The 144179-nt window shown below is 37.3% G+C and overlaps 2 protein-coding genes across 5 annotated transcripts in view; one reads left to right on the forward strand and one right to left on the reverse strand.

The window, feature by feature from the left end:
* Positions 1–48925: 48925 nt before the first annotated feature.
* Positions 48926–117704, forward strand: DYNC1I2 (dynein cytoplasmic 1 intermediate chain 2). Of its 3 annotated transcripts, XM_069080079.1 has the most exons (17): positions 48926–49324; positions 59484–59599; positions 61629–61745; positions 72807–72924; positions 81167–81257; positions 89581–89696; positions 100547–100636; positions 100879–101041; positions 101159–101258; positions 101765–101890; positions 102841–102987; positions 103356–103469; positions 103734–103867; positions 104948–105092; positions 112786–112926; positions 115228–115353; positions 117048–117704. In XM_069080079.1, the coding sequence occupies exons 3-17, from the start codon at positions 61638–61640 to the stop codon at positions 117159–117161; spliced, it is 1833 nt and encodes a 610-aa protein (XP_068936180.1). In that variant the 5' UTR covers positions 48926–49324; positions 59484–59599; positions 61629–61637; the 3' UTR covers positions 117162–117704. The 3 variants fall into 3 exon arrangements, with proteins under 3 accessions (XP_068936180.1, XP_068936181.1, XP_068936179.1); XM_069080078.1 differs by lacking the exon at positions 59484–59599 and having other exon boundaries at positions 48929–49324; XM_069080080.1 differs by lacking the exons at positions 59484–59599; positions 61629–61745.
* Positions 117705–133084: 15380 nt separating this feature from the next.
* SLC25A12 (solute carrier family 25 member 12) overlaps positions 133085–144179 on the reverse strand; it is a 130767-nt gene continuing 119672 nt past the window's right edge. For both annotated transcript variants that reach the window (XM_069079966.1, XM_069079965.1), the window contains 5 exons: positions 142454–142594; positions 139395–139533; positions 136138–136296; positions 135949–136039; positions 133085–133791 (listed from right to left, as the gene is read on the reverse strand). In XM_069079966.1, coding sequence (XP_068936067.1) covers positions 133593–133791; positions 135949–136039; positions 136138–136296; positions 139395–139533; positions 142454–142594 — 729 coding nt within the window. In that variant the 3' untranslated portion in view covers positions 133085–133592. The remainder of the gene's footprint in view (positions 133792–135948; positions 136040–136137; positions 136297–139394; positions 139534–142453; positions 142595–144179) is intronic.

Consider the following 144179-nt stretch of genomic DNA (forward strand, 5'->3'; position numbering starts at 1 on the left):
GAGGTCTTTCATCATACTGGTCAATAATACATAAAGCAATAGGCTTTATAACACTTTTAACTCATACAAGAGAAAAAAGCCTAAAATGGATTCATAAAGGTAGAACCAACAAGAAAAGGAGATGCCTCCAGCAGCCTTCAGCAACAATCTTATGGTGAGGTTGTCTTCAAACCTGGAACAACCAAATTTGCCAGTTTTCTGTCATCTTTTCTTATTGATGCCTGAGACAACTAGTTTCCCAGTTCCTCCCAAAGAGGGCAATTCGGTGATGCAGGCTAAGATGATAAACTTCCTAGGAAAGTGGGCAGGTTCTTGCTCCAGCATATCTGATTGGTTTCTTATCTCTGATGTTCCAGGCAGGGAAGAATGCTAAGGAGTGACCAAAAACACCCTGACTGTATAGGCACAGGACATGAAAGTTTCCAATGTAAACTATGGGCATTTTTAGAGTAGGACAGGAGGAAGACAGGCCCCAAAGCAGAGGTAGCCTGCCACAAGTATTTAGAGAGGCCTCCAAAACAGAGAGGGTCTTTTTTTTTTTCTTGACTATCACAAAAAGAACATCCACATTATTTTCTGTTCCAAGAGCGTAAAATCATCAACCAATCTGGGCTACCTAAAAAGTAACCCAACTAGCTGGTGATTGCCAGTCAAGTCCTTTTTCTCCTGACCTCATTTTCAGTGAGCATAAAGCCAGCTCCTCCCCACTAGTTGTAGCATCATCCACCTTACATGAGAAGGTCAGCTGGACTTGCTTCCTACCACTCTTAGGAATATAGTGATCAATAATTAGCCCAATTAAGTAGATTCAGCAATATCAGACCTTAAACTATATTATAAGGCAAGAACATTAAAGTATAAAAAGGATAATTTTGACTATTTTAAACTAAAATTTTCTTGTATAAATAAAACCTATGTAGCCAAGAACAGAAGGAAGGCAGAAAATTAGGGGAGAAAACTTTCATAGACAATCTCTCAGACTGGATGCTGGAATATTGCTGTGGTGAAGAAAATTATGAGCTAGTTGATTTAGAAAAACACAGAAAGGCTTGGACTTATGAAGGAAGAAGCTATCCACTTTCAGAGAAACAGATGAGAGAAGGAAATAAGCATTGTACCATCTTACATATGTGTGTATGAGTGTATATGTGTCTATATGTGTATGCTTATAGATTTCCATATATATCCACACTTAATTATATCATTCTTGGGCAAGGGGTATAAAGTAAAAAGTGTACAAGTGGAGAAAAAAAGAAAACCAACAAGGAAGCAAAGAAAAACTGGGCAGCTTTGAAAACAATTAGTGTTTATTATATAAGTTTTCTTGAAATGAAAATTTATTGTTTTATGTTGAATTCTCTCTTATGGTCTGCTGTGTACATGGCAGCATTTTTTTCTTTTCTCATTTTGTATTTAAGTTTAAAATAAAAAAAAAATTTTAAATTAGTCTGATTGTAATAAGGTCCTTACGACAAAGGACCTTCTCTCATTTTCTTCACAGCACAATACTGGACATATAGTGTGTGCTTGATAACAATGGCAATAAAATAATATTGTGATGATAATAATGAGCTTTTAAAAATGAGATTCAAGAATGATGGTTCTCAAAATAGACATACTACATGTATTTTACTTATGTTTATAGCATATATGACAAAAATAAAGCTATTACTTCATAGAATGATTCTTTCCAAAATTTTCACTATGTATATTTTTTTGTAAATAGTACTTAATTTTTTTTCCAATTACACATAAAGATGGCTTTCAACATTCATTTTTTATGCGATTGAGTTCCCAATTTTTCTCCCTCCTTCCTTTCCCTTCTCTCTCCCCAAGATGGCAAGCAATCTGATATAGGTTATACATACTATATACATTTTTGAAAGCAAACATTATATATGTATAGTGGCAGTGAATTATATTGGTCTGAAAATACTGCGGGACTTGTTTTTAATCAAAATTAAAATTCTTCTACTGTAGATCAGTTCAATTCCTTTCTGCTCCTGGGCATATAGATCCCAGAGAATTTGCCTGACTGGTTTGCTGTCCAACCTTGTGGGCTATTAATGCAGGCTAATTTTCCCAGTGATTATGTCCACCTTTTGATTAGATCAATTATACTGCAACAAAAGAATGAAGTGTCCTACAAAATTATGCTATTGTTTAATTTATGTGAATTTAAATCAGAATACCTAAAGCCTTCTTTGATTCGCAAAATCACTTGTGAAAGCACCACCTGAACAATAGGTCAGCCCACAAGCTTTTGATGTTAATGCAGCTTGAAAAACAACTAGTTTATTAATTTTCTTGCACAAAATCATTTTTTTAAAACACACCTATATATACAGACATGCTTATAGTGGAGTGGTTTACTGCTTGCTGACATAGGATGTTTAATTCACAAGCTAAGTACTATAAGGATTTGGTTATTATTTTATGACTGCATAAAATACATTTTAGCTACATGTGCTAGATCCTGCCATCTCAACCCTAGCAAACAAGAGTGTAATTTAGTACTTTGCCTGATGATGAACTCTGTTCAGAAGCTCAGAAAATGCTTATGATGGTTAGGCAAGGGGTAGAGGATTTCAGCCTGAAATTTAAGCCTTCATTCACAGCATGGACAACCCTCCAGTCGTGTAAAACGGAGGAAAGTGCACAGAAGATGGGCCCATTGAGGGGAAATTGGTATCGCATGCATGGGTTTCATGAAATAAATGGAATTGGAATATTTAAGCTGCATTTAAATTTTTTTAAAAGCCTGAATTAATTCCCCAGGAGCCACAGACCATGGGGTAGCCTTATTTACCCTGGCAGTGATTTTTACAGGTAAATCTGCAGATCAGAACATGGAAGTGGTATAATGACCACAAATCCATCTAGATGAAACAATGAGCTAATTATATATAATGATTCAGTGGCTATATTTTCAACACTTTCCGGGATCAATTTCATCTCAAGGTGTACTGCATACCCACCCCATCCTCTGATCTAAAGCAGTGACCTTTTTGATTCAAATGCAAAATGCTATTGCAGATGAAATTCACTGGGACAAAATGTTCAATAGAAAGATTACATTTCCAGTGGGGCAGAAAGATATTTGCCAGCATCTCATTAAGGCTTTGATACAAAAAGTCCTGGATTTCAATCAGCATCAAGATAGAATGGCAATAATCCAGCAGTCAGAGTGTAGCTGAGGCTTTGTTTCCTTTAGCAGTTCGCATTTTCCCCCAACTAAAATAAAATCTTGAAATATTTCCAAGAGAATAGATATGGAAAGAAATAACCCTGTAGTCATTTTAATGTCAGGCACACAGTACATTTAGCGAAGCTTCTGCTGCCTGATAACTTTGCATCGCCAAGAGGAGAAGGAAGGTGACATCATTTACATTTAGCCCAACACAAATGAAAAGGGCTGAATTTTCTGCTGCCGTAAATGTAGCATCAATTCTTCCACCTTAGCAGCCCCACCTCCTATCATTAACATAGCCCATCCACTTTACTGCCCGCATTTTATCCTTTTCCCCTAGAAGTAATTTGCTGACTTAATGGAAACAGATGAAATCTGCTTTAAGGGATTTTATGAGTTTAAGCAAAAGGCCCCTCTGAACATTTCCCTCCAGAAAGAGGTTATACTTTGGCCATGAGACTTTTGTAATAGTTCAGTAATCAAAAAGATTTCCCTCCGACTAAGTATTACTCACTAATTTACCTGGTTTCTTTAGTCACAAAAGGCTCTAAACTCTGCCTCCTGGATTCCATTTTAAAGAAAGTGCTGGAAAGGTTTCCATTTATCAAGAAATCCCAGAGTCCACATTCTAAGCTTTTAACCCCATTTCCATCCATGTAAAGGTAATATATCCTTACGAAGTGATTTCTACCTAAGATGTGAGAGGGTTTCCATGGAGTTTGGTAGGGGTGGGAGGGGAGAAAGGATTGGGGGATTGGTAATGTTAAGGGGAGCAAACTGCTGAACTCAGAAACCTTGTTTTCCTTGTATAATAAGAAGCAGAAGAATTTGGAAATTTTATAACAAAGTCTCCTGTCCAACTTTTGGTCAAATTTTTCAAGGCCAAGAAAGCTTGTTAGACCCAACTAGCCGACTTGCTATACTCCACAACCTATATTTCATTTCTCTTTTCTTTGCCTTTGCAAGGATCATTTCCCATACCTAGAATACACCACTCTTCACCAACAGGCTTAGAATCCATCAAGGTTCAGTTCTACAAGAGGTTTTTGTGCTATCTTTCGGCTATTAGTTCTCAAGCCTCTCCTGAAAGTGCTCAGTATATATTTTGCATTTACTTATCTGTGTACAGGTGATATCTCCCTAGCCCCTAATGGGTGGGGGTCTCCTTGAGGTCAAAAGCTGTTTCTTTTCTTGTCCTCTTAGTCCTAGGAGCTCCAGCATCTGATACAATGCTTTGCATAGAAAATACTTAATAAATGCGAATTGATTTGAAAAAATCAAAATCCAACCTTTATTTTATCACAAAATTCAAATTGTATTCTTGTCAGGGGGCATAGCCAGGCCATGTCTAAAAAGGAAAAGGTAACGTAAAATGGGGGTAAAGAAACAACTTTGCATGTTTATAAGTTATAAAGTTATGTTATAAAGTCAAGGTCTTTGGAGTTATTTATACAAAGGACAAAGGGAAGGAAGGCAGCTAGGTGACAGATGGTGCAGGGGATAGAGCCCTGACCCTGGAGTCTGGAGGACCTGTATTCAAATTCAGGTTTGGACACTTGCTAGCCATTTGACCCTGTGCAAGTCACTTAACTCTGATTGCAAGGGGGGGGGGAGGGGAGTTCACAGATGTGGTAGTAGTATCTTATATACCAAGACATACTTACAGAATCTTTTGCTATCTACAGGGAAGAGTCTAAGGAACCAAAATTTGTATGCAGAGGCTGTATTCAGTGGTCTACAAATTTGATAACTTAATTTCTCATAAATGTAAAAGTGGAATGGATCTCCAAGACCATCTAAGCCAACTACTTCACTTCATAGACAAAGAAACTGAGGCCTAGGGAGGTTAAGTGACTTTCCCAGGATCACACAACTAATGTATTTCAGAAGTGAGACTTAAACCAGAATCTTCCTGGCTCTGACTCCAGTACTCTATCCATTTTCCTTTTGTGCATGACCTTGGTCTGTTGATAAGAATGTGGATTTGGGATTAAAGTCTAGTGGGAAAGGGCAGCCTATAAGTGGTACTGAGAATGTGGGCAAGTAGAGTAAAGAATATTGATCTGGGCAAGCCTAAGGTAAGGAGACTTGTGGGCTCTTCAAAGAAACCACAAGTTCTGGATATAACAGGGAGGAAGAGCAGGGCCATGCCAGGAAATGCTTTTACGCCTACTTTTCTACTACCACAATCTTTCCTGTGTAGCCTAACTCATCTCCAAGGGGATCAGACCCCACCTCCAAGTTTTTGCCCTGTATTAGTCTAAGGCTGACTGTTTATTCCCTGGTTTGCTTTAGAAAACTATGAAAAACAGGGGCTTTCCTCCTTTGGTTTTCACGTTCAATCACAGGTCAGTTTTACAATATGTGAATAATCATGTTGTTTCCAACTCTACCTTCATTTCCAAGGATAAAATATAATATTTTATTCACACATATGTATGTATGTACATTGATTCTCCAATTACTAAGATCTTGGTATCTGATTCATCTTAACAGCCCAGGATTCTGCTCAGCAATTCTCTAAATAACTTTTGTTCCCACATCTTTTCTGATGAGATTGTTGTAATATAAGACCTCTTTCCTCTAATATCTTTAAGTACTTGGTACTTCTCTTAGGTACTTGTCACATTATAACCTTCATTATAGTTCTTTATGGATATATATCATCTTTCCTATCAGAATATAAATTTCTGGAGATCAGGCTCTATTTTATCTATCACTGCATTTCCCATAGCACCTACTACAGAACTTTATACATAGCAGGTACCTAATAAACATTTACTGAGTAAGTAAATGAATGGATGAATACATAATCTAAATCTAAAGTAACTATGCCTTCACAATGGACAGATATGACCATAAGTCATAGTAATCCTGAGTTTGGAAAAGTTGATAGTGTGGGGGGGGGTGGAAAAAAGATTAACTTAATTAAATTTAATTGAAAACACCTTTTCCCCTACATATTTCTCTTTAAAAATTATGAACTCTAGAAAAGACAGAAGGAAATGGAACAAAATATTTATCACATTTATGGAGTATAGATGAAATTCTTTCAATTCTGGGATCCAGATGTGGGATCAATAAATTTAAATACCCCAAAATTTAAATTCTCAAAGGATTCAATCTGAGGGGCTGCCAGGTGGCTCAGCGAGTAAAAGCACTGGCTCCAGTGTTGGGATGACCTGGAATCAAATCTGGGCTCAGATACTTAGCACCATACCCAGAAATAACTGGCCGTGTAATCTTGAGCAAGTTACTTAACCCAGATTGCTTTAAAAATAAAAAAAAAGGATTCAATCTGAATGTTCCCTCCAATGACACTAATATTCCCTGTCCATGTTTTCCATAAATTTCCATTCTTCTATAAGCTGTAATCTGGACTCCCTCCATGCTGCCCCAGGTCTTCATCCTGAAGCCTCACTCAAGCCCTTGGAATGCTCAAATTGGAAGTACCTCCCATTGGCAGGTAGGTGGCAGTGGATAGAGTGTGGTGTCTGGAGTCCTTAAACCCGAGTTCAAATGTAACCTCAGAAGCTAATTAGCTATGTGTCCTGGGCAAATCACTTAACTTCTGTCTGCCTCAGTTTCCTCAACTGTAAAATTGAGATATAATAACACCTACCACTCAAGGAAGCTGTGAGGATAAATCAAGATAATATTTGTAAAAAGTCGTTAGCATAGCATTAGGTACTGAATATATGCTTGTTTTCCTTTCCTTCCTTCCTTCCCTCAACCCCTCTAACCTCTCCCTCCTAATGGATGACTCCTCCAAGAACCTCTATTTAAGTTGGATACCCGGGCCAGCCATGTCTCCTTTCTAATCAAGCTGCATTCCGGACTTCCTCTACCATGCCCCAACTTTTTTTTCTTGATTTCTTTTTTAGCATTTTATTTTTCCCCAATTACATGTAAAAATTTTTAACATCCATTTTTAGATTTTAAGTTCCAAATTCTCTCTGTCCCTGCTCTCCCCACCCTGAAAGCAATTTGATGTAGGTTATACATGTGTAATTATGCCAAACATCTTCATATTAGTCATGTTGTAAAAGAAAACATAGAGCAAAACAAACAAGAAAAATAAAGTAAAAACAGTATGCTTCAATCTGTATTTGAACTCCATCAGTTCTTTCTCTGGGGATGGATAGCATTTTTTATCATAAGTCCTTCAGAGTTGTCTTGGATCACTGTGTTGCTGAGAATAACTAAGTTATTCACAGTTAATTATTTTACAATATTGCTGTTGTTGATGTTTCATGGTGTATTGTGGTGGCACCATCTCAAAGAATTCAGAGTCAGACCACCTCTAAGCCAAGTATAGGCATTCACTGAGAATTGACACCCCTCAGAAGTAGGCTAGATTCCAAAAGGAACCAGCAACTTCAGAAAAAGCAAGATGTATTTTTATAGGGTAAAGATGCAATTCCATAACAGAAATTATGAATATTAAAAAGGCAGGAGGGATTTTTAAAGGGATTAGGTAATAGGGGAGGGGTCCCTTCTATAGTTCAGTGGTCAAACATCTTGGTCATGCTGCTTTCTGATAGGCTAGGTTTTGTGTCCCTGTCTTGGGCTAAATGGATGATGTGACTGTGATTAAGTACAAGGACAAATATGTGAATTGGATCTAGGGGCAGCAACTACATAGGGGCAGGGGCTATCCTGAATCTGGGGGCCTGTGGTATGGTTAAATCTAGATTGTGCCATTAAATCAGGACATGTCTGTTGGTCAGTGGGGCCCATAAGGAAGTTGGAATATTGGGACCTCGGGCAGCTTTATTAGGATTCCATCAGTGTTAGTATGTAATGTTTTCCTGTTTCTACTCATTTCATTTTGCATCAGCTCATTTAATCTAGGTTTTTCTGAGAGCATTTTCTTATAGCATAATAGTATTCCATCACAATCATATATCACAACTTGTCTAGTCATCACCCAATTGATGGACATCCCCTTAACTTCAAATTCTTTGCCCCCAGAAGAGAGGTACTATAAATATTTTTTTACATATAGGTCATTTTCCTTTTTTTATATGGCTTTTTTGGGCTAGAAACCTAGAAGTGGTATTGCTGGGGTCAAAGGGTATGCACAGTTTCATAGCCTTTTTCATGCCCCACCTTTTAATCCTGAAGACTTGTTCCAGACCTGGAATTCTCTCCCCTCCCTTGTATTGAATGGCTCCTTCTTGAGCCTCCATTTAAGGAAGATGCCTAGAACAGCCTTCCTCATTCCTCTCCAAGCTGCACTGGGACTTTTTCTACCATGTGCTTAGCACAGTCCTTGGCCCATAGTAAATGCTTAATAAATGTTAGTTGATCACTGAGTTAACTGAGTTTGCTACTAAAGATCCACTCAATGTGCTAAGGGTTTTCCTCAGTTTCACTTGGCTTCCCTACAACACCCAGTGTAATACTCAGGCTGTCCATGTGTTATCCCTCCTCAACAAGTAAACCACCTTATCTTCTTTTTCTTTTTTTTTTTTTAAGCAATTGGGGTTAAGTAACTTGCACAAGGTTACACGGCCAGTTATTTCAGGGTGTGGTGCTAAGTATCAGAGCCCGGATTCAATCCCCAGGTCATCCCAACTCTGGGGCTGGTGCTCTTACTCGCTGTGCCACCTGGCCTCCCCCTTATCTTTTTTTTCAATCAACCAGTAAAGAATTATTAAGCACCTACCACCATGCCATACGCTGTGCTAGGCATTTTCCTGTGACATTGTTTACTCTGATTCTTCTTCAATCATTACTTGTTTTTATGTGTGTATATATACACATATGTATTGCAGTGTATTCACATCCACCATACACCTCCCACTTGGCTGCTACATGATGCTCATTTTTACTTTCCTCAGAAATTATCAGGTTCACAACCATATAACAATGCTGGCAGAATATTGGTATTGAAAAGATAGGCCTTTGTTTCTGGGAGAAGTTTTATGGCATTAAAGGAGTTTTCTAATTTCCTGAAGGCAATCAGACCATTCTATTCCTTTTTAATTCTGGAGATAACTCATTATTATTGTTTGTCCCAATAAAACTACTAACAAACAAGCCATGTAGGTTGTCTTTCAACAGCAGGGTAAAATGTGGGCAGTAGCTGGTCTTTATTCACTTAGCTTTTTCCATATGGATCATTAGGACAAACTATTTTGAGTGGTTACAAATCTATTCTGGGAGAACATGCAAATGTTCCAGGACTATAATAAAATTATGTGTATGTATGTATGGTTGTAAATATACGTATATAACTATATGCATATATATAAATGATGTATTTCAAAGAAAAATAACATTGGGGAAATATAACAAATATAAGTAAAATCTTGACATTTAAACATAAAAGGAACCATTAAAAATTTACAATAGTAATCCCTAGTCTACAATAGATAAATGACCAATACATAAAGGAATCATTTTCATTTTTTGCTAAAAGAATTTTTTTTTTGTCTTTTGGAGGGCAATTGGGGTTAAGTAACTTGCCCAAGGTTACACAGCTAGTTCTTTTTTGTGTGTGGGTGTTAAGTGTCTGAGGCTGAAACCAAATTCGAGTCCTCCTGACTCCAGGACTGGTGCTTTACTCACTGCACCACCTAAACGCCCCAAAAAGAATCATTTTCAAAAGGAAAAACACAATTTTAATAACCATTTGGAAAAATGCTCAGCCTTACTGATAATCAAAGATGTGCAAATAAAAACAACTTTGAGATACTATCTTATGTGTTAGTGTAATGGGAATGTAAATTTTTAAGATCTTCCCTGCCCCTAGGCTAACATGCACCTGGAGCCTGGGGTGGGAGGCTTGTTTTTTGGTAGACTTTTTGATTGGCCAGTGCGTCAATAAGGTTGTTACATTCTCTGAGCCAGGAGAAGGCTATATAGGTAAGCCCTGATGTGTAGTTTTGTTTTGGGGCTCACTTTGAGAAGTGTTCTGTGATTTGATCTGGATTCTGGGAAGCCGTTGTTGAGAGCCCCGCCTCGGCTTTGAAAAACCCAGATGTTGAAACCCAGATGTTGATTTGATATGGATGTAATGGTTGGACAATTTGGAAACTGTCTACTTGATCTGTTTCTCTGTCTTGATAATTCTGTCTGTATATTCTGAAGTTGGGGGTGCTGACCTTTTTCCCCTGAACTAGGTAAACAATACATGTTTGACTGATTAAAGTAAGCTTGTTAACCCATTTTGAGTTGCTTTCCTTTATCAAAGCAGATCCAAGAACCTGTGGTGGCAGCGACCCTGGGGACACTGGGGTGCTTGCTGCTACAGTTAGTTTGATGAACATCTAGCTATATCAATAGCTATTTGATGAATATCAACCTAGAAAAAAACAATAATACTCAGTGATGGTGAGGTTGTGGCAAAACAGATATACTTACTCATTACTGATAGAATTGTAACCTCTCAGGTTTGTTTTTTTTCTGGAAAGCAATATGATAATTTTCAGCAGAAGTAATAAAAATAATGATACCTCTTGGCTCAATAGTTCTTTTGTTAGGAATATACCTTAGCAATGTAAAAAAAAAAAGAGATATTTGTTCAAAGATTTTCACAGAAATGCTATGTGTAATTGCAAAAAGCTAGAAACAACATAAAGTTGTTTATAGAGATATGGCTAAATAGAGAAATGTCTAAATAAAATATAATACCTTAATGCACTAGAAAAGCAATTATGCAAAAAGAAATTTTTTTAACTGAAAAGACATTTTCAAAATAATGCAAAGTGAAAAAAGTAGAATAAGACAAATAGAGTCTACAGTAAGTATAATCATATGAAGAAAAGTAAAAGAAAAAGAATGCATAGAAAATCCTGAAGTGGAGAGAGATATGTAAAAAGTGGTCTCAATAATTTTTGCACTGGAATAAATTAATTTAATCATAAATAGTTATTAAATACATAAAATTTTTATGCTTAATACTGTTTGTAATGAAAGTCAATTTCAAAAGATTGGATGAATGTGACAATGTTTGGAAAATTTGGAAATCTATATTTGATTGCAACTCTGGTTTCCAAAACAGATTTTGGATTTCTGGAATACAGAGCACTTAGAAACATACTTTTATGATTGTCTAACACCCTTCTATAGTTTCCCTTTAATATCCTCAATCTTTGCATTTTAGTTATGATATCAATAACATAATAATTAATACATCATTACTCATAAGAAGGGTTTAATGTTTGAATTCTTGTGGTCTAATTTTGCATATTAAAATATTTAAAAATGAAAACTTCAAAACTATAAAGTTCACTGATTTCCTTCGAATAATAATGGATCTCATTTTGGAAGCTCTGCAAAGTTCTGGGGCTTAATGTAATCTGTACAATACCATTAAAAACACTAGCACTTTGAGTTCTTAACCTGTGATCCATGGACAGATTTCAGGGAGTTTATAAATTAGGATAGGGAAAAAAATACACCTTTATTTTCATTAACCTCTAAGTGAAATTAGCATGTTCTTCAATTATTTTAAAACATTGTTCTGAGAAAGGGTCTATAGGCTTCCTCAAATTATCAAATACATCCATGACACACACACAAAAGGTTAAGGGGAACACATCTTCCATTTGGCACTTGAGTTGAATATTCTATATGACAGTGGCAGTCACTTTTGGGGAGCATACTTTTCCATGTTTTATACCTCCTCATTTGGTATTAAGATAGTACTATCTAAGTTATAGATACCTTTGCATCTACAGGGAGGGCAGCAACCTTGGAAGTAGGAGGAGAGTTGGAAAATGAGTACTGATTACATTCAACCCTTTTCAATGTCCTACTGGGGGTAAAATGTCCTTGCACTAAGACTGGCATCATGGAAGCAGAAAGGAAGTAAAAGTAGCTGACTGCTGGTTGTGACAGGATGGGGATTATATCACAAAGAGGATGAAAGCCCAATGAGCTAAGAGGGTAGACTCCTCCCCCATTGGGAAAGAGGTACATAGCAGCTTATGACAAGCAGGTGGCAGCAGAACAGCTCAACAGAGACAAGAGTATCACGGGATTGCTGATAATCAGAGAACTCTACATCAGTGGAAAAAGCAGCTGGTAAATCTTCCATGTTACCAGAGGACTTCAGTAGTGCTAAAATAAAGCAGGCATCAAGGTCTAATGCAGAAAAGGTTTCTAGAAACAATATTCCTCTAGGAGTATACATTGTCCTGGCTCTATGTATTCCTCAGTCATATATGCTCCATGGTTCTGAATATTCCCTACATGTGTGCCTTTTTCAAGCATACCTAGCTATGCATGTTGCTGGTATACACAACCCCTATGTCCCTCTCTCCCTAGTGATGTGGAGTATGGGGAAGTCTACCCCAGGGTGTACTGCAGAAATCTTTCTTGTCACTTCTTTTGCTTTGCTGTAATGTAAATGTCTTTTGCTTTGAACTAAAAGGTTCAAAGGTGGGTATGGGGCAGTACATATCTTTTAAAGAATCTTGCATAATTTTAAAATACACATGGGGGACACCTTGTTGGAAGAGAGCCTTTAAGGCAGTGTTTTGCTCTACAGAACCAAGTGCTTTTTTTTATAGTCAACAAATAATGAGCACAAGTGGGATATTGTACTCTCTGCACCTTTCAGTCAATTGTGCAGCTATAAAGATTTAGTCTACAATAAAATTTCATTTGTAAAAGCCTGCTGTTCTCTTCTCACACTTTTACCAAAGAGTCCTAGGTATGTGTGTAGATTATTCTCATAAAGATTTTGTAGGAAAAGGAAAGTAGGCATATGGGTTTAGCAGTTATCGATATTTTCTTAATCACCTTTTACAAGTAGTAATAATGTCTGTGGTTTTTTTTTTTCAAGCAAGTATCCTCCTCTTTTTCAGATAGCTTGAAAATGGATTTCTTGAATACTCTCAAAATTGTGCCACTTCCTGCTACTGTCTGCTACAATTGCTCTCCTTGGTTTTGTCCTCTTTAGTACCATATCTAAATCCTCATAGAGTACATGGAGCACTGTAATGTTAGAGTATAAATGTGGTGACTCCACTGTCATTGATAGAAGAAATAGATATACAGATCTTTTCCATTTTTTATCTGTTTGCAGTCCTTCTTCCAGTTTCATCCTTTAATATCGTCTTTTTTTTTTTTTTTTTTGCTTTTTGGAGGGCAATTGGGGTTAAGTAACTTGCCCAAGGTCACACAGCTAGTTTTTTTTTTTTGTGTGTGTTAAGTGTCTGAGGCTGGATCCGAACTCTGGTCCTCCTGACTCTAGGGCCAGTGCTCTACTCACTGCGCCACCTAGCCGCCCCTAATATCTTGTCTTAATTGGTTCTCTTAACAAGCTTTCTATAATCTTGCTTTGCTCCTCTACCTTTTCTCACAGTGGAATGAAGTAATACTCCTCAAAATCTCCCAACATCATCCTCTATTAAATTCTCTGAAAAAAAATTTATATTCCTTTTGACTGCTATGTCTCTCCATTTGACAAGGAGATTATGTTTTCTGGCTGAGGTGTTTTCTGGAACAAGTGGATAAATAACATGTATCATATGAACAGCTGGGTAAATAGTACACAGAGGTGGTTCATCAGTTCTTATATCTTGAATAGAAACTGAGATTGGACAATGAACTGGGTCCCAAATTGAATGAGAGAGAGTGCAGGCCAGATTATATTTAGGAACTTGTGCAGTGCTTCTGCACTTCTCCCTGAACCCTCTCCCTGAACCAAAGACCACTCTTCATAATATCAATATTCTTCTAATGACTCTTCATGACTTCATTTGGGGTTTTCTTGACAAGGATACTGGAGTGGTTTGCCATTTCCTTCTCCAGCACATTTGACAGATAAGAAAAATGAGGCAAAACAAAGTTAAATGACTTGCCCAGGGTTACATAGCTAGTATGTGTCTGAGGCTAGATTTTTCTGAACTTGGGAGATGAATCTTCCTTTTTTGGGGCCCAGCACTTTATCCTCTGTGCTGCCTAGCCACTCTAACACCAAACATAAGAGTTTTAATTTTATATTAGAGGAAAGAGGAAGCCATTGGGGAATGACATGGTCAAACTTGTGTTTGAGGAATATCAATTTGGCATTTGTTTGAAGGACAGATTGGAGAGGGGAAAGAATATGTACAGGATGATCAATTATTAGACTGTTGTAATAGTCTAGGCTGGCGCCTAGGTGGCAGTGTATAGAGTGCCAGATTGGAGTCAAGAAGACTCATTTTCCTGAATTCAAATCTGGCCTTGGACACTTACTAGCTAGGCAAGTCACTTAATCCTGTTTGCCTCAGTTTCCTTATCTGTCAAATGAGCTGGAGAAGAAAATGGCAAACCATTCCAGTATCCTTGCCAAGAAAACCCTAAATGAAAAATCAAACACAACTGAAACAACTGAACAACACTTTAAATTTAATTTTGAGTGTACATTATTTCCTCACAATAGAATGTTAGCTGTTTCAAATTTGTCTTTGTCCCCAGCACCTATCATAGTTCCTGGCCCATAGTAGGTACTTTAAAACACTATTTGAATGAATAAATGAATGATGCAGGGATTTCACTAAGTGATGTTATGAGTTTATGGGAACTGTAAGCCAAGTCTTTGGGAAGAGAAACAAACTTTATCAGAAAAAGTTTTCCATATACTTCTACCATAGGTTTAGATAGAAGTTCTTTCTTGTTACTACCTTAAATATACTCTATATTTAAAGCCCTTTTTAATGCAGAGTATTTGAAAGAGCCATAACAGCCCTTTAAGAGACAAGACAGATTATGATATTCCCTGGGAAGGTGCTAGGTAGGGATATAATGCACATAGCTGTATTATTGAGAGGGCCTCAAGATTGTGACTTGGTCCATCATATCAGAAGACAGGACTTTATGCAGGTGTTATAATAGATTGTTTAGGACAAGGTCCTTTCATTAACTGGGGACCAAAGGTAGGAAGGTACCAAAGACAAATTTTAGCTATTACTGGACTTAGCCTCAGTATCCCACTCCAAATCAGTCATTGTCAACTTTTTCTGCTCATCTCATCATCTTCCCCCTCCAAGTTTCTTAGTTAGTCAGGTTTTGAAGTCACTCCACTACTCCCTACACTTTTATTTCCCTCCCTTACTCTTTTCTTTAGGAATTATCATAGATGTAGAATTCACCTAATATTTGTATTAGGTGAAACAATGTTATAAGGGGCAGGTAGACCTTCTAGTTTGTTTCTCCTGAACTATTAGCCAAATAACAGCATAATGCAGCTTTACAATGTTAAGAAGATAATGCCATCTCAAAACAAAACTCACTGAGGCTATACTATGCAAGTATATTCTGAAGTCTCATCATTAAAACTTATCTTTTTGCAGACCACCTAACTGATTATTTCTGACTTTTCTCCTTAATCCATCTTCTGTAAAATTATATATATATATATATGTATACATATACATATATATATATATATAATTTAGTGTACCACAGTGAAATAAACTTTAGAAAATAGTCATAAATAATAACAAATGACAGCTTTGAGTTGGGTCACTAACGGCATGATAAGTGAGACAAAAGCATGCTGGTACCTTGGCAATCTAGAACAAAGTCTATTTGTCCCATGATACTTATGGCTTCCAGTCATAGTAAACATCTCAGTCCTTTCCTTTGAGAAAATTTAGCTCTCTATATACAGTGCTAATGGTAGCAGGTGAGGCTTCATTATCAATTCTCTAGATGGTATTCTAGAAAGTAGAACTACCTTTAGTTCTGGGAAAAGCAGAAAGATCATAATTGGTTACCAGGACCTGAGAAAATGAAGACCTTCTCCAGATAAATTCTATTTCAGATCAATTTAATTCAACTAACATTTATTAAAGCTTACCTTATCATTCTCATGGTCTAGTGGGAGAATGGCCCAATAACTTCCTTAGTACCCTAGTCAGGCTGTATCATTTGGTTCATACTTAATGATCAGGAAGCCAAACATTAGTTTCTTTTTCTTTTTTTCCATACATTAGTTTAATCTCTTTTCATGGTCTAAGTTGTCTCTGGAACCTGCAAAAAACAAAACAAAGCAAAACAAAACAATCTCACTATGTCAGTTTTATTCAAGGAGGCATGGCAAGGTAAGGTTGTTGTTGTTTAAATAATGAAAGAGATCCCAAAGAATGAAAGTCCATATTATCATTTTTAAGTGGAGAACCTGAGATGATGCCCTTCTAAAGGTCATAAAGTAGGATAGGCTCCTAATTCCTAGTTCCCTATATTTATTCCATATACTAACATTTGTTTACAAAGTATCAACTTGAAATAATATGTAGTACATTGCTTACAATTCATTCAACAAACATCTATTAAGTGTTTGCCATGTACAATTCATTATGTTAGACTCTAAGAGAGAAACAAATATAGATAATATGTAAATACTAACCCAAGGCATTTATAATGCATTAGGGAATGATAAAATGTATGCAATTAACTATGATATGAATTGGAATGGGATTAGTGCAGGAGAGAAGCACAATGTGCTGTAAGATCAGATAAGGGAGCAAGAAGTTCCAATCAGAGGAAACAGGGGGTGCTTCATGCAAAACGTGTCTTTTTTTACTAGATTTTAAATATGTACAGACTTGAATCTATAAAAGCATATACACACACATACACATATATTTTCTTTATGTCTCCTAATACTGCATTAAATTCCTCAAGATTTACTGAATTTACTTGACATATAAGAAAACAATTGTCATGCACAATGAAAGTATTCTTATTTCTGTTCCATAAACTCATAAATCAATGAAAGTATTTTTTAACATTCCCCTAGAGTGAAGGATATGAGGAAAATACTTTATTATTTATTAATGTTGTTTGAATCTATCCTTGTGTGGCTAGATATTGTTTAACTCATGATGTATAGAGGTCATACTGACCTCAGAGCATCACCAGGGGAGCCAGAGATTACCTCAAGGAATGGTTGGAACCCCAGTCAAAGCTTGTGTTTTGGGTTAAGCCAATTGCTTATGTTTTGACTTGGCCCAAATTTTATTGAATGTTTAGACTTACTTGCTGAAATACATGTCAAGCAACTTATGCACCATATCTATAAACCACCCTTTTTTGAAATTGTCTTTGTGTAGGCTATTCAACTTGTTTCCTTGTTTGAATTTGATATAAAGTGAGAGCTACAGTGTTTGGGAGGTCAAGGGGAAGCTGGTCACACCTGTTTCTGGCTCTCCCCCTGCCAAATTGACTTAACAAAATTCTTTCTAAAAAGACTTTTAGGTTTGTTTTCCACTGACAAAAACAAGGATGTCATTGAGAAAAGAAGGCCACAACCCAAAGGAGCATATGTACAAGGTTATATTTAAAGACAGAAGTTTCAGCAATACCCCCTTAAATGAAGTAGTAATAATCATAATAACAGACATTTATGTAATTCATTAAGGTGTTTTATATACATTATCTCATTTGAGATTTACTACAGCCTTGTGAAATTGGTTGGTGGTGTTGTTCAGTCATTTTTCAGCTACATCTGATTCATTGTGACCCCATTTGGATTTTCTTGGCAAAGATCCTAGAGTGGTTTGCCATTTCCTTCTCCACATCATTTTAAAGATAAAAAAAATGGAGGCAAACAGGTTTAAATGACTGGCTTCAATAGAAAGTGTCTGAGGGCAGATCCGAACTCAGAAAGACGGATCTTCCTGACTCTAAGTCTGGTACTCTATCCACTATACCACCTAGCTGCTGCCTTATACAAGTTATTAAGCTTTCTTGGAACTCAGTTTCTTCATTTGCAAAATGAGGATTTTAGTCTCTGAAGTCCCTTCTTCTCTGGAAGCTATTTGTCATCAGAAATTGTTTCATTCATTGCATTTGTAAGCCCAGAGTCTACCCAAGTGCCTGACATATATTAGGAATATAATAAATACTTATTGATTAATTACTCCTATGAAGAGGAAATTAGAGAAATTAAGTGACTTGCCCAAGGTCACATAACTAGGTCCTGTCCTCACAGTTGCCCTGTCCATATACCCAAAAGTACTTTGCATTTTTTCTATATATTTATCCATGTACATGTTCTCCCCACACCAGTAGAATGCAAGTTTCTTGAGGGCAGGAACTATTTTATTTTGGGGGTTTTATATCTCCACCTGCTAGCACAGTGCCTTGAACATGCTATGTGCTCAATAAATATTTAATGAATTAATTGAAATGACTAACTAGTGTCAGAGGTGGGATTTGGAGTGAGGTCTTTCTGATCCCAAATTCAGTACTTTTATCCCTAGGCCAGGAGATAAAACTTTTTTATGGATCAACTTTCTCAACAACCAAGTTGTTGTCATATTCACCTAGAGATTTTGAATGGCTAGGAACTAAGAGCATTCCCTTCAACCAAATTCCCTAGACCCATGCTTTTTTTAAAAACTACATAATGAATCCTCTTCTTATTCTGTATAAAACTATTAAGAACATTCTAGATTTCTCAGTTGTAATGAAAAAAATAATAAAGCCAAACTTAGTCAACCCCCAGAGCTTCCCAAATCCCTCACTTACTGAGGAGCCCAAGAGACCAGACCTAGTCTGATGAGTCAATGTTTCTAGAATTTACCTTCCTTTCCCTCAAGCCCCATGCTTACTCACACCACCCTAACCATCAGCTTTGCTGCACCTTCCTCTCTGACTCCTTTTTTCTGTGTTTACATGGATTTCAGTGCAGCCACTCTCTTCATGTCTGACAGTGGCGAGAAAAAAGACCCCATTGTGCAGATCTGGTCCAGTCTTCAGTCAGATGTCACATGACAGGGGACAAGGGAAGGCAAGAATTCATCTCTTTCTTCCAGGGTTGCCACCAGGGCAAGTGGCAGCATAGAGTTCTGCACAAGATGGCTTCGTCTACATACAAATCTCGATTAATAGCTTTTCCTGCGAACACACAGCTCACTCTGTCTCTCTGTCTCTCTCTCTCTTAACCCTCCTCCCCATCCCCACTCCCACCCCGTATTCCTTTCTCTGAGGCAGGACCACAAGAGCCCAACATGTAGCAATCTGCTAGCTTAAGTGAGGGCTCATGCCGCCCTGATAGTTTAGCAACTATTAGGACAGCTACTAAATTCATTGTCACAACTTCTTCCCACAGAGAGAAGAGAAGATGTTGGCTTCTGCACACAGACAAATAACTACTGGAGAAGATTCTTAAAGGATAATCAGCTCCTTGTAGTCATTCCTTGGGGCGTACCAATAGCTTAAATACAGTGCTATCTTCATGTACTGTGGTTTGGAGAAAGGATTACATACCTACAGAGACTGTTCTAGCCACATCTAGATATGCTTATTATGGACAAAAGCAAAAGTGCTGCAGGATACATATTTGTAACATGAAAATAGGGGATATAGATGAGCATTCGGGGCCTTCTTTTCATAGTGGACATATGTGGATTCTTTTTAGTTGGATTTATCCAAAGTTGGTTGTGAATAGCCTTTATTCCTTTTATGAAGTGTTAATCTTGGAAAATAGAGAGGAATCCATTTAAAAGCTTGCTTTTTTTGTTACAGGTTTTATGCCTGAGAGGAAGTCAAATACAAAATTGATTTCCATCTCCAAGATCAAACTCCAGATGATGAGAGGGAATAAAATGGCCTTTCAATAAACAGACTAACTTAGGTGGGCTATAATGATTATTCTTTCCTTGCTGTTTAACTACAGACCTGAGACAGAAAGAAAGCAACAATAGCTAAAAAGCAAGTATGCAGTATTACAAACTTGTTTGCAAATTGATTTATGTATTTCAAACTGAAGACTTGCCCAGCCATACAGATACAATATTAATATGCAACAAACTATTCACTCCTGGTGTGTAAACTTCTCCTGGCACAGTTGGGTGATTTAGGGAATCATATTTACTTTTTTTTTTTTTTTTGGCAATAAAGGGTGTGTTAAACCTCTATAATGCACTTACCTTCTCAAAATGGTCCAAAACCTGAAATACTTGAGGATCACTGCTTTAGAAGAAACTTCTATGTCAGTCTTTTAAAAAATAATATTTTATTTTTCCCCAATTACATGTTAAAACAATTTTAACATTTTTAAAAAAAGTTTTGAGTTTCAAATTCTATCCCTCCCACCTTCCTTCCCCTCCCCCATCCTGGAGACAGTAAACAATCTGATACAGGTTATGTGTGCAATTATGTAAAACATTTCTGTATTTTGATTACCCCTTCCCCCAAATGGATAATGCTTTTTAGAGGTTATTGACTGCACTTTCCTTAAAGCATTTGTCCTGACACCACCACTAGCAACCATAGCTTCTTCTCCTGCCCTCATGCCCAAGTTGGCACTTCATTCTCTCCTTGCCCCACCTCTGTAAGTACTTCATAGGTGTCCTTCTTTCTTCGTTCAGCCCACACCTCCACTTGTCAAAGTGCTCTTCTCAATCCTGCCTGCACTAGCTTCATCTACAGGTGCCCTCCTTCCTCTGTCTTGTTCTACCCCTGGATTCATCTTGTTACTTCTCTTCCCCACCCTGTATCCAGCTTCATCCACCAAAGTTCATGTTCCCTTGTGGATTTCTGAATTTAAGATCCAGGCCCATGGATCAAGGAAGAAGCAAGGACCCACGAAACTGCTCATTACTGATCCAGTTGTGAGGGCCCACCCAGGAATGGCAAGTTATCTGTTGGCCTGGTTCTCTTACTTGGGCCCCACTATATTCTCTGAGGGGCTGACTACTTAGACATACTGAAAAATAATATTGCCCAAGTTTCTCTAAAAAAGGCCTTATACAGGAAACTAATTTGAATTTGTACGAATAAAAGCCATTCTCCAGTTGATAAAAGGTCCAAAGAGATGAACAGGCAGTTTTCAGTGGAAGAAATCTAAGCTATAAATAACAATATGAAAAAATGCTCCATTGATATAGGACTCTCTCCTCATTAGTGAAGATTAATGCCCCCTTCCTGCTTGAGGGCAGATCTGAGTCGGTGAGACCAGGAAAAGAGGAGACCTCAGCTATCTTTAGTCTCTTTGAGTTCTGCAGCTGCTTTGGGTGCTTCTGGCTTCCAGCTTCAAGAGAAAAGATGAATGATGCCAACTCCATTTAAGGTTGCGGAGAAGGGAGAATAAGATCCTGGGAAGAAGTCAGCATGAGAGGAGCTAGCAGTCTCCATAGCGTTCCTATCCCTGGCTTGCTACCCTAGAGACTTTGGGGAATTTTCCGTTGAGATCTGGGATTTTCTCTCTTGGTTGAGCTGAATTACCACCCTCCCAAAAGGAAAGCTCCTTACTCTGTATTGTCTAGTATATATATTTTTATGTATACTTTCTCTAATTTATGTTTTGCTATTAACTTGGATAAATGGGTTTCTTTGCTATTTGCCATGTGTATGTTCATTGCAGAAGTGGTATTTGTTGGGAAGGAAGTCAAGCCTTGGATATAGAGCTTGGAGTCTTCATTTCTCCATTAATGAATAGTAATCAGAAGTTTAGCTTGAACCTGAAAATCACATCTCTAACAATTTTTACAGAGACAGATTGATAGAATTGTTAGAATATTGATAGAATTGATATAACCCAACATTTACCCTCTCTTTAAGGAGAACGGTGTGACCGGCCTTCTGAAACCAACCTACTGCTTCTTCTTCCAGAAGAAATTAAAGTCTCCCTGGGAAAAGGGTAAAGGGAGAAGACACTAGAGAAGTGTTTTATTGCCTCCCCATGAGCCATACATGATTCCCCATACTAGATGTGGGAGATAACCCTCCTACATTAATTTGAGAAATGCAAATTAAAGCTACTCAGAGAGTCCAACCTCACAAATTTGACAAGGGTTTATAAAAGAAAATGACAAATGCCGGAAGAGCTATGGTAAAAACAGGTACATTAATTTGCCGTTGGTGGAGTTGTGAACTTGTTCAGCCATTCTAGAAAGCAATTTGGAACTATGTCCAAAAAACTATGCACACATAACCTTTGACCCTGCAATACCACTACTAGGCCTATACCCCAAAGAGATTAAAGAAAGAAGAAAGGACTCATATATACAAAAATGTTGATAGTACTTCATTTTTTGGTGGCTAAGTCCTAGAAACTAAAGAGTATTCATCAATTAAGCTGAACAAATGATGGTATATGAATGTGATGAAACACTATTGTGTTGTAAGAAGGGATGCCTTCAGAAATACCTGGGAAGACTTATATGAACTGATGCGGAGTGAAATGAGCATAACTAGGAGAACAGCTTATATAATAGCAAAAACACTGTGAAGACAAATAACTCTGAAAGACTTCAGAACTCTGACAAACACATTAACTGACCATGATTCCAGAGGATTAATGATGAAGTAAGCAGCTCATGAAAAAGGTGATGGACTCAGGACATAAACTGAAATGTATATTTCTTGAACATGGAAAATACTTAAATTTTTTTTTATTTGACTATGAAACAAGGATTTTATTTTTCTTTCTTTTCCAATGGGTGGGGGGCTTTGGAGGGAGGGAAAGAAAGAAAATTTTTTTAAGTGAAAAAAATTAATTAAAAATATGATTCTGGAAATCAACAAGCTGAATACTCTCACTTCCTTTGTGGACTGAATTTTCTTCTTAAATAGTACCATGCAAGAACTAGCTTTTACCTCGATTGATTCATGGTGCAAGGATAATAGCTCTGTGATTGCTATTGATCATAAAGCTAATGAATGTGTAAAAAATTGCAGTTGAAATCAGGTTACTATAAAGGTAGCCTTCAGAAATGCAGGGAGGCTTTGATGACACTGCATTCTTCATGATGAACAACACTGAGTTGAAAAGATTCAAAGGGGTTAACAATCTTACTTTAATTAAACAGTTCAGGCAGATAAGTAGAAAGAAGTTAGTGTCCAAGAAAGAATCTAACAGATAGGGCTCCAACTGTCTAAACAAAGTAATAGATACATAATCACCAGACCAGGGAGCACCAATATCTGGGTTCAAAAAGCCAGGGTGTCCCATTACAATGGCTACCCAGAGTCTTGTCTGGCCAAATCACAAAGAAACATTCTTCCCATGAGTAGCCCCAAAGCAAAATACCAATCTCCCAAAATATTATATATAGCTTTCAACTAATAGGCTCAGAGTCAGAAGGCATCACAAAGTGACTCAATGCCTAAATAGCTCAGTACCAAAAGGTATGAAAACATTCCTGCAAGCAAGCTTCCCCTGGAAGCAAGCTCCTCCCCCAAGGCAATATAAGTCTCCATGAATGGGCTCTATGTGACTCAGGATGTGTCACAGCTATGAACTGGGCCAGAGCTCAAAGTAGCAAGACATTCATGATTGAAATAACTATGTATCTTTAGACCTGGGAACACAGCCCCTATTCCAAGGAAAATAGGGAGCACAAGGTCACAAAGGTCCATTAATGGACAGAGAAGATCTTATATTCCATTAACCCTACATATAACTTTGAATATGTCCTGTTAAGAGACATTCTGGTACAGTAGATATGTTACTTGGACTCCAGATTCCTAAAACACAGTGAGGCTATCTGTTTAATTTTCTTTCTAAGGGGGTTGACTATAAATTGAGGTGAGATGAATTTTCACAAGTAAAACCAGAAACCAATCCCAAGATCTTATAGTTACAACCCCCATTCTGTCACCATTCTGGTGTAGGTCCACCTAACCTCTTGCCTGGGTTAATACAATAATCTGCCCATGGGTCTACCTGCCTCAAGTTCCATCTAACTCTGATCCATCCTCCATTCAGCTACTAAAATGATTTTCCTAGATCAAAGGTTGGACCCTGTGACTCTCCTACTCAATAAATTCCAGTGGCTCTATATTACCTCCAACATCAAATACAAAATACTCTACTTGGTATTCAAAGTCTGTCATAACCTAGAATTCTCCTACCTTTCCAGTCTCCTTACATCTTACTCCAGACCACACACTCTTTGATCCACTGACACTGACCTCCTGGCTGTTCCACAAACAAGACACTCCATCTCTCTCTGTCCCAGGGGTTTTTTCTGGCTGTCCCACATGCCTGGAACCTCCTTTCTCAACTTTGCCTACTGACTACCCAAGGTTACACTCAGTTCCAGCTAAAATTCTACCTTTAATAAGAAACCTTCCCAATTCTCTTAATTCTAGTGCCTTACTATTTCCTTACTTTCCTATCTATCCTGTACCTAGCTTGCTTTGCATACATTTGTTTACATGTTGTCTCCTCCATTAGATTGTAAGCTCTTCAAGGGCAGGGACCATCTTTTGCCATTTTTTTCTTATCCCCAGTGCTTAGCACAGTGCCTGATACATAGTAGATATTAATAAATGGTATTGATTGATGCTTAACAAAGCATCTTGTGTAAGTATGCATTTAAATTTTTTTGTGATGATGACACCATTGTAACTCCCCCAACCTGCCTCCCATTTTCTGTTATATATTTAAATATATTTTTAAAAACCTTTTGAAACTCAGCTAAAAGGCTTGGGAATGGAGCAAAGGGAGAGGGTTGGACTGTGTGCAAGACAAATTTTTTCCTTTCCAATATTCCCTAAGTTTTAAGGGGATTTCCAGACTTCATCTGAATGCAAACTATCCAGAGTACCTCTGACCCTAACCTCAGGAAGATGCTTTTAGATAAAAGGCCTGGAGGACAAGATAAGACAAGCTAAGCAAGTGAGATACAAAGAAGTAAGCAAAGAGAACCAGAGACTTTAACCTTGGCAGAAGAGTGGACAATAGAAATGACTGAAACTATAATGGCAACCCAGATGAAGTCATTATGCTGAACTTTGCCATTGTGGGTTGAGCTAAGAAGTATCTGGCTCAGTTTATCCTACTGATAGTGGTGAATCTCAGGCAACCATGGACAGACATTTCAGAGCCTGCCAGGGACCATCCCAAATGCCAGAAGAGTTGTTGGTGAGACTACCTTGGAGAATTCCCCCTATACTTTCCTATACTGAGATACATTCGCCTATTATCTGCTCTATTTCCTCCCACTTTATTTACGCATTCCCTAACATCCATGCTACTCCTGTTTTCCCTTGCCCCTCTTGCAGTGGCAAACTATGACCACTTTTAAAACATCTATTTCTGCAAACAGTATTGCTTTAAACATTTTTCTCGGTCTCTGTGTGGCAACCTTATTAAAATCTGGGTGGCCATTCTAAGCTATGCAAATTCTGTTTGCTTGCATGCTAAGGAAAAGGCTGAGAATGAAGGATGCACAAACCCAGAAGGGAAACAAATTTAAAATACAAAAGTTTCATAAACCCAATTTGGATTTGCCAATGCAAACTGGTTGGAGGATGGGGCATAGGGCAGTCAAAACATATTTATTCTTAATAGTATTTTTCCCAATTACATGTAAAAATAATTTTTAGCATTCATTTTTACAAAATTTTTAGTTCCAAGTTTTTCTTCCTCTTTTTTCCCCTAAATCAGTAAGCAATTTGATATATATGTGCAGTCATGTACAATATATTTCCATATTAGTCACAGTTATGAAAAAAGAAACAGACCAAAAGAAAGAAAACCCATGAAAAAATAAGAGTGAAAATAGCATGTTTCTATATGCATTCAGAGCCCATCAATTCTTTCTCTGGATGTAGACAGTATTTTCCATCATGAGTCCTTTATAATTATCTTGGATCATTGTATTGCTGAGAAGTAAATCATTCATAGTTCATCATCACACAATATTGCTGTTACTGTGTAAATGTTTTGTTGGCTCTGCTCATTTCACTTTGTATCAGTTTATACAAGTCTTCCCAAGTTTTTCTGAAATCTGCCTGCTCAGAATTTTTTATTGCACAATAGACATTCATATACCAGTTTGTTCAGTTCAAAGCATATATTTAACTGAAATTATAGTGTATTAGAGGGAGAAAGAGAATAATCTTTGGGACCAGATTCCTCCTGAGATACAATCTGATAAGAAACCCCAAGGCTATAAACGAACAAAGGAAGAATAATCTTATTTTCATTTTCCCTCAGAGATGAGTGGACTTGGAAAGCCACATCTCCAGAAAAGGAGGAGGGAGGGACTTTTCCTCCAATCCAACACAATGGACAGTTCAGCCTGACTGGTTTAGGAAAGCTACTTGCTACATATATTAAAATGCTGTTGGTTTTTTTGGGGGGGGGGCGGAGTTTGGAGGTGAGTAGGCAAGGCAATTGGGGTTAAGTGACTTGCCCAAGGTCACACAGCTATCAAGTATTAAGTGTCTGAGGTGGGATTTGAACTCAGGTCCTCCTGACTCCAGGGCTGGTGCTCTATGCACTGCGCCACCTAGCTGCCCCTAATTTTTTTTGTTTGTTTTTATATAAGTGATAAAATGATTGGAGAATGGATCAACAAATTATTTTTGTTCAGTTGTTTTCAGTCATGCCCAACTCTTCTGGAGTGGTTTTCCATTTCCTTTTCCAGTGGATTAAGGGAAACAGAAGTTAAGTGACTTGCTCAGGGTCACATAGCTACTAAGTATCTGAGGTCAGATTTTCATTTAGATCTTCCTGACAGCAGACCCAGAACTTTATCCACTCAGCCACCTAGATGCCTCCTGGACAAACAAAGGTTAAATGACTCTCCCAAGGTCACACAGCTAATATATATCTGAGGCCAGATTTAAACTTAGGTCTTCCTGACTTTAGGTCCAGCTCTCTATCCACTGAGCCATCCAGCTGCCTCATTACTAATTCTACCTCCATAATATTGCCCAACTCCATCTCCTTCTTGTCACTTCCATTCCAATTACCCTATTTCACATTTCCATCAACTTTCTCCTGGACTATTTAAAAACATCCTTGTTTCTGATTTCTCCTTTCTCCAACTGAGTCTCCAACATAGATGACATCCCCCCCCCCGCCCCCCATGGACCTGGATTCCATCAGAGTAGAGGACTCTCAGAAAACTTCTAATGCAAATTGAGCCGGTCTACTACACCACTCAATTTCTCAGTTTTTGTGTATTCTCCAATCTATTCTCTACATAGCTTCCAAATTGGTATTTCTAAAACACTAGTGTAAACTTGTCACTCTCCTGTGCAAAACCCTATCATATTGCCTGTAGAACAAAATACAAACTACTCAGGGAAGATCAGAATCACCTTGATCTTCCCTGAATAGTTTGTATTTGGTGAACAAAAGTCACCTAAGAACTGATGTTGAGTGAACTGAGCAGAACCAAGAAAATATTGTATACAGTAACAGCCACAATGGGTAATGACTAACTTTGATAGATTTATCTCTTCTCAGCAATGCAAGGATCCAAGACAAACTCCAAAAGACTCATAATGGAAAATGCTGTCCACATCCAGAAAAAGAACAATGGAATCTGAATGCAGACTGAAGCATATTATTCTCTCTCTCTCTCTCTCTCTCTCTCTAGTTTCTTCTTGTGGTTTTTCCCATTGGTTATAATTCTTCTTTACAATATGACTAATATGAAAATCGTTCTATACTAATGTATGTGTAGAGCCTAAATCAAATTACATGCTGTCTTGAGATGGGGAGAACATTTGGAACTCAAAATCTTATGAAAGTAAATGTTGAAAACTAAAAATAAGGGGTGGCCAGGTAGCACAGCAAGTAAGAACACCAGCTCCAGTGTCAGGATGACCTGGGGATCGAATCCGGGCTCAGACACTTAGCACCCACACAGAAACACCTGGCTGTGTAACCTTGAGCAAGTTACTTCACCCCAATTGCATAGGGGCAGCCAGGTGGCTCAGCAAGTAAGAGCACGGACTCCAGTGTCGGGATGACCTGGGGATCAAATCCGGGCTCAGATACTTAGCACTACACCCAGAAATAACTAGCCGTGTAACCTTGAGCAAGTTACTTAACCCCTATTGCTTTATTTAAAAAAAAAAAATTAAAATAAAATAAAAAAGCTTTAAAAAATTAGCAGCTAGGAGAGGAAGAGATCAAGATAAACTTCCTTTGGAGGTGGCACTGAAACTGAGATCTGAAGGAAGCTTGGGCTTCTCCAAGGTAGAGGTGAAAAGAATATCCTAGAATGGATGTGCAAAGGTATAGAGATGGAATGTCATGTACAGAGAACAGCAAGTGGGTCAGTTGGACTGAACCATAGAGTGTACAAAGGAAAGTAATGTCACATAATCTGGAAAAGTAGGTTGGAGTCATATTGCAAAGGGCTTTAGAAGCCAAGGAGTTTGCATTTTAATTACAGAAGCAACAAGGAGCCACTGAACCTCCTTTTTTTTCTTCTTTTTCTTTTTTTTCTCTCTTTTTTATTTTTTAGTTTACATCATTCATTTTGGTAAGATTTTGAGTTACAAATTTTCTCCCAATTTTTCCACTACCCACCACCCCAAAACAGCAATCTCACTGAGTATCCCCTCTCCCAATCTGCTCTTTCCCATATCTTCCTCCATTCCCCCTCCGACTTTCCAGTAGGGCACGATGGATCTCTATGCCCCAGTGCCTGTATATCTTATTTCCCAGTTACATGTAAAATAATAATAATAATAATAATACATATATATTTTTAAACATTTGATTTTAAAATTTTGAATTCCAGATTCTTTCCCTTCCTCCCTCATCACCCACCCTTACTGGGAAGATAAGCAGTTCAATATAGGTTGTAGCTACACAAAACATTTCCATAGTGGATATACTGTGAAAGACTGACTATATTTCCATCCATCCTATGCCACCCCCCACTTGTTCTATTCTCGACTTTGATCCTGTACCTTTTCAAAAGTGGGTGCTTCCAACTTCCCTCCCCCCAGACTGCCTTCTCTTCCATCATCCCCCTTCTCATCTTCTTCCCCTCTACTCTCCTGTAGGGTGAGATACTCTATTTAGAGTGTATGTCATTCCCTCCCTAAGCCAAATTCAATGAGAATAAGGTTGACTCCTTACTTTTTGCTTTCCTGTTCTTCCCCTTCATTGTAACAGTTTTCCCTTGCCTCTTCTATATGAGATAATTTACCCTATTCTATCTCTACATCTCCTCTCATTATATTCCTCTCTCACCTCTTAATATCACCTTTTAAGTATCATCACTGCCTATTAAATTGGTTCTGTGCCCTCTGTCTATGTATACCTATATGTCTATATATACACACACTCACATATGTATTCATATGCCCATATACCCTCCTATATAGATATATATGTATATATACATACATATATATACATTTCTATTTCCTTCAATAAATTATTCTCATACTGAGAAAAGTTTCATAAGTTACAATTATATTTTTCCAGGTAGGATTGTAAATAGTTCAATTTTGATAAGTTCCTTATGATTTTTTTTCCTGTTTACCTTCTCATGCTTCTCTTGCCTCTTGTATCTGAGTGTCAAATTTTCTATTCAACTCTGTTTTTTTCATCAAGAATTCTTGAAAGTTGGGGCGGCTAGGTGGTACAGTGAGTAGAGCACTGACCCCAAAGTCAGGAAGACCTGAGTTCAAATCTGGCCTCAGACACTTAGCACACACACAAAAAAACTAGCCATGTGACCTTGAGCAAGTCACTTAACCCCAACTGCCCTCCAAAAAAAAGAAAAAGAAAAGAAACCTTGAAAGTCCTCTATTTTATTGAATGACCACATTTTCCCCTGAAACATGATACTCAGTTTTGCTGGGTAGGAGATTTTTGGTTTTAATCCCAGCTCCTTTGACCTCCAGAATGTCATATTCCAAGCCTTTTGATCCCTCAGTGTAGAAGCTGCCAGGTCCTGTGTTATCATGATTGTGTTTCCACAATATTAAAATTGTTTCTTCCTAGCTGCTTGTAATATTTTCTTCTTGATCTGGGAACTCCAGAACCTGGCTATAATATTCCTAGGAGTTTTCTTTTGGGGATCTTTTTCAGGAGGTGATCAGTGGATTCTTTCAACCTCTATTTTGCCCTCTGGTTCCAAAACATCAGGGCTATTTTCCTTGACAATTTCTTGAAGGGTGATTTCTATTCTTTTTTTGATCGTGACTTTCAGGAAGTCCAATAATTTTTAAATTATCTCTCCTGGATCTATTTTCCAGGTCAGTGGTTTTCCCAATGAGATATTTCAAATTGCCTTCTATTTTTTTCATTTGTTTGGATCTGTTTAATAGTATCTTGATTTCTCATAAAGTCACTATCTTCCATTTGCTCCAATCTAATTCTGAAGGAATGATTCTCTTTAATGAGCTTTCAAGATTCTTTTTCCATCTGGCAAATTAGACTTTTTAAGGCATTCTTCTCCTCATTGCCTTTTTGAGCCTCTTTTGCCATTTGAATTAGTCTATTTTTAAGGTTTCATTTTCTTCGGTTAGGTTGTTGACTCTCATTTCATAATTTTCTTGCATTGTTCTCATTTCTCTTCCTAATTTTTCCTCCATTTCTCTTATTTGGTTTTCAAAATCCTTTATAAGTTCCTCTATGGCCTGTAACCAGCTCACATTTTTCTTGGAAGCTTTTGGTACAGGAGTTCTGACTTTGTTGTCTCCTTCCTATTCCATGCTTTGATCCTTTTTTGTCCCCAAAATAGAAGTCTAATGTTGGATTGCTCTGCTTGCTTTGCTTCCCTTGCTTGCTTATTTTTCCACTCAATTATTTGCCTTTTGAGCTTTTTGCCACAATAGAACTCTGCTACCAGAAAGGGGAGCGTTGTCCCAAATTGCTGGGGTTTTCACAGCTGCTGGAACTAATTAGTTCGATGTCCTCTCTGAAGCCTCCACAATGCTCTGGCAAACTGGTCACATACCCCAGGACCTCCACCCTAGACAGCAATCCAGATCCAAGCAGATTAAAGCAAGAGCTATTACCCCTCAGACTAGTTGCTTGGTCCCCCTACGATCTGAAGGCCAGGAGCTCTGAAGCAGCCATGTGGCAGCTTCAGAGCCACTGCGCCTCAGTTGCTTCTCCCTCCAGGGAGTAAAGGCCAGACCACACTTCCTAATTCCTCATTCCCAAAGTCCACACTGCACTGACCTCTCACTTTGTCCTTAGCATCTGTGGGTTGATAATTCTGGAAACCGCCACAGCTTCTGGTGATCTGAAGTCCCTCCAGCCACGAGTGGTTGTGGCTGCCCTGAGGCTAAAACCTTGGGCTCATGTGGGGCTAGACTTGGCTCCCAGAGTGCTGCACTGGTCCCTTCCTGCTGGCCTGCTGGAATGTCTTCAGTGGGAAGTTAGTTTCTCTCTGTCATTTTGTGGGTTCTGTAGCTCCAGAGTTTGTCCCAAATTTTTTTATTTGTCCAAATTTGGGACAAGTTAGAGTCATTTTTTACATTAATTGGAAGAGGTGGGAGCAGGAGCCATGTGGAAGTCCTGTTTCTGCTCCTCCATCTTGACTCTGTCCTGGCCCCATTCACTGAACCTCTTTAGCAAGAGAATGATCAGCCTTAAGTTTCAGCATCTCTGTGGAAGATAGCTCAGAGAGGATATAGGGAGACAAACTGAGAGGTTGTTGAAATAGTCTAGGCAAGATGTGATTAAAGCCTGCCTGAATTAGGGTGGTAGCCAGTCCTGCAATTAGAAAGGAGGGGAACAGATGCAAGATACTGTGGAGGCAAAATTGGGAGGATTTGGACACTGATAGGAGATGAGGGAAGAGTCAAGACTGACACCGTGTTCTGGAACTGATGACTAGAAGGATTAATCAACAGAAATAGGGAAGTCATTGTGATGGAATACTATTGTGTTATAAAAAATGACAATCTGGATGGTTTCAGAAAAACCTGGAAAGACTTACATGAACTAATGCAAAGTGAAGTGAGCAGAACCAGTAAAACATTGTACATGGTAATAGTAATATTCTATGATGATCAACTGTGAATGACTTGATTATTCTCAGCAATATAGTGATCCAAGACCAAATCCAAAGGACTTACAATGAAAAATGCCATCTACCTCCAGAAAAAGAACAAGTGGAACCTGAATGTAGGTCAAAGCATATATATTTTTTACTTTATTTTTCTTGGATTTTTTGGGGGGGCCCTATGTTTTATTTTGCAACATGGCTAATGTGGAAATATGTTTTACATGACTGCACATGTATAATCTATATCAAATTGCTTGCCTTCTCTAGGAGGGAGAAAGGAAAGAAGAGAATTTGGAGCTCAAAATTTTTAAAAATGAATGTTAAAAAAATTATTCATGGAACTGAAAATTTTTTTAAATTAAAAAAAATGTCACCTATGATGCTGTGGATGATTGCTAGTCTCAATCAAAGAACTCCAAACTATCAGAATATGAGTTACAGGGAGAAGATATCCCAAACTCAGCATGTGGAGATTCTAAAACCTTTGAAATTTAGGTATCCTAATATCTCTGGCTGGCAGAGTTTGGGATCTAAGATTATGGATCTAAGTCCCTTTTGGCACAAGCCCTCTAGCTTCAAGGAATCTCTGATACCTTACGTAAGGGATCCAAGAAACTTACCAATCATTTCTTTTTTTTTTTTTATTTTAATTAAGCAATCAGGGTTAAGTAACTTGCTCAAGGTTACACGACCAGTTATTTCTGGGTGTGGTGCTGAGTGTCTGAGCCCGGGATTCGATCTCCAGGCCGTCCCAACACTGGAGCCGGTGCTCTTACTCGCTGAGCCACCTGACAGCCCCTAAGCAATTGGGGTTAAGTAACTTGCTCAAGGTTACACAGCCAGGTGTTTCTGGGTGGGTGCTAAGTGTCTGAGCCTGGGATTCGATCTCCAGATCGTTCTGACACTGGAGTCGGTGCTCTTACTCGCTGTGCTACCTGGCCACCCCCCAATCATTTCTTAATAGCTAAGTCTAATGACTTTTCCAAATGACTTTCAGCTTTTTTCACTGCCAACACTCCTGAATACACTAAATATACTCACCTGATTTGTATTCTTTGATTCTGCCCCCTCCTATACTCCCACCATTTTCACTGCTCCTTCTTAGTCTCCTTCGTTGAATCATCCACTTTCTTTTGCCCCCTAATCATAGGTGTTCCCCAAGACTGCATGTTCTGTCTTCTTCTCTCAATATATTCTCTCCTTAGTGATCAAATGTACATGTCCTGGATTCAGTCATCATCTCTACACAAATGATTCTCAAATTGATAGAGGCAGCTATAATCTGTCTCCTGAACTTTGTTCCTTTATCAGGGAATTCAGCTAGAAATTCCAACCTGGGTGTCCCAATAGCATCTCAAACCCAACATATCCAAAAGAGAACTCATTAGCTGCTCTCTTAAAGCTTCCCTTCCTCCAAACTTGCCAGTTTCTAATGAGGACAGCACCGTTTTCCCAGCCTCCCAGGTCTATAGCCTTAGTTCTCTTTTATTCTTTTCTTTCTTTCTTTCTATCACCGTATCTAATCTGTCACCAAGTCTCATCCATCCTGTATTTCATATTTCATCCATCCCTCTCTCTTCACTAACACAGTCACAACCCTGGCTCTGACACTCATCACCTCTATCCCTAAATTGCCATCATCTTCATTGATCCTAATCAGCCTCCTGAGCATCTCTTCCATTTCCAATTAATCTGCTATCCTGCTGCCAAAATAGTCTTCCTGAACAGAACCATAAAGAACAACCACAAAAACAAATGTAAAATGAATGTCACAAAACTATAAAGAACAGGTTATGTCTTTATAGAAAAGACATAAGAAGTACTATGATCCCATTCCTCTGCAGAGATGGGAGGCCAATTAGTGTTGTACGTTGCATATATTTTCAGATTTGTTCAAGATATTAATTAGTTTGTGCTAACTTTTCCTCTTCTTTTTCTTTTGTCTTTAAAAATACTATGTATTACGTGGTATAGCTCTTTGGTGGTAGAAATGATGGTGTTTTTTAAAAGAACAAAATATATCAATAAAAACTTATTTTAAAATGAAAAAAATATCATGAAACCACTTAACCCTATGTTCTATACCAAGTAGACTTTAGATTGCAATTCTACTTTCATCATTTCAGCCTCTCCTCACCTCTATTTCCCCCCTCTACCATAAATTCATAGCTTCAGAAAATTTGTTAAATCTCTCATTGGCATCAATGCTGGGAGAAAAAAAAGGAGGTAATCACTCACAAATTCAACATTTCATCTCTCACTGTAATACCTTTACATAAATGATTTTCCAAACGTACTTAATCACCAAATGGTGCTGCTAGCCACTAAACTGATCTCATTCATCAAAAAGACTGGGCCCTAGGGATTCTCACATCACCTTAGTAGTTATATACTCAATTCTACTCTAGAGGGGATGTTTGGTAAGTGCCAAACTTTCCGTAGTTCTTAATGAACCATGGTTCTCTCTTCTTTCTCCTTCTCTGCCTCTATAGTTATTGGGGCCATCTCCAGTCATCCTCATCTATTCTTGCCACTGGACCTAGACTGCTCTGGAGGAGAAAGTGAGGCTGGTGACCTTGTACATCCTCCTTCACTTAAATCCAACTCACTTACAAGTCATGGCATCACCTTCTTGATGTCATGGTCCTCTTCCCAGAACAAAAGACAAACAACAACAACTCTATCTTTATAGAGTGATAGAGTGGATGAAGCAAAGACATCACATCTGAAATATACATCCTATTTTTCTTTTCCTCTCAGCCTCCAAGAGTCAAAAGTACTAGAGGACATGTACTTCTGAGGACTCAGATCTGTGGTAGACTCAGTAGAGGCACCTGTGAGCCATCACATTCACTCAGCAGTATGAGTCAGGATTTGGTCCCACTCAGCATTTGTGGTGGCTGAAGATGGCAAGGACCAGTGTTCATCCCTTCCCCAGGAGTGGACCAGGCTAGGAAATGACTGAGATCTCAATTCTGATGCACTGTTAGATAGCAGTTAACACAATACAGGCTAAACTGTTGCATTTTCCTTCTTTCATTTCTTTTGTATTGTTTTTTGTCCCCTTCGTCCTCTTTTCAGGTAATACTTTGCTTTGATTATACTACTTTTATGCTTTCCTATTCCTGTGGGCTCCTCTCTCCACCACCCCTTTTTGTTGCAGATTACCTGCACTATCTCATGTTCTTTGAATCTACTTATATTGTTCATTTCTCTTCTCAGAGGCAGTTAGGTGGAGACATGGGTAGAATGCTGAACCAAGAATCAGGAAGACAGTTCAAATACAGTCTCAACCACTCATAAGCTACATGATCCCGGGCAAATTATTAACCTCTGTCTACCTCAGCTTTTTCAACTGTAAAATGGAGTAATAATAGCACCAAACTCCCAGGCTTTTTGTGAAGACAACATAAGGTAATACATGTAAAGCACATGGTACACAGTGCCTGGTACATCATTGTTGTTCAGTCATTCAGTCACATCCAACTTTTCACGACCCTTGTGTGGTTTTCTTGGCAAAAGATACTAGGGTGTTTGTCATTTCTTTCTCCAGTGGATTAAGGCAAACAGAGGTTAAATGACTTGCCCAGGGTCACACAGCTAGTGATTATTTAAAGTTAGATTTGAACTCAGGTCTTCCTGACCCCAGGCCCAGCACTCTAGCCACTGAGCCATCTAGCAGCCTCACCTTGTGTGTGTGTGTGTGTGTGTAACAGACTGTGACTGTAAACATTTGCCATATGTGAGCTCTCCATAAAAGTCCTTTTGGCAATCCTACATTTTGCATTCGAACAATGTGGCCTGTACATTGGAGTTGTGCTCTCTGAAGCAGAGTTTGAATGCCTGGCAGTTTAGTTGGAGTCAGGACCTCAGTGTCTGGTACCTTATCCTGCCAGGTGCTCTCAGTGCTTTCCTAAGACAGTTCAAATGGAAGAGATTCAGTTTCCTAGCGTGGTTCTGGTAGACTCTCCAGGTTTCACAGGCATATGACAATGAGGTTATCACAACAGCTCTGTAGACCTTCAGTTTAGTAGTCAGTCTAATACCTCTTCTCTCCCATACTTTCCTTCAGAGCCTCCCAAACACTGAGCTAGCTCTGGCAATGCATGTGTCGACCTCATTATCAGTGTGTACATCCCTGTAAAGTACACTGCCAAGGCATGTGAACTTATCCACAGCATTCAGAACTTGTCCATTTGCTATAACTGATGGCTCCATGTATGGATAGTGTGGTGGTGACTGATGGAGCACCTGTGTTAATTATAAATTATTTTCAGTTGTTTAAGCACTTTCAACAAGTATAATGACTAGGAGAGAGACTCTTCCTCCCAGAATCCAGACTAAAAAATGTCAGGACCAGAACAAAACTCGTTTTCTGACTCCTGGTCCAGTGCTCCATCCACAACACAGAATTTTTCAAACTAAATTCTTCTCATAAAATGGTACCAGGAAGCTCAATTTCTTGGATAGGCTGAGCACTATAGTAAAAAGAGTACTTGTAGTCAGGAAACTTGTGCTCAAACTCCAAACAGGGCTAGTCATGTCACCTTTTTGAACCTTAGTTACCTTATCTGTAAAATGGGGATACTGCTTGCACTGTCTACAAGGTTGCTATGATAAAGAGCTTTGTAAATGAATAGAAACTATGGTTGTAATTTCTTCTTTGATGCTAAACAATATTCTTTTAGTTCTTTCTCTTGGCCCTAGTACCAAGGATCTCCCAGGGAGGTCTATAGGAAACTATATTAATAGACACAAGGAAAGGAAACTGTATAGTGTTCTTCAGACCACATATAGGGGTTAAGTGACTATGTCAATACCAACTGTCAATAACTCTTCACCATCAATAAGAATTGTAGCCAGAGACCTGAGTATTGAAATTCATCCAGAGAATTCAGAATACATGAAAACTAGGACTGATTACAGTGATGTTGTTTTTTAAAGAAGAAATTAAATTCCCAGAAAAATGAATAATTAAAACCCATTAGATGAGCTAACACACAATTGGAACATAATGGGACCTATTGAACTTGTTAAAAGAAAAGTCTATAAAAAGAAAAGCTAAAAGAAAAATGTTTGAGGTATGATGAAATCATAGATTTAGTGTATGGAAGAGAGTTTAAAGAACATTTGGTCCAAATTTCTCCTTTTATAGAAGAAGAAACAGGTCAACAGAGGTCAAGTGTTTTATTTAGGATCACACCAAAAGTTAGTAGGCCAGCCACGATTTGAACCCAAACCTTCGAGTTCCAAGTCCAATACTTTTTCTACTTTCCACAGAAATTTCATTTCCAAACTACAAAAAGTTATAGTAGATTTTCTGAATCTTCTCAGGCAGGGGTCTGGATTCTGGCAGGAAGAGTCTCTCTCCTAGTTATTATATTTGTTGAAAGTGCTTAAACAAATGAAAATAATTTATGACTAACAGATTTGTGATTTAAAGGTAAATACTTGGCAAAAAGTGGTGCTTTAATATAGATTAATGGTCTTTATCATATTGTCATGCTCTGAAAAATAACTATTATAGGCTGCACTGGGGATTTATACAAAACAGATGGGGAAGGAAGGTGGGAAGTGAGACTTCTATTTGTACCAAGATAGTACCATAGGTCAACCTTCTGATTTTACAGATTAGGAAACTGAAGCCCAGAGAGGTTATAGGACTTCCCCAAGATCACACAGCTACCCAGAACTAGAGAGCCTCATCAGAGTTTAATAACTGTGTTTGACTTACTGTACATGAATTCAAATGTATATATGCATGCATATGTGTGTATATATGCATACACATGTGTATACACACATATGTGTGTATATGTGTGTGAGTGTATGTATATATGTGTATACACACATATGCAGAACTGTACCACTAGGCCTGGGCAGCAGGGTTCCATGGCCAAGGTCTAAAACTGCTCAGTAGACTGGGGCTTCCTGCTAAGTTTCTGCCATTGCACCTTGACCCAGTTTCCTAGGTCCTTTGGCAGGAGGAGGGTAGCAACATTTCCTTCTTTCCCTCTTATCCCAAGTGGCATTCCACCCTCTGAGTCATTTCAAGAGGGTTTGACACAACACTGTGGTGAAGGCTGTTACAGTAACAGATAAAAGGGGAAACTTTCACCAAATGCAACAGTTCTTAAAGTTTATCCTGCTCATCAGTGATACATTCAACCTACTTGTCCTAGCTCCCTCCTCCCTTTTCCTAAGCTCCTGATGCCTGGTTGTAGTTTTCATAGGAGCTTTGGATTAGTTCCCTCACTAGTTTTGGCTGATCCAGCTGCTGCATTTTAGCCTAATAAATTTGTTTCTTCAGCATCTCAAATTTATGGGAACAAGAGCCTAGTCATTAGGTAAGACAAGAAAGAAACGGTATTTTCCTCTAACACCTTTGGGAGAGGGAGGAGGGAATGGACATGCTCCCTTGATACAAACATACAATTCTAGACACTAGACTCTAGTGTCTGTACAAGGCATGTACCTTAACTCCTACAATTCCTAGGATCATCATTTTCTAGCTAGAAGAAACCTTGGAAGCTATCAAGTATACTCTTCTCAATTTACAGATGAGGAAATTGAAGCCCAGAGAGTGACTTACCCTAGATCCCACAGGGCAGTATATGACAGAGGCCAAATTTGAATTCAGGTCCTGTGTTTCCCCAAACCTTATTCTTCTAATTGGATTCCTCAAGCAGCTTGCTAGCCTATGGACCTGGAAAGGCTTATCCTATCTACGCTTTGACTTCAGAAGACAAAGATTCTCCCCTATTTGTGTGCAAAGCATTCTCTCCAGGGTACTAAAACCTTGATCATCCCACTAACCCATTACAGTGATCTTTACTTTATCTTCTGGCTGGTTTGCCTGGTTTGAGTAACACTATTTAGATGTTTTCTGGCTGAGTTGGCCCTCGAGGGCAGCTGCCTTTCCTTCTATACCATTAGCCTCTCTGAACCCACTTGCCTGTAGTGTGGACCACTGTCTCATGCTATACTTGCTTACTAGTTCTCAACTCATATCCTATTGTGTCCTCACCTCCCCATAGCAGTGTCCAAATTGAACTTACCACTGATGTAGAGCGATTATAAATTAGATACTTCTGCTTATTCTCATTCTCAGGTAAAGATTCAAACATTTCCCCACATCAGGATGACAAGTCAATTGACCTAACTTTGGTTCTTCCCAACAGGCTACAAGTTTTTTGCCTAATTCACCTATAAAATGCAGTATAATAATGTGCCCACTTCCTTTCCTTTACTACTTGGGCATTAGGTAGCAGAGTGTAACCTTGAAATCAGGAAGATCTGAATTCAAATGCAGGCTCAGACACTTAATAGCTGTGTGACTGATCAACTTACTTAATATTTATTTGCTTCAGTTTCCTCATCTGAGGAAAATGGGGATAACAATAATACTTAATTCCCCCCAGTTGTTGTGAGGATCAAAGGAAATATTTATAAAGCATTTAGCACAGTGGGCAGCTAGGTAGCACAGTGGATTGAGTGCTGGGCCTAGAGTCAGGAAGACCAGAGTTCAAATTTGGCCTCAGATGCTAGCTGTGTGACTCAGGGCAAGTCACTTAACCCTGTTTGCCTCAGTTTCCTCATCTGTAAAATGAGGCAGGGAAAGAAATGGCAAAGTACTTTAGTATCTCTGCCAAGAAAACCTCCAATGGGGTCATGAAGAATGACTGAAAATTACTCAATAATACCAAAATTAGTACAGTGCCTGGCATATAGTAAGTGCTTACTACATGTATCTCCTCCCTCTTCTCTTTTCAAAACAAATTGGACTGGCCTGTTTCATCCCTCACCTCTCACCAACACACATATGGTCACACATCCTTCATTTTTAAAAATGACCCCTTGCAAATAACCAAGATTGATGGCTTCAAATGTTGTTCAGTGAATGATTGGAAAGACCCTTGGATATCCAACTTTCCACACTATGTACAGCAGTACTGGTTATTTTTCTATGTATCTATCAATTCATTTCTATACTAATTTTGAAATCTCAACTGTGATATTTGCCCAAGAGAAACATTATAGTTTTGATGCCTCCAAACTGAAAATGGATCATTCAGGGTCCTATTTAGACTTTGTGCCATTTTGTCCTATATTTTACTCACTCACTAATCTGTACTTCTCATCAGAAAGCTAAAATGGAGAAACACAAAAAGGATAACTTTTAAAATGGCACACTATCTTGCCATGGTCTTACTCTCCAAGTATAGCTCAACAGGTGAATAAAATCAATAGGGGAAGATCTGGGGAAGAAACAGAATTTTTCCATAACACCTTTGGGAGAAGGAGGGGGGAATGGACATGCTCCCTTGATGCACACATATAATTCCCATTATAGTTAATGGGAACTCCATGTATGTATCCAGAAGAGAACATACCCCACTAGCTATATCTGAAAATGATTCTTTTTGTGTTGATCTCCTAGCTGTGTTTTCATTCTACCTTTTAAAACTATTACACCTAACAGAGTTTTGAGTGCATTATAGGTAACTTTAAGAAACCATCATTATCTCCTCTCTTCTTAACCACATAATAGGGGGAAAAAAGTGATAGCACAGTATATACACCATGCTGAGTAGAAGGAACTTGCCTTGAATTTTTGAACTCGTCAGCCTATTTTCTGTAATGCTCAGTGGTGAATCACTCTTAAGTGCTCCATCATTCACTAGTATATGTGTTTCATGCCAAAGGTTACAAGATTACAAAAGTATGCTGAGCTCAGAAGGGGCTCATAATTCACCATCACCTTATTTTGACACTAAGAGAGAAAATACGTGCATCAAGACAAGTAGAGGAAATAATGAAAAAAAAAACCTATATTAAGTTAACAGTACAGTAAACACTCCAAAGGGAAAAAATACAGACCAGAACAATAATAAGGATAAGAGAAAAATAATCCTGCTAGATTATGAGAGGAGATTTGCTGGTCAGCTCACATATACTCCATCGAGTGCACAGTGTTCTTTGAGGAGTTTCCCTGACTAAGGATGCGAAATGGGAAAGTTAAAATAGTTCTCAAAGTTGGCAGAAACTGCACCTACAGGCAGAGGCATGCTGGAGCCAGCTCCAACCGGCCCTTGAGAGCCAATTGTTAAATTTTCTGGGTGAGCAGCTACACTTTGGAAATTAGCAAATGCTACAAATCAGGGCTTGATTTATTGTTTTATTGAGTGTCTAGACTTAAGAAAGTAATGGAGAAAAATGTTAATAATGGAGATTAAACTTAAAAGTGTGTCAGGCATACATTCTTTTTCTCAGAAAGTTGGATGTTAAACATTTATCAGCCCACTACTGCATACATGCCAGTGTTTCCATAAAGAGAAAGCACTAGATATATTTCATTTTCTAAAGATGTAATAAAAGTTGGATTTTAAAAAATAAAACAGGTATGATTTACTTATTTGATACTTTACTGGAGCTATGATCTCTTTAAGCAGATTGAAATCTCTCTGAATACTTTTTCATCCTATGGGATTCTTGCTCATATCCTTCCATAAATCTTTCACTAAGGGTCTACCCAGTGAGCTAGAGGTCTTCTTTTGGTTCTTTTACTGTTTTGTGACCCTCCAACATATTTTTTCTTCACTTTTGTTATGTAAGCAGTCTGCCTCTTTTCCTGATCATATTGGAGATATAAAGTGTAAGAAATGAGCACACCCCTTTTCCCAGGTATAGAATATTGTGATTTTCATATGCCCAGATATGAGAAGTAAGGTCTCAGATATACCTAACACTTAAAAAAAAATCTAATCCAGGAATTATTTATGTGAAGTCCAGGTCTAAGCTGACAAGAGGTTGGGAGAACCTGGAGCCTTTCATTTTAATATATAGCAAGATACCATATTTTACCATATAATCATCACAGATTTACACTCATTTTTGCCCCCCAAATGGGGGTGGGACCATTATATGAAGCTTTAAAATTGTGCCAGTATTTCTTAAAAATCATTTATTACTGTCTGATACAAGATTAGAATGTGCTGAATACTCGTGAATATACATTAAAATGGAATACTGATAGCACATGTGTGCTGAGAATTCTAGGTTCACAAAGCACAAGAGATAAACATGTATCCATATATCAATGGTGAATACATTGCTTTTCTGTTTACCTTTTAAGCAACATGAGGACAAAAGTATACCACGTGAAGATTATGTGATGAAAGGTTATAAACCAATTTTTGGACTAAAAAAACAGGATGTGATGATTCTGTAGTAAAATACAGCATGTAATGTGGTACAGTGGAAAAAGCCCTGAATTTTGGATCAGAAGGCTTGAGTTCAAATCCCAGTTCTTCTACTTATTATAACTCAGTAAATATATTAAGCAGGTCATTTCCCTTTTTCTGGGCCACAGTTTTAGGGTGTGTGTGTGTGTGTGTGTGTGTGTGTGTGTGTGTATGTGTGTGTGTGTGTGTGTGTGTGTGTGTGTGTGTGTGTGTGTGTGTTTCTTTTTGGAGGGCAGGGCAATTGGGGTTAATTGACTTGCCCAAGTTAAGTGTTAAGTGTCTGAAGTCAGATTTGAACTCAGGTCCTCCTGATTCCAGGTCTGGTGCTCTGCACCACCTAGCCACCCCTGGGCCTCAGTTTTTTTCATCTGTAAAATAGAGGGTTAGACAAGAGATCTCCAAGATTCTATCCATCTCTAAAGCTTGTGGATTTATAAATGGAAGCAGGAGAGGAATGCTGAGAATATAATTACCAGATGGCTTCATGATTCAATACCACTGTCACGGGGTTTTTTCCATTTTAGAGCCAAACCTCTTGGCTCAGAATAGGAATTTATATTTCCCCCCCATAATCTTGTACATTGAATCAACAAGATATGAATTGCAGGTAAATAAAATGAAATGAATTGTTCTAACAACTTTAACCACATGCATTTCCACAGTCCTCTGTTGCCCTTTTCTGGGATTAAAGTATCACAGAAGGAAGGGGTAAGGAACCATTTTAAAAATCCATACTTAAGATTCTTCTTTACCATGCCTTGGAAAATTTAGAAGGAATGATGATCCTAGAGACTGGAATACTAACAACCAGGAGTATGTATTTGTATGGCCTTTCCCCAATGTAGTTGTATGCAGAGGTATTAGTAATAATGTCTAAGGAGCATTTCCTTTTTAAAATTCTCTCCCTTTTTTGACATTCCATAATACTTAAACTTTGTCCCACAAAATTTTAGCACTTATTTATTATAATTGACCCAGTAATTGTATTTAGAGAAGGGGTATCTAAGTTTATTTCAGTAAGAAATCTTATAATCAGAAATTAACATGAGGGCATTGCATTTAATCAAGTAATTAATTAGTCATTTTCAATTACAATTACCAATTGATCTAAGTCTGCTAGCTGGATTCCTGGTGGCAGTTACACCACAGTAGCAATGAGCAGGCAGGTGGATTAGATGCTATGGCCTACTATTTCATATGCCCTAGCTAATTAGCTAAGTATTTTTGCTGAAAATGTTGGAGAAGCTATACTCTGGGGTCAGATGAACTGGCAAGGACCGTGTTTTTGCCTTTCTTTCTATACCCAGTGCCTAGAACATAAAATGTGTTTAATAAATGTTTGTTGACTAACTCTACTGTCCAGTAGGCCTCACAATGGACACCCAGGATATAGAGTCATATCATATTCCCCAATAGAATGTAAGCTCCTTGAGGGCAGGAACTGATTTGTTTTATGTTTGTATTCCCAGTACCTAGCACAGTGCCTTGAACATAATTGGTGCTTCATAAAGGTTCAATTGAATACCATATAGCTAATAAACTCACATTCATATAGTACTTAAAAGTTTATTATCTCCATTTTACAGAGGAAGAAACTAAGGTTCTGAAACATTAAATGACTCACCCCTGGTCACACAACTAGTCTGTGTTCAAGGCTGGATTCAAACCCAGGTCTCTTGATTCCAAGTTCTTTCTATCATGTCACACTATCTCCTTCAATTATAACATTTAATACCTTAAGTTTTGCAAAGCACTTTATGTACATTAATTCATTTTATCCACACAACAATTCTGTAAGGCAAGTGGTCATTGGTATTCTTTTCCTCATTTTTTAATAGATGAGGAAATTTTGGCTTTCATAGGTTTAAGTGACTTTGTCACATAGCTAGTAAGTGTCCAAAGTTGGAGTCAAACTGAAGTCTCTCCTGACTCTTGAAGACTGTGCATTTAGCACAGTGCCTGGAACACAGTAGATGCTTATTAAATATTTATTGATTGATTTAGTCCAAAGTGAGGTAGACAGATGTTTCTTGTGTAATGGCAAGGTCACTAGATTCAGGGTCAGAGTTCTGGGATTTGAGTCCCACTCTCCCATTGACTACTTGGGTGACTTTGGGTGATTCACATAATCTCTTTATGCCTCAGCTTTCTCATTTATAAAAGGAGGAGCTTGAACTAAGTGATGTTTATGGTTCTTTCCACCTCTGTGTCTGTGATCCCAGTCACTCAGGCTAGACCACAAGGGAGATCATTTCAAAGATGTTCTTATTAGGTCTGTATCCCAAAGATATTTAAAAGGAGGGGGGAGGAACTATTTGTATAAAAATATTTATAGTAGCTCTTTTTGTGGTAGCAAAGAATTGGAAATTGAAAAGCTGTCCAGCAATTAGGGAACAGCTGAACAAGTTGTGGCACATAATTGTAATGGAATATTACTGCGCTATAAGAAATGATGAATAGGGGCAGCTAGGTGGCACAGTGAATTGAGCACTGGTCCTGGAGTCAGGAGGATCTGAGTACAAATCTGGCTTCAGACACTTAACACTAGTTGTGTGAACTTGGGCAAGTCACAACCCCAACTGCCCTGTCTTCCCCTCTCCAAAAAGAAAAAAAAAAGAAATGATGAATAGAATGATTTCAGAAAAACCTGGAAAGACATACATGAATTGATGAAAAGTGAAGTGAGCAGAACTAGGAGAACATTATACACAGCATGATTGTACTATGAACCACTGTAAATGACTTATTCTCAGCAATACAATGATCCAAGACAATTTCAAAGACTAGGATGAAAAATGTATCTACCTCCAGAGAAAGAACTGATGGAATCTGAATGTAGATCAAAGTATACTATTTTTCACTTTCTGTATTTTTTTAATCCTAATATGGTAATGTGTTTTGCATGATTGAACACGTGTAACCTATATCAATTTGGGGAGGCGAGGGAGGAAGAGAGGAAATATGGAAATCGAAATTTTTTTCAAAAATTTTTTAAATGAATGTTAATTGTCTGCACATGTAACTGGGGGAAAATAAAATACTATTAAAAATGTATTAATTGATAAATGGTCAAAGGATATGAACAGGCAGTTTTCAGAGGAAAAAATTAAAGATATCTATAAGCACATGAAGAAATGCTTTAAATCACTATTGATTAGAGAAATGCAAATCAAAACACTTCTGAGGTACCACATCTCACCAGTCAGATTGGCTAAGATGACAAAACAAGAAAATGACAAATGCTGGAGAAGATGTGGACAAATTGGAACACTAATGCATTGCTGGTGGAGTTGTGAACTGATCTAACCATTCTGGAAAGCAATCTGGAATTATGCCCAAAGGGCTATAAATAATTTCATACCCTTTGACCCAGCAATACCACTTCTGGGGTTGTATCCCAAAGAGATCATAGAAGTGGGAAAAAGACCCATATGTACAAAAAATATTTATAATAGCTCTTTTTTGTGGTAGCAAAGAATTGGTAATTAAGGGGGTGCCCATCGATTGGGGAATGGCTGAACAAGTTGTGGTATATGCATGTTATGGAATGCTATTTTGCAATAAGAAATGAGGAGCAGATGGACTTCATATTTACCTGGAGAGGCTTATACAAACTGATGCTGAGTGAGAAGAGTAGAGCCAAGAGGAATTTGTACACAATTACAGACACAACGTTTGTGTGACGACCAACATTGATAAACTGGACTCTTCTCAGCAATCCAGAGACATAAGTCAAACCCAAAAGACTCATGATGGAGAGAGATGTTTACATTCAGAGAAAGAACTTTGATTGAACCCAGATTGAAGCAAACTACCTGCCCTTTTTTGTTTTCTTGTTTGGTTTTGTTTCCTCTTTCCCATTCTTCATTCCATCTGTTATAATCCTTTTTTATAACCTGACTAATGCCTAATGTTAAAGTATTTGCAGATCCTATACTTGATTGTATGCCGCCATGGTGGGGGGTGGGGTGGGGAGGGAGAGAATATCTGAAACTCAAGGAATTGTGGTAATGAATCTTGTAAACTAAAAGTAAACAAATTAATAAAGACCAAAAAAAAAAAAAAGATGTACGCATTAGCAACTTAGACTAATCACTCATTAGCTCCCACTTAATCACTAGCTCACATTACATATACTACCTCACTTTATTTTTGCAACTCCAAGAGGTAGAACAAGCTGGTAGTAGTTGGCAAATATTATTACCATCCTCATTTTATAGGTGTGGGAACCGAAGCTTAGAAATGTTAAGTGACTTGGCCAAGGTCCCAGAGATAGTGACACATCACTACCTATCTGATGGATCCTTCTCTGCAGGATCCTCAACCAGATCATGCCCTCTTACCACAGGTGTCCCTCAGGGTTTGTCCTGGGCCCTCTTCTCTTTTCCCTCTAGGCTACTTCACTTGGTGATCTCATCAGCTCCCATGGACTTAATGACCATCACTTTGCTGATGATTCTCAAATCTACCTTTCCTGCCCCAGTCTCTCTGCTGACCTCCCATCTCCCATCTCCAACTGCCTTTCAGACTTCTCAAATTAGATGTCCAGTAGACAGTTAATAGGGCAGCCAGATGGTGAAGTGGATAGAGTGCTGGGCCTGGAGTTAAGAAGACTCAACTTTCTGAGTTCAAATCTGACCTCAGACACTTACTAGTTTTGTGACCCTGGGCAAGTCATTTAACCCAGTCTGCCTCAGTTTCCTCATCTGTAAAATGAGCTGGAGAAGGCAATGGAAATCACTTCCACTATCCTTCCCAAGAAAACCCCAAATGGGGTCATGAAGAGTCGGACATGACTGAAAAACAACTCAACAACAAAGAGGCATCTTAAACTCAACATGTCCGAAACAGAATTTGTTATTTTTTCACTTAAAATCTCCCCACTCCCATCTTCCCCAATACTGTAGAAGGCAAAACCATGTTTCCAGTCCCTCAGGCTCACAACCTAGAAGCCACCCTGGATTACTCATTATCTCTCACCCTCCATATCTAATATGTTGCCAAGGCCTGTCAATTTCACTTTTGCAACATCTTTCAAATATGCCCCCTTCTCTCCTCTGACCCTGCCACCCCTCTATTATAAATTATATTATAAATTTATTATTACAATAGCTTGCTGGTGGATCTGTCTGCCTCAGTCTCTCCCCACTCCAATCAATCTTCTATTCAGCCACTAAAGTGATTTTCCTAAAGTATAGATCCAACCATGTCATCCCTACTCAATAAACTTCTAAGGCTCCTTATTGCCTCCAGCATCAAATATAAAACCCTCTGCCTGGAATTCAAAGCCCTCCACAACCTCACTTCCACTCTTCTAGTCTTCTTCTACCTTACCCCCTACCATTTATTCTTTGACCCAGTAACACCAGACTTCTGATTGTTCCACAAGCAAGAGATTCCATCTCTCAGCTCTGGGCATTTTCTCTGGTTTTTCCTCATGCCTGGAATGCTCTCCCTCCTCATCAATGCTTAGTGACTTCCCTGGCTTTCTTTAAATCCCAACTAAAATCCTGTCTTTTGCAATAACCTTTTCTACTCTCTCTTAATTCTAGTGCCTTCACTCTGCTAATTATTTCCTATTTAGCTTGTATAGTTTGCTTGGTCTATATTTGTTTGCATGTTGTTTTCTCCATTAGATTATGAGCTCCTTGCAGGCAGAGACAGCCTTTTGTCTTCGTGTTTTGTTTTTGTATCTCCAGGCCTTAGCACAGTGCCTGAACATGGTATTGTTAAATTGTCTCAAAATGTGCTAGTCCAGTTATCCTGTCAAAAAAAAGAATGATGAGATTTGTCTGGCATCAGCCTCCCTTTAAAAAAGTTCTTATACTTTTAGATAACATTCTGACAAAGTATATTTGTAATATGCCTTAAATTTGCATATTTGTTGAATATCAACCTTATTAAGGAGAGGTATTGAACTTGTGATTTCACTAGTACGTGGAATTCTCAGGTGACCAACCTCTCTGTACTATTACAGGTTGGTACCTTCTCTGCAATTTATAGTCTTAGACAATGGCTTTGAGCACTGAAAGTTTAAACATCTTGCACAGGATAAGATGGGCTACATATGGGGAAAGCAGGACTTGACCCTAGGTCTTCCTGGCCTAGGATGTCCCTCCATCTGATATGTCTCAACCTTACATAAAGTTATTGCTGTTGCTTATTTCAGGAACTTTTGCTTTACGTAGAGCAATGAGTTGGTAACAATTTTTCAAATCTATTTAGCAAGTAGCAACTAATCCGATCTATGGATAGACTTCGGGGAGTCCATGACTTTGGAAGAGGGAAAAATTGCCTCTTTATTTTCAATCATCTCTAACAAAAACTTAGCAAAAAAATTATTCTGAGAAGGGGCCCAGAGACCCCATGCCAAAGGGCATATAAGACAAAAAACGTTGAGATCCCCAGTCTAAAACTATTGCCAAGAACAATGACGTTAAGTAACTTGCCAAGGGACACACAGGCAGTATGGGTTGGGGGCAGCACTTGAACTCAGGTCTTTCCAGCTTGGAAGACCAGCTACAATGCTTCTCTTATTTATAGCAAACTCCGGGGGAAAAAAAAAAGACAGGGGCACATCCGAAAAGAGGTGCTGAAAGCTGTGATTAATTTCTCTTTAAGAGCACAACGAAAGCAAAGGGTAAGGAGGGATGACTCCGCAGACTCGCTGTTTACATACTACAAATCCCAGCATACGAGAGGACCGGGGGGGGGGGGGGAGGGTGTAAGAGAGAAGACCACACTTCCCAGAAACCCTCGCGCATCGCATTTGGCTTCCGCGTCATCCTGGGAATTGTAGTTTTCTAGATAATGACTTGCTTCTTGCGCCGGGGTTGCCTTCACAGCTTGTGTAAATTTGGGGAGATTCCTTTGACTTTCGGAAGGATGTAAACTTGGTGGGGCCCGAGTGCGGCGAGTTCCTCCTTTCCCTCCTCGCATCAGTAAGGTGGTTTACTTGAGGCTACTTCCAGGAGATCCAAAAGGCTCCGCCCTTCCATCCCAGGAGCAACCGCGTCTCAGCGAAGCTGCTTGTCCCTTGGCGCTGGCCGTAGCCGACGCCCATCCCTCTTTGTGTGATCGGGAAAGCTGAAGAACCGGCAAGAGCCGCTGGGGCGGGCAGCTTCAGGGGAGCGGCGGAGGCAGAAGATCCAGTTCCGGGCGAGTTGTGGTCAGTCAGGCGGGTTCTCTCCATCCCGCCCCCGCGTCAGGTGGGTCGGCCTTTCCCTCCCGCAGCCCCCTCACGCCCGAGCCCCTGGGCTAGGCCGGAAGAGAGCCGCCCGCTTGCCTGCACAGGGTCGCCGCTGTCTGTCGGGCCTGCCCTACTTGGGCCCCGGGCGGCCCTGAGGAGGAGGGCACCGCCCTGGGGAGACGCCCATGCTGGGCCAGGCCCGGGACCTCCCTGCGGGAACGGGGTGCTCGGACCGCCGGGCTCCCGTAGCTGCATCCCGGGGACACTCGCGCCCCTCTTTCCCCTTCTGACCCCGCCTCCTGCTCCGTAAAAACGCCGCAGCGAGCACCTCCAGCCCTGACTTGGCCCAACAGGGCTTCGGAAGCTCCTTGAGCCCGGCAAACTCCTGAGATTTTCCCCGGGGTCCGTCACGGAGACAGACCCCTTTCCCCGGGCGCCCACGGGGCGATCGCGGAGTCGGATTTGCCCGTGCCCCTGAGATTTTAGTTGCACGTCTGTAGCTAAAATAAAACCAGCTTCTAAACAAACTTGCATGTAGATGGAGAGCTCCCTGAGGACAAGATCCGCAATTTAGGCGACTGGATGTTTTCTCTGCATTTAGTGCAATGTCTCGTATATAATTTGACATTTTGTTGGATGAATATAGGAAGTGTAGGAGATACCCATTAGTTATTAATAGCGGACTCTGTATTCATCTTGAGGTTCATAACCATGGGCCGTGAACTTGGTTTGCTTTTAGAAATATAACTTTTTAAAATATTTGATTCCCTTTGTATTTTACTTGATACATTTAAAAATATTCTGAAAACGCTTCCATGTTGTCAGACTTCTATAGGGACTCGAGAACTCCTGGACCATATCTATGTAGTACAGAGCTAGAGTAAGGATGAAAACAGGATACATATTTTTCACATGGTTTCTGTTTTCAGGTGTGTACAAGTGTTTCATTTAAAAAAAAATTTTTTTTAAGCGTATACTGGGGAAATACTTTGTCATTTGGGGGAATGGATGGTTGTCATTTTGAAGTTCGGAACTTTCTTTACCCATGAAGGGGAAGTATTGCCTCCTGAGATTTCTTTTGCGCTTTAATCATGAGTTAATTTTTTTTCTTTCCTAACTTGCCATTTTGATAGTTTAACAATAATGACAGGTTTTTTGTGTTTTTCTTTAGAATTTTCCCAAATACTTTGAAACACTTTTAAAGCCACAGTTTTCAAAAGCATTAGTAGTTTTAAAGAGAAGCACAAAGAAATTGGCTGTTATTTAATAAATTAGTGGTTTGAAGTAGAATACAGTTTACTGTCTGTTAACATAAAATTATCTCAGCAAAGACCCCTAAATTTTCACTAGTCAGCACTTTCTGAAACCAATAATGATAAACTATCCCTATTTAATTATTTCTTGAGGCAATGCTTGGACAATACATCCACGTCTTAATATAATCCTTTAAGTATTTATAAAATCTTCTTGGTGCAATGCATTTTGCTATGTCTGGATCAAAAGACAAAGCATTTTGCTAGGTCAAAGAAATGGAAACACTCCTCTCCCTCCACCCCTCAGGTAATTTACATTCTACTGAGTACCTGCTGATATTTAAAAAAAAAAAATGGAGATACCTAATTGAATTTGAAGCAGAGGACACCAGCAGTTAAGAGGATGAGGAAAGGCTTCTAGCAGAAGATGGCACACAAACTGAGCTTGGAGGAAGTTGGAGGTTCTGAGAGGTAGAAGGGAGAAGAAGAATTGCATTTCAGTCGTGGAAGACAGCCTGGCTATGGAGTGAGGAAATGGAATGTCATGTACAGGGACCTAGCAAATAGGCCCATTTAGTTGGAATGGTAAGCGTGTTAAGGGGAGTAATGTATGGTAAACTTGGAAATACCTGGAGCCAGAGAGTGAAGGACTTTAAATGCAAAGCTAAGGAGTTTTGCATTTCTAGAGGCAATAGGGAGCCACTGAAATTTCTTGAGCAGGGGAGCAACACATTCAGACTTGTGCTTTCAGTAAATTATTTTGACAGCTGTGTGGAAGATAGATTGGAAAGGGAAAATACTGAAAGGCCTCAATTAGGAGCCTCTTGCCATAGTCCAGGTGAAAGATAATAAGGTTCTAAAGAAGGGTAGTAGTCATGTGAATGAAAAGGAAAGGGATTGATGTGAGAGGTACTGTGGAAGTAGAATTGAAATGACTTAGCTCTTCATTGCATATGAGGGGTGAGGGACAGAGATGGAAATAAGGGTGATTAGGAAGATGGTGCCTTCAACAAAAATTGGGAAGTTTAAAGAAAGAATAAATTTAGAAGAGATTAAGTTCAGTTTTACATATGTTACATTTGAGATGCTTTCTTGCTCATCTCAGGTGATATTTAATAAAGCAACTTATTTTCATTTGCCCTTCTTATAAAAGTTGCTTGCTAGCAATTTTTGCATCTTGAGGTATTTTTTGTTGCTGTTCAGTTCAACAAATGAATGAGTCAGTAAATATTTATTAAACCCTTACTGTGTTCCAGGTACTGTGCTTAAGCCCTGGGGATACCAATAAAGCCAAAAGATGGTACCCTCTCTCTCAAGGAGTTTACAATCTAATGGGGAAACAACATACAAACACCTATATACAAAGAAGATATATACAAGATAAATTGGAGATAATAAACAGAGGAAAGGCATTTGCATTAAGGGGAAATCAGGAAAGGCCTCTTGTAGAAGGTGGGATTTTAGGCTAGATTTAAAGGAAGGATGAGGGGGAGAATTTCAGGCATTAGGAAGTGAAAATGCAGTGATGTCTTGTATAAGAAACAAAAAGGAGGCCAGTGTCACTAGATCGCAGAGTAAATGGGTGAATAAGGTATAAGAAGTCTGGAAATGTGTGTGTTGGGGGCAGGGAAGAAGTGGAGGGGGTGGAGGATGACAGATTATGATGGACTCTGAACACCAAAAAGGATTTTATATTTTATTCAATGGAGTTCATTGAATGGGAGGGCAGTAGTGGGACATTGTAAGGCCTCCATTTTAGAAAGATAAACAAATGAGTGGAGGATGGCTTGGAGTGGGGAGAGACTTAAGACAGGGAGACTAGAAGACTGTTGCAGTAGTGCAGGCATGAGGTGACAAGGACTTCTGTCAGGGTATTTCAGTGTCAGAAGAGAGAAGGAAGCCTCTAGAAGAGCTCTTGCAAAGGTAAAGTCTATGGGACTTGGCAACAGATTGTACATGGAGGGTAATAGAGAGTGAGCAATTGAGGAGGATGCCTAGGTTGTAAGCCTTTATGATTGGAAGTATAGTAGAGATAGCATCTGGGAAGTGAGGAAGAGGGGAAGATTTGTGGGAATGTGTGTGGAGATAATGAATTCAGTTTTTGATGAGTTAAGAATGTCTTCGGGACATCCAGTTTGAGATGTCCAGTAAGCAGTTGGAGATGCGAGACTGGAAGTCTGGAGAAAGGTTAGGGCTGGAGAATGGTAAGGATCATTGGCACAGAGATGATGATGACCATGGGAGATGATGAGATGATCAAGTGAAATAGTTTAGAGGAAGAAAAGAAGAGGACCCAGGACAGAGCTCTGGGTTACAGCAAAGGGTGACCTGGATGGAGATCCAGCAAAGGAGACTGAGAAGAGGTCAGATAGGTAGAAGGACAATCAGGACAAAAGAGTGTCCTGGAAGCTGAGAGAGAAGAGAGTGTCACGGAGAAGAGAGTGATTATTTATTTATTTTAGATTTATTTAGTTAGTTTTTAGTTTTCAACATTCACTTCCACAGGCTTTTGAGTTTAAAATTTTCTCCTTCTCCCTCCTCTTTCCTCCCAAAAGATAGCATGCAATCTAATGTAGACTCTACATACACATTCATATTAAATATTTTCACATTAGTCATGTTGTAAAGAAGAATTAGATCCAATAGGAGGAACCTCAAGAAAGAAGAAACAAAACAATAACAAAAAAGAGCAAATAATATGCTTTGATCTACATTCCTACTCCATGGTTCTTTCTCTGGATGTGGACAGCATTTTCCATCATGAGCCTTTTGGAGTTGTCTTAGATCCTTGCATTGTTTAGAAGAGCCAAGTCTATGAAAGTTAGTCACCACCCAATGTGACTGTTACTGTGCACAATGTTCTTCTAGTTCTGCTCACTTCACTCAGCATCAGTTCATATAAGTCTTTCCAGGTTTTTCTGAAGTCCACCTGCTCATCATTTCTTATAGCACAGTAGTATTCCATTACATTCATATACCACAACCTGTTTAGCCATTCCCCAATTGATGGGCATCCCCTCAATTTCCAGTTCTTGGCCACCACAAAAAGAGCTGCTATAAAAATTTTTGTACATGAGGGTCCTTTTCTCATTTTTTGTCTCTTTGGGATATAGACCTTGAAGTAGTATTGCTGGGTAAAAGGGTATGCACAGTTTTATAGACCTTTGGGCATAGTTCCAAATTGCTCTCCTGAATGGAGTGTCAGTTAATTTGAACAAATATTTATGAAGCACCTTCTGTGTGTAAGGTCCCGTTTCAGTTATTGGGTGAGGAGGGGGAAAAGTAGAAGAGACAGGAAAAATTACACAGTTCCTATTCCCAAGAAACTTACTCTTTAATGGGGAAGGTATGATGAAGGGTTGAATGTGGTGTGGCAAAAAGTTTATGGAGAAATAGACCATTTTAAAATGGGGTCATGGTGTAGTAGAAAAATGGTGGAACTGGAGTTGAGAGACCTCAGTTTAAATGAGAACTGTGTAACTTAACATGTTACTTTGAAATAGTAACAAGAAAGTTGCTTTGCCTTTCTGTGCCGGTTACCTCATCAATAAAATGACATCTAGATTAGATGATCTTCCCCCTCCCTCCCCCCTTCCCAGTCAGTAAGAATTTAGTGAATCTCTAATGTCTTCTACGAACTGTGCTAAGAGCTAGGGATAGTAAAAAAAAAAAAAACAAATGAATGAATGGAGTTCTGCTCTTAAAAAGCTCACAGTCTAATGCACTAAGTCTCAGGGGTGGGGAACCTGCCACCTTCTAGGTCTTTGGGTGCGGCCTTTTGACTGAGTCTAATTTTACCCAACAAATGCTTTTATTAAGAGGATTTGTTCTGTGAAGTTTGGATTCAATCAAAGGGCTGTACTTGAGGACCTAGAGGGCCACATGGGCTTTGAGGGCAAAGGTTCCCCATCCCTGGATTAAGGCAACACAAGCAATATTTTTCTGGCTCAGGTTTCTCCTGCTGTTGCCTCAGTCTCTAATATTGTAGTTCACCTCATCTGAAAGTACAGATAAAGGGCACTTACATAGAGTGATCTGGTTAGTGTCAGAATTTAAAACTGATTACCAGACCAACGATTCCTTTTTATATATTTTGCTTCCCCACAGTCTCTGGGTGTCTCCCAAACCACTCCAAAGCAGGGGTTTTGCCATTCTACACAGAATATGCTCCTCCTTTCTTTTCCACCTATTTTATTCCATCCTGGGAGCTCACCTCACCTGCTACAGTTTCAATATATTCCTCTTTGAGTTAAAGTGAGTAATATTATGTTTCCTAGGACTCTTCCCCCTTTTTGGTTTTTTTCTCCGACCAACTACCTCTCACTGGTCTACCTTCTCTCCCTATCGCCCCCACCCCCCCCCCTTAATTATTCAACATCCTACAGAATAGACACAATGAAGAGTTGTGTAAATCACTGGGGTACTATATATATATATATGTGTGTATATATATATAATGTTTATTATCTTTCTTCCCCCCATAGACTGAATGTCAGTTGTTCAGGTCAACTTAAATGCTGAATCCCTAGTGACAGTATTGTTGCACATCTTAGCATTACAGAAACAATCTACTGAGCTGACTGCATATACAATGGTAAATGGTAGAAGAATTCTCACTGTAAATAGGTACAAAACAAGGTTATCCAATTTTATTACTCTGTAAAATAGTTTTAGAAATGCTCCATGTTAATAAGACATGAAAAAACCAGCATGATTGGGGCCGCAAGGTGGCTCAGTGAAAAGAACACCAGCCCTGGAATCAGAAGGATCTGAGTTCAAATTCGGCCTCAGGCACCTAACATTTACTAGCCCTGTGACCTTGGGCAAGTTGCTTAACCCCAATTGCCCTGCCTTCCCCCCTCCAAAGAGCAAAAACAATCAAACAAACAAAAAAAAACCTAGCATGATAACCCATATATGCCTGGGAAATCCAAGGAACTTGACAAAAAATAAATTATTTCTACAGGATAGCAAAATATAAGATAACGAGTCCTCAAATCATCCTCATTCTTAGATACTAGCAACAGAAACCAAGAATATACTAATAAAAAAAGAACTATCACTCATAGTAATGACAAAAAAAATGTAAGTATTAACAAAAAAATAAAATAACAAAATTTTTTTTTCAGAAATAAAGGGCTTTGCCATCTATAGAGAATCCCTCTTCTTTTTGGACCTTGCATATGATATTATCCACAGGCTGTTCATGCTTCACTTGATATTGATAATCAGAAGGTGATTAAATAAAATGATCCCTGTGATTGGCATCTATCAAAGAATTTTGTATGATCTTAACATATATGTGGGAAATACCCTGTTAAAATGAACCTTTAGGACTCTTACTATGCAATCTCTTTTTTTCTTCCTGTTCAGCAAACAGTAAACACAGCAGAATCTTATGTTCTCTACTACTTTTCAATACAAGATAATTTGGGAGGAAAAGGAATGGTAATTGAAGAGTTCAGGAAAAGCTTCACTGTAAAATGTAGTACTTGAGTTATATTTTGAAAGAAAAAAAGGATTCTAGGAGGCATTGGGGATAACCATCGTACATGTATGGATGGGGGGGGAGGGGTGTTATTAGTGAGAAACAGAAGTCAGTTTGACTGGATCACAGAGTGAAGGAAAAGGAATGACATTCGTTGAGGACAGAAGGGTAGCGTAGGGTCATGATAGGCCTTTAAAAGCTTAAAAAAAAGAAGCCAAACTAGGTTACATTTTATCTTAGAGGCAATAGAGAACCATTGTTGCTTAATAGGGAAGGACCATGATTACATCTGTGCTTAAGGAGGAGCACTGATAGCAGTGTTTAGAAGGAAGAACAGTAGTAAAAGTTGGAAGACCTAGAGACTAGAGACTAGTCAAGAGGTTATTACAACAATCTAGGCAAGTAATTAGGACCTGAAGTAACTCTAGGGTGAGTAAATAGAAGAGGTCCAATGAAACGTGTTGCAGATAGAAAGGGTAAGATCTGACAACTCATTGAATAAGTAGGATGAGAGAAAATGATGAGTTGAGGATAGGCTAAGATTATAAACATGAGAGACTGGAAAGGTGGTGGTAGTTTGCACAAAAACAGTGAAGTTTGGAAAGAGGGGATGATTTGGAAGGATGAGTTCACTTTTTGTTGTTTTTTTTGGGAGGGCAGTTGGAGTTAAGTGACTTGCCCAACGTCACACGGCTAGTTTTTGTGTTAAGTGTCTGAAGCCAGATTTGAACTCAGGTCCTCCTGACCACAGGGCCAGTGCTCTATTCACTGTGCCACCTAGCCACCCTGAGTTCACTTTTTAATGTATTGAATTTCATATGTTTCTAGGACATCCAGTGTGAAATATCTAATAGTCAGTTGGTAATATGGAATTGAGAGGCTGAAGCTTGATATATAGGTCTGAGTTATTTGTATGGGCATGGGAGCTGATGAGGTATCAAGAGATTGTAGAGGAGAAAAGGATCTAGGACGGAACCTTGGGGAATACCTACAGTGAGGAGTCCCTTCAAGTTCTAAATCTAGAATTCTATAATCAAGGATTCATGGAGAAGGTACCACCTGAGCTGTGGAAATGAAGACAGTATTTCCTAGGCATTGTGAAATACAAAAGAAGGAAAAAGGGGTCAGTCTGCACAAATGCATTGAGATGGAAATGGGAAGAAGGAATTAAGAGAAAGCTAACTGTCTAGTTTGGTTGGAACATAGGGTACATAAAGAAAAGTAGCAGAGTGAAATAAAGCTACAAAGGAGTCAGATTGGGAAATGACTTAATTGCTACTTATATCTTACTCTTTCTACACAATTGGAGGCACAAAAATGACTTGGGCAGACCAGTGTATTAGGAAGGTTTCTTTCAAAACTGTACGAAAGCTATATTAGAGGGTAGGGTACCAGTTCAGTTCAGGAAGTATTTATTAAGTGCCTAAAAATGGTAGGTACTGTGCTAGATGCTGGGGAGATAAAAAATTAAACTGTCCATGTCCTCAAGGATCTTCCCATTCTATCAGGGGCAACAGTATGAACAAACACATTTTATATTTGTCAAAGCAAAACTTAAAGTACAAAGTAATTTACAAATTACTAGCAAGTGGCAGGGTCAGGATAGTCTTCATAGAAGAGCTGGTACATGTGTTGAGTTTTGAAGGAAGCTTGGAGTTCTATGAGATGGAAGTGAGGAAAGGGCAGTAGAATGTCATCTGTGAGGTAGAGCACAAAGCCTAAAATGATTAGTTCTGTTTTTGTCATGTTCAGTGTCCACCCAAAGATGCTGAACAGATAGTTAAACTGAAACTGAAGAGCATGGAAAGATCTTGGGCCTAGATATAATTATCTGCTTTAAGCATATAATTGAAGCCTTGGGAATAGATACAATCACTCAAAGTGAAAAGAAGACCAAAGACAGAGTAGTAGAGCACACACATTCTTAGGGGGTGGGAAGATCATGAGCCAGCAAAGGTAAACCAGAAAAGAGTCAGAGAAGCCAAGAGAGGAGAGAGTATCCAGGAGTTATCATTTGATGCTGTCAGCTGTGTCATTTGCTACAGAAAGACCAAGAAAGATGAAGACTTAAGAAATAGCTGTTATTTATGATAACTAGGAGGTAATTGACCTTGGAGAGTTAGGAGTAAAAGTATAGTGAATCAGTGGAGGGAGCAAATATACATTGCTCTTTTTCAGAAGTTTATTTTTATGGGTAAGAATGTCTATAGGACTATAACATGAAGAATTGGCAGCATTGAAGGAGAGATCTATGGACCCAAACTCTCCAAAGAGAAAAGAGACAATAAGATCAAAGTCAGAAGTAAAATGATTGGTATTGATAAAGAGATTCACCTTGCCTTCTGAGACTGGCATGAAGGCGGAAAGGTCAGGTGAAACCATAGAGAGCTTTTGAGGTATGGAAGATGGAAAATGAGAGGGGAAAATATACACAGATAAGTAGGTAGACAGAAATTTTAGGAGGAAGAGAGAACTACCAACTAAGGTTGTGGAGGAAGGAATTTTGCCGGGACGTGGTACTCAAGCTTTGAAAGAAGTTAGGAATTCCAAGAGGCAGTAATGAAGAAGGTGTACATTCCAGGAATGGGTGATGATTAGTGCAAAGTCATTTTGATTATGACAGTTTTGCACAAACAAACAGATCTAATGCAGTTAAAATTTATAGGGAAACAAATAATTGGTAAAAAATATATTGCCGTTTTTTACTGCAAAATCACTGATAATTAGGAAAATGCAAATTAAAACAACTCCAAGGTTCCACTTTACACTCATTAGATTAGTAAAAGGAAAATAGAAATGTTAGAGAAATTCAGGAAAACTGACACACTAATGCTTTGTTGACGGACTTTTGCTTTGGTCTAGACATTTGGAATCATGTCCGAAAAGTTATTAAACTTTATTTAATAAAAGTTGTTAAACTACACACTGTGACTAGGACTATGCCCAAAAAAAGATAAAAGAAAGAGGACAAGAGCCCATATGCACACAAACATTTATAGCAGCTCTTTTTGTTGGAAACTAAGGAAGTGCCCTTTTATGGGGGAAGGGCTAAATAAATTGTGGTGTATAAATACAATGGAATATGATTATGCTATAAAAAATGATAGAAACGGGGAAAGACCTGTGATCAGATGCACAATGAAGTGAGCAGAACTAGGAGCAATTTATACAATGACAAAGTTATAAAAAACAACTTTGAAAGATTTTAGAAATCTGATTAATGCAAATGATAAAACCATGAATCTAGAGGACTAAAAATGGATTATACCATTCACTCCTGCCAGAGAAGTGAGACACATATTTTTGTCGTTGTTGTGTTTGTCCTTCATTTTCGAAGAAGACCACGGCATCAGAGAAATGATGACATGACTGGCAGTTGACTTTTATTTGAGTGATTGAGGGTTGTACAAGATCACCAGCCTCACTTTCTCCTTCAGAGCCATCTGGATCCAGTGACCAAAATTCATCAGGATGACTGGAGATGACCCAGGATGCAATGGGAGACCCTGGCCCTTTTAGGCTAAGGCCTTTTCATGAACTCGCTTAGAGTGAGGTAACTCCTATTCAGTGAATAGGCCTCTTTAAGAAGTGAGTCAGGGGCAGCTAGGTGGCAGTGAGTAAAGCACTGACACGGAGTCAGGAGGACTTGAGTTTGGTTCTGGCCTCAGATACTTAACACCCACCCACACACACAAAAAAACTAGCAATGTAACCTTGGGCAAGTTACTTAACCCCAATTGCCCTCCAAAAGGAAAAAAAAAAGTGAGTCAAGGCAACTAACTGATAGACTGGGCTTTTTCTCAGCAATACAAGGTTATAAGACAACTTCAAAAGACTCATGATGGAAAGGCATATCCACATCCAGAGAAAGAACTACAGTCTGAATGCATATTGAAGCAAATTGCTTGCTCTTTCTCTTTTGTGTTTTGTTTTGTCCCTTCTTTCTCATTGTTCACTTCATTGGTTATAACCCTTCTTTACAACTTGACTAATGTTTAATGTGAAGGTATTTGTAGAACCTATATTTGATTGCCTGCTGTCATGGGGGGGAGGGCTGAGGAGGAGAAGGGGGAGAAAATTTGAAACTCAAGGGATTGTGGAACAGAATGTTATAAACTAAAAGCAAATAAATAAATAGATAGATGGATGGATGGATGGATGGATGAATGAATGAATGAATGAATGAATAAATAAATAATTAAATAAATAAATAAATAAATGGAAAGTGTCAAGGGATGGCATCTTTAATTAGAAAAAAAAAATCAAGCTGAAAGGGGAAGACCCACAGGGTTGCTGTTCCAAAGAGAAACAGTTACCATTGACATTCACTCTAAGCCAGAAGTACCCAAAATACAACCAGTAAGTAGAGCTTGGGCAGGGAACTGTTGTGGTCTAGTCTATGAGCTTCATAGTGATCTGGGTTTAAGAAAAATGGGGTGGCTAGGTGGCGCAGTGAATAGAGTACCAGCCCTGCAGTCAGGAGGACCTGAGTTCAAATTTGGCCTCAGATATGTACTAGCAGTATGACCTTGGTTGGGCAAGTCACTTAACCCCAATTGCCCTGCCTTCCCCCCTCCAAAAAGAAAAAGAAAAAGGAAGAAAGGAAGAAATATATTTAGACATGGCCAAAGTGAGAGTTTATTTTGTTAGACTGTACATAGTTATTGTGAAGATATATGTTTCAGATTTGAATTGTAATGGGGTAGGCAGTATGAGAGAGATAATAAACACTTGTAAAAATTTAACTTTTTTTAAAAGCATGGAGATAGAAGATGAAATACTGAGTTAGAAGGGAAGTATCTTTAGGTCACTTTGGCTGGAACATGCCTAAAGGGGATATCCTGGGGACTAGACCTGTGATTTTTTTTTTTTAAGCAATTGGGGTTAAGTAACTTGCTCAAGGTTACACAGCCAGTTATTTTGTGTGGGTGCCAAGTATCTGAGGCCGGAACCGATCATGGGTCTCCCAACTCTGAGGCCGGTGCTCTTAACTCACTGCGCCACCTGGCCGCCCCTTAGACCTGTGATTTCAGTGGTGTAGAGATCTACCTCCTCTCTATCTCACACCTATCCCCCCGCCCCACTTTGCCCCCATCTCAAAGAAACCCTCTTATCAACACAGTTCCACGTCTGCTTAGTAGTTTACATTCATAAGAAACCTGCCTAGAGAACTAATAGTGTAAATGACATGACCAAATTCACATAGCCAGTGTGTGTTAGGAATAGTACTTGAATCCAGGTCTTCCTGACTTTGAACCTATCTATTACGCCATCCTGCCTTTCTACCCACGGGTAGATAATATGAAATAAGTAAAAAAATGTAGCTGGAAGTCATATTGTGGAGAGCTAAAGAGTTGAGGATTTTCTGGTTTTAAAAAACATAAAATAGACTATTGTTCAAATAGAAATAATTTTGTTTCCTGTTTGTAATCTTTCCAACTGCCAACTCTTAAGATACTATGAGACCTTTTGCTTTACCAATGGCATTTGTTTAAAGTGTGTTTCTTTTCTAAATCTAACTTTAGCAAAATTAACTTCTTGCCAGCATTCTGATTATTTTAAATAATTGTATTTTCATTAAGGTCACAACCATGTCAGACAAAAGTGAATTGAAGGCAGAATTGGAGCGAAAGAAGCAGCGGTTAGCTCAAATCAGAGAGGAGAAGAAGAGAAAGGAAGAAGAAAGAAAGAAAAAGGAAGTAAGCTTGTTTATGTTTTAGTTACATTAATCTGTTTTGAATAACCTGCTTATTCATTTGCTTCATAATTTCATAGTATTTTAAACTGTAGTAGTTTTAGTTTTGTGAATCCAACTCTAGTTTCATATCTATCTCACTTTAAACAAACCTTGAATTCCTCAACAGATCTATCATTTCATTGATGTGTATTCCTTCCAATATTAAAGGTAATAACTCATCCATACTTTTCAGATACCTTCCTTTCTTCTCCAAAAGGATCTACTTTGTGTTCTAAAGTCTCCTCTTTAGGCCTCTTAAGCACTGTCTGAGAAACAGACAGTGAATGCATCACTTAGGCTTTCCACCTTTTTACTCTCACTTCCTTGATGGGCCCACTTTTCTTTTCCCATCCTGTATTCCTTGGATGAACCTGTCTTTTATGCTGTTTACTATGTACAAATCATCGTTCGTCATTGACTGTAGCCATTTATACCCACCCTGCACGTTTCCATTGAACTGTGGGTTACCTATAATTTTTATTCTTTGGAGATTTGGGTATTTGGTAATTCATATACATAGCCACATGGTTATCAGATTATTGCTGTTAAAAAGATGAGGTTTTGTGTCAGATTTTTCTATGGGATTGTTGAAAATACTTTCCCAAATGCAAGTCAATTCAGTTCAATAAACGTTTATTAAGTACCTACTATGTGCACAGTTCTTGGGATAAAAAGACAAATAGGTCTTGCAGTTAAGGAATTTATGCTCTGCGTGGCTTCTCTCTTCCTTCTCTTTAATTCTGGGTCCTGCTCATAGTTCATCTACTTCATCTGTAGTTCCTGTCCAAGATTAACATACTAATGGACTAACTCAGCCTGGGTTCTACCCAGTTGTAGTCTGGACAAGAGGCATTCTTCATTTCTTCAGTTTTCTTGTATTTATTCTTTCGAATAATTAGAAATTTAATCAAAGAGGTCCCAACAATGTATAATTTTTCCTCTTATTTTGCTATCTTTTCCTTTTTAAAATATATTGAAAATTGATCCCTTGGAGCTTTCAACATTGCTCCCTCAAGCATGAATATCTTTTTTTTTGCTTTTCGGAGTGGGGAGGGCAGGGCAATTGGGGTTAAGTGACTTGCTCAAGGTCACACAACTAGTAAGTGTTAAGTGTCTGCGGCCGGATTTGAACTCAGGTCCTGCTGACTCCAGGGCTGGTGCTCTATTCACTGCACCACCTAGCCATCTCTAGCGTGAATATCTTTGTGTATATGAGTGTATGTGTGTATGTTTTTGGTATAATCCAGCAACTCTTCCCTTCTCATTTTCTTTTTTTTTTCCAAAACAGAAATTTAATAGTACTATATTTTTTCCAATATAAATATAATCTTTAACATTCCTTTTTTATAAAATTTTGAGTTCCAAATTTTTTCTCTCCCTCTCTTTTTTTATCCTTCCTTAAGATAGTAAGCAGTTTGATATAGGTCACATATGTGCAATCGTGTAAAATATATTTCCATATTAGTCATGTTGTAAAAGAAGAAACAGTTTACAAAAAAAAATTACAGTTTGTAAAAGAAAAAACCTATGAAAAATATAAAGTGAAATATAATATGCATCAGTTCTTTCTCTGGACATGGATACCATTTTTCATCATGAGTGTTTTGGAATTGTTTTGAATCATTGTATTATTGATGAGAAGAACTAAAACAATCATAGTTGACCATCATACAATACAGTGTACAATGCCTTCTTCATTTTCTTATGTATCATTTTCACTTCTCCAAATGCACATTAGGTACTAAGTTATCAAGAGTACATACAGATGTCCTAAGTTGATGAAAATTAGTCATTATAGAAAATATAGGCAGATTTGTCTCATTTTTCATCTATTTGCTTTTTTCCCAGTTTCACCTATAAATACGCCATCTTAGGCCCTCTGCTCTACTTTCTATATACTCTCCCTCCATGACCTCATCATCCCTTGGGTTTAATTGTCATCACTACTCAGCTGACTCATAGGTCTAGAAATCCAGCTCCAGTTTTTCCTCTGACCTTCAGTTCTGCATCACCATTTGCCTAATTGGACATTTCAAACTGAATGTTGCTGAGACATCTCAAACTCAGTATGTCCCAAATGGAAGTTATCCTTTTTTTCAAAATCACATATCTTCTAAACTTATATTTCTATCTAAGATAATACTGTTCTTCCAGTTTCCCAGGTTTGTAAACTAGGTGTTATCCTCAGCTCCTCTCCCCATATATCTGATCAGTTTCCAGTATTTTCTTTTCTCCCTCAACAACATTTCTTGCACCTAACCCCTTCTCTTTATACATACAGCTAAAACCTTAGTTCAGGCTTTCATCACCTCTCACCTAGATTATTGTAACAATTTCCTAATTATTCTCTTTGCCTTAAGTCTCTCCCTACTTCTCTCTTTTCTGTCTTCTTCCTCTGCACTGCTGTAGAGGGATTTTCCTTAAGCATAGATCTGACCACATCACTTACCTACACAGTCAATTCCAGTGGTTTACTATTGCCTTTAAGATAAAATGTAAACTCCTCTTTTTAGCTTTTAAAGCCATGTATGACCTGACCCTAAACTGCCTTTCTATCCTTAATGGACATTTCTCTCCTTCTCTCATTCTGTGACCTAGACACATCTGCTTTTTTTCTCTCTGTTTATTTGTAAGAAATTCTACTTCCTGTATGTATGCCATTGCACTGAGTGTTGCCAGTGCCTAGAATGTATTTCCTCCTTACCTCTGTCTCCTTAAATCCCTTTCTTCAAGATGCAGCTCAAGTACCACCTTCTACATGAAATTTTTCCTGATCCCCTCAATTGTATTGCCCTCCCTCTCAAACTAGCTTGTATTTTATTTAAATAGAAGTTTTTTATTTTTATTTATTCTCTTTCCATTTTTCCTATATATTCTTTTTTTTTCTCTCCCAGTTAGAATATAAACTTGCAAGTAAGGATTGATTCATTTATTGTATTTTTATTCCTTGGACCTAACACAGTGCCTGGCACATAGCAGGCAATTGATACATGCATGTTGATTGATTAATTGATGATCTGGCATAGTTGAGTATCAGGACAAACTTTCTTCAGATTCATTTTCTCTTCCATTGATCTTTGCTGTCTTATAAAGTACAAGTGTTCCATCATCTCCTGCTGTAACATTTCGAAAATGAGTTTATATTCTAAAGGGGTGCTGGGACCCCAAGAATGCCAAGGTAGCATTGCCTGGAACAAATTCATACATTCAAGCTTTCTCTTAGTCAAGTGGCAAAATGTTTATTGTGATGCCAATAGAAGTGGACAAGAGTTCTTAGGTAACCTTCAAACTAGTGAGGATGGTGCTGGGGCATATATGGAAAAAAGACAAAGGAAAAGGATGCCAAGGATTCTGATTAGGTAATCTAGGGGTCTGGTTGTTTTGGGGAGCTATAGATGGGAAAATACAGGAAGTCTGCAGAGGTAACTTTGTTGATACCAGACATTGAGGGAGTTGTCAAAGGCGTGGACCTTAGGGATCTGGTGTGAGGAATTCTTTGGGCCAACAAGGGAAAAAAATCCTTGGGCCAGGCACCCCTCCATCTGTTTTGATAAGAGAATGTGTTCTGCAACAAGAGAAAATTTTGTCACAGGGCAGGGGCCTACTGAGAAATTGGGAGGCTTCCAGAGACATGATCTTAGGTCTGGAGCCCAAGCACCCTGTCTGTGTTGCCTTTGGTTTCCATGTCTTTCTACTTGGCAAATGCTTGCTGACCAAGGCTACTTATTTGGGCAGTTGCTTTACATCATTTAAACTTCTATAAAAATGATGATAGCTCATATCAATATCTTTTCCTTTATCCATTTTCCAGTAGCTTGTTTTAATAGGTCAGATTGGCCCCTTTTAGCTATCTTTTAATCCTTATTCTTCTAGTTAGGTGTCAATTTTGTCATTTTCTCTAGCAAATGGATAGTTTGCATACAGACAGTTGCTTCAAAAATGGCTTCCAATCAGCAAATAGTTATTTCCTATATGTTAAGATATAATTACTTTCATTTTTTGTAATAGTATTTACCATACCCAGGACTTTCCCATTCTTTTGGAAGAAAGAATTCATGATACATGTGCTTTGTCACAAACATATATAAATATAAACATATCAGTATGTCCCAAATGGAAGTTATCCTTTTTTTTCAAAATCTCATATCTTCTAAACTTCTATTTCTATCAAAGATACTACTATTCTTCCAGTTTCCCAGGTTTGTAAACTAGGTGTTAAATGCGTGTTAAATAAACATACATGTTTATGTTGATCTGATTTAGAGAATCTTGTATTCTTTATAGAATTTCTCAGCAATAGATGTTGCTACTTACTACATAAACCTCATGAAATTTTTGCATGAGCTGTTCATGAGCATACAAAGGCAAGATCACTGATTGTGCCATGAAATGATATTTCTTGTTACTTTATGGCACAGAGGTCCACAAATTAAATTCAACAAACATTTAAGTATTTGTTATCTATACTGTACACTATTATACTAGATGCTGGAAATGCTAAGAAAAATGAAAAGTTCCTTTGCTCAAGAAGTTTAAATTGTGGAGGGTAGGGGAAGGGATTAAAACCTGTCAGTTCTTCATTTATTCCTTCAAGGAGAACCTAGGTACCATACTTTGATTTAGCTGCAATTCCTTATGGTTTCATTTATGGTGAGAATGTCACTTTTGCTTGATTTACCTCCTTTAATAATAAACTAAATTATTGGTCATTAAATAAGGATCACACAGAATACTAATAGTTAAATTAATATTTGTAGATGATAAAAAAAAGCCCTGTGGTTCTTAGCATCCTCTTCTCCCCTTCTCACTATCACTTCAGAAACAAAAGCAGAAGGAGGCCATCCAGGACTACAGATCCATTTGTATTGTTATTTATTTCATGGGTTGCTGTTAGTAGAGAATTCATCACCTAATATCCAGGCTACTGGAGTCTTACTTTTGTTGATTCCTGGAGGTATACAGACAACATCTGTTGCTGGGACTATAATTGAAGCTTTTCCATTGTGGTAAAACCTGTCAGAGGCTGTATTTCTCCTGTACATATTTTAGGAGCCCAGTTCATCTCCATGCCTTGGTGTGGTATTAGCATAAGACTTTGGGGGCAACAACCTAATATACAAAAATGAGCATTTACAAAGCTAAACTAGGGAATAATTGTTCATTTTTCCAAATGGGTTCTTTCCAAAAAGAAAGGACTTAGCATAGGCTTCCTTTAATTGGCAAGCAGTTGGGCTCACATGCAATTTTCCACAAAGCAGTGTCCATTTGTATTGTATTAACATATTCAAGCCACAAAGTACAAATAAATGGCAAGCCGTTAATTTGAGTTTTGAAATAATTTATCTCATCTTAATATTTTATTAATCTCAGATGCTAGTAATCTGATAATATGAGCTTAATTAGTGGCATAGTGGCCATATCCTGAATGTTACAGTGAGTATTTGTTAGAGGATACATATTTATTTCTTACTGATGAAGAAGGGGCTAGATATATAGAAAAGTCCTAGCAATATGATTTTACATGTATTGTAATCAAATGTACCTTTTATCACTGTTTATTTTATAGAAAGTTTTTAGATAGATGGGAATAAACTAGTGATAGATTTTGAATGGCATATCAGCATATCATATCCGAAGTGTATTCAAAAAATTTTTCTATGGTACTTTTGTTGATTTGTTGTTTCATTGACATAGGCACTCCTTTCACAGACGCCCCACCATGGTTTTTCATGTTGTCCACCTTTTTTTTTCCTTAAGTCCTTCATACAATAACTGTTACTTGTTGTTTCTTTGCCTAGGGCAGTGGAAAAATTAGTAGCAAAAATAAATGCTAGGAATTGCTTAAGTTCACCATTAGCAGTCACTCTATTCATGATGTGTGTTGAAGTTATTCTTGTATCCAGCATAACTTTCTGTGCTATGTTATATGCTAGTTGGAGTTTTAAGCCAGTTACTTGATTAAATAATGAGCAACTGCCAGAATCATGATTCAGACTTGGAAGAGCTATCCCAGAATATCATCTATAGGATTAATCTATCCAAAGATGACAGATGGCCAATTATTGCTTTCCAGTTTTCAAGGATGATCATGTTATGATTGGCATCTAATTTTCCAGGACTGTCTGTAATATGATTGGCATCCAATTGAGAGTTTGTGAAACATGTTCATAGAATTAATTTAATGGGATTAAACCATGAATTGGTAGTGACATACATATTCATGTGAAGGGGACAGAATATAAGACTAAGCTAATAATTTCGTTGGTAAAATAAGCTCAGATGGTTCTCCTATCTTGATGGATCTTTTTTTCCCTTGATGATTTCCTTAAATTTATATTGATAGGGTTTGAATGAATTTGAACAACCTTTTCAGCCTTATCTGAAACTGTTCCCCTCTGTGTCCTCTGTCCAAACTAGAAGGCTCATTGTCTTCTGTATACATGCTACCTTATTTTATCCTCCTTCAGTGCCTTTGCTTTTACTGCCCCATATACTTCCTCTCTCTACTTCCCTCTTTCTTTGTATCTTTCATGGGTGTTTGCACAATAGAATTTGAGCACCACCTCCCTACCAAAGACCTTTTTTGATCCCTGCAGTTGTAAAGCACTCTTCCACCCTTGAAATTATACATAAGAGATTAAACATCTTAAACATAGATTTAAGTTTGATAAACCTATTTATTTTTTATCACTGGAGGAAAGTACCCTATAAATTGTTCTCCTTCTTATCTTTAGGCCCCCCCCCCCCCCCCATCTACTGGCTCCTTCCTTTCTGCCTACAAACATATCCAAGACTGATATCCTGAAAAAAAAATTCCCCATATTTAATATCCAAATTTCCAAGAGAAGCTGTTTATGCCTGTTACCTCCATTTCCTTTCCTTTCTCTTCTCAACCCTTCTCATTACTCAACTGAAACTGCTCTCTCCCAAGTTGCCAATGACCTCTTAATTGCCACATCTGATAGCCTTTTCTCAGGCTTTATTCTTCTACTACTGGCCTCTCTTTCCTGGGTATACAATCATCTCTGAATTTTTGTCACAAGGTTCTCTCTTGGTTCTACCTGACGTCTCTTTCTCAGTCTCTTTTTCTGATTTGTTGACCATATCAGGCCCCTAACTTTGGGTGTTCCTGAAAGTTTTATCTTGGGCCCTTTCATATTCTCTCTACTCTAACATCTGGTAAAAGGTGATGGTGGCCTGTGCCAGGGTGGGTGCAGTGTCCCAGGAGAGAAGGGGACATATAAGAGATATGTTACAAAGGTAAAATTGACAGTACTTGAATACATTGGATAGAGGGAGTGAAAGAGAATGAGGAGTTGAGGATTACACCTAGATCATGAGCCTGAGTGACTGGGAATATGGTGGTACCCTTGACAATTATAGAGAAGTTAGAAAGAAGGGAGGGTTTGTGGGAAAAGATAATGAAGTCATTTCAGGTAATGTTGAGTATAAGATGTCTACAGGACATCCAGTTTGAGATGTCTTATAAGCAATTGGATATGCGAGAAAGGTTAAGGCCAGATCAATAGATTTGAGAATCATCAGTATAGAGATGATAGCCATAAGTGGGGGAAAAAAGAAAGAAAAAAGAAAACAAAATCCTTACTGGCCATGTCCAAAAACTTATCTCATTCTATATCTTGAGTCTATCATCTCTCTGTCATCTGTCTTAATCATCATCAAAAACTTATCTCATTCTATATCTTGAGTCTATCATCTGTCAGGAAATGAGTAGCATACTTCATCATTCCTCCCCTGGAAGGTGGTTGGTCATTGCATTGAGCATCACAGATTTAGAGGTGGAGAGGACTTCAGAGATCAGTAAATCCAACCCCTTTGTTCTATAGATGAGGAAACCAAGATCCAAAGAGATTAAATTATTTGTTCAAAGTCATATAGTTAGTAAATGAGATTTGAACCTAGATTCTTTGACTCCAAATCCAGCACTCTTTCTAATGTCCAATACTGCCTTTGCACTTCGCACTGAGATTATTTTTATAATCACAATTCCTGAGCTGTGTAAAGATATTCCACAGTGCTTTTTACTGGAAATTGAATGCTGTCTAGGTCTGCTTTTATGAAAATATTAATGAAAACCTCTTCCATATTTGGAAAACAAATTAATATGGGCCTTTAAAATTTCAGTTAATTCCTTTATAACTTACTAGAAATGTATTTTGGTAGAAGAGGGAAAGCATTTAAGAAAAGATCTGTTAATCTCTTATGCCAAACTTGGTTCATATCCTGAAAACACGCAGTAGTAACTTACTTTCATAAATCTGTGATCTCATAAAAGTGGGAAAAGGACCCATATGTACAAAAATATTGATAGCAGCTTTTTTTGTGGTGACAAAGAATTGGAAATCAAGGGGATACCCATCAATTGGGAAATGTGTAAACAAGTTGTGGTATATGAATGTAATGGAATACTACTGTGCTATAAGAAATGAGGAGCAGACGGACTTTATAATAACATGGAGAAACTTATATAAACTGATACTGAGTGAGGAGAGCAGAACCAGGAGAACTTTTTACACAATTACAGACACACTAATTTTGATAGACTGGGCTCCTCTCAGCAATGCAAGGCTATAAGACAACTCCAAAAGACTCTTGATGGAAAAGGCTCTCCACATCCAGAGAAAGAACTACAGAGTCTGAATGCAGATTGAAGCAAACTACTTGCTTTCTCTCTTTTTTGTTTCATTTGTTCCTTCTTTCTCGTTGTTCATTCCATTGATTATAATTCTTATTTACAACTTGACTAATGTTTAATGTGAAGGTATTTGTAGAACCCATATCAGGTTGCATGTCACCATGGGGGAGAAAGGCGGTGGGGGGCGGGGGGGATTTTGAAACTAAAGGGATTGTGGAACTGAATGTTGTAGAACTAAAAGTAAATAAACCTTATAAATAAATAAATAAATCTGTGATCTCACTGATATGAGACCAGTGTGAATTGTAACTCCATTCTTGCTTTCTTACCCTGTGTGATTCTGGTCCTTGTACAGTATCCTTTTATAAATCCTCCACAGATGATCAGCTGAATGTAACAGAAGCCTTCTAGGTATTTTAATATTGTTTGTATTGCCAGGCATCATATTAGCTATCATTCTTCTTGTGTGATCAGCTCACATCTTTTTCTAGTCATGAATCTTTGCGATATTTTTCATGTTGCTTCACCATAAAGAAATCATCATTCTTAATGTGTTGCAGTCTAATTAGGTCTTCCATATGACTTTCCATTGCCCTTTTGTTCATCTGCATTGTTTTACTGGCACCATGTTGTTCCATGATTCATAGTAATATAGTATCACCAGGAGACTTGGTGTTAAAAAGGCGGGCCTTTGTGTCAGGGATCAGACTGAGATCATTAAAAATTGCTGGGCAGTTTCTCAAATGTGAATCAGCTGATCCTAGCTCAATATTTATCTTCAATGGCTGATTCAGAACATGTGTACTGATGTTGTACTAAGCACAATGGGCTGCCTGTGCAACTATATCTGGGCAATATGAGTTTTTCATCCATTTGCATTTCTGTGTTGATTGCTAAACCATTATCTTTTGAATGACTCTTCATCTAATTGAGAAATCCTTGTAGTCTTCTTGGATTTCATGTAATCAGTATAGTATCTCCCACAAACAGAAGCTTCTAAGGAAGTTCCATTTTTAAGTAATCTGGCTTACATTTGGTCATTACCTAAGATGTCCTCTTATAATCTTTGAAGACCATGGCCTTGTTTTATGCCTGCTTGATATTGATAATCAATGGACAGTTGAACAAAGTTTTCTGTGGTTGCCAGTATAAGGGAATCTTGTATGATTTAATGCATGCATGGGAAGCACCTTGTTAGAGAATGTTTGAAGCTACATTTTACTCTACCAAATCACATGCTTTAAAAAACAACAAACTAAACACAGTGACATCTTGTACTTATTTTCACATTCTATGTTATGTGACATTGAAGATGGGACCTGCTGCAGAAAGTCTTTGCAAAAGGATACCCTCAGCATATACATAAACTATTCTTATAAATATTTTACAGAAATGAGAAGGTAGGCATAACACTTTCTGGGTAATAATGTAGCTGGTGATCTTTACATTTTTAGGAATTTTCCTCTTTTTGAGTTAACTTGCAAATTGATCTGTGAATGCCTAATATATAATTTCTGACAGTGATTTCTTCTCTATGTATTTCATTAGATCCAATCATTCATCTTCATTTTATCTTCTTCAGTGTCAATTTTATTTGCTCATACACCACAGCATGTGCCAAGGTTCAGGAGAAAGCAGATTACTGGCCTGTGGTCCCATATTGGGTAGGATCCTTAGAAACATTTGTGAAAGGGCATGGACGGTAGTCAGTCACACAGGTTAAGAAACTATGGCAAATGGCTTATCTTCTGGAAGGAATATCCATATTAATGAGATCATAGATTTATCTCACAGGCTTGTGGTGAGGAAAGTGCTTTGTGAATTTTAAAGTAAATAATAAAGTAAATCATTATCACTACCATTTTTAATTTGCGTTTTGGTCACCTTTATAAGTGTCCATTTAGAGAGAGTATCGTTTTTTCTATTAAATAGCCTAAGAATCACACAATTTTTAGATCCTTTATCAATATCTTAAATTGTTGGCTGTCTAAACATGATTTTTAGCATCCTTTTCTGCTACTTTGCCACCATCATTACATGTGTGAAAGATACTGCACAGAATTGAGAGTTAGTTTGAATTTTTATTTCATCTGTTACCAGAACCCAAAGATTTGTTACTTAATAGCCACCCTCCTGCTAATGAGCCTTTTGATGTCCTTGCTGGTCCCCAGACATGAGACATAGTCTTCTTTTTAGCTTGGTTGAGTATGCAAGAGCTTGTGCCCTGCTTACCTAGAGTTGTCATCATTGTCATTGCCTTCTCCTCCTCTACCTCCCAATTAAATTTTTTTTGCACAAAAAGTTATAAATGTCTCACACCATAAATAAGTTGAATTATGATTTTTTTTTTTTGCTTTTTAAATTTAGACTGACCAGAAGAAAGAAGCGGTTGCTCCAGTACAGGAAGAATCTGACCTTGAAAAAAAGAGGCGAGAAGCAGAAGCATTGCTTCAGAGTATGGGGCTGACACCAGAATCTCCTCTGGGTGAGAGTGGAAACATGTCCCTGCATTCCAGATAGTGTATTTAGCTTAGTTAAAAAGTGAAACTGTCAAGAGAATGAACAGGTTTGGGATATGGGGTACATTTTCCTTGTGTCTGTTCCCCTAGGAGCATTAATCGTATGCACCATTTATTTGGAATTGTCTTTATGTATTAAAATGTATCCAACACATGCATATCTGGGCAAATGTTCAAAGTATTGCAGACTTAATTATATTTATCATCATATAGTGACTCACTAGTTCATTCTGCTGACTTTTCTAGTTAAATTAGGCTAAGTGACTGTTGCATCAAAATGCCTGAGATTTTGCCTGCTTGAAAGCTAGAGGAGGGGTATAATGGGTTGATTTTCTGACAATGCTGATACTCAAGAGAATAGAAGTAGAGAGAAGATGTTTAAAGCTTCAATCCATTGCCCTGGCTGATAAGGGGAGATTATATAGAGGTTGTATCCCGTGGGACAATGATTTCACTGGTCTGTTTGCTTTTTTTTTTCTGTATTATTTAAAGTTTTAGTAGACCTAACAAATAAAAATCCTGAAATGGTAGTAAGTACGCCTGAGGAAAACTCAGTTAAATTATTGTGGAAAAGCATTTTAAAAGTATTTTTTATTGTATTGTGCTGGTACAGAAGTATATCAGCTAATTGGTTGTGCTGCAGAATAATTTAGATATGTGTGTCTCCAACTCTCTTAAGGCTTACAATTTTGTTTTGGATTTGGAGTAACTCCAATGATGACATTTTCGGCAGGTCTAGTTATCCTTAAAATCTTCATCTCTGGCTAGTTGCCCTTAATTCCCCTAGTTGCCTAAAAGTGGCCCTCAAAATAATGTCAATGTTTGGTCATTTACATGCCTGATTAGAACTGATGAATGTTAAAAACTAATGGGGAAAATGAGTTTCAGATACTGAACCCTTGATATAATGTAGTCCCCAGACTCCATACTATAGGTGCATACTGTTGCCAAGTCAATATGATAAAGAAGTCCTTATGGTGTTCTATAGTATCTAGCTGTGGCCAAGAACAAAATCAATTTACTTTAGGTAACTAATTCCCCACTGTGTTAGGAAAATGCCTCTTCTAAACCTAAAAAATTATTTACAGATTATAGACAAGAATTTTAAAATACTTTGGCTAGGTAAAACAGAGGTGAGGAACTTCTGACCTGTGGGTTGGATCTGGCCTGTACCTTGGCTTAATTTCATATAACCAGTGAAGGAAATAGCAAGAACTGAGGCATCTATATGTCTTCAGTCACAAAAATGCAATATGACTTTAATGCTATTGAGGTAATATCCTCTAAAGACCTTAGGTTTGGGTATTGCTGTATGAAAATCTCTATCTCTCTGTCTTTTTTATGTGTATATGTATATACAAATGTTTCCTTTTGCTTTCCTTTTCCTTCAGTGTCCTATTTTTTATTTATCATCTATTAAAATTGCTATTAGATGGGAATAGGATAGGATAGATAGAAAACTGGCCTCAGTCAGGAAGACCTAGGTTTAAGACTTGCCTCTGTGATACACAGTCCTGAGCAAGTAACTTAACTTCTTAGTGTCCCAAGCAAGTTTTCAAGATGATATATTTCAGAAGTTGTTTATCTATTTTGGTAGAGAGAGTTTTCTTGACTGGAAGTTCTCTATTCCAGTGAAATCCTAGAAATCATATTTCTACCTCTCTCGCCCCCTGTTTTTTTTTAAATAATAATAAAGATTAAGATGATAAGTAAAATAGCATATTTCAACTCTACTCTTGGTCAGATGGAATAGTTTTAGAACCTTTGTTAAGCTCTCCAAATGTAAATTTCTCTTTATCACTTTCTCCCAAAATATGTGTGTGTTATGCATGTTGTCTCTATAGAATAGACGCTTTAGGAACTGTTTCATTTTTGTCTTTATACCCCTGGTGCCTAGTATACTACCTGGCACTTATTAAGTACTTAGGAAATGCTTAATTGATTGATTAAAATCAAGGATGTGGAGACAGCTTAAATATATAGTGGTGTGAATAAAGATTAATGTTTGTTCTAGATTCTTTTGAAATTTTTTGGTAAGAAACAAAAGTATGCTTTATTCTGAAGATAGAATCAAGTCTTAGAATAGAGTGCAGTGACTCTTATTCATTCCAAGGCAGATTATCAGACTTTTAAAGGAGCATTATGAAGAATATGTCTTTGTAAATGCATGTCTTCAGAATACCATGCAGGCATGGTTTGGAGGCTTCTGTGTATGGGCTATGGAGAGTCATTGCTAGTATCTTTCTTCCTACCCCCTTCCTCCTCCCCCCCCCCCCCCAAAGTATATCTGTAACAACTTGTGTTGCAGTGTTTCTAAAGGGGAGGAGAGAGATTGCTGGTGATAGCTATTTTAGATATCAGATCAGAGGATGATTTTATCCTTATTTTCTAGTGCCTAATGTGCTTACACACATAGTAGACTCCGTAAATGATTGTTTAATTGAGTCCTCTATCCTCTCTAAGATTATACTGTGAATTAATGTGCCATAACCATGTATTCATGATTCAGGTGACCATTTCATCTTTCTTCATGACCCTTACTGACAATTTTTTTAAATAGCAGGGAGAGTTTCCCTCTGTGTGCCTCAAAGCTTTAGACAGCTGTAGCCACATTAAAGAAATATTCTTTTTTTCCTTTGGTAAGGAGCTCTATGGTCAACCCTTGATTTTTTTTTTTTTTTTAGGTATTTGGACAAAGACTATGCTTTATGTCATCTAAATTGTATATGATTAAGATGATGTATGGTCTTCCATCTTTCAGAGTACCTGGAATATTTAAGAGAATTAATTTTTATTAATGTGGAACTGGAAAAAATAAAATAAAAATTATTTTAATAATAATTAATATTATTACTATAGTATTTTTATTTCTGTATATATGTATATAGAAGGAAACATACATATAAATTATTTCGTTATTATCTTTTTCTATCCAAAGTTGTTCAGTTTTCTTTTGTGGATATTGTTGTAAAAGGAGAGGGATGAATTTGAACGCCAACTCTTAGTTAAGTCATTATTCCAGTTTAAGGTCCTCAATAAATGGAGGAGAAATGCTGGCATATTTTGTGATGCATAATTATTTAAAGAGATGATTATAGCCAGTAACATTTTAGGACTAAAGTTCTAATATCTTTTCTTTAGATATTCAATTTTTATTGAATTTTCTGTGATCCCAAACAATCCTCAAAAGAGGAAATAACCATGGTATGCATGCTAAATACATAATAAGGCCCTATTCTGACCAAAAATACACTATATGCCATTTTGAATTAATTAAAATTATTAAGCAAAAGTATATTTAAAGCACTATTACATATTAGGGCATCAAGAAAAAAGTGAAGAAAGCAGGGACAGGTAAACTGGGTATTGTAGAAAGAGAATATTTTCTTTTCTCTTCACATTCAGGCACTGCAGTGGCATATACAAATGTGCCAACAGAAGCACAGTGCCTGCCCTCAGGTTGCTCACAATATAATGAAGGAATCAACATGCAAACAACTGTGTGCCCACAAGATGTATAAAATGCAAAAGGGAGGTAATTTAGAGGGAAGCCATTAACAGTGAAGAGGGGGGAGTGGGAAAGGCCTCTTGCAGAAAGAACTGGCTACCCATTTTGTCACTAGGTTATATTATTATTTATGAATTGTTTGAAAAGGCACATTTTTTCCCTACTGATACATTTAGGAAATTTTTCAGAGGATCATTTTTTATTGCTAATTCTCCAAATAAGACTAATTTTTATTTTTCGTTCAAATTCACATTACTTAATGTTTTGTGGGGTTGCTTCTTAGCAATTATCCATTTTTCATCAGAGGAAGTTATTCTCTCACTAAGTATCTCTGAATAAGTCATGGAATGCCACATTATCTTTGAAAAATTTTCAACTGTAATTAAGAAAGCTGATGAATGTAAGAAAATCTTAATTTATTTCAAAATTTATTTCAAAATTATTCAAAATAAAATTTATTTATTTCAGAAAGATATAGCAACTTTTACAATACAACAACTTAAAGAAATATTTGGTTTCTTTTAACTAGTAAAATTAAGCCTTCTCACTGTCTAGACCAACAGGCTTAATTATTTCTTCTGTAAATGTTCCTAACCACTGTTATGTTTGCTGGACATTGCACATGGTTACAAAGGAAATAGAAGATTGGAAGGTTGTATGCCCAAGGGGCTTGAAATTTAAATGAAGAGAGTAAGTTGGGGGAAGGGAGAGAGTAAATATGTGCATATAAAACTCAAGTCACCTTAACACTTTTATAAAATTATATAAAACCAGCCTTAGTTGTCAAGAGATACAAGGAGTGTTAGAACACTGAATAGTTAGAAAAATGGAGATGGGAATACCCCTTAATCTTTATTTTTCATAGCACATTTTAATTATGTTTCCCTTGCTATTTTTTAGCATAGCAGAAGCTAAATATTTGAGATTTACATTTTGGCAAGCTTGACAAAGGCTGTGGACCTTAGAGAAAGCCAGATAGAACATTTTCCTTATCACCAAAATCTTTGTTATAGAACAATGTTTCATACTTTTCAAGCATGAAGACCCCTTCTTAACCAAAACAGTTTAGGGGCCCCACTGAACAAATAATACAGTGTGTTAATTGAGCTCATCCATGACGACTAAAATCTATTATGAATTAAAATGGAAATGGCAGTGCCAAGTGAAAATAAACATCCCAAATCACCCGCAGTCACTCTGCAGACACCAAGCTGTCCTCCTCCTACAGTTGGGAGCCCTTGCTACAGAATTGTGATACATCCATGGCTAAATGTTGAGGTTACGGAAATTTTGATGAACTTATTCTGAAGAGGTTTCATTGAAGAATTAACGTTTCACTGAGTTGTGAAGGAGGGGAGAAACATGGCATATTTAGTGAGAGTAGAGGGGGAGTCATAGTTTAGAGACAAGAAAGGCTATTTATCCCCACTTCGTTTCTCTTAGAGTTTAGAGGTTCAATGTAATTGATTCTCATCCATTGTATACACCTTTGATTTTTTTTTTTACCCAGGAGCAGTCACAGCAGAACTATTACTTTAAATTTTGCTTACTATTCCTTAACAAGCAGCTGTGTTATTTTTTTATCCCTGAAAGATTTAGGGCTGATGCTGAACTAGTCTCCAAGGTCAAGTCATGTCAAGGGCACAAGCATTAGATCAGTCACCTGCTATGTGCCAGGCACTGTGCTAAATGCTGGGGATACAGAGAAAGGCAAAAACAGGTCTTGCTCTCAAGGACCACATGGTCTAATGGGAGAGACAGCATGGGGATGGCTGATACAAGCAAGGGCTATACAATAGGATAAATTGGAGATAATCAACAGAGGGAAGATGCTAATATTAAAGGGGGTTGGGAAAGGCTTCTTGTAGAAAGTGGGATTTTAGCTGGAACTTAAAGGAAGAGGCCAGAAAAGAAAGGAAGAGAGAGTGTGTGAAAAGACCCCCACATGGTTGTGATTGACTTAAAAGAAGGTAGCTAGTTTTTAGATTCTGATTCCTCATGATGGCCTGTATGTGAAGAGTTATTTTTGAATTAACTATTGTTCTAGGGCATTATGGTGTCTCTAACACAAGCAGATGCGTTTGCTTGGATTTTTTTTTTTTTAATTGACCAGAAACTTGGATTTATTTACATACATAAAGTTAGGTTGATGGTACCATTTGTTTTAGATTTTATTTTGGGCCAGTTTGAATTAATTAATATATAACATCCATATCAAGAGGAAATTCATTGATATTGTTTGAAGTGATCTGATTAAGGTATTGTTTTATTAGAAGCATCTTGTAGTAATGTTTATTCTTACTTCTAATACTGAATGTCAATGGGGTCCTGTCCCTGCTAGAACAGTCTGACTGGACACTCCTAAGGCCATCGTTAAGGATAAATTTCGAATTTTTGTCTAATTAGCCTGTGTATCTTCCTGAAGTTCAAATATATTTTCTACATGTCTGAAAATTGAGGCCTCCATATATTTTTAGTAATGACTTAGTAAAATTTGGAAATACAGGGATGATAGCTGGTTTTGCATCTGTTTTTTTTTTCTTATTAGTCCTCAGATTTACTACTCTCTTGGCTAGCTCTGTAGAATTCTCCTTTTTTGTGTAAAATTTCTTTTTTTCATGGCCGTGCTATTGAATATTCATCATTTCAATAGTTGAAGTGGACTTGATTTAAGCTCCTGAGACCACTATGGAAACTCAGAGTGACCTTCCTTTCCATTAACTATATCGAGTAGTTCAGCAGATATCCTCATATCCCTTTAGCTAGTAAATTTTGATTACCAAATAAGAAGATATTCCTAATTTATGACTTAAGAAGTTGGATGAAGAAGATTTTTGGTTACCTTTAAAATTTTATATTTCTACCTAGAAAGCCAAATTAGTGGTGTTCTTTTGAACCTTATTTTTTTATAGTCATTGATAACTGAAATGACCATACGTTTATTAAATTGAAAGAGAATCTCTTAGTCATTGCAAAGAATTGAACAAATGAAACATATCCATGTCTTTTCTTTTAAAATGTTCCTTGTAAATTTAAAAGTAGCTTTAGAGATGATTCTCCTTAAGAAATCTAAGATATATATTTTAAATTGTCCCTTGAGTGGTAGACCCTGAAAGAATGTTATTGAAAGAAGTAACTATTTATTGCTTTCACTAGGCCAGGTAACAGAACTCATAAATTTCAGTGACTGAAGAAAGGGTTAGAAATGCACCCTAAGTGAACATAGGGAGAGCCTAATGTGACCCTTTCCCATTTCAAGGCAACATTAACTTCTTTGGAGCTAGTCTGGGTTTCTTGGTTTCTTTCTTTATACCCAGCACCTCTCACCATGTGATGTTTGGGTAACTGTTCTGTGCCAGCTTTATACCCAAGACAGCAGTAGACTATATATTTTAGATCTTCCTGATACTTTCTGGTTTAAAGAAAGTATATAGAAGCAATTAACAATTTAAAATGTGTAAGTGATTTTACTATTCCTAAATCCTATAACTTTGGAAGAAATGTTCAAAGAGTATTTCTTTGGTTAATTCACTTATAGCTGAAAAAGATGTTTTTATTTGAGGGAATATTACAGTGAAGTAGCCATTTGATATCAAGTCAATTAAAAATATGTTAATATTTGCATATTGAAAAACATTATCTGAAAGATACTTGAGCTCTGGGGCCGTCATGGTATAATTTAACCAGAAGATGGCAGCGATGATCCTCCTGTGCTACCTGCAGTAATAATTGTGGAGTGTTACCAAGTTCAGTTGCTTGGAATATGTACATCCAACTGGTATTTTATAATATGGCATTGAAAACTTCCATCTCGTGGGATGAGTTTTTGCGCTTTTTGCTCTGTCTACTGTGAAAAATGTACCTTTCTCTGTAAGAAGGGATTAAGACTATTTTGGGTGTCTGTATCTTTGTATACTTCGGTTCTTAATCTGAATACTCTGGGGTAAGAAAGTTAACTTCAGTCTTGCCTTCTTTAAGTTGCATGCTGTCATTTTTTGTTGTGCATCACTTTTAAAAGGCATGTTGCTTTATGGCTTGTTTGCATTTTTTACCTAAATTTGCTAGAAATTAATGGACTCTTTAAAGGAGACATTCATTCCTTTTTTTGTATTTTGTTCATAAAATGACTCTTCTCTAAATTTTTATATTTTTAAAGGAAAAAGAACTGAAGTGATTTAAACTTGAATATTGATGTTTAAAATTATTATATTAGGGATAATTGCCTTTGACTTAGAATTCTTACAAAACTTAAGTGAAACTTTATGGTGTAGAATTACTCCATAGTTGTAATTTTGGAAGTAATTGTTAATGTTAGTAACCATTTTGTGATTTTAAAAGTAAAATGTTAGCATAGAAGGAATGGTCTCCTTTGAAAGCTAGTGCTAATGTTTAGTGGTGGCTCAGATCAGAATGCACTTCCATAGTTGTCTTTAGGTTTTTTTGTTTGTTTGTTTTTAATATCAAACCCAAATGCATTATGTCAAAGGAACTGCACGGATATCCAGCATGCATTGTTAACTTTGTCTTTTTTCCCTTTTTTTCTACTGTTCATTTTCACTCATGTGTTTCTTTTCTTTTCTTTTTTTGTTTGCCATTTTCCTTTGTGTTAATTATTTCATGTCAAATTAATTTTGAAACATCATAAGCTGTACAACCTCTTCGAGTAGTAACAGCGGATACCTGTCTATTTCACTATTTAGTCCCTCCTCCTATGTCTCCATCCTCCAAATCTGTGAGTACTCCAAGTGAGGCTGGAAGCCAAGACTCTGGAGATGGCGCCGTGGGATCTAGGTACGGTAATTTTCTTTTAATATTTTAATGACGGAATGCTTTCATTGCCCAAATACTGTTGATACTTTAGAAGAATTCTAAATAACAGTGTTGAATTAGTGTTGATATTTTGAAATCTGATTGGCATAAATGTTGCTTGTATTAAACTGAGAAAATTTATTTTAAAATATTTTAATTTTATTATACTGAGTTAAATCAGCCGCAGCAATTTCATGCCATTTTATGTTTTGATAAAAATAGGTTCAGATAATGAATGTACTTTAAAATGTTTTTCTTTAAAACCCTACAAAAACTTGTTGATTGTGTAATCTGTTTCTGGAATTAATGAAAAATAGTATGGAAAGTCTCTTTTAGGATAAATTCTTCATATAATAGACAAGCTATTCTCTCATAATATTAGCATGTTGTATTAACTACTGCTTTTACTCATTGAGGAAAAAAATGTTGCACAAAGCATTAGGAATAAAGGAATGAGTGCTAAGAAAACACTCAACCTTTTTCATTGTTAGTATTTTCTGAACTTACCTTTCCTTTATAAAAAAAGCAAACAAAACCTTCTAGATTTGTTTTAGGATGCTGCACACATAACCTCCAAGCAAAGAATTTCAGTTATAATTTAAGTTGATGCTGAAGAACCTTTTAGGTTTTATGTATTAACCCTCCAAATCCTTCTGCTTTGGTCGTAACCTTTTTCTTTGTGACCCCTAATATAGTATTTGAATTCTATATTTTAGTACTTTTAATTAGGTGCTGAAAACATTTAAAAATACAGGCAGTTTTCTGTCTCTTGCAATTAAAGCTAAGTGTATGACAAAAATATATAGCTAATCTAAAGCTATCATTTTTTGCCAACCATTAGTTTTCTTCCCCCCAGAAATTCTTTGGTTTATGTGACACATAGCAACAATTTAAATATGGATCTTTGCCTTTCTTGGCCTTCCTGATTGAAGTTGAGACAAATAGTTTGAAAGTCCAGAAGTGAGGGAGAAAAGGAGGAAGAAACGAAGTAAAGGATTTGGGTGATCCATAAGATGAATGCTATAATTATTCTTTAAATAATTAAAGAGTTCTTTTTAACAGTCCAGCTACTGAAGTGACATGAAGTTGCTTCCCTGGACTATTCTATAATCTTAACCAAAGTTCAAAGTGTTAATCTCCCAGTAGTATCATAATTGGCTAGACTAGAACATACATATTGCGCATGCGTGCATGTCTAAATTGCTTTAGTAAAATGTGTCTCCTGAGACTTTATTCATTCTACTTGAACCCTACCACTAGCCATGTCCATTTGGGTAGAGCAAAATGGAAAGATGAGGCAATTAGCAGGGTAATTAAGCAACTAAAAATAACTTACTATAGAGATTGGTTACATTTAGTGGATGATTGTAAAACTAACCATTTTACCTTCCTAACCAAAGACAATGGAAATAGTTCTAAAAATCAGCAGTATTATAATTTAATAAAATAGTTCATCTGTCTTGGATCAAATTAGTGTATTCAAAAATTATAGGTAATAAAGGTCAAATGTATTTAGTAGTGATGCCTTTGCAAATAATATCCCAGTAGTCAACATTTCATATTTTATGTAATGATTCTGTTGTTTACCAAATAGATTTCCAAATAATAAAATGATTCCTTTTTTTGTACCATCATAGTCAACATCCTAAAATAATGGAAAAATTTGTTATACTTTATAGATGTGTGCATTTGATGTATTATGCATACCTCTTATATAAATATTACATTTAAAATTGGTTTTCAGTTGCTGATTTAGGGAGTAGGAATTTTATCATCCAATCATAGTTGACTTCACAGTAATACCTTCACTACCTCCTTAGTTTCTTAATTTTTAAATTTAATAATTTTAAATTGTCTTTTGAAATTTTTTTGAGAAGTTTGTCACCTCTAATAAACATAATAGAAGATTTCTTGAAGTGTTGCAAAAATAGCTTGAGACACATGTTATTGAGGACAGACTGCAAGATTCACTCAGGAAAACTTCTCAAATCCTAACTCTAATACTCATTATTAACATGGGCAAGTCACTTAAAGTACTTCAAGCCTCAGTTACTTCATCTGTAAAATGGGACTAATAATTATAGTATGGAACTTACTATATATAAGCACTTTGCAAAACTTAAAGCACAATCTATATATGCTACATGTTTTATTATTGTTAGTGTTCTTAGGAAATATGATTGCATTATTTTTAAGCTCATTGCTCACCCTATCATTTTTAACATGTAGACATAACAAATTCTCCAAGAACAGTATGTTACATTATGTTTACTGTGAAATACAACTTGTAAGTATCAAATAATTTAAATGACATGGATTTATATAGCAGCTTTTAAAAAGTATACTATTATAAGGAGAAAGAAGTGATATTATCTAGCAAGTTTTCCCAGATTTCTTTTGTAGTTGCCCAAGAAGAGGGAGAAACCCAACTGTTTTTCTGTATACATCTTAAAAGAAAATTTGAAAACCATAGTGGTAGTTAGGGCTCTGAGACCAGGTGTTGAATTGCTTCTTCATGTTGACTTTTTCTACTTCACTCTTAACTCAGATACTCCAGTAGATCTTTCATCTCATCAACATAAGCATTCTTTACCGTGATGCAGGTTATAATTCATTCCTGAAACTCTCTCCATGCCCTTCCGTAAATTTGTCCCAATAATTTTACTGTTACTCATCTTAAAAATTATTTTTGTAATAGTGAGAATTTTTGAAAAGTTAAATTTTGATGTACATTTTCTACTGGCATAATTATAACTGATATAAGTGCTATGAAATACCTCACTTAATTTTGGTAGATATTAATTAACCTGAATTCTATAACCTATAATAGCCAGTCTGAGAGAATTTAGTGTTTATTTTTAGATAGAAATATCCTTATACATTTAGGGTAAAACAAATAAATATTTGCTTGGAAATATGACTCATTTGAAAAATAAGTGATTAGCCCCAAGCATGTCATAGAATATTAACTTTTCTCTCCCATTCCAATAAATATTTGACATGATTGTTGCATATATTAAACAACAATAATTTGAAGTGAAACATGTAGATATGTCATTGTAGAGTATGCTGATGTCCTTTCTGGTCTTATCATTTTATAGTATCTTTTTATTAAAATAAATTATAGTCTGATTTAGAGACAAATTCTTAAAAGAATGGAGGAAAAGATAGCCACCTAGTTTTTAGAAATGTTGTAGGGTTAAAATAAGCAAAGAAATCTAGCATTGAGAGAAGTGAGATAATTGGTTGGTAGATGGTGTTTCCACCAGCCAATATACAAAGCATTCTTTGATAGAAGAGGACAGAGAATGATGAGAATTTAAAAACCAAAAAGTGAATAGATGAGAATAGAGTAAAAGAATAGAGATGTTAAAAAGAAATATGGAAAGAAAAATTATGAGCTCCAAAAGTTGAACAAGTGAAAGGATCTAGCAAGTTTTCCAGAATTCTGTAATTGCATGGGGGAATAAAAAACTGGGGGGGGGGGGGCAACGAAGCAATAAGAGGGAAGGGAAAGGAGTAAAATGTTTGGGATGTATTTTATAGACTCCCCAGGTTATAGAGGAATAGGTGGAGAGTATAGTCAATCAAAAGTGAAAATACAAAAGTAACTTATTGAAAATACAAAAGTAACTTAATCTCTTTTTAGTGCTGAGAACTTTTCTAGTGGAAAAATGTAAGAGATTATGAGAAATGAAATTCGCAACTCTATAGAAATGAAGATTGTATCTTATTAATAAATAAGTAGTTTCTCAACTTGAATCTAAACCTCTCAGTAATCAAATTTTTTAAGTTCTAATTTTTCACTTCCCCACATTCCTCTTTCTTCTCCATTTCATCTTTTTGGCTTTCTTAATCTTCAGTGGCCATCTTCAAGGAAAACCTTGAAGAAGAGATGGGGGTGGGGTGGGTAAAGGGGGAGAAGTGGCCAGATGAAAGCCAGTCAGTTTTGTTAATTATTAGTAGCTGTGGTCAAAGATTTGTTGGGAGAAAATGTTGAAAGAGTTGACTCAGATCAGAGTTTTGTATTATCTATGAATTTCATTTCTCCATTTTTGTCTATCTGTAAGCTCCTATAATCAAAAACTAGTTGTAGAAAACATTGCATCTCTGCTTTGCAATGCCTTTTCACTTCCGGGTGCATTTTAAAGTCAGTTCCTTGATCCATTTAAAAGCATATTTGATTTCAAACTAAAATCACCTCTCCCTCCACATGAAATTTTATGTTGTTGATAGCAGCTACAGCAGTCATTTTATCATACAAAGTCTGAAGACAGAACATTCCTTGTAGGATATCTCTTGAAATCCCCTTTTAGTCTAACAAAGCCCAAGTTTGTTGCCTTCAGTTGCTTAGTACAAAGCAGATCTTCCCTGTCGTCTACCCCCCCACCCCACCCCCCGCAAAGTATGCAAAATCTTTTTATAAAAAGACAAAGAACTTTTATAGTTTAATTTTAGTTTTATCTTATATAGTTTCCAAAGCCTACTATATGCATTTTAAAAATAAATGTTTCACTGCATTTCCAATTATTAAATGTTTATGTTCTTTTATAATCCAAGTAAATTGCTGAATACAATAGACAAAATCACATAGTATATTTACTGGTGCATATGTAACTTCTTGTGTTTTCTTTAAATGTGCGGAAATATATTTTCCTAAAATTATAGCATTAATGGATTGCACATGTTTATGTTTAATGTATGTATAAGGAATGTGGTCTTCATGTATTGCTATATATAACTGAGCTTTCATTCATAATCATAAGAATGCTGGTATGAAGAAATGTCTTTTTGTTCTCTAGTAGAATTGGAAGTAGCTGGCTAGACTAGTTTGAGCTAATTCAGACAATTGTTTTTGTTTATCTTCCAGCAGAGCCAAAAACAAATCAAGAGTAATTTAGGCTAAATTTGTTTTTTAAAAAAGTAATACAAACAGTGTGTATATAATGTATATAATTATATTTTAAATATTCTAATGTAATTTTTAAAGACTGAATTAAGTTTAGTTGCTTTCAAAAACAGATGACATATAGAAGAAGCCCAAGGCAGTGCTTAACCTGTAAATTACAGCAGGGTCACATTTTGGAAATTCTAGTCGTTCAATATCCCAGTGGAATAGTCTTTTTTGGTTTCCTTACCAAAAGGCTTATGTGTTGACTCATTTCCTTAACCAATATGACAATTTCCTGCACACATTTAATGCTCTGGGCAAGACTGTTATTATGCTAAGATTTTTTTTTTTTTACTAATTTTGTGTGATAAGGATGCATCAATTTGTACCTTAACTTGCTTTGTTTTACAAATAACGTACAATTTGGGCCAGTCTTATTGCTTTGTGCTATTCTTATCTGCTGTTGTGAAGTTTGGTTTTTCCAAAAATATTGGATATATCTTTTAACTACTCTGAATTATATGTTTGAATCTTTAACCATATTTTCCTTACTGCATGAGCTAAAAAGCTTTGAGTATTAACTGTTTTTGTTTCTACTAACCAAAATGTTAGTTTAAATCTTAAACAATGAGTAAACATTGCTTTTTACACATTCATAGAAACTATTTGCTTCACTAACTTATGACCTTTTTTACTAATGCTGCATGGTTGGCCTACAACCAATCAGGACGCTGCATTGGGATACTGATCCATCAGTTCTCCAGCTTCATTCCGATTCTGATTTGGGGTATTGAATAGATTTTATCTTCCATTTTTTATAAGTTAATTTGATATTTTATAAAGTTATTCTCATGTATAAAATATAAAACAATACAGATTGAAAAGTGTTTTATAGTTGATAGCTCATTTATCTGGCACATAAATCAATTTTTGAATATAATTAAGGGACCAAAAGTTTGGGGTTTTTTTTTTATCCTTTTGGATGTAAGCATTTCTAAAAGTTTTCCACCTTCCGAAGTAAAGTTTGCTCTAATACATGTAACTTAGTAGATAAATCAAGTTGGAGAGAGATTCATGAGGCAGTAACCCTCTAAATGATTTGCCCAAAGCCACAAAGCTAGCCAATATCAGGCACAGAGAATATGCTGAACATAATTTAACCTTTTCCAAATAATTCAGGATTATCTCAAACAATTTATTGCCCTGTGCTCTATCTGGGTAATGCTCCCAGTGGTTTTTGAGGTGTTAAGGCTATTTGTCCCTCTGCCAAAGTCTCAAAATGTTATTCTTTTTTTTTTTAATACTTTTGTCTGATTTTTTTAGTTTTTCCATTTTTCTCCCCATTTAGTTGTCATTTCTTGATGCCATCAATGTGCTTGCTTCCAGTAGCCCTTCCATAATTTTGTGTTGCTGCTTCAAATCTGTGGTCTGGGAAATGAGATTAAGAATTCTTTAAGAAACTCACTTGTCAAATAAAAGCAAATGGATTCTGAGAACCTAAGCCTTAGGGCCTAAGTTTTGTGAGATAAATTTTGATATATTCAGAAACTTTTATGGTTTACTTCTTAGTTTTCACCACTTGTTCTAGAATATTGAGATTGCCAGATAAATGAGATTTTGCTGTATTGGGTAGAGGGAGGAGATACACTTTTAATATACCTTAATTTTATTGCAATAAAGGCCAAATGCATTCAGGTCAGTAATCTGACCCTATTGTAAATTGATTTAGAATTAACTTTTGATCTATTGTTTTCCCTTCAGAAGTTTAAATGATTAATTTCCCATATGGTTTGCCCTTTAAAGTCTATAAAATTTTTTTTAATTGTGATCATTGCAATTCCAGATTACTTTAAGTTCTCCTAAATTTTCCCATTCATTACTTAATTTCATCACATTTATCATCTATTCCTTTAATTAGGGCTATTATAGTCCAAAATTAAAGAACACTTTTTAAATTTCCTTAAGGCTCCGCACCAAATATTGAATTTCTGTGCTTAAAACATTGGTTGCAAGGAGTTTTTTAATTGACCAATAATTTCCATAGATCAAATCATATAGGGATTTTTTGTTTGGTTTCAGAATACCGGGAAATGTGTCATTGTGTTAAAAAAATTAATTTAAAACCCTTGGTTAATAGGACACTTGTTTGAATATTATGAGGATGCTACTATGGTACTCTGGGAATTGCAGCATATATAGCAATAGGGACTGAACCTGTGATTTTGCTGGTAAAGGAAGTTCCCTCTACCAATATAGGGTTTGTACCTTCTCTGCAACTGGTAGCCTTAGAAAGTCGCCTAGAGCACTGAAAGATTAAGGGACTTGCCCACAGTCATACAGCCACTAGGTGTGAGAGACAGGACTTGATGACCCCAAGGCTGGTGTTCTATCCACTATGCCATCTTATTTGTTAGAGAATATAAATATAGAATATAATTTACTTTGAGGAAAGGTTTATTTAAGACATTATTGTTGAGAACTTATTCATAAATTTGTTAAATAAATGCCAGCCTAGAAAACAAAAGTTTGGAATCACTTGCAATTCTAAATTTTGAGGCCTAACATCCAGAGAAGTTCATTCAAATGCCCAAAGTGAATGATTTGTTATCCTTTTTCTCCATTACCCTGTCTTTCCAGACCCATCCCCAAAATGAGAAAATGAGTGCTTATTTTTTATTCTTCTTTTCCTTATGGAATGAAAAAGTGTTTTATTAGGGAACCTATATGATTTTTATTATGTGTGGTCCTCAAAAGAAAACTTATTTCATAAATATGCTGGTATCTCAGTTTGGACTTATGTAAAGATGAGAGTAATACTGATTAGGCAGAAGAATAATGAGAATGGTTAAAAATTTTAAAGCCCAAGCTATAAATAATCATGATTGCCAATTTTCTGCAAAATGAAAGACATAAAAAATAGTATTTTCAATAAAACCCCTCAAGTTTCTTGCTTCATTCAGAATCTACGGAAACCAGACTTAGTGAGTGAATTTCAATTGTCCTCTTTCCCTTACTTAGAAAATAAGTATTTCACCTCAAATAATAAGTCTAATTCAATCCCCCACCTAGAAATTCATTTCTTAAAGAAATATCTTTTAATCTTATTTTGTTCTGTTAACTCAGTAAAAATAATTTTGTATATTTTAAAATCAGCAGTTCTATAATATTCAGAACTGTCTTATAATTTTATTTATATTCATTTGTCTTTGTTAAAATGAAAGCAGTTTAAATTAATTTAAAATTTGTGATCATAGTAATTTTTTATTTAAATTACAAATATATATTTTTAGAAATGTGGGATAAAAATACATTTTAAATGATTAATTTCCTAAATTAAAGTGGTTTGAAATGGTAAATGTGTGCCATTTGTTGTATTAAAAAACAAAACAAAACTTTTGTATTCACTTTATTTAGACGAGGACCAATTAAACTTGGGATGGCTAAAATTACACAAGTTGACTTTCCTCCCCGAGAAATTGTCACATACACAAAGGAGACCCAGACACCAGTTATGGCACAACCAAAAGAAGGTAAATATCAATTTTTGTTTCCCATGGATTTTCAATTCAGTTTTGATTTATTTTGAAAGTTTATGAACTGTGGTGATTTTTTTAAATTGAGAAATTGTTAGAAGTATAAACTGGTCTACCTTGTAATTTTTACATATTTTGTATAATACATTAATATTTATGTATTCCACTTTATCATATTCTTTGCTAACAACAGTAAATTAGTTGAAATGTCTTATTCCTATTTGAGTAAAATTTTTCAGAATATAATAAAACTTATTTTCTGATGTTATATCTGTATTTTAATTGCATTTTGATATTCTCTATAATTGTCTATCTATGAAGTTGGATGATAGATTCACCCATTTATAGAGTCATTGATCTAGAACTGGAAGGGACTTCAGAGGTCGTTTAGTACAATTTTCCTCCCTCCTTCCCCACTATTTTAGCAGTGTGCTCTATTATGTTGCTTTTATATAGCCACCTTTGATTAGCATACATTGGACTTACACATAAGCATTTTTACTCATTAGTCATAAACATTTTCTTTTACCATTGCGAAAATCTTATTGGCAGAAATGTAGGTTAAGTTGAATACTGTATTCTGTATTGAATACTGAATAAGTACTGCAATGATACTTTTCTGCACTTCAGAGACATAGAAGTCATGCATAGAAATGATCCTGATCAGATATCTCGTAGTAAATTTTACTATATCCAATAAAATGGATGGAGAATCACAATCTGGATTTCCATTTGGCCTTATAATTCACTTATTAAAGAATACATTAATTTAGGACACAAACTTCTGTTAGAGAATGTTAACATAGTTGTTTTTATCAGTTCTTTTAGTCTGTTGCAGTCTCAAGCCGGTGACCTTCTTTTTTGGTATGTTCAGGCTTTCACATCTGCAAAAGTTGTCTTCCAGTTAACTAGAAAGGCACAAAAATTATGCCCGTAGAAATAGAGTGACTGGTAAGGTCACACAGAGAGTGTAGATTTAATTTATAAAAGTATTAAAGAACTTAATTTCATAGTAAAGCCTTTTTGTGGTTAGGGAAAGGAAATGGTTTAAATCACAGATACTAATTAAAACTATGGCCCATTTAATTTAAAAATTAAGTCCTGCAACACTTAGTGTTCTCCATATTTGTTCAGGAAATGTTTATGGTGTTTATAAAAATGCCAGTGCTTTAATTTGGGTACAAGATAACCTACATCAGTAATATAGTTTTTTACTGCCACATTCTTAGATGTATAACTTAGAAAATGGAATGCAGATAGAACAAGGCTCCCTTTTTCAAGTATCATTTAACTTAAAACTTAGTGATGATGTTTTTAATGACATGATGATAAAAATCAATTTGTTAAACACCTTGAATATTTTCAAAATGAGAAGTACCCTAATGCTGTTTTTGTAAACTATATTAACTAGATTCACTTTGTATGAAGTTACATTTTTAAAGCTTATTTTTAACATGCAAATATGTGTTTTATAACATTTAATTTGATTAGCAGATTTTACTAAGTAGTTACTATATAATAAGACTGTACAGACTACCCAGTATTTTTTCCATTCTATTCAAATGACTTAAATAATTACACGAGTGGCATCATGGTCTAGCAAATAAATTATTGTATTGTAGATTGAGAGATTTGTTTTCTTTTTCACTCAGTAATTTGAGAAAGCCAGTTAGCCTCTGTATTTATCAATTTCCCTGCTGGTAAGCTATAAGTTTTTAGTTTTTATGAAGATCATTGATATGATGCCATGAATTGCTTTCACGTATTCAGAAGACTGTATATAAGGAGTTTTATTTTGATGATTCTGCAGTCTTAGATCTAGAAGTAACATTAAATGTCACCTAGACCAACCCACAAGTAAAAAGTGCTTTCTCCTAAGATTACTTATAACATTTTGCTGGAGATCTTTCCTTTCCACTTATGTCCCTTGTATCCATTATTTCCATATGTTTTCCCAACTTTTAGTTTGGAAGCTCCTTGAGAATATATAGGATTATGTCCTATATATTTACAGTCTCTAGAACCAAGCCTTGCTTAAGTAACAGCTTAGTAAATATTTGCTTATTAAGTGAAATCCTTTCATTTTACGAATGAGGAAACCAAGTCCCAGAAAATGTGACTAAATTCCCACATTTCTTGCAACTAATTACTCACAGAACTTGTACTAGAATCCTGACCTAGTGACTACTAACTAGTCCAGTGATCTTTCTGTTATACAATGCTGTGTCTCTAGAATCTTACTTGGAAAGTAATTGAAAGGGAAATTAAATTTAGACTGTTTTTAAGTGTTAATGCAAGGGACCTTAAATAATTACACTGACCTTCAAAGAAGCATAGTATCATATTTTTACTAGAATGAGACTCTTATATAGACAAAATGGTTTCATTTTTGTTCTATGATTAAATTGCTTTGAATATCTTAAAATTTTGTAAGATCTTATGAAAAAGTACATAGATATAAATCATGTAAGTGTTCAGTCATATATATTCCATAATATATAAAACCTGGTGGTCATCAGTGTTCCTCTGGCAGATAACTTGATATTTTCAGATGACATGAAACTGGGAGGGATAGCTAACATGTTGGATGGCAAAATAAGGATCAGAAGAAATCTCAACAACCAAATTCAGCAAGCTGAAGGAGACATAGTAAGTCCTATATTGAGGTTTTTAAAAAATCAGCTATTTTACTACAGGATGGGGGAAAATTACTAAATAACAGTTCTTATATATTAAAAAAAAAGACTCAGGAGTTATAGCTTCCTATAAATTTAATATATGTCATCATTGTGATATGACTTCCACAAAAATCTAGTGCAATTTTAGATTATGTTAGCTGAGCATAGTATCCAGAATTAATTTCATTTCACCATTTTTTAAGTGTCTTTTATGTGCAAGGTGCAGAATAAGGGATATGATAGTCTCACTATTGTTATTTAATCACATAGTCATGTCCAGCTTTTCTTGACCCCTTCTGGGGTTTTCTTGGCAAATATCCTAGAGTGGTTTGCCATTTCCTTCTCTAGCTCATTTTACAGAAAAGGAAACTGAGGCAAACAGGGTAAAGTGACTTGCCCAGAGTCACACAGTAAGTATCCGAAGCTGGATTTAAACTCAGGTCTTCCTGACTTCAGGGCCAGAGCTCTATCCACTGTGCCACCTACCTGCCATTGTCTCATCATACTCTGAAATTTTAAGGCACATCTAAAGAACAAGAACATATTAGAGTGCATCCATAGAAGGAAGACCAGGATGGTGAGGGGGCTCAAAACAATGTTATATATATGCTGATGACTTAGAGGAACTGAGGGATGTTTAATATAGAGAAAAGAAGACTTGGTAGGGAAAAGAATATAACTGTCTTTTAAGTAATTAAATGGTCATACTGTGGAAGAGAGATTAGATTTGCTTTTACTTAACCCCAGAGGCAGAATTATGAACGATGTCTTGATGTATGGAAAATTTTCCTAAAAACCAAAAAGGGAATGAGTTAGCTCTTAGGTAATGAGTACCCAATTACTAGAGGTCTTCAGGTGGAGACTAGATAACACTTTCAAGGAAGTTGTAGAGGGTATTATTGTTGTAATATGGTTTATACTAAATGATCTCTGAGGTTCCTTCTAATTTTGAGATTCTGTGATTTATTTAATGGTGTGTTACTATTATAGTGAGGTAGGTTTTTTTCCTTCAGAATTTTTTAGTGACTGCAATAAAAGGGAAAAAAACATACTGTTTTTAAAAGGTAGCAATAATTTTAATAATACAGATATTTTTAACAACTATAACCTGATTTCAGCTGAGCTTATAAGGTTCTTTTTAATGCATCATCATAATTCAGATCTGAACAAATATGGGTTTTAGTCTCAGTTTCAACAAGTAAATTTATATTTTGACTTTCGCTTTGCTTATTGGTAAAAAGGAGAATAACTGACCCTGCATTACATCATCAATGTGTTGTCAAGATCATGAGATAACATACATAAAAGTGTTTTGTAACTGTAAAATGTTGTATAGATTTAAGGGAAGAGATAAAGAGTAAATTAAGCAAATGAATTTTAAATATAGGTGTTTCCAGATGAGAACCAAGTTATATGAACGGTTTGAATCCAGAAACATGGTATTATTTTTTTTTTTTTAGCAAAGTAGAGAATAGAAGTCACCATGGGGACTAATGAAAGGTGAGATTGGTGAACTTAAACCATTTTCTAATAGGTGTTTCTGCCTCATCACAACCAACTTTACAATTGCTCTTCATGGGATGGGTGCATTTATTAGTAAGCTTATATGTTCATGGGATTTGAGAATTGGAAAGGAGCATAGACATCATCTATTGCAAACCCTTTGTTTTACAGATGAAGAGTCTGGGATTTGAAACCAAGTTTTCTGGCTCCAAATCTAGTGCTCAGTTCATTACATCATGTTGCAAATTTCATAGGAGCCACAAACATTCAACAAGTACTTATTGAGTGCCTACTATGTGTGGTACACTAAATTACCCTCCTTTCAGCAGAGGTGGTCCTTCCTCTATGACAGGGTTGAGGTGCATAATTGGAGTAGAATGATCCTTGGGCCATTCTTAAACTATGGAAATAAAGAGGGTGTTATCAAATGATGTAGAAAGAAAATTACTTCCATGTCCAGGGCTCTTACATTAAGTTTCATGGCATAATTTGTGGGGCTTGGGGGGAAAGGGGAAGAGAGAAACCCTGAAATTAGGGTTTTTATAATGGAAACACTTTAGACTTAACTATAACGGTGCTTAGCCATTGCTTTAATACAGTGGTTCTCAAACTTATCCTGGTTGGTTCCCATTTAAGAGCTATAACAAATTTTCAAGACTCACCATGAAAAAAATTGCCCAAATCTCCATTTGAGTGTAAGAGACAGTGAATTAAATTCGTCGGTCTAAACTTGGGGAGCCTTGATAATCAGAGCAAAAATAATATAGACACAAAAATGTTGTTAGCCTTAACTCACTCAGTCTGTTTTCTTTTCAAAATTTTTAATGTAGATCTATTTCCCACCCCTCCACCCCCCATTTTAAAAAGATAATTTTCTTTTGTCTGTCCCTTTTCCTTATATTCCCCCTTTGGCCATCTTCTTTCTTCCAAGTTTACTCTGTAAGTTGGTAGTGCTGTTTCTGCACTGAGGTGCTTCACTTAAAACACCTGCTGTGAGTGAAATTGACTGGGATCATGTGATCTCAGTCAATTTCACTCACTGCAGGTAAAGAGCTTCATTGTAGGAACATAGAACTGTGTACTCTCCACCTTCTAGCAGTGGTTGCCAGTGGATACACTACTGGAAAAGTTAGGTTACTTACTGGGCTTCTTTTACTTTTGTAAAATTTCGTATGACCGTTTTGAAAATTGCTTTTTTTAAAATTGAATTTCTTCTCTACCAATTTGACAGAATTTATCACAAAATTGATTTGGGTTTTAGTTTGAGATTGAATATTGATATTGATTCTAATTGATCTGCGAGTTTGATTTTTTTTCCTCAAATGCATTTTTTGCCTTTGGGAATTAGGCTGTGCACAGTTCTTGTTCTTTTATTCCTCTGTAAGGGCAAGGCTGTAACAATGAGAAGCACAACTCACATTTATGTGATGTTTTATGTTTACAATGTACTTAGTAATCCATTCTCATTTGATGCTTACAGCAACCTTGGGTTGATAGTATTGTTCTTTTTTACTTGAAATTATTGAAACTCGGGTCCCATGATTTGCCTAAGATCACCAAGTACCCAAGTGGAAATTGAAATTCAAATCTAGGACTTTTGATTCCAGATCCAAAGTACTTTCTATTATATCATAGGCTTTGCTTGCCAAATGATCTGTATGTCCTGGTTGTCATTTGAATGGTCTTCTACAAGATATATTGTCTCAAAACTCTTTTATTGTTATTCAAGTGCATATTAGTAACAGTAAATCAAAATGTTTCATTTCTTAAAGAATTTGCAAAAAATATAATGGAACACAATGTCATTGAGCATTATGCTTGATTAAAGCATTAATCTGAATAGATGGGAAATTTGGTTATGAAAAAAAGAATTATTTGAGAAGATGCAAAGATTTTACAATATCACTGGTTGGGTATAAATGGTTAACAGCCAAAGTAAAAAAAAATTGAATTTTTATGGGGAAAAGGATAGGGATCAAATTCATAAGCTGTTGTAACTAAGTAAAAGAAATAGAATCATTAAAGGCATCATTATGTTATTGTTAGAAAAGTAGCTCTGCCATCAGAACATAAATAATAGGTTGTTTCTTAGTGGAAAAGTCAGCCATTGATTGAGTTTTTTTTGTTGTTGAGGAACAAAATAATTTTTCAAAACAGACCATGTGACCTTAGAGAGCTGGATATGTCAATAGATCATTGATAACAAATGAAATTGGTTCTGTTGTGTGTGTCTCAAGTTATATTAGCTTAATTTCATTGTTAGAAGGTATAGGGATCCTGTTATTCATTTTTGCTTTGACAGAATGAGGTATGGAAAGAGGAAATTATCAGGCAAGTGGGAAATGACATTCCTCAAGATGAAAACGGTACAGAAAAGAAGTGCCGTCTTCATAAATACTAATGGAAAATCAATTCTCTATTTGTATTAAAAACTTGGCTTTTTATTTTTCAACAGTAAAAAGTAGAATGATTTAAAAACTGAAAAAAAACATCCTTATGGTAAGGGACTGTTTGCTCCTTCCCTAATACTTATGTAAGTCATTTTATGAACTAGATGTGTTCACAGAAATTACATAAATTCAATTTTTCTAAATTGAATCACTTTTTAAAGGGACCATAAAAATGTTCTATTTAAGGAAATGCTGTAGTAAATCCCTTTTGTAATGTAAATAATTGCATTTAATCTCTTCTATGTTGTTAGGTTGTTTTGTATTAGCTTGAATTAGGGTACATGTGCCCAACAAAGCTAGAGAATAACATATCATAGAGAATGAACATATCATATAGAGCAGAGTACACATGTGCATAATTATTCAACTTAATTGGAGACTAGCACTATTATGACAGGAGATATTCAGTGAATCATAGAATAAAAAATGTTTAATAAATGAATCCATTTAATATTTGATTAGGGATAGACATTCATAAAAGATACTTTGTGAGTTTTTTGAAGAGAATTTTCATTTTAAATTTATTTAATGGAATATTTTGTTATTAAATGATATTTAATTTTAATGTGTATTACAGGAGTATTTTAAAATAATTTTATGGCAGGATATGTATGTATAGCTTTAGGATATTATTAGAAAATGCCTTGAATGTATAGTGAAATACAGAAGTGAAAACCTGATCTGAAGACACCTTTAGCTTAACAAAAGCCACCCATTTCACAGATGATTTAACTTTGATTAACCTACTCTGTAGCAACAGATTACTCAGACAACTGGAACTTCACTCTGTAGTGTTATTGCTAGATACAGCTTAATTTACAGCACAGCTTTTCTTTCCATCTCACCAAAATACATCACAATTTTGATGTTAACTCAAAGTAAAAATTCAGTGGTTCATTAAACCTAGTTTCAGCATTCATTGACAAGAGATTTGTCATTTTAAAAGTAACTGCTACTTTTGTGCACTCTTTACTGCTCAGTTTATAACCTTAGATCCCCTGTCAGAAAAAGCATGGAGTTAACCACTTAGCATATTGTAATGAATATTCATCAATAAATTGATGTGACATGGCAGTCCTATTTTTTCAATCTTCCTACTCCTGTGTAGTTTTTTCAAGTTTTAAATATGTTCTAATACAGCAAGGACTAGCATAGAATGAATTTAATAACATATGTATTTATATATTAATTGAGAAAGCAACAAACATTTAATGTCCAGAACATTAAGATATTATGAAGGAAGTATATTATTTTCAGTAGCTTTATGTATTTCTGTATTATAATTGTATCAAATTAGTGAGATTGGATATTTCAGTAAATTTAATCTTTACATGGATATTAATGTTACCAATCTCTTTTATAACTATTAAGTTCATGGCTTTTCTTTTGCTTATGGCAAATAACTTTTTCCTATTTTTCTTAATTTTTTGGGATTAATATTTCTGAGACCTATACTTTAGTACTGATAATAGCTTTAAGTCAGCAGTTTTTTAAACTGGAGATCATTCTAAAACTAAATAAATTCTAAAATATAGTCATTCTGAAATTAAAATCTACTGTACTATCATCAAACGCAAACAATAATATATATGGACATTTGGTATTGAGAGTGTCATATATGGAGGGATACAGATCACTGCATAATATATTCCATTTACATTTTAAATGTTAAGAGAGAGAGATCTTCTACAAGATCTTTTCTCTAAAATATGTAAATTATGAGGTCACTTAGCACTAAAGTGCTGACCACATGCATTATGACAGGAATTTGACATCTGTCATTGAAAATGGTACTTAGAAGTAGTGTAATGCAATAAAGTTGGGGGAGGAGAAAGGGATAAGGATGGGAGGCTACTGTATATAATTCATAATGTTAAGGAATGACCAGTTCAGGGTGACAAAAACCCTTACCTTTTGAATTTAGAACTCAACTTTGAATTCAGATTAGAATGCAGAATTGATTAGAGTAGCGATTAATAATAGTGTGAAACAGTTAAAAATCTATATTTCCACATGGGTTTTTAATTTTAAAATATTTGCTTTGCTAGTTTACTGTCATCTTTTACATTAAATGGAATTAAATAATTTTTATTACTTCTACCTGTAAAGACTAGATATCAACTTTATATTTGAACAGTACAGTGTAGAGCTGCAACCGGTTATACTGTTTTCAGATTAATAGTCCGTTGTACATGAGAATTCATCTAAAAAGGAGTAGTGTCTTTCTGTTTCTCTGTGTGATTATTTTGCCCAAAAAAGCTTTCATTTTTTAAGTAGCACAAAAGCTGTAATTGGCATGCTTTGTAAGGAAGTGTCAATGTGCAAGAGAGTGGAGATCACTAAGAATTCTTTTACGCGTTCTTTCCCCTTTGCACCACCGCCTCCTCAGCAGGGTCACTGAGATCACTAGCTTTTCTTGAAATGGCCATTTTCACTGGCAGGTGCATTATACCCTGTATTTTCAGATTGTTTTTCCATTCTGAATGTTTGGCAGGTTGATTGCTCTGGCTGCATTGACGGAGAAAGGGCTGACAAATGCGGTTGGGCTGGCTGAAAAGACAGTGATTACTGTTTTCCTTTGTGGCTGATTGAGGCCCTTGAAAGGAAAAATTTTAACCTTCACCATTTGGTTCAAAAGTAGGAGCATATATTGAAATCATTCATGCCATTTATCCTAGTTCTGTAAACTTGTCAGAACGTAAAAATCGCTCAATTTCAAGTAATGTAGGATTGGCATACGTCATTATCATTTTGATTAAGTTGGAGGTTGTATCATTGTGTGCATTATGCAGTGTCATTTAAAGCTTTCTTTCCTACAGATACTGTTATATTTTTATTGCCTATACTATAGAGTCAGAAAGATTTTCAGAGCTCTCTAAACCTAACACTATGTGTGTGGTTTGGCAGCTGGTATGGCCTACAAGCTGTATTTTGTTTGCAGGGTAAAGGCTTGTCTGTAGACCTCCTGGAGTGTTGGTAATTGCACAGGCTTGCCATTGGGGAAAGACATGATTGGAAGCAGTCAGGCAGAAAAATGTTATGCCATCCCATTGCCACCTCATAGCAGAAAGACACAATCCCAGCAGTACCATCTGGTTGCTGCTATCTAGTCAGCTGGCCTGGCTGCTGGGACCATGGCTTGGCAGCTGGTTCCCATCCCTTGACCACTCTTTGTGTATGTTGTGTGTATGTGTGTGTTAGATAACTTTGAACATGGGTCAGGGAGAAGACTATGACGAACAAGTAGAGTCCCCTTGTTGAATAGTCTCATTACTTGAGATGAAGCATGCTGCAGACTCCTGCTGCCGTTCCCTTAAAGACAGATGAGAAATCTGTTTAACCAATAAAAATGAATGTGTTCTTCCCACAGATCCATTCCAGGATGCAGAGGAAGACAAAATAGGCACTATATATTCCACAACATTTTGAATAAGTAGTTTGATGTAATTTTCTTGTTTTCAGGATTTGAGAGGACATATGGAATACAAGTCATGTAAACCTTGCCTGTCATTAGACTACATCATTGTTGCATATTATTTATTGAAATTAAGAGAAAACAATTCCTTTTAAAACTCTTATTGCCAAATAAGGGGATGATTGTGATGGAAATTATATTAATAATAATAATAGAAAATAGAACGTGGTCACATTATTATAAACTTTAACAAAATCTGCCTTTCAGAATAGCAGTTTGAAAGCTTAATCTTGGCCATTGTTATTCCATATGAAGATCTATTAGTTATTGAGGAGTTTTTAAGTCACAAGTAAGCAAGTAACTCTGTAGGTTATTTCAGACATTTGATTTTCTGTATTCTGCACATTACGGTATAAGCGTGTTCCATAAAACTATACAATAGTTTTATGTTGAATGATAAATACCTCTAAGGTTTCAGAACTTTATACTGGGAATCCTTTACAATTGCTTATTTCTCTTTACACAGCTGCAGAATTTAGTGTAACTGTCAACATACTATATGTTCATATATGAAAATTTATCCAAAATAGGATCTGATTAACACTTTTTACTTTTAGAGATGGAATTAGAAATCAAAATTTTGTTATTTATCAGCATATTTGGTTTGTACCTTGCTTCATCTTTAAAATGTTTTATTTTTGTATTAATATGATAATTTGTGAAACATTGCCTTGTGCAGGATTTTAGGGTTTTTTAAATTCTAATAGAAATATATTATTTGGAATGGTTTTATTTTTTCAGATGAAGAAGAAGATGATGATGTTGTAACCCCCAAACCACCCACTGAACCTGAAGAAGAGAAAACTTTAAAGAAAGATGATGAAGAAGAGGGTACAAATGATTTTTTTAAATGTCTTAATTTCACTTTTTAAATTGAATATATTTCATTGGGATTTACTTTTGTTCATATCTATTACCAATCTATTTTACATAAGAGAATGATATTATTGTACAACAAAAGATATTATGTGAGTCTGTTAAAAAAAAAACGGGTATTTAATGGGAAAGAGTTGGTTTATAAGTGATTTTTCAGATATAAGTAAATCTACAAGAAAGAAATGTTTGTTTTCCAGTCCCCCCTCATGAGCTCACTGAAGAGGAAAAACAACAGATCCTGCACTCTGAAGAGTTTCTAAGTTTCTTTGATCATTCCACAAGAATTGTAGAAAGAGCTCTTTCTGAGCAGATTAACATCTTCTTTGACTATAGTGGGAGAGATTTGGAAGATAAAGAAGGGTAATATTTAGTTGCTAAGACCTGTGGTATGATAAGAGTTGAATTATTATAGATGAAAAAGTCTAATGTAAGGTCTTATCCTTTATGTTTTGGGGTTTGTTTGTTTTTTAATTCCAGAGAAATTCAAGCAGGTGCTAAACTGTCCTTAAACAGGCAGTTTTTTGATGAACGTTGGTCAAAGCATCGTGTTGTTAGTTGTCTGGATTGGTCATCTCAGGTAAAATAAAACCAAAATACCATTTAATAATTAAATCATGTTTCATTTTGTACAATTCAGGCTATTATTGGAGGGCAGAAGGGACCATTGCTGATTTATTAATATGTATTTATTAAAATAATTCTCATGCAAAGTTCTAGAGTAAGCAAACATTGATCTCATTTTCTGGATTTTGAAAGAAGGGACTGAAAACTTTAATCCTTTGGGGGAATAATTCAAGTAAAAGCTGGATCCCAATTTTGCCAATTTTAATAGAACATACAGTACAATATATAATGTATGCTTGAATAAAATGCAGTTTTAACATAAAAACAGAATTTAAACTTTTCTTATAAGCATAAATGTAGTAGGATACTACATTTGAGCATAACTAAGTAGTACTTTCTGGGAGAGGGAACAGACATTTGTAGTTTCAAATTAATTTGGTAGTGAAAATTAAAGTAGTGAGGATATAAAACCATTTTCATTGATACAAGTTTCTTTTCCATCTGATTTCTTGTGACCAGTACCCAGAATTGCTCGTGGCCTCCTATAACAACAATGAAGATGCTCCTCACGAGCCTGATGGGGTGGCCCTTGTATGGAATATGAAATACAAAAAAACTACCCCAGAATATGTGTTTCACTGCCAGGTAGGATGTGAGAAACTGTCTTCCCTCATGTTGAACCTCCACTGATGAATTTACAAATGCCCTTTTTCTTTTTTTTTTGTCAACATGATGATTTCATTGGGTTGGCATTTACTAAACCACATGTATTTGCAAACAGATGTTGACTGAAAATTAAGAATTAGTTCAAAATAGTCTTCCCTTTGTAACATTTGTGACATTTTTCATATTGTTTGTTTAATCACACCTACACTTTCCTTTGATTTTGTTTTTTCCTTTATTCTAATTGATTATATGAAAAGAGAGCTTTTATAAAATGCCTTTGCCATGGGAAGTTTCTTATGCACAGTTTTACTGACTATACGATTAGACTATTGGCCCACTGAATTACTTATACATGGCCTGAGGAGCTGGAACTAGATAGTTTTAAGTAGAAACATATGTTCAAAGTAGGAAACAGATGCAGATTTTAAAAATGAATTTAGTAGAAAGGTAAAATTTGCAAACCTTTTCTGTTTGCAATAAGACAAAGGCTTTTCATAATGTCATAATTCTGAAAAATCACTTAACTGAATCAAAACTAGCATATAATCTGATCCTGTCAGATTACTGTCAAGACAAAGTATGGGCCTAATTATCTTACAATTTGATACTATAATGATGTGAAATATTTTTTACTTCAGAAATTACTTCATTATATTTATGTAAAATGTTATATTCTTTTTTGTCTACAGCATTCTCTTAGCAAAGAAAATTCTAAAGAGAAAAGCAAAAATTTGTCCATGCTAAATAAAAATATGAACTATTATAATGAAATGAACCATTAAATTGACTAAAGTAGAAATATTTTAACCAAAAAACAAAATAAAGAAAATGTTTAGTTGTAGTGGAAGGGATTAGCTTCTTTCTGTAAACTGGAGGTTTTTTTCCACTTTTAAGTCTTACTATAAAATTGTCACCCTTTTTATTTTCAGTCAGCTGTAATGTCGGCCACATTTGCAAAATTTCATCCAAATCTGGTTGTTGGTGGTACGTATTCAGGCCAAATTGTATTGTGGGATAATCGAAGCAATAAGAGAACCCCGGTCCAGAGAACCCCACTTTCAGCTGCTGCACATACGGTAGGGAAATGAGAAATCTACAAGAGTCTTCCCTCCTAACTTGTTAGGTGCCTATTAGTGTTTATCAGGATCTTCTAGAATAAGCATTCTTTCACGTACAGATTCATCAGCATTCAGCAGCCATATTTCCTTCTGTACTATGGAAAATCCATTTTTACTAGATGCCCTTTTTTCTTCCAAGACAGTACTCTTTCTTAGGTGTAGTGATTTAAAAAACAGCAGAACTGTTCATATTAAAGATGCTTTAGAAATATATTAGGATGATGTGGTTTAAAGGGAATGCCTATAATTGAACCTTAGTTAGAAAGTTTGAGGTTTTGTTTACAAAGTAACCCATTTAAACCTTTTTTGCTTTGTGTCCCTTTTAGCACCCTGTGTATTGTGTGAATGTAGTTGGCACTCAAAATGCTCACAATTTGATTAGCATCTCCACTGATGGAAAAATTTGCTCATGGAGTTTGGACATGCTTTCCCATCCACAGGTAGAGTTCACTTGTGACAGCCTAAAACTGTGTGACTTGTCATTTGTATGAAAAGGCATAATTAAAAACAATAACTGCATAGGTTATATTTTTCATACAAATTCATGATATTTAATTTCAGTGACCTGCAAAAGTACTTTAGCCAAGGGTAGGATTAAAATGGGAACAGAATGGTTTTGGAAGAGCAATGAAGATCAGAAAAATCTTTTTTTTAAGTAACTGTTATTGGTTGTCTGAATAGTTCTGCCTATTTTTTTCCAACAGGATAGCATGGAGTTGGTTCATAAGCAGTCCAAAGCTGTAGCTGTCACTTCTATGTCCTTCCCTGTTGGAGATGTCAACAACTTTGTTGTTGGAAGTGAAGAAGGCTCTGTATACACAGCATGTCGCCATGGCAGGTGATTAGAAACTTTTGAATTATTGTTCATTTTTAAAGTTGTAATGCTGATATAGATTCTCCCTCATAACCATATTTAAACTAACTACACCCCCTTTTTAGTAGAAATTTGCGTGGACCTACTTACTGTGTATGGAAAAACCACATTATTTTCAAACTTACGAAATGTAAACTTTCACATCAAAAGAAAAATGATAGATTGTTTTCCCCTCTATGTTGATATAGATTAAGGGTTTTATTTTGCTGTTCAGCATTTCCTAAACATAAATGCTATAGCTGTCATGCCTAGAACTGACCCTTCAGATATACATAGAAAGGTAAGAATCACCAGTTGCATTTCAGTCAGTGTTCATTTGAATCTGAACTTTATCCTGTTCCTCCTGATAATTGTACAGTAACATCACGCACACATCTGCAATTGACTAGTATTTCTCCTGCTGTTCCATCTGTTTTGAAATTGTCTAGCTCTGCCTTATCAATTTCTTCCTTAAATAAAATTGAGTATCTAGGTTTCATCTCAAACACAGATCACCCTTACTTCAGAGCTCTTAGGTTTAAAAATAGCCAAAATTATATCTCTTCTCTGCAGCATTTCTTTGCCTTTCACTATTCCATCAGTTCAAGTATTGGACTACTGGGGGTATGTTGTCAGTACTTTAATGTTTGTGATTCCAAATTTTACCTCCAGCTTTAGAAGGATTGTTAAATCTGGACAGGATAACATCCAATATCAGTAGTGTTGCCCTTTTCCTAGAATTATTTCAATGCGTCATGCCCACAGACCACAGTAAGTTTAGAAAAATTTTGACAGAGCTTGATATTTATTTATTTATTTTGCCTTTTGGAGGGCAATTGGGGTTAAGTAACTTGCCCAAGATTACACGGCTAGTTTTTTTGTGGGGGTGTTAAGTGTCTGAGGCCGGAGCTGAACCCAGGTCCTCCTGACTCTGGAGCCAGTGCTTTACTCATTACGCCACCCAGCCGCCTCTATAGCTTGATATTTAAATATGTGTATGTTGTCTGTTTATAGAGAATCTAGCTGCAAAGAGACAAACCTGATGACTTTTGTTTTCTAAAACAGCAAAGCTGGAATCAGTGAGATGTTTGAAGGACACCAAGGACCGATAACTGGTATCCATTGCCATGCCGCAGTTGGAGCTGTAGACTTCTCACATCTTTTTGTCACTTCCTCATTTGACTGGACAGTGAAACTTTGGACAACCAAGGTACCTAGAATGTTTTCTGGTCATTTTCTCAATGTTTTGACACAAGGTGGTGCTCTAATATAAGCCACATAGGGAAGTTAAACTCTCAATTTGTTTGGGAATATTCATGTGTTAGATTAGATTAAGAAAAAACACAACGACATGTTACATGTTATATAGGTTGCATTTTTTTTCCTTAATATGCTGAGGAAATCCATTAATACCACACTTATCCAGACATCCAGTTTCTGGTAACCTTCATACTCAAGAACATTGCTGTGAGAAAGACTTATGAGCACCATAGAATAATGTCTCAGAGCCTTGCATTCAAGCCCTATGCTTTACTGCATAGAAAAGGCCTTATCAGAACCTCTTTGCTTTTGTTTCATATAAAATTCTTAACAAGTTTCTTTATCTGCTAACCCATAGCAGATTAGAATCTTCAAACTAGAAAGGATATGGACTGTTGGGGCAGTTAAAATAATAATAGCAATTACCAACTGCCATTGAAGGACAAACTAGAAAAACCCTCAAAGTGTATGCAACTATGTCATATTTAAAACCTAGAACTATAATGGTTATTTATTATGAGGATCATGAATCACCAAGAAAAGACTATATTGTATTCAGTGTCTTTGGTTCAGAAGGGCAGAGAATTTTAAGGTATTTTAGAGTTTTTTCATCCTAAATGGCTGAAATAATCAAAGGTTAGGGGGCGGCTAGGTGGTACAGTGAGTAAAGCTCCAGCCTCGGAGTCGGGAGGACCCAAGTTCGGTTCCGGCCTCAGACACTTAACACCCACACACACAAAAAAAAAAACTAGCCATGTAACTTTGGGCAAGTTACTTAGCCCCAATTGCCCTCCAAAAAAAGGCAAAATAAAAAAAAAATAAGCAAAGGTTGGTTCTAGATTTTTCTTTTCTCTTTTCTTTTTTTCATTTTTCTCTTCCTTTCTTCAAGAACCTAATGTAATGGTTCACAATTTTAAAAGTACTTTTTTTTAACCCTTTGAGATAGGTGGTGCCAAATATTGATTTACAGATGAAAAAACTGAGGTAAAGTACAATTAAGTAATTTAACCAGGTTACACACATTGTAACCATTAGAGCTGAGCTCTGAACTTAGGTCTTTCCAAGGGTACTGTTCTTTTATGGATGGACGAGAAGGGAAGGAAAAAAGGAGGGATGAGGATTAAGGGCCTACCATATGACAGGTACTCTACAAGTACATGTGCTCATTTGATCTTCCCAATAACCTTGGGAAGTAGATGCAATTATCTTCCTTTTACAATTGAAGAAACTGAGGCAGGCAGAGGTTAAGTGACTTGCTAAAGGTCACAGACCAAGTAAATATCTCAGGATGGAATTTAACTCAGGTCTTTCTGACACCAGGCTTAGCACTCTAGCCATTGTGCCACCTAGCTGCACCTAGCTGTGCCTTTTTTTCTTCCTCACAAAATAAGCACTAGAGATGAAACATTCCATAAATACCATTGCTCTTTCCTGATTCTTTCTTTTAATCTAATTCAGAAATTAGTTTGCATTCTTGAGTTCCAGTAATATATCCAGGTTTGGCCTTAACTACCATAATGTGTTTTCCAAAGCCATCTCTTACTTTTAATTCAGCTTCTTGGATGAATTGGTTGACTTCCAAAATTCAGTGGCTTTATATATCTTCACTGTCTGTTTATTTGCCATTAATTTGAGACCTCCAATTTTTCCTGTCCTCAAAAGCATCAGTTCTAAGGTTGAAAATATCTAATTGGTCCATTACTTTAAGTAGGAAGTGATCTTACCTTGAAAAACATTTCAGGCTTCTGCTTCTGAGGTATAACCCCACCTGTGTGTGGTCACTGTGCAAAGGTTTAACTTTTTGTATGGAACTGTCTCTTCTATAGGCAGGGTGATAAGACTTCTCTCTCCTAGCTGAGTAGGCCAAAGAGGAGCGAGCATTTGTGAGGAATGGTGCAGAGGATTCTTCTTTAAGTACAGGTTGGACTAGAGGGCCTCTGGTCAAACTCCTGGCTCTTGAGATTCAGTGATTGTTCCTGTAGCTCTCTAGACCTGTACCTTACAAGGAGCTGGCAGCACCGAAAGACAGACACGAATGTCGGCTGCTTCTTTTATGTTATTTCTTCACATTCTTTTACCTTTTACTGTTGTCACAAAGAAAGTCTCCACATATCTTTCTTCCTTCAAGCTCCAGACGGGGCTTTTTACTTATGTGACTATAGCATGCTTTGTCTCATAAAGGGACACAAGTAAACTGTTCTAATTTATTTTTTTTCTATAAATAGGGATACTTTTGATATTTCAGATTGTGATGTTAAGTCTGCTGCACATTTACAGGCCCAGCTTAATGTTCTTAATAACTTTGTGTCTTAATAACCACACTCCATTCCTTAAGGATTGTCCCCACCACATACCACCCTCCTGTATGTTTAGCCCAAGAAGTGGAACCAAGTATGAAATCATACATCTTCACATTTACTCCAGAAATATTAAGGGTTCAACTATTCTGCATATGCATTTACACATTAATATATCAGTGCTGCTTTGCATAAGAGGAGGAGAATATTAGATATGTGTGAATGACAACCTTATCTCTTGTAAAAAATGCCCTGAGGAGAAATCTTACAAGTAAATATTTAAATTCTGGTCCCCAACTTAATTCCAGAGTTTATTATTTTGATCGTGTAATTAATTATGCTTTCTCATATTTAATTTAGTAATATCAATTTTTCGTCCTCCTTAACAAGGAGGAATAATTTGTTAATGATTGGCTTTTTTAAAACAACATCATGCCAGTTTCATGGCCAGACTTTCATATCCAGTATTTTCAACTTTGTGCATTTAACTAACTTTGAATACTTCATATGTCCTCTAGCAATGAGGACATAATTTCATTCAACACTTCTTTTAAGAGCTTTGATCTCCCAAGACAGTTTTCAGTATTCAAATTTAAGCTTGGAGAAACTGGGAGTACTAGACATCCTGTTCTGTTGAAACTTTGTGCCCTGAAAAGTCTGGCATAGCCCCAGCATCAAAACAAGATTTCCTGCACTCCCTCACTCTTCCCACACACCCTTTTTTCTTTTTCTGCTTCTTCTTTCTCCAAGTCTTCTATAATCCCTGGAAATCTCAATTTGGCTCTGTGTCTAATTTGGTCTAAAGTAGTTCTGCTTGTGTAGCCAGGCTTTAATCTCTGCCTAGTCAGGAAATTTATAAGGCAGTTGCACAGAGTCCTAGATCATCTAACTGTTTTCATTACTTCTTTTTCCTAGCACAGTTATTTAGGTGTTTTCAGTAACGCAGATAAGTAGCAAAAATCCAGTTCATTTGGGCCAAAATTTGGTCCCTAAAGTCTAAAGACCCAGAAATTATCTCTGCTATATGGATGTAGGCATTCTAGAGATGAGTCTTTCTGAAAAAACTCTACTCCCAGTCCCCATTAAATACTGAACTTGGGAGTCAGGAACCAGAGAATACTGGAGGTTTTAAATTGTTGTGAGAATAAGAGCTTCTCGAAAAAGTTCTACATGTAATACTGGTGATTACTTTAGAGCTCTACCCTAACTGTGCTCATCGAATGTTGCCATTAAAATACAGTTAACTTTTGGGGGAAAGAAATTTTTAGTGTATATACAAAACATTTCAGTCTCTGAATAAAACCTTTGATGATAGTTCTATCTTAAAGTTGACTGTTAGAACCTTTTTTTATAATCATTAACTGCTTAGAATATCAGTTCTCAGAATTTCTTGTTTGGCAGTGTCCACAGTCTCATGCCTCCTCTGACCCCTTTCATATTAAAAACAAGTAAACAAACAGAACACCTCATCTGGTTACCTTTCTCAAAGCAAATTATGTCAGAGTGAGATGAGTAGGATCAGAGAGCTTTTTCTAGTGTTTGAGGGAATAAGATTAAGCTACCTATTCACTGAGCCTTCATCAATCATTTACTCTGTGCCAGGCTGGATGTTAGACATGGGGGATACCAAAAAGGAAATAATCCTTGCCGTCAAGGACCTTACAGGATATTGGGTGGCAAGTATACAAGTAAATACAAAATATGTGCAACATAAATTTACAATAATTTCTAAGAGGTGGTAGGAACACCAATAGCTGATAGAGGAAGGGTATTCAGGAAGGGCTTCTGTAGGTTGCCCTTGAATGAATGAAAAACCATTTGTTAAGCAGTGTGTCAAGCACAAGGCAAAGCTCTTGGGATATGATTACAAAAGCAAAGACAGCCCTGTCTTCAAGGAGCTATGTTCTTACACAGTTCATGATACATACAGGTGGATGAGTGGGTCCTTTGGGGAGCAGATTGACACATTCTATCCAATAACAGTAGTAGAGTTGATTTGATAATAGATCATGGTTCCAGCACTGTAAAAGGGGTGGAGCAAAAGAGGTAAAGGCATTTGTGTGGTGGCATAGTGGGAGAAGAGATGATGGCAGAGTGGTAAGCGAAGTGAGACCTGTAGCTAGTGTTTTCTTTAAACGGTAGTCTTGGAGGGTTACTCACCAATCAGTCTACTGGGACTGGGGCTGTAGGGTGGCAGAGATGTGCCATAAGTGAAGATAGAGATTCTAAAAGACAGAGGTGAGAAATGGGGTGTATTCCATGCATGCACAGCAGTCTGTTCAAAGGTGCACAGATGGAAGATGAAATGTCTAGTATAGGAAGCAGCAGCTACTCCAATTTGACCAGAATATCAAGTGCATGTTGGAGGATTTGGGGGTGGAATCATTGGTAGAAAGATAGGTTGAAGCCAGATTCTGAAAGGCCTTTAAATGTCAAGCAGAAGAGTTTATATTTAATCCTGAAAGTGACAGAGCCACAGGAGCTTCTGAAACAAAGAATCTCCCTGCTTGGGTTTGTGTTTCAGAAATACCCATTTGAAAATTATCTGGAGTATAGATTGAGAGGAGAGAGATTGGAGGTAAGGGATCCAAGTAAGAGACTATTCTACTAATCTAGGTCACAGTCAGTGAGCAGAGAGGCATTGTCCATGGGAGTAGAGAGAAGATGTGGATGTGAGAGGTGTTGGCTGTGGGGAATGAACAAGACTTAAGGATTGTAGATGACTCCATGATTGCAAATTTTGGTGACTGGAAAGCTAATGCATCACTTGACAGAAATAAAGTTCAGATAAGAAAGTGAACTTAGGAAGATTTGGCCTTCATTTTGGACATGTTGAGTTTGAGATGCTTATGAAATGACCAGTGTCCAGCAGACCTTTCATGATGCAGGACTTGGATTTAGGAGGGAGATAGAGGCTATAAATGGACATGCGAGAGTTAGCTGCTTAGGGATCATTGAACACACAGGGATATTGTCTTTGCATTTCTTCAGAACTACCACCTGATTTCCCTTTGGAGTATACTACTTTAAAATACAGCTATAATTGCCTAGTTTTTCTAGCCCTGTATTTCTGTCTTTATGGACTACCAGCAATGCAGACTTCCCTGATAATAGAACATCATAGATTTATTCAATTAATAATAACCAACATTTGTATAGTACTTTATGTTTTATGGAGCATTTTATATGCATTATCTCATTTGTTCCTCAAAAGAACCTCGTGAGGGAAGTAACAAAAATTATTATCCACATATTTATAGATGAGGAACTAGAGACAGAGAAGTTACAACTTGCCCCGGTCACATAGATAGTGTCATTGGACTGAATTCAAACCAAACCTTTCCATATTCCAAGTCTAGCATTCTTTTGTGCTTTCCTGAAAGGAAATTTAAGTGCCTCCTGTGTGCAAGAATTTATTTCCTTCGAAATCATTTAGTCCAATAACCTTCATTTTACAGATGAAGGCTAGTAAAGCTAAATTATTTGTTCAAAGTCGATGATACCAAAATTATCCTACTTCTGCTATCTGGGATTAAGCATAACAAGTTTGTTTCTTCTTTTATGTCCTAGCCCTTCAAATACATAAAATCATGTCTCCCTTTCTGTCATGTCCTCTCTAGATTAAACAATGCAGATTCCTTCAACTGATGCTCATATAGCATGGTCTATGGTCCTCACCATCCTAGTTGCCCTCTAGAATCACTATTTGTCAATGTCCTTCCTAAAATGTGGCTCCCAAAACTAAAAATTCCAGATAGCACCTAATTGTGGTAGTCACCTCCATTGTTTTGGGATTATGACCATGTTAAACCAGACTACTACCACATCATACTGTTGGCCCAACAGCTCTCCAACCACACTACGTTTTATTTTTTTCATATGGACTTTCATCTAGCTACTTCCTATTCCTATATTTGAACATATATATTTTTTGCTTTTTGGGGGGGGCATTTGGGGTTAAGTGACTTGCCCAAGGTCACACAGCTAGTTTTTGTGTTAATTATATGAGGCTAGATTTTAACTCAGGTCGTCCTGACTCCAGGGCCGGCGCTCTATTGACTGCACCACCTAACCACCCCATTTTTTTTTACAGTGGTTTTGTTTTTTTGGTTTTTTTGCCTTTTGGAGGGCAGTTGGGGTTAAGTAACTTGCCCAAGGTTACACAGCTGGGTGTGTGTGTGTGTGTGTGTGTGTGTGTGTGTGTGTGTAGTGTCTGAGGCTGGAACCGAACTCAGGTCCTCCCGACTCCAGGGCCAACGCTTTACTCACTGCACAACCGCTCCTATATTTGGGCAGTTGCTTTTTTTTTTCTTTTATACTCTCTTGCTTCTTCTATACTATTCTGATTCCTAGGTCTCATGAACTCCTCTGAATTTGTAATACTTATAATAGTCATGTCTGCCAACCTCCACTCCTGGCCAGTATTTTATCATTTAGCCCCTTGTTCACAGCTGTTTCATGTATTAGTCTTATCAGTCACCTAAATGATCAGTTACCTGAAAGCAGGAACAATGTCTCATATTTCAATATCCTCCATTTTATTTACTATAATACTGAACATGTGGAAGGTATTTAGTAAATACTCTAGCTAATCCTAAACATATTTGTTGAAATGAATGTTACTGGGTCAGAAAGGACCTTAGAGGTTGCTTAGTTCAATTCCCCCCATTTTACAAATGAGGAAACTGAGCCCTGGAGGAATAAGCCACCTGTCCAAGTTTATAGAGCTAGTACCTGGTAGTTATAGAACTAAAACCCAAGTGTCCTGACTCCTTAATCCATTGCTCTTTCCCTCTAGATATACTATATCTCAACTCACCCTTATTCTCCCAAAGCTGTCTGTAAATTATTCATGAAATCTTAATTTGTCCCCAAAAAGTGGTACATGATATAGTGGAATGATCAGGAGATAAATGTAATGGAATATTATTTTGTAATTAAAAATTTTTAAATTATGAATATGATAGTTGGAGAAATTTGAGAAAACCTGTTTTGTAAAACAACTTTGAGAGACTTTTAGAGCTCTGATCAGTGTGGTGACCAGTCAGGATTCCAGAAAAACTAATGAAGTAGCTTGCTTCCTACCTTTGGGCAGAGAAGTGATCAATATACTGATTTGTTTAGCATGAATATACTTTGGATACAACGAAGGGCTTGGCTTATATGGGGGGGGGGGGAAGATTGGTAGGTATAAAGTAATCCATAGTCTTATAATCTTAATATACCATGGAAGCATAAACCATAAGAATTGTATTTTTTTGCATATTATTTTTGATAACATAAAATATTTTCACTTTCTTGACAGAAACATTTTTGCACGTGCTAAAACCAACTTTTCTGTTTCAGAATAACAAACCTTTATACTCATTTGAAGACAATTCAGATTATGTTTATGATGTGATGTGGTCGCCCACCCACCCTGCCCTGTTTGCCTGTGTAGATGGCATGGGGAGACTGGATCTATGGAATCTCAACAATGACACAGAGGTGAGCAACAAAATGACAAAAATTGCACTGGAAAACAGAAAATTGGAGATTTATTGAATAATTTGTGAAATTCCCTTTATCCCAAGGAATGTAAAAGGGGCTATGTGATTGCAGTTTCATCACAAAGAAGCCAAATAAGCTTCGTACACTAAATAAAAAAGAGCCTGCTGTGAAGAACTGAGAGGAAGAGTAATGTTGGCCAAGAACACTGGGGAATTTCCTTTTATTTCTCAAAAGGACTATCATGTCTCTAATGCCCTGGCAAAGTCTCCATTCACAAGGCAACTGGGGTACTTTACACTAGGAACATAGAAGTTTGATAGTTGCCAATAGTTGCTGTATGTTAACCTTAATTCTGAGTTTCTAAAGTGACTGTTAGCCTTTCTGTTATAATTGTATTCTTCATAGACTACTGGCTAGGCCTTACTTATATTTGACTGGGAGGGAAAATGTTTTAATGTCTTTTAAATAAGTGATTGAAAACAGTGCTATTTTTTATCCCAAAATAAATAGAAAAATCACCCAAACTCCTAATTTATATGCTAGAATTTGCCATGAAATCTAACCATAAATGTGATTTCCTTTCCTTTTTTCCTCTCAAATTATAGCCATATGCAATTTACCAGCTGAAGAGAAGCTTATAATTTCCTTAAGATTCCGTATTACTGTACAGTAATGAAATGATGTTATAGCATCAGCACCAAATGGTAGCATTGCCACTAAGAGCAGAGCTCTTTGTACGGTCTGCACGCATCCTAGTCTCCTGCATGTTCTCATCTATTTTCTGAGAACTCCTCTCTAGGACCAATGATTTAATTTCTAGGCCTTTAAGTTTTCATTGTCTTTGCTTCCCCAGAGCCAGGGAGTTATTTATAGGCAGGAGCAGAATAATTTGAGGGTTCTAATAGCCTCTAATAATGTAGGGGATTATTGATGATGATGATGACGGTGATGATGATCCATTTATTGAGCAATCTATGGCTTATCAAACACCTTCTGCAGTATGAAAGTTAGTGACATTTTTCATTCACATTGCTTATAATTGTACTGTAGTATCCAAGACTAGGGCCTGGAGAGAGGAGCTTAGAGGTGATCTAATCCAAACCCCTCTTTTTTCCTTTTTTTCTTAAGATGAGGAAACTGAGACCCAGAGAAATAAAGCAACTTGATTGATATTTTGGATTATTTACTTTCAAGTTTCTTTTTTTTGTTTGTTTTTTGCTTTTTGGAGGGCAGTTGGTGTTAAGTGACTTGCCCAAGGTCACACAGCTAGTTTTTTTAAATGTCTGAGGCTGAATTTGAACTCAGGTCCTCCTGACTCCAGGGCCCATGCTCTATTCACTGCTCTATCTAGCCACCCTTCTTTCAAGTTTCTTAGAATAATCTTAACCTTATATCCTTAGTATCTTTAACCAGACAGTTTTGGAGATAAATTTGGGGAATAATTTTAAATTGTAGGTCATTTGTGTTATATAGTATAACCCAATTTAGACAAGTAGAACTAATGTTGTTTATTTAAACAGCAAGCTCTTAGGAAGAGAACTACAGATACTGCTTTCTGTTTGACATTAGATTGCTTTTTATGTACTATACAAGAAGATTTTGAGGAAATCAAGCATTTTTCATTGTGTGATGAAGAAATCCCATTTTGTCATGTATAGATAGAATAGGGGTTAGTAGCTATGATCTGCTTCATTCAGATTGGTTAGAAGGGAAGAAGTTTTGTTATTCCCATTGATTGTCACTGTCTTGGTGTCATTTGTCATGATAGCAGCCTACCCTGCTGCTTTAGTTAATTCATTGACCCTTCTGTGGAACAAAATGGAATACCACTGGAAGCCTAAGATAGTGGTTTATAGAAACTGAGGGTTATGAGTAATGGAGATGTAAACCACAAATGGCATGCTTATATATATTAGACCATGGTCTTCTAAAAGGGAATTTTGGCGATGTATTTTAAAATTGTCTTACTTCTTTTAAGAACTTTGAAAAGAGAAGGAAAACATTTCTTTGATCATGAAGGAAGAAATTTCCTTTAAAATCAGGTTTTAGGTTATAGAAGAATTTTCTGAATAAAGAGTTCAATAATTTTCTCAAACTGCTCTCAAAGATTGGTTATAATTTCATTCATAAAACTAGTATGTGTTGGCAGAAACAAATGCTGGAAAAATTCTATATCTATTTTAATGTTTGTTTTCCAAAAACATAGCCAGACTAGAGGGAAGAAGAGTTATACTCTTACATGTTTATAGAAATCTTGATGAAACTTTTAACAATGTACTGTGTTTTAAATGACTTCAGGTGCCGACTGCAAGCATTTCTGTGGAGGGTAATCCTGCGCTTAATCGTGTGAGATGGACACATTCTGGGAGAGAGATTGCTGTAGGTGATTCTGAAGGACAGATAGTTATATATGACGTGGGTGAGGTATGTGCTTCATTCTTCATAATTCTGTCACAAGTACTTGGCTTTCAGGCATTACAGCAAAAAGTCTCTTTGAATGTGATTCTGGCATCATGGTGGTGCTTTGTGCTTTTTACGAAACTGTGTGCGATTGTGAAAACTAAACAGACTGACCAGAGTGAAGTCCCCCTCAACTGGCTCATTCTGGAGTTAGTTGCATAAAATAGATAATGTGACACCACCACCACCACCCCACCTCCCAATAAAGTAAGCTTTAAAAGAGTTCATTGATCATGTATTTTATTTCTAATAACTAAATGTGCTGTTACCAGAAAAATTTATAAAAAATCAGAACTAAGTTTTCTGGTCTTTGTGTGTGTTGAAAGTAATGTACAGAGATGCTCTTTTGCTCTTTATTGGACGCACTCAGACCTGGTAGAGTGGTCCAGCCAGAATTTTCTTCTGTTTGATTATCTCAGTGGTAGCCAAAATGCTAGCACTATTATTTGGTGATTGTGTGAACTGAATTAAGAATCCAGAGACTGATTTTAAAATCATCACAGTTGGCAATATAATTGGAAAGGTAGAACGATGCTGGCAAAATTTAGCAAATGAGATGTTCTGTCTCCTTTTTCAGGTCTGTAATTATTCCATGTCTGAATTTAACAACATTGGTAGGGAAAGAAAGAGAGATTTACATTAGTATCATATTTCCTATATTCAAGAAATAGTATAATCTGATAATGAAATTTAAACTAATATTCAAGGTTGTCAAAAGATCTAGATTTTATTCTTGTCTTTCTTGCCTTATTTCAGTCACTGAATTTTGTGAGTCATAAATAAAACATGTTCCTTCTATTTCCCCTCTCCACAATGTCCATTCTTTCCCAAACCAAACACAATTTATTTTGGTCATTATCAGATATCAGTTTCTCACTGCGAAGGCCATGGCCAGGGAAAGGATTAGTAGGGATATCTCTAAGTACTCACAGTAAAAATTGAGGAGGAGGAGGAATTAGGAGAGCAGGGAGGAAAGCCAGAGAAGGGAATGAGAATCTGACCTTTGTTAGTGTATGTGAATATTTCCTTTACTTCTAGTTTCTTCTGTCTTTCCCTCTTCCTTCTCTTTCCACCCTAAACTTCTTCCCATATTACAACTCCTTTTCACTGAGATAGAATTCAGCTAAGACTTGATCTCATTAAGGTAATTAATGCCATATAAATGATCAATAGACAACCTTGATAGCAATGATTTTAATCCTAACTATCCAACTGCCAAACTTCTAGGGAGTAAAACACATAGAATCAGCATTTTTTAATGGCATTTAGCTTACACATCTTCCACCTTTGCTGTTGGCTCTGTGCTCTACAAAGCTTAGTCATCAGAGGGGAGAGAAGTTAGCCTAGCAAAAGAAAATCCATAAAGTGCTATGTAGGCATTATATTTACAAAGCATCATTATTATTGTATCTTGTGCTGATGGTGATAATAGAGAAGTCGTTTCTAGCGCTGTCACAACACATTTCACAAACACCGTTCTTTTTTTCCTGTAAATGTTGTAAGTCATTGTTATAGTCCCTGTGATTATAGAAAGGCCATTCAGGCCAATGATTATTTTTTAGTGGAAAAACTATTTGAAAACAAACAGAAATGATAGTGGGTAAGATGATCTCTTAATTTCTTTCACCATACACAAAACATTTTCTTTCTTTTAATAGCAAATCGCTGTTCCCCGCAATGATGAATGGGCTCGATTTGGGCGAACGCTGGCAGAAATTAACGCAAACCGAGCTGACGCAGAGGAGGAAGCTGCTGCCCGAATACCTGCTTAAATGGGCTTTATGCTGGTAGTGGGATGGGGACTGATTCTAAGTAGAAATTAAAACTCATAGCATGCTTCTGTCTAAAGGGAATTGAAAGGTGATCTTGTGGATTAAACTATGGACTTAAAACACGCATAGCTCTTTAATGCAAAAAATTCTTGCAGTGTCACTTTTTATATTCATATTGTTACTGGATTTGTGTAATTTTTAATACAAATGACTTTTGCAATATGCAATTTTTTTCTGAATACTTAACACAGGCATATATTTGCTATATTAGTTTCTTGAACTTTTTTCAACCTGTAACAGTATACAGCTATTTCTGAAAGGTGTAGATTGCACAAATTCCACATATTTTTCAATAATCACTTCTCCAGGTAAACACAAGATAAGTTCATCTCTGATCACTAATATGTAAGAACATTGTTTACTGTTAACCATTAAAATGCATGTACCCACTCAAGTTTCATCTTTTCTGTCCTTTTTCATACCTGTGCTTTAAAGTAGTGATATCTATGGCTACAAATAAAAGAATCAAAATCTAGACTTTAACTTTGAGTTACTGCACGAAATTTCAATTTGTCAGTCACTATTACACTTTCTCTTTGTTTCTATTCCAGTTCCAGTAGTTGCTTTCATAATCTTTTACTGAGTATTCTATGCCAAGACATCATGCATTGATATTTTAGAATATGAAAGTGGTCATTTTTTTCTAGGTTGGCCTTTTTTTTTGCAACTAGGACATATTTCAAAGGGCAGGTAAATCTTGTCATTTTTCCACTTGTTTGTGATATAACTATCTATATTCTAGCTCTATCTATTTATAGCTAGATAGATAACTATTTATTAAATTACCTACTATATCTGCTAACTTTTAGAAAGCTCTCTCTATATATATGTGTATAGATAGACGTCTATGTATCTATAGTTTCTGAAAGTAAGAATTCCTTTGACTTGAATCAGTTTCATAATTTCAATAGAAACCATAGAAGACACAACAGATTAAGAAATCAGGTCCCATTATTGAGAATTTAACCTTGTCATGTTTCTATGTAGGCATTTTGTTTGCAGGTGGCAAGTTCTAAAGGCTTTTGCAACAATCTACATTTAAAGTTGGAGAGGAGTCAATTTTGAGTATATTTCTGGGGAATTACATTTTCTTCATTCATGCTGTTGCCAACATGTTGACCTGTTCTACCCCCAAAAAAAATGTGAACAGTGAATTAAGAGCAAATAAAATTCAAAAATCTCTTGATTTTTTTCTTGTTAACAGTTGTTATAAAAAATATGGGAGACATGAAATTACTAAAAGCTTACTGCAGTTTTTAGGTCTTTTAGGACTAGCCCAGTGGAGGTTTGGCAGGTCATATGCTTCAAGTATAGATCTAGCCAAGGACTATATCTGCCATCCAAGAACCACTTCATTCAGAAAGACGTACAGGAGAAGGTTGGCCCTGTGGGAAACAAAAGAAGAAATTCTGTTTCCGCAGGATTAAAACTCCTCCTAGCTTTGAGTGACAGCAGAATGTAAGTCAGAGGTGACTGGTTCTAATACCTAGCAGAACCAGGCTTCTGATCAGGTAAAAGGTCAGAAGTATGTACGCATGCTTAATGAGCTGTTTGACTGGGAACCTGTCAGGGAGGAGAACATGAAGTGGGAGGTTGAGGAGGTTGCATCTAGCCAATGGAGAGCAAGGGGGAAATTTTAATCCAGATGGTTATAAAAGAGTTTGTTTGTGCCTGGCCCTTTTTCAGGGTTAAAGGCCAAGTCACCCATCAGAAATGATGTGAAATAATTTTTTTTATTCTAAATTCACTCATGACCTGGTAAAATTCTTGGTAAGATGGTTATTTCTAACAATTTGAGGGGAAAACAACATAAAAAGCATTGCATTTTTTTGAGCAAGCTACACATTCACTAGGAATGTAGAGTAAATATAAAATAAAATGGGAACTTTCCTGGCTCCACTAGTATTGGGGTTTTTGTTTTGTTTTGTTTTGTTTTTTTAGGATGAGCATGTTTCTAACAAAACCTAGATGATTTATATTTTTTGGAAAGTGTCAGGGTCAGGGTGTGCAGCAAACACAGTAACAAAATTGTCTCCTGAGGTGTCCAAGGGTTGCCATATCTGTTAGAAAGAACTACATTGATGAAACCAGATTCTTTTTTTTGCCTTTTTTTGAAGGGCAGTTGGGGTTAAGTGACTTACCCAAGGTCACATGGCTAGTTGTTTGTGTGTGTGTGTGTGTGTTAAGTGTCTGAGGCCAGATTTGAACTCAGGTCCTCCTGACTCCAGGGCCAGTGCTCTACTCATTGTGCCAACTAGCTGCCCCTTGTGAAACCATATTCTTGAAGAAAAATATTGTCAGTTTTGAGTATTTTGTGTGTTTTCACTTCTGATATGCTTAAGTGGAAGAATCACTAGGCTGAGAGTCAGGGGCCTGGTTACAGTCCAGTGCTGATGCTCTGTGACCTAGAGGATGTTACATCCTATTTACATGTTCCATTTTCCTCATCTATAAAATGAGCTTTAAGTCAGAAATGAACTAAAGACCTTTCCTGATAGATTGTCTTAAGATTCTTTCTCTTTATTCCCAATTATTATCTCTAATCAGGACTTTTAGATTGTGATTTTTTTCTGCTGTAGCTTGCATTTTTTTGAGACACAATATCAATATAACCACAAAAGGAGGTTTCAGAAGTAACAATGTGCAAAGTGAGACTTTGGGGGAAAAATGTCTTCCTTCAGTCACTGGCATTTTTAGAGATCACTAAGTTTAGAAAGTTTTAAGAACTGAATTTCAACCCAACCACCTCCAGAGACTTTTAATTCTAACAGCAATGCCTACTCCTTTCTGATTTGGAAATGTAAACTCTATTTCCTTGATTTATCCCTTTAGTTCTTTTTATAGATGTTATTTTGAATGGAGAATCAAATGTATTCCTTTCGGTGGTTTTTCTTTAAGCTAAAGTCTGCCTATTATTTGAAGACTTGCCCACTTTGCAATGCTGTTTTGAAATAATTACTATCCTATTTATGTGGAATTTCCTGAACATCTTTGCTCAAAGAATTAGCAAGTCGTTCTTTCCCTGTGCTCCGTGGGTTGAAAGTTCTTTGGTCTTTTCTTTTTTCATCTTAGAAAATGCCAAATGTTGAGTTCCAAAATAGGCTACTACTTAGCCCTGCAGTCTTTCATATAAAAGACCACATTTTTATTGGCATGGGAGCAGTTTTTCTTTGAAAGTTATCTTATTAACTGATGTGTATTCCGGGTACCAACTTTTGCTCAGAAGGTAAGAGAATAAAAGAGCACTTCTTTTCTTAGAGAAGACTATATATAATACAAATAAATCCTTTTTTCCTTTTCACTTCGATTTTCAAAAGGTACTTGTAAAACTATTAGGTGATATGTTCCTCTTTAGTACTTGATACAGAGGCTGTATTTTTTGGTGATTTTGTGGCCGAATCCATTTTCCTGTTCTGTGAGTTACCATAGTAATGTTTTAGAAGAAAAGCTTTTCACAGTACCACCAAATTTGAGCATTGGAAGGGAGGGACCTCAGTGGCTATCTAGTCCAATTCAAACACAAAAAAGAATCCCCATTGTAACATAACCAGTGGATATGGTATCCATTGCTTAAAGACCTCGAAAGAAAGGAAACCCACCACCTCCCAAGGTAACCCATTCCATTTTCACATAATTCTAATTACTAGGGAGTTAATCTTGACATTAAACATAAATTTGCTTATTTGCAACATCTACCCTTTGCTTCTGCTTTGGCCCTTTTAGAACCCAGCAAAACAAGTACAATCTCTCCTTCACATGATAGATTTTAAAATACTTGAAGACATTATGATCCCACCAGCACCTTCTCTTCACCATGCTAAATCTCCCCAGTTCCTTCAACTCATCCTTGCATTACATAGACTCAAGGTTCTTCATCTTGGTTGTCCTCTAGACAATTTTCAGTTTATCAGTGTCCTTAATTCAAGGTGCCCAGAACTGAGTATGATACTCTAAAGGATATCTGATGAGAGCACAGAACAGTGTGATTTTTCTATTACCTCACTGTTCCTGGAAGCTAGACCTCTATTAATGCTACCTAAGATAGCATTAGCTTTTTTGACAGTAAAATCACAATACTGATTTGTATTGAGTTTGCAGTCCACTTTTAATGGACATTTACTTTTTCATTATGCTGTCTAATCATGCCTTCCATATCATAGTTGTGAAACTGATTTCTTATACCCAAATCCAAGATTTTAGATTTGCCCCTACTGAATTTCACATTATTAAATTAAACCTAGTGTTCTAACCAGTGAAGATTCTTTGGATCCTAACTGACTATGTTAACTTTACCTCCTAACTTGCTGTCATTTACAAATTTGAGGAGTGTTAACATTTATGCTTTATCCCATCAATGATAAAATTGTCAGATAGCATGAGGATCAAGCATAGATCCCTGAGGTACTCCACTAGAGACTTACCATGTTAAAATTGAACCATAAACAACTACTCTGAGTCCAACATCAAACCAGTTCTGAATACATCTGACTATATTACTGTCTTTTCTGTATCTCTCTCAACTTTCTCCAAAAGAATTGTATTGAGACTTAAAAAAAAAAAAGCTTTTCTAGGGGTCAGCTAGGTGGCACAGTGAATAGAGCACTGGCCTTGGAGTCAGGAGGACCTGAGTTCAAACCCAACCTCAGACACTTAACACAAAAAAACTAGCTGTGTGACCTTGGGCAAGTCACTTAACCCCAATTGTCCTACCTTCCCCCTCCAAAAAAAGAAAAAAAAAGCTTTACTAAAGATCTAGGTAAACTATATCTACAACATTCCCTTCATCTACTAGTTTGAGTCCTGTCATAAAAAGAAATAAGGTTATCTGGCATGACTTCTTTGGGCACTATTTATTCTTGATGAAACTGTTCTGTCTCTTTATAACCACTAGTACCCTATTTAGATATTCACCAACCTTTTCTTTAATGATCTATTCTAGAGTTTCCCCAGGATTCAAAGTCAAGCTCATTGGCCTATAATTTGTAGATGGCTCTCCTAGGATTTTTGAAAGTTGAGATATTTACCCTTCTAAAGTGTTGTGACCTGGCCCATTTTTTGTAATCTTTTAAAATAAATTGTATCTAAATTTTTATAGAGATGTATATATTTGTATTTACATCATTTGTATCCCTCCCAGAGGGCTACCTGGGATATATGATCTTCCACACCCATTAATAAGCCTCACATGGAGCCCATTAAGGGAAGCTGGCTTAGGGGAGGCTTGCTTGTTGGAAGGCTTTCACACCTTTTGTTAATTTCTAATTAGGCACTGAGTCCAGAGGGTTGTGATGCCCTCTGGCTCTAAAAAGAGTATATATATTCTGAAGTTAGCATTTTACTTTGGGGCTCACTCATTGGAAGAGCTTTCTTGTGATTTGACCAGATGAGACTCTGGGTAGATATTAAGGAGCTCCCCTGGCTTTGAAAAACCCAGATGTCGGTGATTCTCTGGTAGCTATGTATATATTGCCATGGTCAGACAGTTGAATCTGTTGATCTGTGCTAATTTCTCAGACAGAAGCCCTGTCTGTTGGTTTTTATTTCTCTGCTTGTATTTTCTGTTTATATTTTCTCTGAAGTTCAGGGTGCTGACTTTTCCCCTGAACTAGTGAATGTGATTTAAAAGGATTGTTGACCCCTTAAACAGCTATCTTTTCTTAGTAAAGCAGATCTAAGAACTTGTGCTATCAGCCATCCTGGGTATGCCAGTGTGGTTGCTGCTACACCATATAACAAGACAAAGATTTTTTTTTTTAATTAGCAAAACCTGTCGGTACATCAAAGAATTCTGAAAATGTATGCAATATTCCGCACTTGCAAACTCCTTACTCTGGAAAGGAATTGGGGGAGATGTCTTGTATCTCTTCTTTGAGACCCAGCAAGTTCTTTGTAATTTTGCAATTTTTTATTGTTTGTGGTGGCTGTTCTCTCCATTTACATTGTAGTAGTCATTGTATATTTTTTCTCTTGCCACTATTTACTTCAGTTTGCATCAGTACATGTAAGTCTTTCCATACTTAGCTGTATTTATCCTGTTCATCTTGTCTTACAGCACAACACTATTCTTTTTTTTTAAGCAATTGGTGTTACGTAACTTGCTCAAGGTTACACGGCCAGGTGTTTCTGGGTGGGTGCTAAGTGTCTGAGGCTGGATTCGATCCCCAGGTCATCCCAACACTGGGGCTGGTGCTCTTACTCGCTGTGCTACCTGGCCACCCCAGCACAATACTAGTCTATTATATTCATGTAACACTGTCTAGGTCATGTTCACTCGATGGACATTTACTTTATTTTTTAAAATCTAAGCTAATTAAAGAGTTCTTTACATCCCCATTGGTCTCAAAACATCTTTTTTTTCCCTCACAACCTTGTTGGGCAAACTTGCTCTGAAGCCTTTTAATCCAATGAGATCTGCTTTCCCAAAACCTAGAGAGTATATAAAGCTATATATGGATTTTTACATCCTTTCAGCTTGAAATCAAGGATAGAATGGTCACTCCTTTCAGAATTCCCCTATTTCCATCCTAGCAGCCAACTTATTAATAAGCATCAAATTAAGAATAGAATCACCCCTTGTTGGATTCTCCATCTTTTGAAGTATATAATTATCACTAAGGCAGGTCAAAGAGTTATTAGCTATTCTGATTATGGCAAAGAAAATTCCAGCAGTTGTCTGGATAATTAAAGTTCCTTATCATTACTATTATGCCCTATACCTGACTTATGATCTATTTCCCAAATTATTCAACTATCCTCTTTCTGTCCAGGTGGTCTGTAGTATACTGTGATGACAAAATCCTTCCTCTTTCTCCTTCCTTTGATCTTCATCAAAAAACTCACACTTTTCCACACCTAGTCCTTGGATTTTCTCATCTTCATAATATAAGATACTATCCTCCCCCTTCTTTTGTCTACTCTGTTTCTTTGGGATAAGGTATGCTCATTTTCAAGGATAGAGAACCTCAAAGTGAAACTTCACCCCGTGGCAATGTGGAAAGAGCCCTGGCTTTGGAGTCAAAGGATCCAGCTTCGGGTTCTCATTATGCCACCTACAGCTCCAAAACCTTCAACAATTTACCTTATTTCTTTTTGCCTGTCACTTTAGTTAAAAGTAGGAATGGAGATCATAATACTTTTACTTCTCATTTCATGCCCCATCCCCTCCCCCCAGTGATTGTGAGGAATGTTTTGTAGGCATATATCTCCTCGTATATATGTGTGTATACACGTGTGTATGTGGTATGTCATACATGTATTGTCATATATATCATATATACATCATTGTGTTGAAATGGAAAAGAATCTGGACTTCGGTGAGGAGACTTCAATGCTGTCTGATGCTTACAAGCTGTGTGACATCTGAGAAATGACTTCAGATTTCAGCTCGTTTCCTCAACTGTAAAATGGTAATACTCACAATACCTGATTCACAAAGGTGTTGGGAGGAAAGTTCCTTATAAATCTTAAAGCTCTCTCTAAAATATGATTATGTCAGTGATGACGTTTCTCCTCCCTTGCCAGAAGGGAACGAAGAAGAAACAGCAATTCCCAAAGCTGATTTGGTGATGTTTGGCTTTCCGGTTTTTTCTGAGGGATATGATAAAGTTCTTGACATAACATTATCTGGGATTCTCTCAGGTAAAGAACATATGAGCCATGTGGTGTGTGGTACTTTTGGAATTGGGAAGAGTTGGTGGGGAGAGAGGCATAGAGGCAGCATGGTGGAAAACCTAGGTTCAAATCCCACACCAGACACTCACAGTTAGAAACTAGGCAAGTCATTTAACTCCTCAGCTTCAGTTTCCCTATTTAAGTATTTTGTTTTTTCTCCAATTACATGCAAAAACAATTTTTAATATTCATTTTTAAAACTTTGAATTCTACATTCTCTCCCTTCCCACTCCTCACTCCCCCATTGAGAAGGCAAGGAGTTTGAAATAGGTTATACATGGGTAGTCATGCAAATCAATTTCCATATCTGCAAAATGAGGGTGATAATATTAGCTATCTCAGGATTGTTGCAAGGATCAGATGAAATAATATAGCACTTTGTAAATCATAAAACACTGTATAAATGTGAACTAGTATGAAATTAGATATGAAGGGGCAGCTCAGTGGTGCATGAATAGACAACACTGGTCCTTGGAGTCAGGAGGACCTGAGTTCAAATTTGGCCTCAGAGACTTAACACAAAAACTAGCCATGTGACTGTAATGGGAATGCAGATTTGGAAGATCTTCCCTGCCCCTAGGCTAAAGTGCACCTGAAGCCTGGGGTGGGAGGCTTGTTTTTCAGTAGATACTTCTTGATTGGCCAGTGAGTCAATAAGGTTGTTACATTCTCTGAGCCAGGAGAAGGCTATATATAAGCCCTGATGTGTAGCTTTGTTTTGGGGGCTCACTTTGAGAAGTGTTCTGTGATTTGATCTGTATTCTGAAAAGCCGTTGTCCAGAGCCTCCCCCGGCTTTGAAAAACCCAGATGTTGACTGGGTATGGATGTAATGGTTGGACAGTTTGGAAATCTGTCTACTTGACCTGTTTCTGTCTTGATAATTCTGCCTGTATACTTTGAAGTTCGGGGTGCTGACCTTTTCCCCCTGAACAAGGTAAATGATATATGTCTGACTGATTAAAGTAAGCTTGTTAACCCATTTTGAGTTGCTTTCCTTTATCAAAGCAGATCCAAGAACCTGTGCTAGCAGTTTGCCATTTCCTTCTCCAGCTCATTTTACAGATGAGGGAACTAAGGCAAACAGTGACTTGCCCAGAGTCACACAGTTAAGTGTCTGGGGCCAGACCAATTTAGGAAGATGACACTTCCTAATCCAAGCCTGGTACTCCAAGTGTCCATAATCAGTGTCAAGATTTTTAAAGCAACAAAGACCAACTTTACATTCACTGGGGCTATAGTGAGGCACTCTGCCCTTCCATTTAGAAAGGGACTGGGAGGAACTATGATCACTTTAATAAATGGGATTTTTTTTTCAGGGTCAAGGATTTTTACTTCTTTTGTGATAAAGGTACATTTAGAGGAAAAGGTTGATGTCTTTTTTAAAATCGAAAAATTCACTCATAGAAGCTATTCACTGATCCATTCCACAGAACACATTTTAGTCCTTTAGAAAGTTCAGACAACCTTTTCATGTGGAAGTGTTGAAGAAAAGGATTTAAAAACTCTTAGAGGGAGGGACTGAGGAAAAGAACTGCTCAAGATGATACCATTTTTTCCATGTTGTGAAACTGCATTGGCTCATTTGTTCTCTCTATTTTGTTCTAATACTGATAGGCCATAACATACACACACCCACACACACACACCTCCCTACCCCACCACTGTTAATAGGAAAGAAGGTCTGGAATGAAAATCAAGTGTAAAGCATATAATCTTGTCTTTTCCCCCTCCTCCCCTTCTTTGGGGCCTTGTCTTTCCCGCCCCCCCCTTTCTTAACTTTCACCATTGAACGTTTATATCTTCAATCTGTCAGTATTTTGACATTTTCTAAATATACAAAGCTGTATAATTAAGTTTGTGCTGATGGTACAGAGTGCCAGGTAAAGCTTCAACTGCTCCAGTGCTGGGGGAACCGAGTTCTTTTCAACATAACTTAGCCCCACAAGTTCCCAATTTTGGGCCTATGTCCTGGGCAGAGTGAAGGCAAGGCTGCATGGAGAAGTCTCCTCTCTTGGGAAGCTGTCATGAGGTTCCCTTTGGGGTGTTTTTTTCTTTATTCTGACTTGGCTCAGAGATCAAAAAAAATTTTTTTTAAAAGAGGGGGTGGACCCTGGCTAGGGCTTTCCTGATAGTCATGGAAGAGTTTGTAGAGAAAAGCTCTAATGGAACTTTTTATTTCACAGTCCTTAGAGTGGGAAGGGAATTTCAAAATCTACTCCTCTCATTTTACAGATAAATAAACTGGCGGAGTCAGGGTTTGAACCTAAACCTATTGACTCAAAACCCAGTGTTCCTTCCACTCTACATGGGCCAAGTGAAGTCAATGAGAAATTGTTTTCTTAGCGCCACTTTCTACTGTTTTACACATCTGGGGGCGCTTTGGGTTTTGGTGAAGAGCGGGTTCCACAAAAATAAAGGTAATCCACCACATGTGTCCGTTATCCCCCTTTTAAAAGGGGCATTAAGATAAACACATCTACCAGGAATCTTTTAAGCTGCTCTTTCAGTCACAGGGTTGCCCCCAAAAGAATCTCTCTTTGTGTAGTGTTACATTTTTCAAAGCTTTTTCTCGTACAAGAAGCTGTTAGCAAGTCTTACGTTTTGGAAAAGCTTCCCAGGTTTCTGACCAGAGCCAAAAGGAGGCTTAACAGTCATCCAGATTGTAATCCTTTTGACAGCAAACTGGGCAAAGTGAAGGGCACAGCTGACTGCATTTTGGTACCGATAATAGGCCTGCTAACTAAGCCACACTTTCCCCTCAGACTCTTTAAGAAGTCGAATAGATCTTAAACATGTTGATTTTCATTGTGTAGTTTTTAAACTAGAATGGCCTCAGAATGGCCAATCAGTAGTCTTTTTTTTTCCTTTTTGCCAACTTTTTCAAAATCACAGTATTGTTTGTTGTTTCCTAACTGAAATCTCAGGTTGACTTCCTTACATGCATTACTAACTCAAAGCATGGAACAGCTTATACTCAAAATGGGCTTTTGAAAGATGATACCCTAGGGGAGGCTAGGTGGTGCAGTGAATAGAGCACTGGCCCTGGAGTCAGAAGGACCTGAGTTCAAATCCAACCTCAGACACAACACTGACTAGCCGTGTGACCTTGGGCAAGTCACTTAACCCCAATAGCCCTCCAAAAAAGGAAAAAAAAAAAGACAGCACCCTGTGGAGTCACTGCTGTGCAGGTATATGATAAGGAATGGTACCTCTCCTTCCCTCTGCTGTTGGTGACTCTAATGCAGTAAGGCAGTGACAGTGAATTGAATTGGGAAATGTACAGAACACACACTCTTTAATGAACATGTCCTGACAGATTCCAGAAAGCTAATACATCACCAGAAAATCAATTTAATGTTTGTGGAGAGTAATTTTATTGTCTTTGAATTTTCTCACTACATAATCCTTTTTTAAAAAAGTTATTATAATTATATGGATCAAAGTTTTAGACCTTTTCTTTTTAGAATCAGAAGCAGATAACCCTTCTCAGCAATGCAAGAACCTAAAACAATTCCAAAGGACTCATGATGGAAAATGCCATCCACATCCAGAGAAAGAACCATGGAGTCAGAATGCAGAGCGAAGCAGACTCTTTCCTTTTTTGTTTTGTTTTGCTTTTTTTCCTTTTCCATGGTTTCTCCCATTTCTCGCAATTCTTCTATGCAACGTGACTAATGTGAAAATATGTTTAATAGGAATGTATGTGTAGAACCTGTATCAGATTGCATGCTGTCTTGGGGAGGGGGAGAAAATTTAACACTTGTGGAAGTGATTGTTGGAAACTAAAAATGAATAAATTGAAAAAAAATTTTTTTAAATAAAAGAAATAAATATTGCAGAAACCTTTAAAAAATCTGAAGTAGAAGAGATATATAAATACCTGTATATAGTCATATCATATATGAAAGGACCCGACCTTTCAAGGAGTAAATGGGGGTTCCTGCCCCAATAAACTAACATTTTAATAAAGAAATATAGACCTAAATGGTATATAATATACATAAATAATAGTACAAATAAATGTTTTGCTCAAACTTTTACTCTTTATGATTAAGTAATTGAATCATAGTACAATAAAGGATGAGGAAACCTCTATTAAAAAAAAAGAATCTTGTGGTTAAGTTGCAAATTGATGTTAAATGGAATGAATTGAGACCACCTATGTCTTTCTTTTTGAAGGCAGCTAGATTGCTCCGTAGATATAGTAGTAGGTCTAGAGTCAGAAAGAGTTGAGTTCAAATGTGACTTCAGACACTAACTTTGTGTGACCTTGGGCAAATCACTTAACCTTTGCCTGCCTTTATCCACTGGAGAAGGAAATGGCAAACCACTCCAGTATCTTTGACAAGAAACCCCTCCGGTAGACAGTGTGGTCCACAGGTCACAAAGAATTGGATGTGGCTGAACAACGTGTCCTTTTTTAGACACATGAAAACAAAGGGCTGGAATAATTACCAGATGCATTTTAATACTAGATTTTTTCTTTGCGATGCCAATGTGTAACTGCTGCTCTTGAACTAAATGTCATTTATCATTTTCCTACAAAGATGGAAAATGAGAGGATGTCAGATCCAGAAGAAACTTCAAAGGCTGTTTAGTTCAGTCACCTCATGTCAACAGATGGAGAAACTGAGGGCCAGGCAGGTTAAATCATTTGCCCTGGTCACACATTGAGCAATTTCTTGACAGAGCTAGGACCAAAACCCAGGATGCTGTTCCCCTTGCCTCCCAGCTACCAGAGCAATATGTGTAAATTGTATTTTCATGTTCAATTACTGCCTAACGAACTCCCAGCCAGTAATCAGATAAGTCCCACACTCGGCTGCTTAAGAAACTGCAGTGGCTCCCCATTGCCTCTGGGATGAAGCACAAAATCCTCAGGTTGGCAGTTCATATTCTGCCAACCCCCTTCATAATCTGGCTCCTTCCTACCTTTCCAGGCTTGTGCCACACAATAAACTCCAGCCCGACTGGCCTGTTTGTTGTCCCAGTTTGGCACTCTACCTCCCACCTGGGCCTCCCTGCCTGAGATGCATATCCTGCACCAGTCCATGTCTCAGAGTCCCCAGCTTCTTTCAAGGCTCAGCTCATTTGCTAGGTCCTATGGAAGCCTTTCCTGTTCCCCTCAGTGGTTAGTTCTGGCTTCTTCCTTCCTCACGTGATCCTGCATAACTTCTTTTAAAATAAACCCTGCATAACCGAAGGTCAGTGGTTCATATACAGTCCTCTGTTTTGTTTCATCATCTGCGGATGTTTGTGTGTTTTAGTTTATAATTTTAAAACCTCCATTAACTTACCTGTTGACATTTGTCTTCCCAGTAGGGGAAGAGAGGGAGACATTTCACTTTGCCTTTGTATTCTCAGTACCTTGCACATAATAAATACTTGTTAGATTGAATTGGGAGGCAGAAGAGAAAGACAGTCTGTGACTTTATGGGTCTGCTTGGCTTAAATGGTGAGCTTCATCGTATGTGAATGGTCGGCTTTGCCTTTTTCTGATGTACAGCCACAAAGCTTTCTGGTTCATCCAAACTCCACTTTCTAATTGCATCCCCAAACCTTTTATCATGGCTATTGTTACAACAGACTTCCTTTAACGTAAAGATTTCCAAGGCCTAACTAGTGGCCCATTAATTTCAAACTCGATACAACAAAGAATTTGGACTATACTTCAGAGGTTGGTGTGGTTAATGGATGCTGGCCACATCTTTTTGAACGGAGATGCTCAAGCTGACAGCAAGAAATTCAAAAAAGGCCCTCTCATTGTTTCATTACAAAATGAGTATCTAGTCCCCTCTGAAATGTACTGGTTACTTGACCAGTATTTACGGCAAAGAAGGCCTTTTGCACTTTTCTTAAACAAGACAAAACCTTGAGAGTAATTAACACTCAACAAGCTAAAGTCATCGAGTGAGTACTTCTTACAAGGTCATAGGATGCAGCTCCTGGGCATTGTGTGCCCATGGAACTCACTAGAGTGGAGTGTTTAAGGAGTCCTAGAGGACTCTGCTTATACTCTTGCAGCTCTTTAAAATTAGTGAAAGGCTGAATTAATAGAGATAAGGGCTTTACTTTCCTAACCCCTTCTGCAACTTCAGGCTTGGCCTCTTCAAGCCTCTGTAGTAAGGCCCTATAGCCCAGACACCCTGGCCTCTCCCTGAAGCCAAGAACTATGGTTTATGGAAGGCAGTGTTCTATAGTAGAAAGGGCATTGAATTTGGGACCAGCCTAGGACCAATGTGACCCCAGGCAAATCAATTAATCTTTCTGGGACTTTCCCTTCTATAAAAGAGGTAATGATATTTGCACTACCTACCTTAAAGCTATTGTGAGGAAAGTGCTCATTACTACACCACACCAATTACAGCATTGTGTGCACAAAGTCATTAATACGATGATTCAGTAAAGCAGAGCTAAGATTATTAATTAACTTTTAAATTTGCAACTCTCCAGCTCCTATAAGTCTTTTTAGACACGTTTTGCACAATGAAGTGTTCACTTTTTAATGGCGCTTATATTTGCTTATTCAGTTGCCCTGGGTTATACATTCATGAATTTACCATTGACACTTCCAGAGCAACCACTGGTTGGAATTAAGGATTGTGGCAACCACAAAGACTCCTATCATCCTATTATAAAACTCCAAATCTCCCCTGGAGATGGTAGGTAGGGCTACCCAAGGCCAAGAGTTCAGGGCTTTCCATATGCACTCTTTAGCAGTCACAGCCATAAGGCTGCCAGGCACCGATCAGTTGAAAGGTTATGATTTTCAAAATCAAATCAAAGTTATAGCAGTGGTATGACTCATAAGAACACTGATGGTCCTAAAAAAGTCAGCACTGTCCCAACACTTAGCAGAATCTGGGGACAAAGAGATGAGGAGGAATTGATGTTTCAATAGCCTGCTTTGCAGGCAAGTTTCCCTCATTTCTTACGAATGTCAGTCATCACAGTATATTTTAAGTAGGGAACACCAGCAACTCTGTCCTCAAGGAGATTTTAACCTATTAAGAAAGGAAATTATCTCTCCTCTGCCCCTCCCCAAACCCATACATAGTTTTTCTTCAAAGTCGTTTCAGCCATTAAACACATTGGGCCCAACCTAATCAAGAAGGCCTGAAGCCATTTGGAAATAACTTGCTGTTGACAGAGCAAGTGTTTTGAGACTGTGTGGCCTGGAATGCTGAACTGACTGTGGAAAAGCCATCAGCTATGTTTCTGTTCAAACTAGAGAGCATCCCCTCCCCCTTACCCCGCTGCGCGCCCCCCCCCCCCTCAAGATACAGGGTGCTTTTGTGTGTCTTTGAGCTTGCTCCTCAGAGATGTTTGTGTACACACACCTAGCTCTGACTGCCAATCACATATTAACTCATCAGTGGCAGCAACAGCATTTCCCTAAATCCATGTGATGAAGCAAACTGTGAACTAACTGCAAGTCAAATCAGGTCTGTTCCAAATGGGGAATATAGCTGATAAACAGCATATTTACATATAGCCTGGTCCCTGGAATCCTTGCCGAGTGAGTTTCTAACTAACAGGAGTCCCAAAGGATAAAGCACCTTAACAAACACCTTTAAAACAACCATCCTTTACACCCGTTTTCTTTGTTTTTAACATGGGGAAATAAAATACGTATGTTCCCTATAATAGAAGGCTGAGGACAAATCCATGTGCCAGCTTTTGGCGGTTGGTGTTGAACCAGACCAGAAAGCACTTCATATTTTATCTACTAAGGAAGATCCAAGTACAAACATACATTTTGGTGCAGTTTATTTTTGATTGGAATCATGTCCATTTGAAGGCAAATTAAGGTACAGCTTCAAAGCTCCCAGCCCGTTGCCAAGGCAGCCTTTAGTGTTCTGAAAGGTGGAGCCTCACCCCTGCTGTATCAGAATAAGGCAAGGCAGCCAGAAAAGAACCTGGAAAAAGAAGGGCTGTCCAGGAAGGAACCTACTGACTGAACAGAGCATACTACTGTGAGCCATGATAGAAAGGGGACATGTTAAACACAGGTAAAAAAAAAACCCAAACCAACACACAGAAGTCATTATGCTAGTCCTCTGGCTTCCACTAGCATCCATCTTTTTTTCAAAGAAAGTGCTATCCAGGCATGTCACTGACAACGCTCATTCTGCCTTCATTAGCAAATACTTTTTTTTAAATACCAAAATAGAAAACCCATTACCATGAATTCAATACATCTTCTCTTGATGCTTTATTTCCATGTCACCAATAAGAGAATGAATTTAATTTTCATACATTTTTATTGTCATGTGATTCTTCATAAAACACTTTCAAAACATTCTGTACATTTCCAGCCACTCAGAACTGCTTTTCCCTTCTATAAGTGTCACTTGTTGGGTGAAGGTGCCAAGATGTCTCTGTACAAAGATGTACAATATGTACAGTCACTAAGTGCAAGCTGTGTCAAGCGGAGTCTAGGGCGCTAATTCATGCCAGGGTTAGAAAAAACAGAAACAAAAAAACATTTCAACACAAGACTTAAGCTTGAAACTTTTGCAGTTGTTTTTCTGTGCAAATGATTACTTTATAAACAAATATATGTATATATCATATAGAAAGAACTGGTTTAAATTCTCAGTTCAGCTAGAACCATGCAGCTGACTGGATAAATGACAGTGCTGCTCTCCTAGGCCTTTCTCCATTACAAACTTTGGCCACGCTGAACATTTCTCTCATCACTGTGGTGCCACCGCCACCTTTGGCTGAACTACAGCAACAACAGGAGATTTAAATTTGGGGAGATAGAGGCCAAACTTGTTCTCGATGCCCGCAAAAGTGGCTGTTGCCAATCGGTATCCACCGATGTGATCAGGGTTGGCAGGAGGAAGGTCAGCAATGCGCGATTTGGGCGTAGGTTCTGAGCCTGAGGGCTTGCTATTGGCAGAAAGTGGTAGAAAGAAAACAAACATGGTAAATAAAATCGAGCTTTAGAGAGTAATAGTTGTACTTAGTATATAGTGTGTAGAGTCCAGAGAGGGTACTTCCCAAGAATGAGTGGGCAAGGCCAGAAAGTACTAGCCTCTAAGGGAAGTCCCACACTGAAGTTACACACCCTAAGACATGGCTTCTAAACATGTTGCTGCTAAGACAAGGATGCTTTCTGATTCTCAGCAAGGGGCAAAAAGGGCCTTCCCAAAGGGGAAGGCATCAATTTAGAGTGTAAGTAATGTAAGATTAAACTTGTCATCTTGGAAACTGGAGCACATGGCAGAGGAGAGGGGTGTCATGATCAAAGTTTCTGTTTTGTAAGAAACAGTGAAAAAGGGAGACCTGAATGCCAAGAATTTGTCCTTCTCCCATGTGGTCCAGGGAAAAGAGAAAATGATTTAATTCCAAGAAACTGTCGAAGGTTCCTTAGACAGAAGGAGCTCTCAAATGTAAAAAAGCAACACCCAGAGCTTCCATCCTTTGATGGAAATCTCCCTCAAGAATATCCCTCTGTGTTTACTCTGACTCAACTTCATCAAGCAACCTTCTAATTTCATAATTTGGCCTCCTACGCAGACTTACCTGGAAGGTAACTCTTTATAGATAACTGGAACCAATTTTCAACCACATAATATTACCTAATATGAATGCTACCATAAATGAACAAATTCACCTTTTGTGGAACTGGTTAATGTGAACTAAACCCTTGCTTCCACCCACAAAATGATCAGAAATCTAGGTCTAGAAGGGATCTTAGAGGCTATGAAGCCCAACCTCCTCATTTGTAAAATGAGGAAACTAAGGCCCAGGGAAGTTAAGTGACATGTCCAGTATCTCACAGATAATAAGTGGCAGAGGTGGGATCTGAACCCAGGCCCCACTAAGTCTAATGCCAGTGCTCCACCCTTCCCTTCCTAGATGAACTAACAAAATCATATTTCTCTTGGTCCTGGACCCATAGTGATCCCTTTAATGCTACCTATGAGAACCTGGACAAGTTACTTGGTCTCCCTAGTCCTCAGTTTCCTCATCTGTAAAATAAGGAAGGGGTAGGCTATCAGAGGTGGGGAACCTGAAGGCCTCGAGGCCACATATGGCCCTCCAGGTCCTCAAGTGCAGCACTTAGACTGAATCCAAACTTCATAGAACAAGTTCTCCACCCCTGCATCTCTCAGGTTCCTTCCCATGAGTATATCTACTGAAGCCCTCCTTCCGACTTTAATAATAACAATAGTAATAGCTAACATTACATAGAGCTTACTCTGTGCCAAGAACACAATATTATTATCTTGTTTGACCCTTACAACAACCCTGTATGGTTGGTGCTTTTATTATTCCCATTTTATAGATGGGGAAATTGAGGCAAACTAAGTGACTTAGCCAGTGTCACAAAGCTAATACTTATCTGAGGCCAGATGTGAGCTCAAGTGGTACTTTAACCATTACACCACTAGAAACCCCATCTATCCCCCCGGCACACATTCATGACTCTCTTTACCACTATTTGAACTGCAACAAGTTATTTACAATGGGAAATTCTCAATCTTTTCTATATGAATGCAAAAAAAAAAGATTCTACTCTGACTTATAGTAATGACATATATCTGCTTTGAAATAGAAAGCTGTACATTACTGAGTGATAGGACAAAGGGATTCATGATTAATGGAGCTATGAAGAATGAAAAATATAACATTTAGTTAAAATGTAGGTATTTCCAGGCATCACTTTGTTACCTCCCTTATTCTCCCTGAGATAGCTAAGTGACAACCTGCAAGATATGCCATCTCATTCTCTTTGCTCTCTCAATATCACTAGTTTACAACTATGCATCCCAGAAAGTCTTTTTCTACTAGCTCTCTAATAACCTTAAAAAACTTAGCCTAGGGGGCAGGTAGGTGGCACAGTGAATAGAGCACTGGCCCTGGAGTCAGAAGGACCTGAATTCAAAGTCAGCCTCAGACACTTAACACAAAACTAGCTATGTGACCTTGGACAAGTCACTTAACCTCAACTGCCTTGCCTTCCCCCCTCAAAAAAAACAAAATAAAACTTAGCATAGCTCCTCTCTCTCCTTATAAAAGAAAATCCACAGTAGCACTTACAGGCCTCCAAAATCGACATAGAACCATCTCTGTAGAAGTTCATAGGTGACCAATGTAACCCCAAACTGGGGAGAGGATCGGAACACTCGGGCTGCAGAAAGGGAGGGAAGCAATGTGACTGAGTTTAGCGACCAAGGATGGATCTGGCAAAGCAATGAATGAAGCGCTCTATTTTAACTCGGCCCCTACCTGCGGTTCCTTTCCAGAATGCTGACGGCCCTTCTTCTCTCAGTATCTTTCTGAAACAGTCAATAACACCGCTGTATGTTGTCTGACCAGCTCGGGCCGCCACTTGCAGCCTTGTCTTGATGACATCAGCAGGGGTTACCAGAGAAGCAGCAGGCACACCTTTCAGGAGAAAACCACATTTAATTCACCCAAAGTATCCTGTAAGAGAGAAATACTTCTAATCTCTAACAATATAACTACCAACTTTAACTCTTGTGGGAAGCTTAAACTTTCTTAAACAGGCACTTGGGTGCTAATGGGGGAAAAAAAATCATGACTGTTAGCCACCACAGGGGTCGGAGCTAAACCTCTCTGTGTTTCTCCTAGATGAAGAATGTAATTTTTTGACAAGAATTGAAAATAACTCTATAATACATGAATCAAAAGAACTGTACAAAAAATTACACTGTGATATAAACAAAACAATTCTTTCCAAAGTTCCTTTGAGTTGCTTTATCGATCATGTTAAAATCCTCCTCTTTTCTTCTCAAATAAGATGCAAATATTTTCATGGGTCGTAAAAAAACGGTAAGATGATGGCATGTATTTAATGAGCTGCTAAACACATCTGACACCAACTTGTGGTGTTGTTAGCTGACTCTTGTCAACCCCACCTTGCTCTGTGAATATTAATAATTAGAACAGCCAGCCTTCAGTATGGGCCAACATAAAAGTGGAAGGTATGGGGCGGCTAGGTGGTGCAGTGAGTAAAGCACTGGCTCTGACTCAGGAGGTCCCGAGTTCGGTTCCGGTCTCAGACACTTACCACACACACACACACACACACACACACACACACACACACAAACTAGCCGTGTAACCCTGGGCAAGTTACTTAACCCCAATTGCCCTGCAAAAGGCAAAAAACAAAAAAAAGTAGAAGGTGACCCCCACTGGTACCAGTTTCTGAAGTGAAGGCCAGTAAAGCAGGCTGAGAAGGAGGACAACTTATCAGTTTAAAAGAAACAGGACAGCTAGCTGTTTAAAGGGCATATCATTTACTGTATCTGAGATTCCTGGGGTCATACTGAGACCGATCAGCAGGATCCAGAAAATAGATTTCACAAACACACAGTTCACGTATAAAAGCAAAAACAGGGAACAAAGGAATAACACAAAAAGAATTTTTTAAAAAAATTTGACCAGGATACCATTGAAACAGGGACCAAATTTAGAAGGTCTGATAGAGGGTCAGCCACATTACAGAGACAGGCTAATGCCACCCCTCTCTTGTACTGAGTTTAACTGCAATTCGAGATAAATAACTTTCCTTAGTACAGCATTCAGTACTTTCCTCAGTGGCCACATACACTTCAACCATTTATGGGTAAAAATTAGAAATATTCACTTCTAATCTGGAAAATTCATATCAAATGGCTGTGGGTGAGAAGTTAGGATTGACTGCATTTCATGGAAATGACATTTTTGAGAACCATATAAGTTCGGGTTGGTTTATTTACTTGGCTCTCCCAACTGAAAAAGAAACCAACCACAGCTCAACCCAAGGCAAAACGCCTGGCTGGGCTTGGACAGTTCATCTCTTGCTGCTTTTTCTGTTGATTTGGAAATTACATGAAAAAAGCTTGGCATGGGAGTGCTGACCCCAATTTAAGATGGGGAGACTTCAGTCAGAATGAGTGAGCTTCAGAAAGGAGCTAGGCCAGCACACCATACCAAGTACAGAGCAAATAAACTCTCTAGCTTTCAACTGTCCACTTTAATAAAGATAAGAGGCAGAATAAAGCAAATAATTTGCTGTAACATGGTAATGCCTTCCTGCAGCTCTGGTGGTAACCAACCTTGGAGGGAGTTTCTTAATCACAAACTAAAAAGTCATGGGTATCTATCCTATAGACATTTGGCATGGCCCTCCCCTGTCCTGAAGGACACAAGGAAGTCCCAAGGCACCTAAATTTGGGAAGAGAGGGATCTTCAGACTGTCCTGCTAAACCTAGAATAGTCATATTGCCAGGGAACATTTTCTGTGAAAGCAGTGTCTGGACCCTGGACTCAGGGCTGGCAGATCATGTATTTCAGGTTGGAGATATAACTATTTAAAATCATGCTCTCCTCTCTTCCTTTCCCCTTTATACATATATATCCCTTCCACATCTTGGGCTTAGGGGTGCACCCCCCACGATCTGGAAAATCCAGATAAAAATTTTTGGTCCCTCCTTCATACCAGAGAAGAAATCTGAATTATGAGAGTATTAAGAGATAAAATTTGTTGATATTATACCATACATATATTTTATGCATTTTTGAGTTTCTAAACTTCTTGTGTGTTGTCTGCCAAACTCCACCAAAATTCTCATTTAATTTCTTATGCCAACCCATGATATATCAAAACCCCAATGGGGAAAGTTGAAATGTGGAAGGGATAACTGTACTTCCCGGAAAGGGGATGGAGACTAGATCTGAGATTTCACTGGTACAGGAACTCCCAAGTGGGGAATCTCCCATTAATTTGGGTCTGTTCCTTCTCTGCAAATTACAGTTTTTGAGAATTTGCTAGAGCAATGAAAAGTTATAGCCAGTATGTGTCAAAGGTGGGACTTGAACCTTTGTCTCACTGGCTCTGAAGCTGACTTTCTATATGATGCTGCAGTCTCTTCGCTTACTGATATACAAGTAAATGTTAAGTAATTTTGGGCCAAGTGACCCTCTCCCCTGTGTCACTGTTCAATACCAACAACTCACAAGGAAAACTCGTTTTATTTACTGTTCCAAATCAAACATCAGCAAGAAGTTATAGGCTGAAGTGGGAAGAAAACAAACTCTTGCCCTTACTGAATACACCTTTTAGACTGGAACCCTTCGTGGTACCTGTTTTATAACTAGATAAATCTCATCCTCCCCCACCTTCCCCAGCCCCAATCACCTTCTAAGTTAGGGGTTTGCCTGACCCAAGATTTACAGTAGGGTAGAAGCTTCTGAAACATGTAAATGATGAAAGCCCAATTTAGATGGGCAGATCTAATTTGGCTCCAAGTTGCTAAGCGGCATTAAGCTGTTTATCCACATTATGCAAATGTAATTAGCTCTCATCAGAATTAAAGTATATCCCACAAAGGAGACTGGTGATCATATTTAAACGAAGTCATCTACAAACAATAATCCTGGCTCTATAAAGGGAACAGGTACCTGTAGATTCTATATTTCCAAGTGCAAAGAAGAAATAAAAGGTTCTTTTGATGAAAAAAAAAAGTTACTGTTACCTGCCATAGCTCCAGCTGCCAGGAGATTTAAGCCTCCAACCCGTCCATTTTCATCAGCTAGGAGGAGTTTGCAATGAGCATAAACAGGAAAATAGATGGCAGAGAAGGGAATGTCTCGGAGGAAACACGCTTTGGCACCCTGTCACATACAGAGAAAACAGTGCACACCAGTTGTATAAACAGGGAGAATTAAGCTAGCAAGTTACCCAAGTGGGAAAAAAGGTCTCCACGTGAAAATCCAGTTGCAACTTCAATAGTTTTCGGGGGTCTGGCAAGGTTATAAAAGGGGGGAAGGAGGTAGTTATGAGAGAGGGGGGCTGAGAGTCTTCTCCACAGTAAGGTTTTTGTACAGAATAACAGCAATATTGTAAGGATGATCAACTGTGAAAGACTTCTCTGCTCCAGACAAAGATCCAAGACAATTCCAAAGGACCCATGGATGAAAAATGCCATCTGCCTCCAGAGAGAGAAGTGATGGACTCTGAGTGCTGATAAAAGCATACTTTTCCAACTTTCTTTATTTTTATTATTTTATTTTGTTTGTGTTTCCTTTTGCAATATAGCTAATATAAAAATATGTTTTGTAGGACCTCACACATATAATTGAAATCAAAGTGCTTGCCTTCTCAAGGAGGGGGAGGGGGAGGAGGAAGGAAAAGAATTTGGAACTCAAAAGTTTCATAAATATTTTTACATGTAATTGGGAAATAGTAAATAAAATAAACGAAAAGAATTTAAAATGAAAGTACTTAAGAAATGCTTCTTGATGAAGGAAAAAAAAAACTTTCTAAGGTTCCCTAAGCCTTAATGAATATAGGTACTTTCAGCTGGCCACCTGAAGAATGGAACACTATAAACAAGTAAGGAGCTATTGGTGCTTCTGTCACACACTCTTATTTTTAAGACTAATAGCATTTCTATATATAACCTATATCAAATTGCTTACCATTTTAGGAAGAGGGGAGGAAGAGAGAAAAATTTGGAACTCAAAATCTTGTAAAAATGAAGGCTAAAAAGTATCTTTACATATAATTGGGGGAAAATACTATTAAAGAAAAAAGACTGGGGCAGCTAAGTGGTGCAGTGAATAGAACATGGGCCCTGGAGTCAGGAGGACCTGAGTTCAAATTTGACCTTAGACACTTAATACTAGCCATGTGACCTTGGGCAAGTCACTTAACCCCAATTCCCCTGCCCTCCTCCCTCCAAAAAGGAAGGAAAAAAAGAGAATTAACAAAAAAAAAAAAAACTAATACCATTCCATAACATTATAGGATTATAGAGAGAGAGAGCTAGAATGGACCTTAGCAGCTATTGATTCTCATTTTACAGATGGAAAAACTGAGGCACAGAAAGATTATTACTTCCCAGTGTAACACAGCTACTAAACATCTGAAGGAGGGTCTAAACCCAGGTCTTCTTGACTTCAAGTAAAGTGCCGGATCCATTATCTTGTACAGCCTCACTGCTGGTGGATCTGGTGGGTCAAGTGACTTAATGTGTAGTGGTGAAAGAGGAACATTGATTGGGGGAAAAAGAAATCCTGGTCATGATTTAGTTCAAAATCACCAGCAAAGTCTCCCTTTGCTAATGAAAGAAAGCCAAGAGAGGTAACAAAGAACTAAGTCAGTCCATGGCAAAATACAGTAACTACCAGAGACCAAAGAGGGTACTGTTACTGGTTTCTACTGAAGGGAGGCACCAAAGCTGGCAAGCAGAGACAAGAAACAGTGACCCCATCTATTTTCCTCATTTCGGGGAGGGGAGTAGAGGTGAAGATGGGGATTTTTTGGCAAAAATAAGAACTTTCAGCTTTGGCTGCCAGAGCTGAATTAAATTACCCAGAGACAAGCTGCCCCACCCAAATTCAGTGAGTACCTTTCTAAGCAACATCATCAATTATCCATGAGTAACCAACTACCTGGTCTTTACCAGAGCAGATGAGAACTCTGTCTTTATAAATTTTTTTTCTGATGTTTTTAAAAAGACAAATGTCAGTCATGGAAAAACTCCAAGGTCTCCTTAAGGCACTGTATAAAGAGAAATAATTTAAAGTATCAACACATTAAACTGTGGGTGCAGGAATAATGAAGGAAGCAGGAAATCCCAGATGCTGGCCCCAGAGTCCCAAGTCTGGGTGCTGTCACCCTGCCATGGAATTGTGGTGGCAGGGTTCTTTAGACAACACCAGAGCTGTGGGAATCTAATCTACAGAATTCCTCATAAAAGCCGCCACTACAGAGACTACAGAGGCACGTTTACACATTTCTACAGGGTTAGCTCTATAAATAAATCCGCTTCCAGGAGGATGCTTTGGAAGCATGGTGCACAGCTGCCTGGAGGTGCAGAATTTACCCCCTTGTACCAGTGAAGGGGATGGGAAGAAAGACTTCCTTGTTTAAGAAAACTAATAGCTTCTGCTCCATTTCATCTGATCTGTAATGATGGGAGTAAGTATACCTGCAGGGAAGGAATCTGTTGACTGGCATTTTGCTAAAGTACAGTATGGTGTGGGCTTTTTTTTTTTTTTAAATGGAATTCATTATTGACAAATCCTACCACTTAACTTCTTAAACATCTGAATCCTACCAAACTCTACTACTGTTTCCTAGTCGTCAAATTATTAAGACAAAGGGAGGCTCCCACTGGGAAGATAACAATAGAGATAACAGATTCAAAATAAATGTAAGACAATTTGAACTCCAAAACAAGCACAAAGGAAAAGCTGAGAAACTTTTCACAAACCCCCACCAAATGAAAAGATGCCCGGCAGAAGCCAGCAGGTCTGCAATAGACGCCTCCCTGGGGAGAGGCATAAAAGCCCAGGGACTGGGGGTGGGGGCCAGAGACAATGTTTGTATACCCCACTACCACAAGGACAGCGTCAGGTGTTTTTCTTTTTGTTTTTTCTCCTCCGGGGGCCACCCGGCAGGAAAACATAGGGGTTGTTTTGTTTGTTTTAAATGTGAAAAGGTCTTGTTCAACACAGTTTTGTTTCACAGTCTTTCCCATCCAACTAAGGTGTACTCAGTCCCACACTCTCTACAAGGACTACCTACCTTGTAGAGCCCAAAGAGCCCCAGGTCTCGAAGAACATTCAGGGCACTGACTCTGGGCCCCGTGGTGATCTCCCCAGCCACCTGCAACCGAATCTTCACAATCTCCAGAGGATTAGTAAAGATGACCTGAGAGCCTCCAGCCTGCAAGATAAGGAGGGAAAGAAACTAAGAATTTCCCAAGTAGGGGTATGATGCTAAGGGCACCAAAAAGCAACGTTCAACCAACTAGCCTTTATTATGTGCCAGGCAGTGCTAAACACAACAACCCCTCGAAAATCCTCCCTACCTTAAGGGGCTGGTTTGCAGCTGGCCTCTCCAGCCCAGGCCAAAGGAGCTAATCCCCATTGCTGGCTCTAGCCCAATTCTTGTTGTATTGGATCTTTTCTTTGCCTAGGCTGGAAATGTGAAAATTGTTTGTGGGTTTGTTTTTTTTCCAGTCCAGTCTTTCCCTAACTACCCTTTTATGGTAACTAAGTAAGGACCTCTACAAGTAAAGTGAGAGAGATGGAAAGGTACAGCTGTTTTTCTTCTACAAGTCTAAATCTTTTCCCAAAAATCAGTCTATGATATATGAAAAAAACTAAAGTTATGTATGGGGCATAGAGGCACAGGATCTAGACTTAGGTCCAGAGAATTTGTGAAATGACTTGCCCAAAATGATATGGGTTGACAGGATATAAACCTGATTTTGATATAAACCTGTCTTCTGATTCCAACACAAGGCCTATAATGACATTCCTTCACATTTAATAAAAGCTTGTATTTCCGTAGCTAGATATTTTTTACCAGTATTTAATTCATTCACTTTTATGAAGCACCTACTGGGTATGCAGCACAGTGCTAGGTACTCTTCAAAGACAAAAACAAGAGTCCCTGTCCTCAAGAGGGTGCCACTCTGCTGCTTACAACCGTACTAGTGTGAATTACCTAGCTTCTCTGGGCTTCCTCTCCTCTTCCATACAAATGAGGGGGCTGAATTAGGTGAGCAGGAAGGGCCCTTCCAGTTCTAAGTCCCTACATGCTCCCAGGTGATAGTCACAGATGTCCCCCATCCTCTAGCTTTGCTTTTGTATCCTCACAGCCTAGCACACACTAGGGATTTAATGCCTTTCAAATTAATCGTTCAGTTGCTTGCCTCCCTCTAAGCATTAATGTAACATTCTGAAAATCCTTCTTGGCTTTTATTTCTGAGCCTTGTAGAGCGCAATCAATCTAACTCAGGCATCCTCAGGGCTCATCAGAGGGGAATGAGCCACCCTTGTTCAAGTTTCAGATCTAGCACCACGAACACACTCTGAGACAGGTCGCCACTTACTTAAGAGGGGCTGAGACTTCCCAAAGCATAGCTCAGAAATAGAATGCTTAGTCATCAGGAGTACAGGCTCACACCCCGGCCCCCTCTCCCAAAACAACACATGTTCTGGCAGTCTGACTGACAGAAACCTCAATTGGGAAAATGAGTGTTTTGCATCTGAAATTTACAAAGTACCAGAGAAGAGAAGGAAAGGCACAAACAAGTTTAACATGAGTGCTAACATCCTTTCCCTTGGTTTCTATGGTGTTTTGCGTGGAAGTGTGTGAGCGTGTGTATGCTAACTGCCTCAGCCCTCACAGAGGAGGAAAATTCCTCTTCCCACATCTCCATCCCATAATGGTAAGCTGTTCACAAAGGCCTGTCCTACCACAAGAGGCCTTTCACCAAGCAGTATTTCACATATAAGTGACA

This window comes from Petaurus breviceps, unplaced genomic scaffold (genome assembly GCF_028583685.1).
Source record: "Petaurus breviceps papuanus isolate PSGF00001 unplaced genomic scaffold, PetGlider_PUasm1.0 91133, whole genome shotgun sequence".
Classification (NCBI taxonomy): Eukaryota; Metazoa; Chordata; class Mammalia; order Diprotodontia; family Petauridae; genus Petaurus; species Petaurus breviceps.

Bases quoted from the DNA above. Each gene is read 5' to 3' on its own strand.
- DYNC1I2 (XM_069080079.1), top strand. From the start codon at position 61,638: ATGTCAGACAAAAGTGAATTGAAGGCAGAATTGGAGCGAAAGAAGCAG. The intron at 100,637-100,878 runs GTACAAATGATT...TTTGTTTTCCAG, and splicing joins GAAAGATGATGAAGAAGAGG to TCCCCCCTCATGAGCTCACT. The intron at 101,042-101,158 runs GTAATATTTAGT...TTTTAATTCCAG, and splicing joins GATTTGGAAGATAAAGAAGG to AGAAATTCAAGCAGGTGCTA.